The sequence below is a fragment of the Schistocerca nitens genome, chromosome 7 (genome assembly GCF_023898315.1).
Source record: "Schistocerca nitens isolate TAMUIC-IGC-003100 chromosome 7, iqSchNite1.1, whole genome shotgun sequence".
Lineage (NCBI taxonomy): Eukaryota > Metazoa > Arthropoda > Insecta > Orthoptera > Acrididae > Schistocerca > Schistocerca nitens.
In genome coordinates this window covers 509,939,311-510,083,489 of record NC_064620.1, presented here as the reverse complement: position 1 = coordinate 510,083,489, position 144,179 = coordinate 509,939,311, and the positions used below count along the sequence as shown (strand labels likewise).

The window sequence follows — 144,179 nt, the reverse complement described above, 5'->3', positions numbered from 1 at the left end:
CGCAACGGTTCGTGTTGACACGTCTTGGCTCACAACCCCTCTTTTTTGTGCTCCAGTGGCTTTTACGAACTGTCATTGTTGCCCTCACAATACTACGATCCCGGCTGGCTGTGATGTGTGGGCATCCAGAATGTTCATGTGAGCACTGGTACCAGCATCGTACCACAAGCGACGCAGCACGTCCAGCAAGTGTGGCAATTCCCCGAAAGGATCATCCCGCAACTCGGAAGACCAGAATTTGACCTCTTTCAGACTCGCCAATTTTCCTGTAGGAAGCACGAGTGCATCTCCGTGGCGTTGTTTCTAGCTCACACGTTTGCACAACACTCACCATTCTCGCTGTGAGCATTCCCTGTTAAATGGTGGACACAGAAGGCGCTCTAGTACCTATACAACTACGCTATCAGTTTGCGGACTATGTTGAAACTTAAAATAATTGAAAAGCCACGGTCGCTTCAAAATCGTTTACTAGATGACCGGTTTTAGCACCCTGAAGGTGCCATCATCGGATCTGTGAAGGTATAAATATTCCTGACGTCCTTATATGAATAAAGGTAAATTATAATTGTAGTTTTGTAAGGCGCTAATGCAAAATGTCTGCGCCTCAGATGCTTTTACTTTGTAATTGACGTACTTTATAGTGATTATAGTATGTACAGGAAATGTATTCGCAAATGTGGGCTTTGCATGGGTATGTGACAAGCGGTTATAGTAAAGTTGTGTTTTAGTAGTAATGAGTGGCTATACCGTGGGACTGAGTGTGCGCTGCTGGACAGTGCTATCTGGTGGCCTGTTGTGAACCGATAGAATAACAGTGGGTAAGCCTGCGCGGAGTAGGGCAGTGATGATGCTGACCGGTGTTAGGTGAGCAGTGGTAGTTTCATCTGGTGACTTCAGTTTTATATTTTATGGAAAGAACGACCATGAGAGCAGTTTGTATATTATTTTTTATTGGTTGTGGCAATGATTTTTATCAGATGGTCTGCCTCATGTGCCATGATGTCCATGGTTTTATAAATGTTAATCCACGTTTCAGGTATGTGGTTCTGTAATGATTGTAATTTATATAATTAACTCATGTAAGTCCTCCCTCAAACCTGTTATGTTATACCTTCGCAGATCCGATGATGGCACCTTCAGAGTGTTGAAACCGGTCATCTTGTAAACGATATTAAAGCGATCGTGGCTTTTCACTGCAAAAAGATGTTGAAACTACTGACAAACGTCGCGGATGAACGCGCCGTTTTTTTATACTTTTACTCGTTTAAAATTACTTTTTTGAGTGCCTTACAGAGCATTAAACCGAGAGGCTATGCAAATTATTTGCATGAGTAGTCAGTGAGTGTGCACACATTTTTTTCCTTCTTACTCTCTTTACCTTTTAATTGAATAACCTTTTTTCAACTTCTTATGATAACTGTACTTACTTGCAGTGAGTCGGCTCGTAGCAGAGCAGACTATGTCAGGGCCGAACGAGGAGGAGATTTCACACAGGGCGCCCACCAGCGGCAAGCCGTCGGCTTCCAGACGTATGTCTTCAACGCCAGAGAAGGCAGAGGCGTCACTAGGGCGGCATCACCCACTGTGAGGAACACTATGTTTACGCGAGTGGCCACAGCCCATGGGCGGTCGCGTGCAGTAGGCAATTTATGCCCCTGAAGTGTACAACAGGTTTCAGGTTCGACAAAAACTGTGAGCAAGCGTTCTCTTCGGCGTTTCACTGCACTGCGGAGGGAAAGAGTTTCGAGACCCACGCCCGGGCGGTGGCTCTCATGAAGTAAAAATCTTAAACATTTTGGCAGAGAGAGGATGAAATTCCTCTCGTTACCACTGTGGATTAGTTTCGCTCTTTTTTAGAGAAATTCCGAATCATGCCTGAGAATTCTGTGACTTTAATAACTTGTAGAAAGAGAAATGCTCATTACCTTATATGCCATGACGTCAGATAAACGGTAGGAGACGCTTCCCTGGCAAGCATGGAATGCAATAACAGGCAGTACTTGACATTTTTTCGTTTTTTAATACAGACCCTTTGCACTGCGCTCTGGGTAGAGGTATGCTAGAAATTATAGAGAGTGAGAGAATGCGGGGCTTCATAATTTCCAACACAAGAGTCTGGCGTCATTGCTTCCTTACTTCACTCTTCAGAATTCTTCTGTTATCTTCTGAATCAGGCGGACTCCTTTACGAGATCACAGGCATCTCTATGTCCAGTTGACGTGGCAACGGACGGGGGGTACTTATGCTTGGTAATAAGCAAGTGCAGACTGGTCATCTGCCTTAGCTCACAGCCAGGGAGAGACATTTTTCTGTTTAACCTTCGGTTGTGGCAGGTTAAAGTCTGTTCATAACTGCAAAATTGGGCAGTCTGGTGGTTATGATCACGGAAAGTGGAAAAGATTTTTTCGTTTGCTGATCCATGTTAACGGAGCTTTGGCTCTAAGTGTTTATTCAGGAGCTTCACTAAAGATCACATGTTTTACTCTCCCGTTAGCAGTTTTTCTTCGCTTTGTGTTGAAATTTGCACAAGTTTAAAGACAGGTTTTGCTTTTACTCTGGATGCATACTGTCGTCCTCTTTAACTTAAACCCAGATAGGATTTTTTCGGGAAATTATTTCAGTGTAGGGCAGGTGTATTCGTGATTCAGCCGCCGCCAGATGAGTCTGCAAGTACAGACCAGATACGCAGAACGCACGCCGACCAGCGCCAGTCGACGTGGCCACGAAACTGCTGTATAATCCGGCGTGGAATGGAAGTCAGAAGGCGCAAGACTGAGCCCAATTTCTTTTGGTTTAATGGTTTTTCTTTTCTCTTCAATGCATGCTCTGTATCGTTAACATCTGTAATACACATTCATTGTTGTTCAGGAAGGACAACTTGTCTCGTGAACGAGATCTGTTGGCTTCTATTTTCTCCTTTTCCGTACCAAAAGACATGTCAACTAATTCAATTAAACTTATTCTTGTTTTCCTAATGGAGCTTATGGTTCATGTTTAATGTGATCAGTAGTTGTTGAACTGAAACTTCCTGGCAGATTAAAACTGTGTGCCGGTCCGAGACTCGAACTCGGGACCTTTGTCTTTCGTAGGCAAGTGCTGCTAGAGCACTTGCCCGTGAAAGGCAAAGGTCCCGACTTCGAGTCTCGGTCCGGCACACAGTTTTAATCTGCCAGGAAGTTTCATATCAGCGCACACTCCGCTGCAGAGTGAAAATCTCATTCTGGAAACATCCCCCGGGCTGTGACAAAGCCATGTCTCCACAGTATCCATTCTTTCAGGAGTGCTATTTCTGCAAGGTTCGCAGGAGAGCTTCTGTAAAGTTTGGAAGGTAAGAGACGAGATGCTGGCAGAAGTGAAGCTGTGAGGACGGGGCATGAGTCGTGCTCGCTTGCTCAGAATGTAGAGCACTTGCCCGCGAAAGGCAAAGGTTCCGAGTTCGAGCCTCGGTCTGGCACACAGTTTTAATCTGTCAGGAAGTTTCATATCAGCGCACACTCCACTGCAGAGTGAAAATCTGATTATGGAGTTGTTGAACTTATGTTCAATGTCCATTCTTATGGGGTGAGGTTAAATGGTATTCATTGAACGTAACATCTTGCTTCAAATAGTAGCACCTTTCGTCCCTAAAATTTGTATATTATGAATACAGTTTGAAGGAAGTACCAATTCCAAGTCACGTCAGTCGGATGCGTTATGAAGAAGCACTAAATTTTAATTCATGCAGGTCAGATGCATTGTAATAAGTATCGAATTGAATTCATTTAACTCAGAAGCGTTATTACAAATAGTTAGGGGCAGGAGTAATGTCTGCAAAATGTAGGGCCTTAAGATGATTGTCATAAGGTCATATTCGTTCCTGAAGATGCGGTTTTCAGATCCTTGTGCAGATTTATCACACAATCAACTTAAAAGGAATAGTGTATCTTTTTACATACTCACATACGAGTCAGAAGACAGTTAACAAAATAATCACTCCAACCACTATTTCGCACCATTATCGAACATCTACTATCTCGCAAGTGGCACATGCCGTCATCCTATCAAAATGGACGTCATTTTTCGAGGTGTACTGATTCTTTTCAGTTAGTTTACTTCAGGATAAGTGTCATAAACACTGAGATACATGAAAGACTGCCTGGCGTTTAAATTTATTATTTCTTTGCTACTAGCTCTATTCGCAACACATTTCGCAGATACTATCCACATATGTCGCTGAATCTAATAACAGAATTATATCATTGTACGATACACAGTTCATGGGATAAGACATCGTAAACACTGAGATGCGTTGAAACACACTACGGAGCGAAATTCGCTAGATACACGGGTGAACTATCTCTATAAATGCGTATGTAATATTTGAAATATGTGTGAAATACACGCTGATCCATTGATAGCGACCGGGCCAAATATTTCACGAAATAAGCATCAAACGAAAAAACTACAAAGAACGAATCTCGTCTAGCTCGAAGTGGGAAACCAGATGGCGCTATGGTTGGCCAGCTAGATGGCTCTGCCATAGATCAAACGGATATCAACTGCGTTTTTTTAAAAAGGAGCCCCCATTTTTTATTACATATTCGTGTAGTACGTAAAGAAATATGAATGTTTTAGTTGGATCACTTTTTTCGCTTCGTGACAGATGGCGCAATAGTAGTCGCAAACGAATAAGTACGTAGTATCACGCAACATTCCGCCAGCGCGGACGGTATTTGCTTTGTGATACATTATCCGTATTAAAATGGACCGTTTACCAATTGCGGAAAAGGTCGATATCGTGTTGATGTATGGCTATTGTGATCAGAATGCCCAATGGGCGTGTGCTATGTGTGCTGCTCGGTATCCTGGACGACACCATCCAAGTGTCCGGACCGTTCGCCGGATAGTTACGTTATTTAAGGAAACAGAAAGTGTTCAGCCACATGTGAAACGCAACGACGACCTGCAACAAATGATGATCAAGTAGGTGTTTTAGCTGCTGTCGCTGCTAATCCGCACATCAGTAGCAGACAAATTCGCGAGAATCGGGAATCTCAAAAACGTCAGTATTGAGAATGCTACATCAACATCGATTGCACCCGTACCATATTTCTGTGCACCAGTTATTGCATGACTAGACCTCTGAACGTTTTGTACAGTTCTGCCACTTGGCACAACAGAAATTACGGGACGATGACAGATTTTTTGCACGCGTTCTATTTAGCGACGAAGCGTCATTCACCAACAGCGGTAACGTAAACCGGCATAATTGGCTATTGGGCAACGAAAAATCCACGATGGCTGCGACAAGTGGAACATCAGCGATCTTGGCGGGTTAATGTACGGTGCGGCTTTACGGGAGGAAGGATAATTGGCCCTTATGTTACCGATGGCAATCTAAATGGTTCAATGTATGCTGATTTCCTACGTAATGTTCTACCAATGTTACTACAAGATGTTCCACTGCATGACAGAATGACGATGTACTTCCAACATGATGGATGTCCGGCACATAGTTCGCGTGCGGTTGAAGCGGTATTGAATAGCATATTTCATGACAGGTGGGTTGGTCGTCGAAGCACCATACCATGGCCCGCACGTTCACCGGATCTGACGTCCCCGGATTTCTTTCTGTGGGGACAGTTGAAGGATATTTGCTATCGTGATCCACCGACAACGCCTGACGACATGCGTCAGCGCATTGTCAATGCATGTGCGAACATTACGGAAGGGGAACTACTGGCTGCCGAGAGGAATGTCGTTACACGTATTGCCAAGTGCATTGAGGTTGACGGACATCATTTTGAAGATTTATTGCATTAATGTGGTATTTACAGGTAATCACGCTGTAACAGCATGCGTTCTCAGAAATGATAAATTCACAAAGGTACATGTATCACATTGGAACAACCGTAATGAAATGTTCAAATGTACCTATGTTCTGTATTTTCATTTAAAAAAACCTACCTGTTACCAACTGTTCGTCTAAAATTGTGACACATATGTTTGTGACTATTACAGCGCCATCTATGACAAAGCGAAACAAGTGGTCCAACTAAAACATTCATATTTCTTTAAGTACTACAAGAATATGTAATAAAACATGGGTGTTCCTATTTTTAAAAAACGCAGCTGATATCCGTTTGACCTATGGCAGCGCCATCTATCTGGCGAACCATAGCGCCATCTGGTTTCCCCCTTCAAGGTAGACGAGTTTCGTTCTTTGTAGTTTTTTCGTTTGACGCTTATTTCGTGAGATATTTGGCCCGGTCACGATCAGTTGACCACCCTGTATATGCAGATGTGCGTGCGTGGGAAAGGCCATGGGTAAAAGCCTTCTCCTAAGTCCCTGGATAGATTTGAGCCAAGTTGGTGCACACACTACATACTGTCTGTAAAGGTGTACTGCGAGGATAAGAAATAGCGACCTCCTACAGGAGTAGGGGTGATAAAGTGAAGAGAGAAGAGTGCACGGGGAGATGGACAGAGCGGGAAGGAGAAGGTGTACAGAGTGAGCTGGAGGGGGAAATGGGCAGAAAGGGAAGAGATGGACAGAGAAACGAACGAAGAGGCGATGGACAGAGAAAGCAAAGAGGGTGAGATGGATAAAGAGGAGGAGGAAGAAGGGATGAGCGGGGGAGATGAGGGAAACTACGGTCACTTAAGGAGGAGTAAAAATGAGAATATCAAAAACTTGGGTGCTTATTTATTAAATCGCGTGAATATATTCACTGAAATATATAAATTCAGGAACAATGTCGTTTTGTAGTATTGTGTATCATCTGCCGTGTACAAAGCGAAGTGAAAATACTACTTTGACCGGCAGTACCGACAGATGCCGGTAACAACGGTCAGAGAAATCTTTGTGAAATTAATTTTAAGGAGTAAATGTTACATGATCATGAACATAAAAAACACAAACATTATAATGAAGGAAACTAACTCTCAAATCAAGAAGAATGAATGCAGAATCAATCATACTAAAACTCCAGATATAGGATGTAAGGAATATGAAATTCACAAAATTAATACCTTGGAGATATTTCAGTAAGTGAGTGTTTCCTACTTAGATTCAAGTAGTGTTTACACAAAAGTCAGACTTCTAGAAGTGGCTCGTCCTACCCTGACCACACAGATTGTACATCAGTACCACATTTCGCCATCCGTATGCACAAACTAGATACTGTTCCCTGTCAATCTGAACGTCGTTGTCCGAGTTATCATGGCACTGGTTATCAATATCAATCTAAGATATAGTGCCATCAAATGCAACAGCTAGATTCCTCCTGCGACCCACAGTTTTCTTCTAAATGATTGGTTTCCTCTTCTGCAAACCCTTCGATGTTTCTTTGTTTAGCTTTCCCACCTTCTTTGCCCTTTTTTCTTCAAGAACTTTGTTCATGTGCGACTTATGAGTGGTGTGTGCTGCCCTTTCTCCCCTTATATATTCTTCAGGGCGTTGGTAGGTCTTGAAATTAGAGATATTTTTGCGGATTACTTTCTCTTGCTGAGAGATATTGCATCCTGAATGTCATTTGAGTTACTGAATCTTTCAGCCTGAGGACCATACAATGTGGACACTTCTTCCTTACTGGAGCCTTGAATCCAGCTCACACTAGCTGATTCTGGCATTCTTACAGAAATAGTGGAGTTCCTCTTCAGAAAACTCTCTAACCAACCTCTACCAACCATACGAGCAACGGAGTTGAAATTTTTAACTGCTTTGATTGTGAAGCTCCCGGCAGATTAAAACTGTGTGCCGGACCGAGACTCGAACACGGGACCTTAGCCGCTCGTGAGCCAGTGCTCTACCATCTGAGCTACCCAAGCACGACTCACACCCCGTCCTCACAGCTTTACTTCTACCAGTACCTCGTCTCCTACCTTCCAAACTTCACAGAAGATCACCTGCAAACCTTGCAGAAGTAGCACTCCTGGAAGAAAGAATATTGTGGAGATAGCCTAGGGGATGTTTCCAGAATGACCACTTACCTGCGAAAAGCCCAGGTCCCGAGTTCGAGTCTCGGTCGGGCACACAGTTTGAATCTGCCAGGAAGTTTCATATCAGCGCACACTCCGCTGCAGAGTGAAAATCTCATTCTGGAAACATCCCAAAGGCTGTGGCAGGGCCATGCCTCCGCAATATCCTTTCTTTCAGGAGTGCTAGTTCTGCAAGGTTCGCAGGAGAGCTTCTGTGAAGTTTGGAAGATACGAGACGAGGTACTGGCAGAAGTAAAGCCGTGAGGACAGGGCGTGAGTCGTGCTTGGGTAGCTCAGATCGTAGAGCACTTGCCCGCAATAGGCAAAGGTCCCTAGTTCGAGTTGCGGTCTTCCACACACTTTTAATCTGCCAGGAAGTTTCATATCAGTGCAAACTCTGCTGTAGATTGAAAACCTCATTCTGGATGTTTTGTTCGTTTCTGAAGCTCTATTAAGAACTAGAGGACTGATGACATAAAACATGTTGACTAACTTCTTGGCAAGTTCTGCAATATCTTTCTCCAGCTGAACAGTGAATGTAATTCCTTTTTCTTTTGCCACTGATATTATAGACTTCCGGTCTTTGCAAGGTTTAATAGCATGTTGAAAATGCTCTTGTGTCCATATATTTACTCGAAATTCCTCTACCTTTTCTCGCCATCTAAATCGTGAAATCGAATCCATTATTACGTGGGGTATTACCGGTTGTGGAGGCAGTGCCTGTGTTGTTGACCACCATAACCCCCATTTACAAGTCTTTACATATCTTGAAAATTAGTTGAAACATTGATGCTCAAATTACACACTAAACTGTTGCATTTATTTCCTATGTGTAACCAAGTTATAAATCACAAATATTCTACAAAACTAATAATAATAATAATAATCATGATTACCATGGTTAAATTTCACAGGTGGGTTACAAGAATATTGATGATGTGTGTAAGGATTGTCCCTCTTCTAAGCGGTACCAGCAGACAATCGCTGACATAGTTCTGTTAGTTTCTAGTCATGTCTCGCAGATGGCAGCACCAACCAAGCACTGCAGAGCGGAGTTTTATAACGATACCAAGTGGCTGTCATTGTGTGCATGACTGGGGATCCCCACCATCTCTCTCACAGCGTGACAAACAGTAACCTGAAGCACTGCATATGTAGACATTGTTTAAAGACTATGGAGGTGGATCAAGGAAGAAGGAGAGCCCAGTAGAAGAAAGAAGAAGTACCTGAATTAATTTTATGTAGAAGATTTCAAGAGAGCAGAGAAGAACAGAACAGATGAAGAATTGTTTAATAGCATACATAACTACGTATAGTAGAAGAAAATGATTAGCTGTTTAGATTATTATGGAATAAGTGTGGGTACAAGGTTTGACATAATGGTATAGCAGTGGGGGCAGTTACAAGTAAAATTCTAATTTTCAGAGAAGTCGAACGTGTATGTGAGCTCTATCAGGCAGATGGATTGTTGTAAATGAACGAACTGTGTTCACAAATAAATGATTGTTGCGTTGACTTTCGCATGCAGTTCACAAATTAGAACCGCTTAATTATTTGTGTTGCCATAGTACGTGTTTTGTGGGAAAGTGAAGTTGTGAGTAAATGTTCACCCCATCAATCAAATACACTTAACAGCGTGGGTATTGCCACCCGCATGTGTGATTTTTACCAAGAAACCTCATCTAAGCTCTATGCTGAAGTTTTCACTGACTTATTAGAGACGTTTAATGTTCAAACAGTAGTTTCGACCAGAAACTTCGTAGCACTAATTTTCAGAGGATTTAGAAAATTTGAATTGGAGACGCCGCAGTTTAACAGCCCAGTCACCTCAGCAACGGCAGAGCAGTCCAGCCGTATATTCCAACAACCAGCTGCCTGTGTCCAGGTATAGGACTTCTCAGAGAACAACAACAAGAACTTCTTTACCACTCCGAACGCTATGATCATCACTAAATTACTTTTGACAGCTCAGTTATTAAAATATTAAAAGTTTCATATGTAACAGGAAATGAATTAACAGAAATTAAACTTTCAGAAGGATCTTTGAAAATGTACTCAATGGTAACCAGCCCACGTGTAGCAGTATACACAGACACTGTTATTTCTCTTGCAACCATATATAAAAAAAAAATCCGTATATGTAAATCCAGTCAAATGCTTGTTAATTGGGAGAAATTTTTAAGATAGTATTGATATTTCGATTATGGATTTATGTCAGATGACAAGTCGAAATACTGATATTCATTATTTAACTTTGGCATCACATTAAATTAAACTGGCTAAAGAGTATGAGAAATCGTAACAAAATCTACACCTAATAGCAATTGTTATAAATCATTACTGCATTAAATTCAGATACAGATTATCAGACAATGGATTCACACATAAACTGCATATGACAGCGTATTATTATTATTATTGATATTATTACACACGTTACAGGCCTTTATCAGACCATGCGAAGCATTTATGACTACTTGTTCTTCCTGTTCTTCCAGTACTCTTTCATTCGTTCGCAAAAGATTTCGGTCCACTTTGGTCTCTGGGTTTTAGGTGCTGTCTTCTCTTATGTTACTTTCCACTTGTGTAATTTGTGTCTATAGACGCTTTTGTCCGTGATGTCTGCCGAATCTACCTGTGCTTTTTCCAGATCAGTTTTGGCTTGTGCCATCTAAGTGGTTTTGAGCCTCTGTATATATCTCAGTGTTCTGTTGTTGAGTCTCGTCTGTGGGAGTCTGCTGATATGGCCGTAAAATTTTAATCGCCTTTTTCTGTTGTCCGCTGGCGAGGTTCGACAACTTCTCTGTAGTGTCTCTTGAGTGAAGCCTGTATCCTTAGTCTGTGAGTTTTGGCCCAATAATTTTCCTTATCATTTTTCTTTCCTCTGTGAGGAAATTATTGTTATTATTATTATTTGTAGTAGTAGTAGTAGTAGTGGTGGTGGTAGCGGCAGTAGTATTTCTCTGTATAAATGAGTTGGCTTCTGGTTTGACCGTATGAATGTGTGTTATTTCCTGTTTCGTCTATATCTATATACACTCCTGGAAATGGAAAAAAGAACACATTGACACCGGTGTGTCAGACCCACCATACTTGCTCCGGACACTGCGAGAGGGTTGTACAAGCAATGATCACACGCACGGCACAGCGGACACACCAGGACCCGCGGTGTTGGCCGTCGAATGGCGCTAGCTGCGCAGCATTTGTGCACCGCCGCCGTCAGTGTCAGCCAGTTTGCCGTGGCATACGGAGCTCCATCGCAGTCTTTAACACTGGTAGCATGCCGCGACAGCGTGGACGTGAACCGTATGTGCAGTTGACGGACTTTGAGCGAGGGCGTATAGTGGGCATGCGGGAGGCCGGGTGGACGTACCGCCGAATTGCTCAACACGTGGGGCGTGAGGTCTCCACAGTACATCGATGTTGTCGCCAGTGGTCGGCGGAAGGTGCACGTGCCCGTCGACCTGGGACCGGACCGCAGCGACGCACGGATGCACACCAAGACCGTAGGATCCTACGCAGTGCCGTAGGGGACCGCACCGCCACTTCCCAGCAAATTAGGGACACTGTTGCTCCTGGGGTATCGGCGAGGACCATTCGCAACCGTCTCCATGAAGCTGGGCTACGGTCCCGCACACCGTTAGGCCGTCTTCCGCTCACGCCCCAACATCGTGCAGCCCGCCTCCAGTGGTGTCGCGACAGGCGTGAATGGAGGGACGAATGGAGACGTGTCGTCTTCAGCGATGAGAGTCGCTTCTGCCTTGGTGCCAATGATGGTCGTATGCGTGTTTGGCGCCGTGCAGGTGAGCGCCACAATCATGACTGCATACGACCGAGGCACACAGGGCCAACACCCGGCATCTAGGTGTGGGGAGCGATCTCCTACACTGGCCGTACACCACTGGTGATCGTCGAGGGGACACTGAATAGTGCACGGTACATCCAAACCGTCATCGAACCCATCGTTCTACCATTCCTAGACCGGCAAGGGAACTTGCTGTTCCAACAGGACAATGCACGTCCGCATGTATCCCGTGCCACCCAACGTGCTCTAGAAGGTGTAAGTCAACTACCCTGGCCAGCAAGATCTCCGGATCTGTCCCCCATTGAGCATGTTTGGGACTGGATGAAGCGTCGTCTCACGCGGTCTGCACGTCCAGCACGAACGCTGGTCCAACTGAGGCGCCAGGTGGAAATGGCATGGCAAGCCGTTCCACAGGACTACATCCAGCATCTCTACGATCGTCTCCATGGGAGAATAGCAGCCTGCATTGCTGCGAAAGGTGGATATACACTGTACTAGTGCCGACATTGTGCATGCTCTGTTGCCTGTGTCTATGTGCCTGTGGTTCTGTCAGTGTGATCATGTGATGTATCTGACCCCAGGAATGTGTCAATAAAGTTTCCCCTTCCTGGGACAATGAATTCACGGTGTTCTTATTTCAATTTCCAGGAGTGTATAAAAACAAGTTGTTGATTGATGTATATGGTGGTCGATTTGTTTGATGGGAGTAATGTAGTGGACTCTGTTGGATGACAACAATTTCACTGAACATAATGGTAGTGGGGAACTGACAATACAGTGGCTCTTACCATGTGTATTTGCGGGTGACTGTTAGTGCACTTTGGCCTGACCGTGAGTCACAAGCACTTGATAGTCACGCACACCTCTGTTACTCTTTTTAATTCTTTCTGCTTTGGTCAAAATGAATATAATTACGTTTTTTCGGTGAAATCTAGATTCAGGCTATGTCAAACATATCGTTATAGAACGATGAATGTGTACAGTATTTTGATTTAAAATCATTTTGAAAGACTTACCATTTAATTTATTTGCAGTCCGGAGTGTGTAAAATTATTATAGACAACATAAGGTATTGTAAGTTTATCTGCATTATAAATATGCGTAAAACACTGACAAAAACACTTACAACTACTGGGATTTCAAGCAAGTTACAAGTTAGAGGGCTAACGAAGACATATAACTGCTCAAACGTAGCTGTGTTCCTTTCCAAATAGTAATCTTGTGATTTGTTTGTTTTGCTGCACCTGTAAATTCATTCATTTTCTTTCTTCAAGAAAAACAGTCTTCACTGACCCCAAATGCACAGCCCTCTGTCTGACCGCTTTCCCAACACGTAGCCTAAGATTCCCACTTTGGCTCCAGTTCTTCCATATGTTCTGTAGTGAATAGTTTTGAGTATTCCAAGTTTCATCCAAATGGAATATAGGTCGCATATTTCCTGAAGTACGTAGCAAATTCGTCGTCTTCAAAAGTTTAATTCTGGTTGCCAATATGCCATTGCGTTAAAGTAAAGATTGTCTACCATCATTCTGACGCTTGTATTTAAATCCTATGTCGTTGAATATGCGTTGCACAGTCCTAGCAGAGCCAGTAAAATTTATTTTTCCAGTTAACTTTTTCTCAGTTTTTCTGATGTCAGGTACTCTCCACTGTCGTAAAATTCATAGACTGTCCACTTTAGATAAGTCGTTTAGTTTGGTTAAAGAGCTGTGTAGTTTAATATTTTTCCTTGAAGAATAAAACTTCGGGAATTGTCCCTCACTACACACATGCTGGATAGTTCTTAAACCAACGCCACAAGCTGGTGCGCAAATATTGTGTATAGCAGCAAGGTTTTTCCTTACAGTTATTGCTTTTTCCGATACAAATCTGCAGTTCTAGATATCATCGCTATTGATTCTGTCTGCCTTCTGCAAATCTTTACTAACTGGCGCACAAGTAGGTGCAAATAATTAATCTCATTGTCTAACACATATTATAAATATATAGACACTGTGAATTAAGGATTTTCTTTGCCGCCGGAACTCAGTTGCCTTTTTCAGTCGCGTTCTTCCTGCCGTCGAAGTGCATCTTCTTGGGGTTGTTTGTAAACCCTGTCGACATAGGACTAGGGAAATCTCCCTTTCTTCCTAGTTTTCCTTTTTACAACTTACACAAACACTTCCACTCAGTACGTAAATTGCACAAATAGCATCACAGGACACACTTTTTTACTTCGAGTGAAACTTCTGAAACTAATAATGGAAATGGAAAACATGAATTGCGCGATAATATACACTCCGTCTCGCTACTGAAGCTCTACTGGTGGTGGAAATGGGCAACTTTGAACGCTCAGCGTTTCGATTTCTCAATGTCAAAGAGAGACACTACGTGAGTCTAATCCCAAGTGTGGCATCAGCGCACTTGCTGGCGCCCGCCAGAATGCCTGGCCAGAGCTATAATGTAGTCTACATTGCTGCCATATTTCCTGACCCACGCACTGTTTCTATAAGAAATTAATAATGTGATATAATCTCTTTCCGTGTTGCTAAGCAATCACTTTCTTCGTATCCTGCCAGGGGGATGTGCACTCTGTCGTTTTGACTAAACAGTGACCCAGATGAGTTGGCTCTCATTCTTTGATCACCAGTAACTGGCCATCCAGTGACAGTTGCCAGAAATAAATATCAGTTTGAGCGAGAATGTTTGTTCATAGTGTGTCAGTTTACTTGCCTGAGAAATACATGACTCGGGTTTGGTCACAGAAGTTCTGGGCAAAGTGGAATCTTTGAGCGGCATGGACTTGTTTGCTGAATACCTTAATGTGCAGACTGTACGATCTGCTATTCACAGCAATCCACTGTGCTGTAGGGTTCTTTATATTATGTGTTTTAGGCCTGAGTTAACCCTCGTATTATCTGAAAGAGGTTAGGCGTCAGCACTAACTTACATTCACAAGTTTGGTATGTGACTATCATCTCTCTCCATTGCGTTTGAACCTTGATGTTAATTTACAAATCTATTTGAGTTGCTTCCGCAGGATATTGTGTCGTCAGCATAAACACAAGTTCAGTTTTCATGTCACAGTTGAAGCCATGTGGGTGTTCTCTTTCAGATTTTATTGATGGAATAATCTCAATAATCTCAGTTTAAAATAAAGCTATGTACATTGCCGAATGTTCCTATTGTCCATGTTGCAATTCTTCCTGTCTATTGGGTTTGTGCCTAGCTTGTAATTTCACAGTTACTTATGCGGCCTTTGTTACTCAGGGCTCATTTTATTACCTTTTGTTGAAGCCTATAGTGCTCCTCCCTCAACATATGTTTATAAATATTTTATTGTTGCCCATTTCTTTCACCGTGCTTTTATAGTAGCTGATTGCCTGTTCTCATCTGAAAACCGTTTATTCATATTGTGTTTACCATTATGGAACACTTATTCTCTTTGTTGTAGTTCATACTATGCCTTATTCGATTTGTGTTGAAACAGCAGTCCAATGAGGATGAAACTCAGTGAAATCTCAAGTAAAATTATTCGGTTTCCAACTCTATAACTGTATGGTTCATTTTCTTGCATTAATATGTGTTTCTCAGGCCTTACATGTAAATAAATGCACAATAACTATCTAGAGAACCCTTTAAAATACAGAATTGTCTCTTCTGGTTCAATTATTTTTATTATTATTATTATTTTTTTTTTACCTGCCGCCTTACCCTTCTCACCTCCTCACTTGATTATCTATTTAATTTCTGATGACCTACTTTCCCAAATGACACCATACAGCATTGCCAGACTTCCCACCTCTTGCCCTTAACCCTCTGACATGACAGTCAAAGATGGCTTAACTAGGCCAGTTGTTCTGAATTTAAAATGGTGTGAAATTAAAAAAATCCAAGATAGCAGCACTAAGTCACTTTAAAATTCGCAAATTTTCCCCCATTCATCTAATTTCAAGCTGCAATAACTAGGCCAGTTGTGTTAAGCTTAAAATTCAAGATGGTAGAAATTCAAGAAAACTTGATTAAAATAGTGAGATAGTGAGATTTAGGCCACTAGTCTTCAGTCTAAAACTTTGACTTCTGGTTGATGAACAATAACTGTTGCAACCATGTGTGTGCATCTACAGTAACACAGGAACGGTTTCAGTTTCTTGTTTAAGCAATCGCATGCCACATGCACTGCACCATGCTGGGGCAGGCTCTTTGCAGACTAAAAGCAACAGCAAGGTCTCCAGATGCCATGTGGCTGTTAATCCACTCGACTGATCCATCAGTGGAAAAACAACTCATGATGGAGAGAGGTGCATGACTGCCCCCCCCCCCCCCACACCTTGTCAGGAATGAGGGGTATTTCCTGCGTGAACCTAACAGTAGGTCACAGATATGGTACATAATGTGACGAACAACAACATGATATTTGTTAATCCTAGTGTCTCACGATAAGTATCAAACGAATGGATAGAAGAATGTATACATAGTACTGACACAATTTCTATACGTTTGGCGCAGGCTCAAAATTGCTACAGCCAGTAAGCTGAAAGATTCACACAAAATCATATAGGTTGGGCAAAGTAAAAAGTGATATGAGTAATACTTCTCCTCAGGAGAGTAATTTCTGATTACCTGTTAGGCACAAACTTGGTCCAACGGCTATCAGTGCATTTGCTACCTTTATGATTGTGTTAATAAGGCATAATAAAGGGCAAATACGAGATAGTCATCACAAATCCCCTAGAGCCACATAGAGATACTAGACCTAATATTTTGACAACATCCATGGTTCATGAGTTAACTATATAAGTTAAATGTAACATAGAAAGAATAACTGAATTTAGTTAGAGTCATAGGCTGACATTAAAAAAACTGTGACTGGTCTTCGCCATGATGGTGACAGCAAGACTTAATATACATCCAGAGAATGGTGTCAAATAAAACAGAGGGGGAAGAACTGAAGAAAGCATACAATCATAGTACTACTGCTGTTGTCAAATCTCTTATAAAATAAGTGAATACCAAAATAATGCTTCATCAGCACTAGAAGAGCGAATCTTAGTGTAACAAGCAATTAAAATATGTAATGTTGACAAAATTTAATGTTGACTAGCAACTGTTCCCAAGCAAACGACCGATTTACATGTCATTATGGACAACAGCTCTCTCAGTACCACTACATTTATTCCTAGAATGGGATTAAATACTTCATATTTCAGCCCACACGATTGAAAAGGTCTGAGGTTGATTTGACAATTCTGAGGTCGAAACAGTCTATCTTCCTGGCCTTGATGAATCATCATATTTGAATTTTAAGACCATGTTACTTGCATGATTTAAATACATGCATTGTGCAGGATCTCATGTTATTAACTTCAGCATAGCACCCACATACACATTGACAGTGGATGTACTGTTGCTGGAGACATCAGTGTTTGAAGGTAATGGATCACAGTCTCTCATCATCCAATCACTGACGTATTTCAGCTTTCTGCACAGTTGACCCCAGTCCACCTCAGTGAACGAGCTAGCTAGGCAAACTGTTGAGTTTTATATACAGGAAACACCTCCTTTTGGAGTTTGGAGTGGTGGTGGAGACATTAAAATTCACCCCCCCCCACCCACCCACCCACCCACACACACACACACACACACAGAGAGAGAGAGAGAGAGAGAGAGAGAGAGGGCTGGGATGTCAGAGGAATTGGGGGCAAATGCAATGACATGGAGATTGGAAGTGCACAATTGGACTGGCAATGCGGCAGGTGGGAGGAGGTCACTGCAGCAGTGCAGACTGCATCAGTGTCCGTTAATGTTAGAGAGAATCTAGGGTCTTCCACCACTTTTATCCCCTTAATGCCAAGTGCTGCGAATTCGTATCATATCAGTGCTGTGCTGATAACTGAAATGTTAACTCTTTTCGAATGCCAGTACCCATAGATGCTGATTCTTCAAGAAGAAACCAGTGCTTCTGAGAAGTACTGTATTCTCCTGAAATGTTTCGTGTGCCTCTAAAGCACCACAATTTTTGATCTTTATCTTTCATCTAGAAATTTAGTCAGGCATTAACGGGTTAACTTAGTAGAAGTGGGCTAGTTCTGCTATTTTAAACTGTGACATTAAAAGAGATTGGAGGGGTAGTGTCTTTGATTAGTAATCAAAACGGTCTCAGTCCTGGGTTCTAGTCCCGCCACCGCTTAAAGTTTGATTAATAATCAGCACTGGCGTCCGAAGACTTCCGGCATAAAAAGTCAACCTCATTCTGCCAACGCCCTTGTCGAACAGGGCAGAGGAGTAGACTTAGGTTGAGGTCACTCTCTTTCCTTGGTGTAAGGAATTTCCCCTAAAGGCAGAATAATCAGCAATGACCAATGGCATGAGGATGCAGAAGGCAGTGCAAACCACTGCGTTACAGACACATAAAGTTTATCCCCAGGACATGACATTGAAAAAATATCATGATGATCTCTCCATTGGCAAAAGATTCCGGAATAGTCACCCATTCGGATTTTCCGAGAGGGGACTGTCAAGGGGGAGGTGACCATGAGAAAAAGGCTGAATAACCAACGGAAGGATAACGTTCGAAGAGTCGGGGCATGGAATGTCAGGAGCTTGAATGTGTTAGGGAAGGTAAAAAAATCTGAAAAGGGAAACACAAAAAATGTTCAAATGTGTGTGAATTCCTAAGGGACCAAACTGTTGAGGTCATCGGTCCCTAGACGTACACAATCCGTGACATGGCGCCTCTAACCGCGCGGCCACTCCTCGCGGCTAGGGAAATACAAAAGTTCAATCTGGATACAGTAGGGGTAAGTCATTGAAGAGAAACGGAAAGAAGACAATGACTTCTGGTCAGATGAGTATAGTGTAATATCAACAGCAACAGAAAATGATGAAACGGGAGTAGGATTCGTTACGAATAGAAAGGTAGGGCAAAGAGTGTGTTACAGTGAACATTTCAGTGATTATTATTAGAATCGACAGCAAAACCAACACCGTCAACGATAGTTCAGGTATACATGCCGACGTCGCAAGCTGAAGAGGTGGAGAAAGCATATGAGGATACTGAAAGGGTAATACAGTACATAAAGCGAGGATCTAATGGTCATGGGCGACTGGAATGCAGTTATAGGGGAAGGAATAGAAGAAAAGTTACAGGAGAATTTGGGCTTCGCACAGGGAATGGCAGAGGGGAAAGACTAATTGAGTTCTGGAACAAACTTCAGTTAGTAAAAGCGAATACTCTCTTCAAGAATCACAAGGGGGAAGGTATACTTGGAAAAGGCCAGCCGATACGGGTAGATTTCAGTTAGATTACATCATGGTCAGATAGAGATTCCGAAATCAGATAGTGGATTGTAAGTCATGCCCTGGAGCAGGTATAGACTCAGATCACAATGTAGTGATGAAGAGTAGGATGAAGTTTAAGAGTTTAGTTAGGATGAATCAATAAGCAAAGAAGTGGAATATGGAAGTACTAAGGGATGACAAGACACACTTGAAGTTCTCAAAGGCTATAGATACAGCAATAACGGATAGCGCAGTAGGCAGTACAGTTGGAGAGGAATGAACATCTCTAAAAAGGGCAATCACGGAAGCTGGAAAGAAAGCCATAGGTACAAAGAAGGTAAAAGACCACGGGTAACAGAAGAAATACTTTAGTTGATTGATGAAAGAAGAAAGTATAAAAATGTTCAGGGAAATACAAGAATACAGAAATACAAGTAGTTAAGGAATGAGATACCTGTAACTTGGAAGTGCAGGGAAGCTAAGATGAAATGGCTGCTGGAAAAATGTGAAGAAATCGAAAAAAATGATCGTCGGAAGGACTGACTCGGCGTACAGGAAAGTCAAAAGAGTCTTCGGTGACATTAAAAGCAAGGTGGTAGCATTAACAGTGCAATGGGAATTCTACTGTTAAATGCAGAGGAGTGAGCGGGTAGGTGGAAAGAGTAGACTGAAGGCCTCTGTGAGGGGGAAGATTTGCCTGATGCGATAGAAGTAGAAACAGCAGTCGATTTAGGAGAGATAGGGGATCCAGTATTAGAATCACAATTTAGGAGGGGTTTGGAGGACTTAAGATCAAATAAGACACAAGGAATAGGTAACATTCCATCAGAATTTCTAAAATCATTAGGGGAAGCAGCAACATAACGACTATTCACGTTTGTGTGTAGAATGTATGAGTCTGGTGACATACCATCTGACTTTCAGAAAAATATCCTTCACACAATTCCAAAGACTGCAAGAGCCGACACGTGAGAGAATTATCGCACAATCAGCTTAACAGCTCTTGCACCCAAGTTGCTGACAAGAATTATATACAGAATAATGGAAAAGGAAATTGAGGATGTACTATACGACGATCAGTTTGGCTTTAGAAAAGATGAAAGCACGAGAGAGGCAATTCTGACGTAGTGGCCGATAATGGAAGCAAGACTAAACAAAAATGAAGACGCGTTCATATAATTTGTCGACCTGAAAAAAAGCATTCAACAGTGTAAAATGGTGCAAGATGTTCGAAATTCTTAAAAAAATAGGAGTAAGGTTTAGGAAGAGATGGATAATATACAATGTGTACAAGAGCCAAGAAGGAATAGTAAGAGTGGACGACCAAGAACGAAGTGCTCGGATTAAAAACGTTGTAAGAAAGGGATGTAGACTTTCTTCTCTACTGTTCAGTCTGTACATCGAATAAGAAATGATGGAAGTAACAGAAATGTTCAGCAGTGGAATTAAAATTCAATGTGAAAAGATATCAGTGATACGATTTGCTGATGACATTGCTAACCTGAGTGAAAGCGAAGAAGCATTACATGATGTGCTAAATGGAATGAACTCTCTAATGAGTACAGAATATGGATTAGAAGTAAATCGGAAAAAGATGAAAATAATGAGAAGCAGCAGAAATGAGAACAGCAAGAAACTCAACATCAGGATTGATGGTCACAAAGTAGATGAAGTTAAGGAATTCTGCTACCAAATAAGCAAAATAACGAATGACTGGCAGAGTAAGGAGGTCATCAAAAGCAGACTAGCACTGGCAGAAAGGGCATTCCTGGCCAAGAGATGTCTACTAGTCTCAGACATAGACCTTATTTGAGGAAGAAATTTCTGAGAATGTATTTCTGGAGCACAGCATTGTATGGAAGTGAAACATGGCTGTGGGAAAACCAGAACAGAAGAGAATCGAAGCATTTGAGATGTGGTGCTACAGGCGGATGTTAACATTTAGGTGGACTGGTAAGGTAAGGTATGAGGGGGTTCTGTGCAGAATTGGAGAGGAAATGAATATGCGGAAAACAGTGACAAGAAGATTGGACAGGATGATACGACATCTGTTAAGACATCAGGGAATGAGTTCCATATTACTAGAGGGAGGTACAGAGGGCAAAAACTGTAGAGGAAGACAGAAATTGGCAAACATCCAGCAAGTAATAGAGGTTGGCACGGGAGACGAATTCGTGGTGGGCCACATCAAACCACTCAGAAGACTGATTACTGCACCCCCGCCCCCCCCCCCCCCCCCCAAAAAAAAAAGAAAGATGGTTGATGAGTGCGGCGGTTAAAGGCGCTGCAGTCTGGAACCGCAAGACCGCTACGGTCGCAGGTTCGAATCCTGCCTCGGGCATGGATGTTTGTGATGTCCTTAGGTTAGGTAGGTTTAACTAGTTCTAAGTTCTAGGGGACTCATGACCTCAGCAGTTGAGTCCATAGTGCTCAGAGCCATTTATTTTATGAGTGCGGCATAACCTGGCAACATCGCAAAATGTTGCTAGGGAAATCAGGTCATCAGGAATCTGACAACAATGCAGTATATGCCAGTATTGTCGTTTCCCAACCACTCATAATAATCATTAACGTATGAACTAAGTTCGTGTACTGAGATCGTAGACCATTTAGACTGACAATAAAGATCTGTATCGCAGAAGAATAGGTGAAAAGCTAGTAAACTGTACCACCTTTTAGGTTGTACCGCCGACGTATCTAGCAAACAACGTGTGTGGTGATGCTGCAGTGTTGGGCATGATATGTATTAGGTTGTATCCAGTTGTTGCATGACAAGTTCTGCAGCCCATTGATAGTATTGGCCTGGAGTGGTTCCAGTTTATTTTCCGGTTTCACGCAGTAAATGTTACTTTGTGAAGGTAAGCGTCTTATTCGTATAGATTTGTAAATTCTCCTATATTTTATGTAGCATATATTTATACTTCTTCAGTGGTGATGTGTGGAACTATTTAAAATCACCCGACCGTGTATGCAGAAAAAATTAGTTTAAAAAGTTATAGTGTGATCTTATAAGTTACGCCATCACTTTTCTTCTATATTGTACTGGTACACATCTTTGAAAAATTAATTTCGTCTATTCAGTTTACTGCTACGTCTGTTGTAGCTATACCTTTAGCTAGAGATAATGGTGCTTTGCATCAAACACAACTCATAGTTTACAGTTCCATCTTTAAGCCACTTTCAGCTTTTTCCAGCCAAGCAGCTGACAGATGGTAAAACCTGACAATATTATGCTGCGTTCATCATAAGAATAAACCTGATGTGAACATACACTATGTATTCTCCCATGTAAGCTGGAATCTCTGGAGTACAGCGAAGTACAAGAATAAGAACATGTTTCATGCTGTGCGTTACGTATGCATCGACGTGATATGGAACAACAGCTTTACTGGTGCATTAAACTAGGGCAGTACAGACCAGTCAACTGGTTCAACTAATCTGCAGTGACGCGAATAGATGCAGTTGAGACCTAAAAAGAGACAGCAGAGAAGCACTATAGTGACAAATGTCATTTAATTTTTAAGTAGAATGAAGTAATATATTGCAAAACTCCCACAGTCTTCTTAGAAGACTAGACGGAAAACATTACATGCTTACGTTCTTACCTATCATACCGTTGTAATTAAAAGCAAAAGTAATGAAAATTCCTAACTTGAGCGCAGGTTAATTTTTCTGCGTAAACTATGTTAACGTAAGAGGGAACTGCTGGGATTTCACCGTATAGTTAAATACTGAAGCCACTGCGGGTATTGCTTGCAGTCAGACGCCTGGTAGTCTCCGAACTCCTTCCATATCCGAATCCGAAGAATACATCTCGTCACCTGAACTGTCATCTGATACGTTTATAACGAGGCGATCACCAGCAAAATCCACGAAACCATGCGAGTGCCACATTTTCTCCTCTTCTTTTATGACGTGCTGTTCTGCATCCCGGCAACATTCGGCAGTGACGTGCGACAAACTTCGTGCATTCGTTGCAGTACGTATAGCAGCTTGAATGTCTTGTTATTTCTCGCGACAAATCCCATGACCTGGCTCCAAATCAGTTCTATTGGATTCTGCAGGCAGTGGCATGGTGGTAACCTAACAAAAATGTGACTTGCAGAAGCCGGCCGCTGTGACCGAGCGGTTGTACGCCGGCACAGTAGCTCAGCGTGTTCGGCCAGAGGGTTAGCTGCCCTCTGTAATAAAAAACAACTGAGTTAATGGATCAACGACGAACTGAAAAGGGTGTCTTGCGACATCCGCCCCGCGCATATGCAACGAACGAAAACGAACAAAATGAGATTTCCATAAAAAAAAGGCGCTTCAGTCTGGAACCGCGCTGCTGCTACGGTCGCAGGTTCGAATCCTGCCTCGGGCATAGTTGTGTGTGATGTCCTTAGGTTAGTTAAGTTACTTAAGTTTAAGTAGTTCCAAGTCTAGGGGACTGATAACCTCAAATGTTAACTTTCATAGAGCCATATTAATAAAATGTAGCCAGTACGCTCAGACACATATTCCGAAATCTTCAAAAATAAATTTTATTCCGTTTAAAAAATATAGCACAATAGATGGATATCTGCAAAGTGGTACAATTTACAATTACGTCTTCTAAATTGCACCACTGTTGTTGTAAACTGAATCAATAAAAAATATCATCTACAGCAATAAGTGCAGAAGTTTAGTGAGTATGGTCAAGATTACTATCTACATCTACATCTATACTCCGCGAGCCACCTTACGGTGTGTGGCGGAGGGTACTTATTGTACCACTATCTGATCCCCCCTTCCCTGTTCCATTCACGAATTGTGCGTGGGAAGAACGACTGCTTGTAAGTCTCCGTATTTGCTCTAATTTCTCGGATCTTTTCGTTGTGATCATTACGCGAGATATATGTGGGCGGTAGTAATATGTTGCCCATCTCTTCCCGGAATGTGCTCTCTCGTAATTTCGATAATAAACCTCTCCGTATTGCGTAACGCCTTTCTTGAAGTGTCCGCCACTGGAGCTTGTTCAGCATCTCCGTAACGCTCTCGCGCTGACTAAATGTCCCCATGACGAATCGCGCTGCTTTTCGCTGGATCATGTCTATCTCTTCTATTAATCCAACCTGGTAAGGGTCCCATACTGATGAGCAATACTCAAGAATCGGACGAACAAGCGTTTTGTAAGCTACTTCTTTCGTCGATGAGTCACATTTTCTTAGAATTCTTCCTATGAATCTCAACCTGGCGCCTGCTTTTCCCACTATTTGTTTTATGTGATCATTCCACTTCAGATCGCTCCGGATAGTAACTCCTAAGTATTTTACGGTCGTTACCGCTTTCAATGATTTACCACCTATGGCATAATCGTACTGGAATGGATTTCTGCCCCTATGTATGCGCATTATATTACATTTATCTACGTTTAGGGAAAGCTGCCAGCTGTCGCACCATTCATTAATCCTCTGCAGGTCTTCCTGGAGTACGTACGAGTCTTCTGATGTTGCTACTTTCTTGTAGACAACCGTGTCATCTGCAAATAGCCTCACGGAGCTACCGATGTTGTCAACTAAGTCATTTATGTATATTGTAAACAATAAAGGTCCTATCACGCTTCCTTGCGGTACTCCCGAAATTACCTCTACATCTGCAGATTTTGAACCGTTAAGAATGACATGTTGTGTTCTTTCTTCTAGGAAATCCTGAATCCAATCACAAACCTGGTCCGATATTCCGTAAGCTCGTATTTTTTTCACTAAACGTAAGTGCTGGCTGGCTCTGAGCACTATGGGACTCAACTGCTGAGGTCATTAGTCCCCTAGAACTTAGAACTAGTTAAACCTAACTAACCTAAGGACATCACAAACATCCATGCCCGAGGCAGGATTCGAACCTGCGACCGTAGCGGTCTTGCGGTTCCAGACTGCAGCGCCTTTAACCGCACGGCCACTTCGGCCGGCAAACGTAAGTGCGGAACCGTATCAAATGCCTTCCTGAAGTCCAGGAATACGGCATCAATCTGCTCGCCAGTGTCTACGGCACTGTGAATTTCTTGGACAAATAGGGCGAGCTGAGTTTCACATGATCTCTGTTTGCGGAATCCATGTTGGTTATGATGAAGGAGATTTGTATTATCTAAGAACGTCATAATACGAGAACATAAAACATGTTCCATTATTCTACAACAGATTGACGTAAGCGAAATAGGCCTATAATTATTCGCATCTGATTTATGACCCTTCTTGAAAATGGGAACGACCTGCGCTTTCTTCCAGTCGCTAGGTACTTTACGTTCTTCCAGAGATCTACGATAAATTGCTGATAGAAAGGGGGCAAGTTCTTTAGCATAATCACTGTAGAATCTTACGGGTATCTCGTCTGGTCCGGATGCTTTTCCGCTACTAAGTGATAGCAGTTGTTTTTCAATTCCGATATCGTTTATTTCAATATTTTCCATTTTGGCGTCCATGCGACGGCTGAAGTCAGGGACCGTGTTACGATTTTCCGCAGTGAAACAGTTTCGGAACACTGAATTCAGTATTTCTGCCTTTCTTCGGTCGTCCTCTGTTTCGGTGCCATCGTGGTCAACGAGTGACTGAATAGGGGATTTAGATCCGCTTACCGATTTTACATATGACCAAAACTTTTTAGGGTTCTTGTTTAGATTGTTTGCCAATGTTTTATGTTCGAATTCGTTGAATGCTTCTCTCATTGCTCTCTTTACGCTCTTTTTCGCTTCGTTCAGCTTTTCCTTATCAGCTATGATTCGACTACTCTTAAACCTATGATGAAGCTTTCTTTGTTTCCGTAGTACCTTTCGTACATGATTGTTATACCACGGTGGATCTTTCCCCTCGCTTTGGACCTTAGTCGGTACGAACTTATCTAAGGCGTACTGGACGATGTTTCTGAATTTTTTCCATTTTTGTTCCACATCCTCTTCCTCAGAAATGAACGTTTGATGGTGGTCACTCAGATATTCTGCGATTTGTGCCCTATCACTCTTGTTAAGCAAATATATTTTCCTTCCTTTCTTGGCATTTCTTATTACACTTGTAGTCATTGATGCAACCACTGACTTATGATCACTGATACCCTCTTCTACATTCACGGAGTCGAAAAGTTCCGGTCTATTTGTTGCTATGAGGTCTAAAACGTTAGCTTCACGAGTTGGTTCTCTAACTATCTGCTCGAAGTAATTCTCGGACAAGGCAGTCAGGATAATGTCACAAGAGTCTCTGTCCCTGGCTCCAGTTATGATTGTGTGACTATCCCATTCTATACCTGGTAGATTGAAGTCTCCCCCTATTACAATAGTATGATCACGAAACTTCTTCACGACGTTCTGCAGGTTCTCTCTGAGGCGCTCAACTACTACGGTTGCTGATGCAGATGGTCTATAGAAGCATCCGACTATCATATCTGACCCACCTTTGATACTTAACTTAACCCAGATTATTTCACATTCGCATTCGCTAATAACTTCACTGGATATTATTGAATTCTTTACTGCTATAAATACTCCTCCACCATTGGCGTTTATCCTATCCTTGCGGTATATATTCCATTCTGTGTCTAGGATTTCGTTACTGTTCACTTCCGGTTTTAACCAACTTTCCGTTCCTAATACTATATGCGCACTATTTCCTTCAATAAGCGATACTAATTCAGGAACCTTGCCCTGGATACTCCTGCAGTTTACCAATATTACGTTAACTTTTCCTGTTTTTGGTCTCTGAGGACGGACGTTCTTTATCAACGATGCTGATGTTCTCTCTGGTAAGCCGTCAGGTATTTTATCGTTTCGCCCAAGGGGGGGGGGGGGGGGGTCCCTCTAACCTAAAAAACCCCCGTGTGCACGCCACACGTACTCTGCTACCCTAGTAGCTGCTTCCGGTGTGTAGTGCACGCCTGACCTGTCTAGGGGGGCCCTACAGTTCTCCACCCAATAACGGAGGTCGATGAATTTGCAACCATTATAGTCGCAGAGTCGTCTGAGCCTCTGGTTTAGACCCTCCACACGGCTCCAAACCAGAGGACCGCGATCGACTCTGGGCACTATGCTGCAGATATTAAGCTCAGCTTGCACTCCGCGTGCGATGCTGGTTGTCTTCACCAAATCAGCCAGCCGCCGGAAGGAACCAAGGATGGCCTCAGAACCCAAGCGGCAGGCGTCATTCGTTCCGACATGTGCTACTATCTGCAGCCGGTCACACCCAGTGCGTTCAATAGCTGCCGGAAGGGCCTCCTCCACATTACGGACGAGACCCCCCGGCAAGCACACCGAGTGCACACTGGCATTCTTCCCCGACCTACCCGCTATTTTCCTGAGGGGCTCCATAACCCGCCTAACGTTGGAGCTCCCTATAACTAATAGGCCCGCCCTCTGTGACTGTCGGGACCTTGCCGGAGAATCGGCCACTGGCCCAACAGGCGAGGCATCCTGTGGTGGCTCGGAAACGATGTCATCACCACTAGGAAGCACCCCGTACCTGTTGGAAAGGGGTAAGGCAGCTGCCACGCGGCCAGATCCCACCTTCGCCTTTCGGCCAGGCACACGCGAGCCCACCACTGTCCGCCATTCACCCTGGAGTGATGGCTGACCGGTAAGATGCTCACTGCCGGAAGACGCAGCGACATCAGGGGTTCCATGTGATTCCAAGGCCACCGAAGTAGGCATAGGTCTCACCACAGTTGCCCCAACGCCACTACGAGCCGACGCCTGCGCCTCGAGCTCGATGAGCCTAACAGACAAAGCCTCCACCTGCCCCCGAAGAGTGGCCAATTCTCCTTGCGTCCGCTCACAACAACCACAGTCCCTACACATGACTATGTTTACCCTACTCTATACGGTGACAAATTCCCAAGATAATCTTCTGATGAGCTACTCTGATAATCAAGAAACACTCACTGAAATACGAGACGCGAAAACTACGCTAGGTTTTCCCAGAAAAACTATTTAAAAGCTAAGCGCAGCAAATAAGTACAAAATAAATTTCTCTCCTAACGATCAAGAACTGTTAGTTTCTATGCAGAGCAGATAAACACAAATAGAATCCCTTCCTTAGTGGAAGGTCGTAAACAAAATGCAAAATAAACGCTTTATACAAACAGTACTCGCTGCTGCTGGTGCTCTCGCTCTGGCTGTCACAAGACAACTATTAATTTTTATTTCATTGTCTTAAATACTACACTACTTTAGGATTTATACTGAACAGTATCAACATTAGTTACTCATTTGGGTTTGCAGCTGTTACAATGAAATACGTTTTTCTTCGCACGTACTTCTGCACACTGGGTACAAAAACACACACAGCTATTGAGAAAGTTAATAATTTCTACCTCCTGATCAAGCTCGGAAGTTCTTGTACGACCAGGTTGAAGATTTATTACCACTTTTTGTTTTGCCAGTGTTATTTCGGTTAGCACTTCTTTTGTTTTGCCAGATTATGTGTCAAGAAGGAGCCTCTTGTAAGGACTACCGATGGTCACAATGGCATATGATATTGCTCTGCTACTTATTGTATTTTGTGCAACTGGGATAGGTGAGATATCTTATGAGTGTACTGACATTCTCCTACGAACGGTTTGTTTTGTGAGAGGTGAAGAATTCAGGAGTGCATAGCTTCCATTAGCTTCTCTTGATTTTCCTGGGAGTTATTGACAAGTCTGTTCACTCATTTCTTCGTCCCCATTTCTAGCTTCCTGGAGAAGCAACTGGTAGCATTTTGTACGACTGCAGGCTTGCCATATGACTCTTCTAACAGCTGAGCAGTCCTTGTTTATACTTCGTTAATCACAAGAATAAACCTGATGTAAACAAACACAAGGGCGATGAGTGGTCAGCAGCCATACACTGGTGTTGTCACGCTCTTGGAAGTAGGACCTCTTTATGTACAAGACATCTTATTACTACGTTACTGTAAATGATGATTTAAGATTTTCTAATGTATTAACAGCCATCGACGCTTTTCTGAGGCATTCGTTAGCTATGTAGTTCTTACATAAAAAATCGCGTCCGGTCATACTCTCCGTTCTGCTGTCCATCGATCGTCGCGCTGTTAATACTTAGTCTAAATATTGCTGGGCGTTTTTAACAAGTTTACAGAAAAATACCCGTCGCTAGCGATACGACAGATTGCGGAAATAACATCTAAATTTACTGGTGTTTCTGTGTCAAGCGTACTGAGTTCGTGGAAAGGAAAACAGAATACTGGCAAATTTTCCACTCCAGAGAAGAGGAGGAAATGTCAGTCGTATTGAAAGATTACCGTCAAACCTCCTTGCCTAGGGACGCCAGATGAAAGTTGATGTCGTCAGGCCCTGAATGAAAATTGCGCAACGGATAACTGGGGAGAGGAGCTTGAGAGCGCTACCTAGAGAGCGTGCCCTTTCTGTACGGTACTAGGCAAGGGGCTGGAGGGCTCACACGCTGATGTGTGGGTCTCTGCATTCTATAGCTTTTATTTTAAATGAATTCATTTACCTTGACTTCTTTGTGATTTTTAAGGTATGTTAAAGGTTGATAGCAATTGATTACCTGTTTATTTTAAACATCATCACTCGATTTTACAACGATTACATCAATTGTTCCAGTTTACAGATATTACAATTTTACAACTTATAGCTCGGGTATATTATATACTAATCTGCACGCACATTTCTACGGGCAAGACGGAATTGCGTTGGCCAAATGTTTACCACCAAAGTGTCCCAACATTTTACATAGGACATCCACTACGTGAGGAGGGTAACGCGCAAACTGGGGACCAGATACGTTAACAGAAGGGGTCAAATTTCCGAAATTCAACGAGAACATTCATTCCCTTACACAATCCGAAGCTGGAAATAAAAGAATTAGTACAAATATTCAAATACCTCTCTTCCATGCTTGAACACTGAGACAGGCGCACTGAGGGCACGTCTGCTCGCTAACCCGTCTTCTGTAACACTCCCAGAATATGGCGGGCACCCTGAGGTCTTCCTGGGCCCCGGTGGAGGGGATGGTCGAACCACTTGGCCGTGACCAACCTCTCCACCCCTAATCTTGTGGCACTGGAAAGTCTTTGACTTTTACCTGCCTGTGCTGTCTCTCTGATCCCCTACGCAGGAGTAAGGTTGGCACCACTCTACTACAGAACTACTTCCCAACTAAGATCTGGCCACGCTTTACGGAAAGGTGTGAGGAGGATTAGAAATGTTCATGTGTAGATTCACATTCACGTACAAGAAATGCATAATACACGACAAATATAAATATATGTTATCAAGCCTGACACATTTCTTTCCACCCGTTCACATGGGTTCTGTAGCACCCGCGGCCGGCCGCGTCGTGCAATAACATTGGCGGTGGAGCCGCCTCTGTTTGTATTTCCCGGTGCGAGCGAACAGCGAAACCTGCTGCTTATGGAGCGGAAACTACTGTACCGTTTCAGTATGTCTTACGAAAGAGTGAAGATTTTGTGAAAAGTGGAATGCGGTCGAAGATGCACGCCTTTCTCTTCAGAAACGTGGCACTCACAATAGATAAGGCACTTAAAGGTGGTTGATGACTTGTCCACTTTTAAAAGGACAAAATTATGCAAACTAATGAGCAGCATCGGCTTCCAGTTTGAAAAAAGGAAAAGGAAATTACAGAGATGATATTCCTTTGTGCAGGAGGCGTTATCTTCGTCAGATTCGCAAATTTAGAAGTGAGAAACGTAATATTTATAACTCTGATGAGACGTTGGTCAATACGGGACATGTCACACAAAACGTATGGACTGACACAACAGTTACTGATGAGAGGCAAGCTTTCGTTGCAGCTCTATCACGAGGGATAAAATACCCGAAGGGAAAAGGAAATAGGTTAATTGTTGTGAATATAGGTAGTAGCAACTGTTGCTATATGGGATATGGTGCTTTACTTTTTGACGCTAAGAAAACAGGAGATTATCACGAGGAAGTGAATTCTGAAATGTTTTGTAAGTTGTTTAGAAATATTCTGACCAAAATGGAGTCCTTCAGCGTTATTGTATTTGACAGTGTGTCTTATCGCAGCGTGGAAGTTGAGCATAGGTTGCAAAAACTTTGCAAAAAGCAAGACCTTGTAAGCTGCCTTATATAAAAGGGAGCCAGCGTCGATCCTACCGCAATTAAGGTTGCATTGCTGCATTCATTTAGAAATATTCAGGGAGTTTCTTTCATTCCTCATAACACGATTAACAGCACTAAAGTCAGATTACACTTCTTTCTTCTAATAACCAAAATATCCATGCTACTGAGCTACCATTGATGGTGCTCCATCAGTAGCGCATGCAACAACATTATTCAAAGGAATATTACTCCTTGTAAAGTATGTTTTACAGTATTAAATATAGATAATTCTGTTATATCTGTAACAAGATTTAATACAACTAGCATTTCTTATCGTACTCTATTGTTTTCATCAAAATAACATACATATACTATGTGATCAAAAGCATCCGGACACCAGGCTGAAAATGGCTTACAAGTTCGTGGTGCCCTCCATCGGTAATGCTGGAATTCAATATGTTGTTGGCCTACCCTTAGTCTTGATGACAGCTTCCACTTTCGCAGGCATACGTTCAATCAGGTGCTGGAAGGTTTCTTGGGGAATGGCAGCCCATTCTTCACGGCGTGATGGACTGAGGAGAAGTATCGATTTCGGTCGCTGAGGCCTGGCACGAAGTCGGCGTTCCAAAACATCCCAAAGGTTGTCTATAGGATACTAGGATACAGCTCAGGACTCTGTGCAGGCCAATCCATTACAGGAATGTTACTGTCGTATAACAACTCCGCCAATGGCCGTGCATTATGAACAGGTGCTCGATCGTGTTGAAAGATGCAATCGCCAACGCCGAATTTCTCTTCAACAGCGGGAAGCAAGAAGGTGCTTAAAACATCAATGTAGGCCTGCTCTGTGATATTGCCACGCAAAACAACAATGGGTGTAAGCCCCGCTATGAAAAACACGACCACACCATGACAGTGCCGCCTCAGAATTTTACTGTTGGCACTATACACGTTGGCAGATTTTCACGGAGCATACCCACACCCTGCCATCGGATCGACACTCCACACAACGTTTTTCCACTGTTCAATCGTCCAATGATTACGCCCCTTACACCAAGTGAAGCGTTGTTTGGCATTTCAGGCGTGATGTGTGGCTTATGAGCAGCCACTCGACCATGAAATCCAAGTTTTCTCACCTCCCACCTAACTGTGATAGTACTTGTAGCGGGCTCTGATGCAGTTTTGAATTCCTGTGTGATGGTCTGGATAGATTTCTGCCTATTACACATTACGACCGTCTTCATCTGTCGGCGGTCTCTGTCAGTCAACAGACGAGGTCGGCATGTACGCTTTTGTGCTGTACGTGTTCCTTCACGTTTCTACTTCACTATCACATCCGAAACAGTGTACTTAGGAATGTTTAGGAGTGTGGAAATCTCGCGTAAAGACGTATGACACAAGTGATACCCAATTACCTGACCAAGTTCGAGGTCCGTGAGTTCCGCGGAGCGCCCCATTCTGCTCTCTCACGATGTCTGGTGACTACTGAGGTCGCTGATGTGGAGTACCTGGCAGTAGGTGGCAGCACGGTGCACCTAATATGGAAACGTATGTTTAAGAGGGTGTCCGGATACTTTTAATCACATAGTGTATGTTATAAATAAAGCATCGTTATCAGCAATGGAAGACTCGTTCAATTGCATGGGAAATTAAGAGTTTCGAAGAACACTTACGTTTCTTTCAACATTAACGGTCATTTCTCCTACTCGCCGTTTTACTGTGCTATCGCTTAGCGGCGACGTTTCTATAATTTCAGGTATACCGTGATGCATGACTCTTGAAATAAATTGTTTTATAGAGACATTTATCGTAGTTCCTCCAATATTAAATCTCTTGTCACTTTTCGCAATTATTAACTGTTGTAACAATTAATCCACCTACGTTCGCTGCATGTTGTTTCTTAAATGAAGCAACGATTGGTGATTGGTTTTGAAACATTTAAAAAATTTCCTGAAAATATTCAGTGGGGTTGCCCTTCATGTGGATATTTTGTAGACAGATGTCTCCCAATCTACTTGGCTTCATTGCGTCATTGGATAATGTTTGATCAATTAATAAACACACTGGATGTTGTTTATTTCAACAGATTTTATGAAATCCACCTTCAGATACTCTGGCAAATAGTTACGTACGTACTTCTCTTTTTGAGACATGGGTTCGCAGTATAGCACAATACTTTGTTTGACGGTCACTCCCACAAATGTAACTGCGTACTGACCACACGATCTGCAAATTGGATTGGGATGGGGGCGTCACCGAACACCGCTCTGCTTTTCTGATCCAGTTGGGAGGTGTGGGTGGACATGCGCGAGGTATTTGGGACGAAGCTCTATTGTTTGCGGCCGCTCTATAGCGCCATTTGGTTTGACTTATGTAACATGAACTAACTATTTGCATGGGCAATACCAATAGTGTATGTTCTGAAATTCAAATTGTCGCTGGGAACTTTATGAAAGCCTAATGAAAATCTTTTTAAAACCACTATCGCCTAGCTCCCACCGAAAACATTGGAACGCCCTCAAGTGGGCGGTTAGGGGCCCAACTGACCACCAGTGGTATAACTTTTCTGGAAGAATTGTTGCCACATTGTTGTACTAAGTTCAGTTCGTCAGCACCGTTTTTGTAGTAACTGCACTGCAGCCTACTGTGTGCGAGATCTTTCGATGCGATGTCCTAGTGTCCTTTATGCTAATTATTCGACCTTTCTCGAATTCGAACAACTGCGAGAAGTTGCAAGTGCACACTGTCTGGTCGTGTTGCTTTATGGTCTCCATGTTAAGTAAAAGTATCTTTTCAAACACACACACACACTCATACACAGTACCTATCAGGTTCTCACATCTTTATCTACGAGTATAACGATAGCGTTTAAGTACAGGTGAGTCAGTTTGGTGACCTTCGGTCAAGGTATTCCTGGTGCAGCTCTTTCCATTTCCGTCAGTGTTACAATGACTTTTCCACAGTTCTGCGTAAATCATCGGCCAAAGGGCCTTTGGTGGGAGGCCCTACAATCTGCCCTAAACCCACTGAAGTCGACCGGCAGTGGACAGGCATTAACAAACTGTCAGCTGTACCGATAGCCTCAAACGCATGCTAACACGAATCATTCTTGCCCAAAGCGGGGTACAATTGCAGATGACGCAGTGCTACTTTGCGAGTCAGACAAGATCAGCATCCTAGCAGACACGCTATTACGTATATAGGTTCTTTTTCTGCAAACTAACAAAATCTCATTTGCAATTGGCGAGCCTGTAGCCTGCAGAAAGAGTGGCTACAGTTTGAACGGACGAGCGCAGTCTGTAGTGTGATGGTTCAAGCATGAATTTAAAGGCTCATGCAGTTGAAACACAGACAGTTATTCAAAAATTACAATTTTAACGCAAGTGTGAAACCATTAAGGAATGTTTAAGAATAGGAAAGATTCTTGAATAACGTTAAAAGTGTTGTAAATATTGGCAACTAATTAATAAAACAAATAAACTGCAGATAAATAGACGGAAGGACCAATACGGACCGTCAAGTTCCTAGAATTTTGTTCTTTTGGGGGCAAACAGCTTCAGTATGTTTTAAGAAAGTAAACATGGTACAAAGGCTGTAATATATTTATTGTTCGTGCTGAAAAAAGTCTACCAGATCTATTATTTACGCTGTGTTATAAGTGTCTGTTTCTACTCTGTTATTAAAAATAAAATGTATAAAGTCCAAGCTGTCTGTGGTGCAATTAGCAGAAAACTGGACAGTAAAATACAAAAAAAGATCATCATGAAATTGTATAAAGTGATGGCAGTTCCCGTATTATTCTACGGAAGCGAAAGCTGGATTACCACAAAGAAAACAAGAAAATAAAATTCATGCAGTGGAGATAAGCAGTTTCAATTCGCGCCAAAGTCATATCCCCCCCCCCCCACCCTTTCTGTTCCACTCGCGTATCGCGCGACGGAAAAACGACTGTCTGAACGCCTCAGTACGAGCGCTTATTTCCCTTATCTTTGCATGGTGATCATTGCACGATTTGAAAGTTGGTGGTAATAATATATGCTCTACATCCTCGACGAAGAACGGATTCTGGAATTTAGTGAGCAGCCCCTTCCGTTTAGCGCGTCGTCTATCTGCAAGTGTGTCCCACTTCAAACTTTCTGTGGTGTCACCGCCAGACACCACACTTGCTAGGTGGTAGCCTTTAAATCGGCCGCGGTCCGTTAGTATACGTCGGACCCGCGTGTCGCCACTGTCAGTGATTGCAGACCGAGCGCCGCCACACGGCAGGTCTAGAGAGACTTCCTAGCACTCGCCCCAGTTGTACAGCAGACTTTGCTAGCGATGATATACTGACAAATACGCTCTCATTTGCCGAGACGATAGTTAGCATAGCCTTCAGCTACGTCATTTGCTATGACCTAGCAAGGCGCCATTACCAGTTTATATTGAGATTGTAATTATGTATCATCAAGAGCGATGTTCTCCAATTATGGATTAAAGTTAAGTATTCCAAAAGCTATGTACTATTTTTGGCTACTATAATTACGTTACCTTGTTCCACACCTCACGCCAGTCTGCGTGAGCTTAAACGCGTGCATTTTGGCCTCCTCTAGGAACACGGTGTTGGTTCTTCTGCCAACACATCATATGGCGCCGAGGATTCTGCGTTCCTAACTATATTACCGTAATTTACTTGCGTCATGGCTTCGCCACAATCTCCAGATGTACTGTCCGAATTTTATCGCTTGCAGAATCAGCAGACGCAGGCCTTGCTGGATGCCCTTGGACAGCTCGTCCAGGGTCAACGTGCAATGCAAAACGATGCGGCAGCCGCCGCTCCACCGCTACCGCAGCCACAACACGCAGTTGCACCACCTTTTCGTCCTTTTGATGCTGCACTGGAAAGCTGGACGGAGTGGTCACGCCAATTTGGATTCCATCTCGCTGCCTACAGAATTCAAGGTATTGAGCGGCAGCCTTTTTTACTTTCTTGTGTAGGTGTGTCCACCTACCATGTGATAGTGAAATTGTTTCCCCGACGCGACGTAGCAACTCTGTCCTACGACGAAATTTTGTCGGCATTAGATGCATATTTCAAAGAATCAGTCAATGTAGTTGCAAAAAGGTATACCTTCTTTCGTACAAAACGTATGGCCGGTCAGACTAATAGGGAGTGGGTTGCAACTTTGCAAGACCTTACTAGGGATTGTGCGTTTGAATGTGAATGTGGACTCCCTTATTCAGATACTATGGTACGTGATGCAATTGCAGAGAACGTTTCTGATGTTCGTATAAGGGAACAGATTTTGAAACTAGTCAATCTCTCCATTCACCAAGTGCTGGACATATTGGATAGGCAAGACACACTTGACTTTGCTCAGGAATCATTTGAAACTTCGCCAGCCATGTGTCACATTAACCGGCACGCCGGGCGCGCTGCACGGAACAGTAAACAGACCTCGCGCCCGTCCACGCAGCTGCCGCCAAGCTCTCCGCTACGTGTGCCGCGCAAACAAGCAAATGCAGTGCTAAAATCATGTCCGCAGTGTGCAACTAGACATTCGCGTGAGAATTGCCTGTCACGCCAAGCTATTTGCTTTTTCTGTAATAAAAAAGGCCATGTTCAAAGTGTTTGCCAGGAAAAGCTCAGATCGGACACTCACAACGATTCTAGGCCCTTTGCTTTGCGCCGGAATCGGAATCGAACCAAGGATACTCAGGCTCGTGAACCTTCGCCCATGAAAATTCATGCAGTTCATTCCACTCCACCCAGTGCCACTCTCTCTAACAGTGACTGTGTTCGTCCCACAAATAGTGTGCGTCGACATCGCTGGAAATCGCGTCAAGTCGCAAGTGCTTCTGTACCAGTGTCTGTTCACGTTGCACGAGACAGTCGCTCTTGTCGTCAGCAGGACAATAAACTTTTTGTAGATTTGGTCATTAATGGCAATGTGATCCCATTCCAGCTCGATACCGGAGCTGCAGTTTCACTGATCAATAAAGACACGTACAAAAAACTGGGCACACCTCCGTTGTGTGCCGCATATGTTAAGCTCAGTAGTTATTCAGGACAAGCTATCCCTGTGTTAGGACAGTTCAGCCTTCTTGCAACATACAAGGGACAAACAAAACTTTTCATTTTACGTACTTCGTTCTCCTTCTGCAGTGAACTTGTTTGGTTTAGATTTATTTAAGTTGTTTAACTTGTCTATAGTAAATCAGGTCTTATCAGTGAATCAGACTGTGCCTTCAGACAGTGTTTCTCGTCTATGTGAAGAATTTGCAGACATTTTTGCACCGGGCCTTGGTTGCGCTAGGAACTATGAAGCACATTTGGAACTGAAAGTAAACGCGCAACCGAAATTTTTCAGAGTGCGCAATGTTCCCCACGCATTGCGTGATGAGGTCGCAAGAACATTACGCGATTTGGAATCACAAGGTGTAATTGAACGTGTGCAGGCTTCTCTCTGGGTATCACCCTTAGTAATTTTGCCAAAACCTTCTGGTAAATTGAGACTTTGTGTGGACTTCAAGGCAACAGTGAATCCACAACTAGTGATTGCAACTTTTCCTTTACCCCGCCCGGAAGATCTTTTTGACAAACTGTGCCCGGGTAAATATTTTTCGAAGTTGGACCTCGCAGATGCGTACTTGCAAATACCGGTGGACGAAGAATCCCAGCGCGTTTTGGTGGTTAACACGCATCTTGGTTTGTACCGATTCAAAAGACTGTCATTCGGGTGTGCATCCGCCCCTGCATTGTTTCAGCAATATCTGCAAACTGTTTGTGCCTCGGTCCCTACTGCAGCAAACTATCTGGACAATATTGTGATCTCCGGAAAGACAGAAGAAGAACATTTAGCCAATCTCAGAACATTATTTCAGGTCTTGCGACAAAATGGCCTTCGCTTGCGGAAGGACAAATGTGTGTTTTTTGCTCGTGACTTACCCTATCTGGGACAAGTAATCAATGCCCAAGGCATACATCCCCGTCCAGAGCACCTACGTGCCATACGGGACTTGCCTTCGCCGCAGAATTTGAAGCAGCTACAGAGTGTGCGGGGAAAAATCAATTACTATAACAGATATGTGCGCCACGCCTCTTCCATTTCAGCTCCGCTTCATCGCTTACGCCGTAAAGGTGTTCCGTTCGTCTGGACGACGGAATGCGAACGCGCCTTTCGCCAGTTGAAATCGGCGTTGCTTTCCACTACTTGCCTTACGCCATTCGATCCCCAGAAACCCCTTTTGTTGATGGTAGATGCATCGGATTTCGGGATCGGTGCTGTGCTTGCGCACAAAGATGGTTCGCACGATCGCCCTATTGCCTTTGCGTCCAAATTGCTCTCGTCTGCGCAACGAAATTATTCACAGATCTAGAAAGAAGCTTTGGCTCTCGTATTTGGTGTTACTAAGTTTCATGATTTCTTGTATGGTCGTCACTTTACCATCATCACCGACCACAAACCCTTGACGTCGCTTTTTCATCGGAACAAGCCTGTACCTCCGCGTACAGCGCAGAAATTCATTCGCTGGTCAATTTCCTCTCGCAGTACCGCTACGATATCTTGTATCGGTCCACTGCTAAGCACGGAAACGCCGCTGCGTTGTCCCTTTTGCCTGTTGCTGAGGATAGAGGATTCGATTCTTCCGAACTTGCTTGCATGTTCATTGATGCGGAAACCGATGACGTGGTCGAATCGTTTCCGATCGATTTTCGTCGTGTGGCTACAGCCACATTGCTGACCCTGTCCTTGCTCCCGTTTTGGGTTTTGTTGCTACGCAATGGCCCTTGTCAAAGTCACGGATCGAGGATCCGTTGGTTCGCCGACTTTTTGCTCACAAGGAGAGACTTTTTGTTCGACGTGGTGTTTTGCTGTTGCGTTCTGATAATGATCAGTCCCGGGTCGTGGTCCCACGTTCGTTACACTCCTCTGTCTTACGGCTTCTCCACCAAGGACATTGGGGTATAGTGCGAACGAAACAACTTGCTCGTCAGCACTGTACTTGGTTCGGAATCGATGCTGCGATTACGAATATGTGCTCTTCTTGCATGGCGTGTGCCGAAAAACAATCCGCACCACCGCGGAAATTCTTTGCATGGCCGAAAGCCACTTCCCCTTGGCAACGCTTACACATCGATTTTGCTGGTCCATTCTGGAATGCTCGATGGTTGGTTGTGGTCGATTCTTTCAGTAATTTTCCTTTTGTTGTCCGGATGTCTTCCACGACGTCATCTGCCACCATCCAAGCGTTATCTGCTATCTTTTGCTTTGAAGGTCTTCCACGGACTATTGTTTCCGACAATGGCCCACAATTCATGTCCGCAGAATTTCAGTCATTCTGCAAGGCCAATGGTATTCAACATCTGACATCCGCGCCGTTTTCGCCTCAGTCAAACGGTGCCGCTGAACGATTGGTCCGGACTTTCAAGTCACAGATGTTGAAGTTCAACGAGTCGCATTCTCGGGAGGACGCGTTATTGCTCTTTTTGTCCACGTATCGCTCTCAGCCCCGAGATGGTCGCTCGCCGGCTGAGTTGCTCCATGGTCGTCCTCATCGAACATTGATGTCTTTGCTGCATCCGCCGCATCAGGTTCTTGTGCAGCGGCAGAAGCCTGCTTTTGCTCCAGGCGACGTTGTATACTATCGCAACTATCGAGGTTCACGGCGTTGGCTCGCAGGGCGCATTCTTCGCTGCCTCGGCCGCGCTTGTATTTGGTTTTGGGGGCCTCTGGTGAGGTGCGTCGGCATCTCAATCAGCTGCGCCTCTGTCGTCGCACGGGATTTGCCGCTCCCCGTCTGCTTTCAGCGACGGTGCCGTCCGGCCAGCACCCTGGGGACCCATCTACTGGCTCGCCTCAGCCCCAGGTGTTACCGACGCTGCCTTCCATTTTGCCCCATGGCGACGCGCCGCCGCCGTCGCCTGTTCTCCCGCCGGCGACGCCAGAAGTGGACACGTCGCTGCAACCGCCGGGTGCCTCCCTGGGTCACGCGCTGCCGATCGCTTCCTGTGACCAGCTGTCCTCCGATATGGAACTCTTGCTCACTCCGGACCAGGTGTCGTCTTCGCCCGTCGGCTACCCCGCCCCGATGGAGGTCGAATCTTCGGCCCCTCCTGTCTCTCTACGGGCGCATACACCGCATGTTGGCGTGCACCCTAGACTAGGTTTTCAGGCGTTTCCTAGCTCCCCTCGGACCGAATGGCAGGGTGCGTGTGGCACTGCCTCGCCTGTTGTTAGGCTCCCCACCTCGTCGCATACGTCAACATGGGGTCCTCCGCACGGCGGGCGGAAGCCTTATAAAACAACCGTACGCCGATTTGCGGGGGAGGAATGTGGTGTCACCGCCAGACACCACACTTGCTAGGTGGTAGCCTTTAAATCGGCCGCGGTCCTTTAGTATACGTCGGACCCGCGTGTCGCCACTGTCAGTGATTGCAGACCGAGCGCCGCCACACGGCAGGTCTAGAGAGACTTCCTAGCACTCGCCCCAGTTGTACAGCAGACTTTGCTAGCGATGATATACTGACAAATACGCTCTCATTTACCGAGACGATAGTTAGCATAGCCTTCAGCTACGTCATTTGCTACGACCTAGCAAGGCGCCATTACCAGTTTATATTGAGATTGTAATTATGTATCATCAAGAGCGATGTTCTCCAATTATGGATTAAAGTTAAGCATTCCAAAAGCTATGTTCTATTTTTGGCTACTATAATTACGTTACCTTGTTCCACACCTCACGCCAGTCTGCGTGAGCTTAAACGCGTGCATTTCGGCCTCCTCTAGCAACACGGTGTTGGCTCTTCTGCCGACACATCACTTTCTATGAGATTTGTAACGCTCTCACGATGACTAAATGTACCAGTCACGAATCTTGCTGCTCTTCTTCGGACCTTCTCAATCTCTTGAATCAGACCGAACTGGTAAGGGCCCCATATAGACGAACAATACTCTAAGACTGGACGAACTAATGTATTGTAAGCAATTTCCTTTGTTGAAGGACTGTACCGCTTCGGGATTATACTAATATACTGCAATCCAGAGTTCGCCTTAGCCGTTACTTCTGTAATCTGATCGCTCCATTTGAGATCATTTCGAATAGTCACACCCAGATACTTGGCAGATGTTACCGCTTCCAAAGATTGGGCATTTATTTTGCACTCGTACATTAATGGGGATTTTCGCCTTGTTATACTGAGTAGGTTGCACTTACTAATATTGAGAGATAACTGCCAGTCATTACACCAGGCATTTATTTTCTGCAAAGCCTCATAGATTTGTTCGCAACTTTCGTGTGATACTACTTCATTGTAGACTACAGCATCATCGGCAAACAGTCTAATGCCGCTGTCAGTACCATCCCCATTGAGGATGACATACTGCTCTCTGCCTGTTAGAAAACTTTCTATCCAAGGGCATATGTTCTTCTCACTAGCATCAAGCTTAATATCACAATGTATGACTAAATGATGTAACCTACTGCACTATTGGATTGTATCTGAGCTACACACCCCTGTAAAAGCGACGTGTGCCTTTACATATGTGCCGGCTATTTACTGAAATTGTAAACTGGAGCTTGAGGCTAGCGACAAGTACTTGAAAATGAGTAACTTAAAAATAAGTGACAGTTTAAATTAGCTAATGGAATGGACAGTAATTATTTTACAGCTTGTTTGGACAACGTTTTCTTCCTTCAATTGTCAAATACCAAGCGGTACCTGATCCGGAACGATTTAACGTTGAACGACGACTGTGTGGGATACTTATCAAGTGTGGTTAATGGAAGAAGAAAAGATTAAAAGAAGAACGTTACCCTTCGTCACGGGTTGGTTTAATCAGAGTGAGAGCTCTCAAGAGTTGGAGACCTTACGAGAACGATTTCATGCCTTATAAAGAGCCTTACTGACAAAATTTAGAGTAATCCACCTTCATAGAAAAGTCAAGAAACATATAATTTCTACAGCATTAACTTCAAACAATGTTAGAGGAGCTTAAAATGAAGAAACTGGGGTTTATAAATGTCGTTTCCGTAAGAGCGTGGAAAAATTTAACAGGACATAGAGGATGCTCCATGAGGTAGGGAACCTGGGGTTGTATAAGCCAGCTTAAGCGGAAATAAAATCACAGTAATATGTACTTTTTTATTTAAATTAGTTATAAATAAAATCACAGCACTATGTACTTTTTTATTTACATCAGTTACTGTTACCTAAGAATACCATCACTGACACGATGAACGTACCGCTTGTGCGTATCACACAAAATGTGCTGAAAATGACAGCCGTCAACCTCAATGCAAGCATGACATCGGCGAACAAGATTCTGGCGCACCCTGATAAATATCCTGGTGTGTTTGGAATCACATCACAGGCAGCTACAATTCTGGTTGCTAATTTCATCTCCGTATCCACTGGGGTCTCTTACATAAGTGGCTTTAGATATCCCCAAACGAAATAATCAAGGGGATTCGGGTCAGGTGACCTCGCAGGCCATTGAGTAGGACCTCGCCTTGGAATCCAGCGACCAGGAAATACTTCCTACTAATCAGTATCGTTCTCCTCGTTTCATTGCCGGGAATATAGAAATAAAATGTAAATAAACGGCACAGTACGCGCAAGCTTCTACGCATGTTATTTGATGATTTCTTCTCGAGTTATCAGCAGAGTGGTGACGTCGTCTTGTCGCAACGTTTCAGTGAGTTTCGTACCCATCATCTTCTTCGCCAGAAGATGATGGATACGAAACTCATTGAAACGTTGCCACAAGACGACGCCACCAGTCGGCTGATAACCCGAGAAGAATTCATCAGTGTAATACGCCGAGAAAGACTGAAATCACATGTTAGTTGTAAATAAGGTGGGAAACAGTAACGTTCGACAAATCGGTAGACAAGTTTACTTCCGTATTTCCTTGAGCTGACTTCTCCGACCCCAGATTCCCAATCTGAGATTGTTCAGTGGAGCATTCTCTATGTCCTGTTACATTTTTGCACGCTCTTACGGAAACACCATGTATAGTTGGCGGTCGAGAATATACCTTCTGGCATACCACCCACAAATGGAATCGGTGGAAGTGATTTGTGTACAACATTTACCCTCCACCGCACGTCGCACATTGGCTTGCGGAACACAAAAATGGTTCAAATGGCTCTGAGCACTATGGGAGTTAACATCTGAGGTCATGAGTCCCCTAGAACTTAGAACGGCTTAAACACAACTAACCTAAGGACATCACACACATCCATGCCCGAGGCAGGATTCGAACCTGCGACCGTAGCAGTCCCGTGGTTCCAGACTGTAGCGCCTAGAACCGCTCGGCATCGACGGCCGCCGTGGAACACAACGAGTCCAGAACTGCATCGACAAATGCATGGAAATGTAGACTAAAGTAGTCTGAACAAGCTTCGAAAATTTGTCGGTGGAGGTTTTGTTCACCTTGTGTGCAGCGAAGGCAGTAGACGTCCTTTTACAGCCAGTTCGCATATTTCTTCTTCAATTTACTCGAAGCATTTCTCAGAATTACGTTTTGCTTAGAGATTTTGTTGTTGTTGTTGTTGTTGTTGTGGTCTTCAGTCCTGAGACTGATTTGATGCAGCTCTCCATGCTACTCTATCCTGTGCAAGCTTCTTCATCTGCCAGTACCTACTTCAGCCTACATCCTTCAGAATCTGCTTAGTGTATTCATCTCTTGGTCTCCCTCTACGATTTTTACCCTCCACGCTGCCCTCCAGTACTAATTTAGTCATCCTTTGATGCCTCAGAACATGTCCTACCAAACGATCCCTTCTTCCAGTCAAGTTGTGCCACAAACTCCTCTCCAATTCTATTCAATACCTCCTCATTAGTTATGTGATCTACCCATCCGATCTTCAGCATTCTTCTGCAGCACCACATTTCGAAAGCTTCTATTCTCTTCTTGTCCAAACTATTTATCGTCCATGTTTCACATCCATACATGGCTACACTCCATACAAATACTTTCAGAAACGACTTTCTGACACTTAAATCTATAGTACATGTTAAAAAATTTCTCTTCATCAGAAACGCTTTCCTTGCCATTGCCAGTCTACATTTTATATCCTCTCTACTTCGACCATCATCAGTTATTTTGCTCCCCAAATAGCAAAACTCCTTTACTACTTTAAGTGTCTCATTTCCTAATCTAATTCCCTCAGTATCACCCCACTTGCTTAGAGTATCAGTTCGACAAGGTAGGACTTTTCCTGTAAATGATTCTTATGTGAAACCTGTTACTTTAGGAAGTTTAACTCAAGGTTTATGCAGCAGGAGCATTACTCCCCTCATCAATTTCAGCTAAATATAATTCATTAAAGGCTGCCACATCCTGCAGAAATGCAGATTCAGAGGAGGAACGAAGCTAAAATGGAACCGCGCGTCTGGGTGACATAAAGCGCGCCGCCACACAGCGTATATGCTGGGTTGACTGATGCCGCCGGCAGTAACGGTGCTGTGCTGGTAGCGGGGCGTGCTGTCGACATTAGCTGCCGCGTATGTGTCCGTGTGTGCGTGTGTCCAGCCTCCCTGCAGTAGCGGCCGTACTCGACACAGTCTCACAGGAGCGACGGACAGCGCCGCAGTCCGCGGTAAGTACACACACCAGTTACAGCGACGAGCCGCTGACAAAGGCTTTTCTGCAGCCAGCGCTACTAGAGTGGACGACGTAGGACCACACGACAAAATTCAGCCGCAAGATATCAACACATGACATCCAAGTCTGCGAAGAAAGTTGTTTCATGCACTAGCATCGAGTATACCTAATGAAGCATCTAACATATTATCACGTAGAGGAAGGTGTAGGCAGATGAATGACGAACACTAACTTAACTTAAGGAAGGTTTATTCAGCGCTTGCACATACAAGGGCGCGGAGCGAACTGCCTCCGGCCAGAACACATACGGTATATACAGGGTGGTCCATTGGTCGTGACCGGGCAAATATCTCGCGAAATAAGAGTCAAACGAAAAAACTACAAAGAACGAAACTCGTCTAGCTTGAAGGGGGCAACCATATGGCGCTATGGTTAGCCCGCTAGATGGCGCTGCCATACGTCAAACGGATATCAACTGCGATTTTTTAAAAAGGAAATCCCATTGTTTATTACATATTCGTGTGATACGTGAACAAATATTAATGTTTTAGTTGGACGACTTTTTTCGCTTTGTGATAGACGGCGCTGTCATAGTCAGAAACGTATAAGTGCGTGATATCACATAACATTCCGCCAGTGCGCCGGCCGCGGTGGTCTAGCGGTTCAGGCGCTCAGTCCGGAACCGCGCGACTGCTACGGTCGCAGGTTCGAATCCTGCCTCGGGCATGGATGTGTGTGATGTCCTTAGGTTCGTTAGGTTTAAGTAGTTCTAAGTTCTGGGGGACTGATGACCACAGATGTTAAGTCCCATAGTGCTCAGAGCCATTCATTCCGCCAGTGCGGACGGTATTTCCTTCGTGAGAGATTAGCCGTGTTTAAATGGAACGTTTACAAATTGCGGAAAAGGTCGATATCGTGTTGATGTATGGCTATTCTGATCAGAATGCCCAACGGGCGTGTGCTATGTGTGCTGCTCGGTATCCTGGACGACACCATCCCAGTGTCCGGACCGTTCGCCGGATAGTTACGTTATTTAAGGAAACAGGAAGTGTTCAGGCATATGTGAAACGTCAACCACGACCTGCAACAAATGATGATGCTCAAGTAGGTGTTTTACCTGCTGTCGCGGCTAATCCGCACATCACTAGCAGACAAATTGCGCAAGAATCGGGAATCTCAAAAACGTCGGTGTTGAGAGGAATGTCGTTAGACGTATTTCAAAATGTATTGAGGCTGACGGACATCATTTTGAGCATTTCTTGCATTAATGTGGTATTTACAGGTAATCACGCGGTAACAGCATGCGTTCTCAGAAATGATACGTTCACAAAGGTACATGTATCACATTGTAACAACCGAAATAAAATGTTCAAACGTACCTACGTTCTGTATTTTAATTTAAAAAACCTACCTGTTACCAAGTGTTCGTCTAAAATTGGGAGCCATATGCTTGTGATTATTACAGCGCCATATATCACAAAGCGAAAAAAGTGGTCCAACTAAAACATTCATATTTATTTACGTACTTCACGAATATGTAATAAAAATGGGGGTTCCTATTTCAAAAAACGCAGTTTATATGCGTTTGACCTATGGCAGCGCCATCTAGCGGGCCAACCACACCTTCATCTGGTTTCCCCCTTCAAGCTAGACAAGTTTCGTTCTTTGTGGTTTTTTCGTTTGACGCTTATTTCGTGAGACATTTGGCCCGGTCACTATCAATGGACCACCCTGTATACAGCTACAGAACATTCACGTACAATGATTCTTTCCATTTGGGGATGCTTCTAGAATGTACTCGAACCGAAAATATAAATTAAAATTTTTCACTTGAGGTGAGGTTCGAACTCACGCCCTGAATGCACCAATCTTGTTTCATAACCACTACTCTTTTTTTTTTTTTAATATTCTCATTTTGTTCACTTTTGTTCGTTGCATCTGCTCGGGGCGGACATCATAAGACATCCGTTTAAGTTCGTTGTTGATCGATTAGGTCAGTTTTTTTATTACAGAGGGCTGCTAACCCTCTGACCGAACACGCTGAGCTACCGTGCCGGCTATTTTTTTCAAAACGGTTCAAATGGCTCTGAGCACTATGGGACTTAACACCTAAGGTCATCAGTCCCCTATAACTTAGAACTACTTAAACCTAACTAAGCTAAGAACATCACACACATCCATGCCCGAGGCAGGATTCGAACCTGCGACCGTAGTGGTCGCGCGGCTCCAGTCTGTAGCGCCTAGAACCGCTCGGCCACTCCGGTCGGCACTCTACGGCGACGGCGCTGCTCGGCGTCTTCTGCGACAGTATTTTAAAGTTTGAAAGCCGTGTGTTCCTTTGTTGATATGCGTCTTGGCAAGGAGGCGTTAAGTCGATGACCGTCGGATCCCCTTTTGCTCGCAGCACTGCAGCAACTGGACTTAGCATGGACTCCAACAAGTCGTTGGATGTCACCTGCGGAGATACTGAGCCACGCTTCCTCTGTAGCCGTCCATACCTGAGAAAATGTTGCCGGTGCAGGATTTTGTGCACGAGCTGACCTCTCGATTGTGTCCCATAATGTTCAATGGGATTCATGTCGGGCGACCTCAGCGGCCGGATCATTCTTTGGAACTGTCCAGAATGTTCTTCAAACCAAGCGCGAACAACTGTGGGCCGATGAGATGGTGCATTGTCGTCCACAAATATGATTATTCTTTGGGAACATGAAGTCAATGAATGGCCGCAAATGGTCTTCAGGTAGCCGAACATAGCCATTTATAGTTAATGATCGGTTCAGCTGGACCAAAGGACGCAGTCCATTCCATGTAAACATAGCCCACACCATCAGATTGTACAGTGGCTCGTTGACAACTTGGCTCCATGGCTTCGTGGGGTCTGCACCAGACTCGAACCCTACCATCAGCTATTACCAACTGAAACCGGGACTCATCTGACCAGACCACGGATTTTTAGTCGTCTAGATCGCTACCGATGTGGTCACGAGCCCAGGAAAGGCCTTCCATGCGGCGTCGTGCTATTAGCAAAGGCACTCGCGTCGGTCGTCTGCTGCCACAGCCCATTAACGCCAAATTTCGCAGCACTGTCCTACACTTTCGTCATACGTCCCACAGTGACTTCTGCTGTTATTTGACGCAACGTTGCTTGTCTGCTAACACTGACAACTCCACACGCAAACGCTGTTGCTCTCGGTAGTTATATGACGGCCGTCGGTGAGAGGTTTTCTTAACTACCCCTGTCGCGTCCCCGAGCAGAGTGGGGAGCTTACCTCAGTCTTATCTGCTGCCTGAAGACCTCCAACATCGGCGACCTACTAAAGCTGCAATGTTTCAAAGATACAGGATTCGGTGAAGGAAATCAGATTCTATTCACGAGAATAGCGATCAAGTAAGAATAGGATCATTTCTCCGGCACTAACTAGCCTAGCCCCATATGACTGCTCTAGGTTCTATCTCCGTAGCTTGCTACTGCGGCTGTGAACTCATCCCAAGTTCGACGCTCGAGGCCTACATGCCGGCAGGCACTTCTTCAGAGAGGGCAGTGACACTGCTGATAACAGAGTAACGGAGTACTAACTGAGAGAGAGTGCTTTTGCGCCCTCCTATTTATATGACGCTTCCCCTGGGCTGTTGCCGCGGGACCTTCCTCGTGTTTGCTACTCGGCTCCGAGGAGTCGGCCCGAGATTTCTCTCATTTACACAGTGCGACTGCGTATCCGCGCTGGCTGCCGGTGCTCAATCGGGGCTTCAGAATACTTGTAACTAAGCAACTCGAGTGTTAGTTAAAATATCAATTAATCATATTTAGGTTTACGACGAGGTAATGCCTAAAATTTGGTTTTCCCGGCACACTGTTGACACTGTGGATCTCGGAATACTGAAATCGCTAGTGATATCCGGAACAGAAATCAAGTTCAAAGTCTGTTAGTTAGCCGTTTCGCATGAATCGCCTAAGTACAAATGAGAGCTCTGGCAATCCATCCTCTTCTTATGCGGTACTACCGCCACCTGCATATGTGATACCGCTATCCCACGCCTTTTTTCCACCTCAGAGTGCGTTTTTGAGAGAAATGATGTATATCCTGCCACGTACACGTTACGTGAAATGTACCTCACAGTGTGTCCCTTTTTTAAACTGATCTTTTCATTAAGTTTCTGCGCGGCCCCTCCCGCCGGAGGTTCGAGTCCTGCCCCGGGCATGGGTGTGTGTGTATGTTGTTCTTAGCATAGGTTAGTTTAAGTTGGTTTCTACATCTACATATATACTCTGCTAGCCACCAAGTGGTGTGTGGCGGAGGGCACAATTCGCGCCAAAGTTATATTTCCTCCCCTCTGTTCCACTCGCGGATCGCGCGAGGGAAAACGACTGTCTGAAAGCCTCAGTACGAGCTCTAATTTCCCTTATCTTTGAATGGTAATCATTGCGCGATTTGAAAGTTGGTGGTAAGTAATATGTGCTCTAAATCCTCGGCGAAGGTCGGATTTCGGAATTTAGTGAGCAGCCCCCTCCGTTTAGCGCGTCGTCTATCTGTAAGTGTGTCCCACGTCAAACTTTCAATGAGTTTAAGTACTGTGTAAGCCTAACGATCGATGAGCTATGCAGTTTGGTCCCTTAAGAACTCACACACATTTCTCTTTTTATTAAGTTTGAGGAAAGAAACAAATCATCGAAATTAATGAAAGTCTGGTTCACCGTCCACGTCTTATCTTCTGTGTCAGTTTCCTTGTCTGCCGCTTTAATAATCATGATGAACGATTATATCACTGCTCACACAGCAACAAACTAACTGCGCGCGACGGAAAACGACTTTTTCGCGAGCAGGTAGTTGGAGGAAGGTAAAGCAATCGTTATAGGTATGAAGGAAAAAATATTATTCTCTCCCGTTCATAGCAGGCGCACCTGAGAAACACTCTCCTCTGGTAATTTCCGTTCTCTATTGCGGCGCTGGTGACAGATTAACGGGAATAAGGGTGTGACAATGAACTGAATAGCTGAGTAGCAGCGCGGGATAGCCGCGCCGATTGAGGCGCCTTGCCACGGGTCACGCGGCTCCCCCCCCCCCCCCCCCGGCGGAGGTCCGAGTCCTCCCTCGGGCATGGGTGTGTGTGCGTAAGGACCGATGACCTCAGCAGTTGGGTCCCATAGCAACTTACCACAAATTTCCAAAAAATTGTACTGAATAACTGCGATACACTTCTCTAAACGCAAATCAATATGAGGCGTGAGAACGACGCCAACCACCTCTTCCATATGTCTGAAATAAACAAACGAAGCCGAACGCGGAAGAATCACAAACCTAATATGCTGTAACACCTTCCTACCAGCAACAACAGAAACGGCTTCGGCGGTCCCTGTACTCAACCAGAACTGTCAAGCACCTACCGACCACAGATACGAGAGAGCCGGCCGAAGTGGCCGTGCGGTTAAAGGCGCTGCAGTCTGGAACCGCAAGACCGCTACGGTCGCAGGTTCGAATCCTGCCTCGGGCATGGATGTTTGTGATGTCCTTAGGTTTAACTAGTTCTAAGTTCTAGGGGACTAATGACCTCAGAAGTTGAGTCCCATAGTGCTCAGAGCCATTTGAACCATTTTGAACAGATACGAGAACACTCCCGCAAGTGAATTTCTGGGGAGTGGCGTAAAGCAATATTAGTTCTACGTGGACTATTCGGAAAGTAAGGTCCGATACATCACGAAATGGAATCGACAGTGATAATCCGGTGAAGCTTTGCACAGACGTGTTGGGCAGTGTCTCTAGTATGCTTGTCGATCGCGTCACCTCGCTCTTTTTAGTTCTGAGCGCACAGTGACCAAGTAAAGATGCCTAGAACAACGATGTCTCCCGGCAAGTATGGGTGCCAGCTGCAAGGTTTCGCCTCATTTCATGTAACCCCGTATAAGGTATCTGTCACGCAGTTCCTTCTTCATGACACTTCTCTGCCACACATTGAAGAGGCAATGCGGACGCCCCTGCAGCGTTTTCGATTGGAAGTAGTTGATCACCCACCATACAGCGCGGACTTGTCTCCCTCTATCGTTCATCTCGGCTCACATGAATCGTTGGCTATGAAGACAACATTTCGGGACGACAACATTTCGGGACCGATAGGGAACTGCAGACCAATGTAGAGAAGTGGAGAAAAGCACAGGCGGTTAGCTTCTATCACGAGAGTATTGGAAAGTTTGTACAACGCTATGGCAAATGTCGATGTCGGAGTGACGACTGTGTAGAAAAATAACTGGAAGGTGTAGTAAACTGTTGTAAATAAAATATATCGCGCCGATCGAACCTTACTTTCCGAATAGCCTTCGTATTTAAAACGACAAATCAACCTTCCATCCTTCAACTGTAACTTATTTACTCTTGTTTGAAACTGTCTCTTCACCTCCTTTCCCTACACCTGCCCTTCCACGAGCATAATTATTGTATTCAAAAAGGAGAGGAGAGAGACTCGTTAGATTTTAAAATATCGTCACCTTTTGGATTGGGACTTCGCGTTTCACAGACTCGGACAGCTCCTGGCCCCTCTGTTGCCTCCAAAACGGAACTCCATTTCAGGTAGTGGGCTTGAGGTCCATTAGAAATGGAAAACTCCATTGATGGTCAAAAAATGGTTCAAATGGCTCTAAGCACTATGGGACTTAACATCTAAGGTCATCAGTCCCCTAGACTTAGAACTACTTAAACCTAACTAATCTAAGGACAGCACACACATCCATGCCCAAGGCAGGATTCGAACCTGTAACCGTAGAGGCAGCGCGGTTCCAGACTAAAGCGCCTAGAACCGCTCGGCCACAACGGCCTGCCCAATTATAGTCCTCTTTTGAAGCTTCGTATTTTGCTATCTGAGTCACAATGCGTGTCTCTCTGACGAGTCCAGACCGACGCTACGTTTCGAACGGTAGAGGAAGGTTTTCATTAAATTTGAAATCCAAATTAACGTTCTCGCCCCTTTTGATCTCTTTCTTTCACTCTGCCAACATAGCAAGTTAATTCTCAATTACTCATACAATCACTCAAGACAATCACGTATGGATACTCCAAATGGCTCCCACGGTACTTAATGAAATAGAACCAACTAACTTGTCCCGTCTAGCTTGAGGAGATTTCAGTGTAATCTTTACAATATATGACTTTAGCATTCCAGAAACGATACGGCGCAACAGACACGACTCACTAGTGACACATTTAATCAATTCATATGAAACGCACCGAAGGACACGTGTGAACCTGAGCCTTTTCCTTAATCTTATCGGCCGTTTCGTCCAGCTCTTACAAGGAAAGTATACCGAATTATTCAGTTACTACAAAACCAAATGTCAGCTTCATATAGGACGGGAAATTAGATGACCGCCATCACGGGTCGACTTCGTGCATATTTAAAACACGCAAATTCCCTCTATAAAATCAATTTAGCTCCATGTTCAAGATCCGCCGACGTGCTGTTGAAGTACAGGATCATCGGATCGTAAGATCAAGAAAATTTTCATACCCACCAAGGATGTCGTTTAAAAAAAGCCAAAGTAAGGCGAGGATTTTTCAAGGAAGAGAGTCACTTAGTTCAGATTGGCTTCGTGGCATGGCTGTCCCGGAGGCAGGCCTGCTTTTCGCGGCGTGTCGGAGTGGAGTCATTTCAGAATGGCCGCTCTGAGAGCCGTGGAGTCACATTCGTCCCTCCCATCACCTGAAAAGCAACCGAAGAGATCAGTGGATCGGTTGAACTCTGATAATCCGATATCACTGATATCTGTGAATGCTACTTTTCGGTAACAGGGATTTTTAGATGCAATTTGTCAGTTTGAAATTGCTGTTAATCAGTTCACAAACTGCATTCCTCCCCAACTTTAAAAATGCAGATTTTGCGATTTGTCACTGTAGATGTTACACTGCGATTAGTTGCATGTTGCAACTGCGTGATAAATCGCAGAAATCGCATTTTGACGTTGCGGAGGGATACAAGTTTATCTGCTAATTGGCATTTCTGCCCAGGCGAACTGTCTCAGTGCAACGGAAGTGTGAAAATTGGATATTTCTATAGTATGCCACTGATGTCATTAAGCTCTCTGAAAAGGGTAATAAATGAATATGAATTGCGCTGTATGTGAAAAATGAAAATTCCGTTCTCCCTTTTTTAAAGCTACCTAAATTTTCTGCCATGTGATTATTAATAAATGCTTGGTTAGGCCCATGACTTATAAGACTGATAATAATGCAAGTGAAAAGAATGGCAAGTACGGAACCTCCAGTTAAAACGTGACATTGGGATTAGCTTAAATGAAACATTTGAAGATACATGCCCAAGTTGAACTGTGTATAGTAGTGTTGAAAGAAACGTCCATCTTGTGAACACACTACCAGTACTGTTAAATGTACAGTTTAAGTTAAGTAGTGAACACTCGTCCCCAATCAACTTGTATTTTTCGTAATTTATGTGCGATGTAACTGTGTAAAACGCATCAAAATACTCCTCATAGCCTTGTCCCTTATCTAATGCACGTTTTCTGAATTTATTTTGCAGCTTCAGCTACATAATGGACCCCAATTGCCTTTTCCGTAGTTTATGTACAGTGTCTGCACATCACTGCTGCTGCCAGGTGAAACACCTTTTTTTCCTCTGAGAAAATTCGCATCTTGCTGTATAGATAGATAGCTAGGCAAGTATGTAGGTAGGCGGGTACGTAGGTACGTTACTCATCCACAGCTTAGTCACAAGGTTCTTAGAACGAAGTACGCACTAGTCCCGGATCTACGGACAAAACTTGGCAGTGGCGCCCCCTCCTCCCTCCCCCTCGAGCGTTTGCAGTAGGGCTTCAAAAATTTAAAAAAGAAAATCTATTTTTCAAAAATATGTTCATTTTGTAGCGCACATCTTCCTAAAGAGTTTTATGTATAAAACATGTTCGAAGAAATGTAAGGCATGTTATTTTGTCTTATGTGTGCCAAAGTGCAGTGCCACGCCTCTTCACACAACATTCTTCTACCGCACGTTGCTGTATTTCTCTCTGTGTATTTCAAATGTGTATATTTTGCAATGGAAGCCATCAAACCTATATTGGGGACAGTGGAAATCAAATTGTCCTGTGATGCCTCTCCTGCTCCCTGTCGGCCGGTTTGACATCCTATCCCCTTAAAAAACTGACAATTAATACTGGTTGGGATTACTTCTGAGCGAGAGAATAAGAATTCTTCAGAAAATATTCACTCTTAATTTCCTATTACCTAATAAATTTCTCGTTTGTGTGACGTTAAATTAACTATAGGAAACATAAAAGCAGTACAGACAAGAGACAAGCAAGACACTACACATTTCTTCAATCCTTAAGTCCCAGCATTTTTTTTTGTCTCTAATCTTGCTCTACACAGCGTGCTTCCCTTTCTGCAAAAGAATCTATTACCTCATCAAAGTTCGTCAAACGTTTTACTACATGAAAAATCAAAATGTCGTTGTCTAATACTGTAAAAGCTGTTAATAAGAATTGTATCCAAGACTGGTGTGGTTTCTCGATTTGAATACGTCTATTTTGTCACTGTCTACTAAATAAAACGAAGTAGGTCTTTCTAATATTGCAGCAATTGTAACGCACACCAAATAAGCTAGACTGTTTTTGCACAAATGGTCATTTTTTCTACCTCATTTCCACCAATAAAACGACAGAATATTGTTCGCGAGGTACCTATATCAAATGCCCAGAAGGCCTACTACGAGCAGAAAGTTTTATGTTAAGAAATAGTGTCATTTCATTTAATGCTCCACATAGTTTGTGTCATGCCTCCGTTTCTTGTTCTTCTTCCTCGTTCTAACAAACAATTTTGTCATCACAAATTCTGTAACTATTACTCCCATTGTCAAAACTTATTCTCCGGTCATCTTCACGAAACCTGCCAGAATCATCGGTTCAGTTCTCCCGCGTTTGTTCTCGGGTCAGGCGTTATTATGTGTGTGTACAACACGTTTTCCGCGCTGTTCTGAGAAAATGAACTTAAGCGACTAACCGGTGACTGTACAACTGGCCCTTAGTAGTATAGCGTCCTGAGAAAAATTTACTATCAAAATTCCATTTTCTTGGTTATAGCGAGAAGATAACAAGTAATCTTTCTTACCTGCTATTTCTGTTAGTCGGTTATATCCACTCTGGTAAGATGAATCTACAGATTTTCTTCATAATCATAACGCTTATCATTGGCATATCCAGTCAACCACATAAACAAACAGCGATCGGCATTTACCCTTTCGGATTTATGTGGGTCAACTCTTATAGCCCCGTCGCCTTCTGTCTGGGAGAAAGCTTTTTATTTCTAGGTGCGCCGGGATTTTCTTGGCTCAGACGTCACGTACACTATGCACGCATTCAAAAATCTGGTTATGATTCGTTCAGGAATCAACTCTGAATGTGTTCAAAAATATTACAAAACCAGTAGGAATGCGTTTCCAAATCATATGAACAATTGATAAACCAACGTGCGCTGGGTGCTAGGCGCGTTGTGAAACAAAGTGAATATGAATTTGGCCCCCGGCGCCCGAGGGAGATACCCCGGCATTATGGCATAAGCCGCCTTTATGGATTGGTGGTGCTCCATTCTGCATATACTACCTTGAATTTTATTGTGTATAATGATTCTTTTCGCATGTCTGTTACTTATTTGAAGCCTTCTCCGTGTCCCTTATTCAACAAGACTTTCAGACTGAAACACCCACCGTTGGTTCAAACTATGCTGACGTCACATTCAAAGAGAATGCAGGACCTTCTGGCAAGCTATCATTCATCTGTAGATAGGAGCAGAAGTTGCATTTAGGGCAGCAAGTCCAATAGTCACCATAAATAGCATTCCGCAGCTTAATCTGGTCACCTTTCATGGCGTCTTCCTATTGAGTCTGACATCCCTACCCCACCCTTGTCACAGTTGGGCTGCCACAAGGGACAGTTCTCACTCCTACACTGTATGCTGTGAACACCAAAGATCTGGGAACAGCTCTTCGCACATCGGCTAAAATACTTTAGTACACAGACGGTGTTTGTACTCTCACTCCGCTTCTTTTGCTGATTGTGAAGTCGCGTTTTCCTCTGCTATGCCCTGTCTGAAAACCTGGCTCCGAGAACACAAATGGAAGCTTCGTCTGGTAAGTCACACCTCGTTGTATTTTCTACGCGTTCCCGACAGAACGATCCTAGATCCTAAGCGCTACCCAGTGCGGTAGCAGGCTCGGTTCTTGGGCGTCGTATCTGATTCTCTTTCGTCATGCTACAGTGACAACGTAATAAGTGTGGTGTATTTGGAATACTTCAGCACTTTAAGCCTTTAACAGCAGAAGAGATCTTGAAGAAAGCACCAATTATTATCAGTGCTTAGCAAGACTATTTGGAAGAAAGCCTAGGTGACGAACTGGTGCAGTTTGCTGAGCTGCTCAAAACAGATGTTAGCAAAAAAGCACGAGCCCCTAGAACTGCAGTTTGACAAATTTTTAATGGAGGACTTATTAGAAACGTGTTTCCCAAATGTAGAAATAGTCTTACTCATTTACTTGTCTTCGATTATCATCAACTGCAGTGTACAACGTTCTTTTCCAGCAGTAAAGAGCATTAAAACTGTTATGGAACACCATGGGACAAAAGTGCGTAAACGACCTCAAAGAAGGTAGAATGTGATTTGCTTAGAAACATTGAGTAGCGTAATCTCTAAATATGCTCAAATAAAATGAGAAAAGCTTTCTTTTTTTATTTCATATCCTATGTCTTGGGGCCCAAAGCAAACCGAGGTTCTCGACTTAGCATTTGCTACAGTCCCTGCGCTGGCTGAAGCCGGCACTAGCGCCACTACTTTTTTTTGCAAATGTACCGTCATCTTTGCAGTTTTGCAGACATCGTCCCTGAAGGAGAACACAAGAAAACCGCCCAACTCCTGAAACGAGGCAAAGACAGTTGTCAGTCAGTTTAGTACCGACTCACTGAACTTTCCTCTTGTATTGAGAAAACACTGGAATGATAACTTAAACAAGTACTGGAGTGAGGACTGGAATCATGCTATCTCTTGGCTTCTTCCCAACCCGCGTTTAGAAAGGGAAACTGCACAGTTTCTAACATCCCGCTTTTGTCGACTGATATCTTACAGCCTTTTCGAAGAACAATATGACCACAATTGTGTTTCTGGATATCAGAGAGGCCTATGACAATGTAAACATAGATATTTTGCTCCACAAACTGAGAGTTCTCGGTGTCCCAACAAAAATAGTTTGTTGACCAGGACGCATGACTGCGGTAAGAAAGGTTAGGGTAGAAAGACCGGACCCCGCATTGTCTCCCACGAAAGGTATTTATCAGTCCTCTACTGTGTGCTGTGTACACTACGGATCTGGGGACAGCTCTTCCCATAAGGAGTAAAATACTTTGCACTCAGAGGATGTTGTTTGTATACTCACTCCAATTCTTTTTCTGAATGTGAAGCAGCACTTGCCTCTGCCATATCGTGTGAGATCCGAGCACACGGCATGGAAGCTTCGACTACTAAGTCACACCTTGTTGTATTTTCTACACGTTCCAGTCCACGGTTTCCTGCCAGAATGCTCCTAGATCTTAAATAGAACCCATTGTCATTGCAAGCTCGATTCTTGGACGTCTTACTTGAGTGGCCGTGACCAAGTGTTAAACATTATCTGAGCAGTCTCCCGAGTTTGGTAGGGCTCTGACCCCACCCACTTACTGACGTCCTGCGAAGTCTTAATTAGGTCAAGACTTGACTATGCTAGTATGGCGTTCCGTATTGTACGAAAGAAAACTAGACAAATTACAGTTTAGAATTATTCGACAATGTTTAGGCGCTATGAGCTCTACCCCTACTACGAACGCCCTCTTAATTGAAGTCCATGAAATGCCCTTAGATATCAGAAGGCAGCTGTTGGTGGACAAATTTCTACTTAATACGATGTTTCTTTTTTTTTTCAAATCGTCCTTGCATTGCAGTCTGGAGGCCCTTAACTTATTTTACCGAAATTCTCCTCTTAACGGCTACTCCCCTTGCCCAGGTGATTAGCCTGGAACATGGGGTCACCTGTCAACAAAAGTTCTCAGTACAAGTTCGGTCACTATCTATACGCACAGTTACTCAGTTCTCTCCCACGTAGTGCATATACATACAGGCGCCACATCACTAACGAAAAATTCATGCATCTATCGCACTGTAATGTGCCAAGCACACCAGAAATGTTCGGACTCTTGCACAGATATACTGGTGGTTCCAAATTTATAGCCGGCCGTGGTGACCGAGCGGCTCTAGGCGCTTCAGTCGGGAACCGCGCTGCTGCTACTGTCGCAGGTTCGAATCCTGCCTCGGGCATGGATGTGTGTGATGTCCTTAGGTTAGTTAGGTTTACTTAGTTCTATGTCTAGGGGACTGATGACCTCAGATGTTAAGTTCAAATGGCTCTGAGCACTATGGGACTTAACATCTTAGGTCATCAGTCCCCTAGAACTTAGAACTACTTAAACCTAACTAACCTAAGGACATCACACACATCCATGCCCGAGGCAGGATTCGAACCTGCGACCGTAGCAGTCCCGCGGTTCCGGACTGCAGCGCCTAGAACCGCACGGCCACCGCGGCCGGCTCAGATGTTAAGTCCCATAGTACTTAGAGCCATTTGAATCATTTGAACCAAATTTATAAAAGGGAGAAAATGTGGGATATGCTTTCCACTGTCCACAAATACAAATCTCAAAAATGCTTCTGTTCTGGCGTAACCACAAGCGCCGGAAGGAAGAGGAAGAACGCAAGACCAGAGAAGGCGGTGAGTCGACGTCGGCCAATAGCCCGCTGACAAGGAGCGCGCCACGATAGGAGCGGCAAGTAGCCGAAGTGGATATAAGCGACGCTACTGCCAGCCTCTCACGGACATTAGCGGACAGTATTGCCAGAGTATTAGCGAGGCCTAGCGGAGAGTGCTACGGCAACAGTTAGTAGTGTTCCGTATCAATTGCTTACTTGGACACTGTCTATAGCGACGAACATTAACGTTGGCATGTCGCCTATTGCTTCCGACACTTGACGTAAATACAAGTTAAGTATTGTCAATCTTCTTAGTTGAAATAAAGAACTGTTAATGTTATTAGCTTGAATTGTTGTATAGCATTCCGAGAACGCAGCATCTTTAGGCACCCTATACGAGACGAGTGGGCAAGACCCCACAGCTGAAAGAAACATCTGTGTTTTCTGAAAAAGCTGTAGCTGTACCATAAGCCTCAAAACATGTCAGCTCCCTTCGGATTTCCAAGGTCCTCATTTTATCTGATTCTACGTCGGTTTTAAAATCTCTAAATCACTAGAAGTCGACTTCAAAACTAGCATCATGACCTTGGCAATCATTTGACAGTGCATCCAGTGTGAAATTTAAAAACGATAGAATTACATTGTTTTACGTCTCACTACTGCTTCATTCATAATGATGAGAGCAATATGTTGCTAAAGAAGCTCCAGAATTCGGAACTTCTGTCAAACTCAAACCATCGCCTCTTGAACGGCATCGTCTGGCTACAAAAATGCCTTTCAACAATGGTAAGATTTCTGGAACATGTCTCAGTATTTCAAGGCAAGCACGTTATTCCTCATAGACCCTGGTTTCACGATGTTCGTCTATCCTGAGGGCTGATATTCACTATTTGACGTGTGAAGTTCAACAACGTCAGTTTTCCTACGCCCTCTCACTGCACTGGAATCATTACAACTCCGTTCTGTGACTGCACTAACACTACAGAAGGTGGTATTAATCGCATCCTCTTTGCATGTACAAAACGTGAGAGGCACAGACTATCGTTTTTGCAACAATTACGTCGCCTAAACGTAGCGGTTCGTACGAGTGCTGCTATTGAGCGCTCATTGAGTACTCCCACATGTACAAAATACCTTTTTAAATTTTTACGAGCTGCCAAGATATCTCTGTAGTAATTATCCTTTATTGGAAACTATGTTAACCATCGTTTCGTGTTAACACGTGTCATATATGCAGTTATTTTAATTAAGGCGTGAAACATTTGTATTTCTATTTTTCCTATTCTTTTCATTTCTTAAATTTGTGGTGCCAGAACAATAAACTTTGTTAAACCACAGTGAAAATTTTTACTCGGTGTGTTAAAAGTGTACTTGTATCTTTATTTACGAGGGGCGTTCAATAATTAATGCAACACACTTTATTTCTGAAAGCATTTTGGCTTTATTCAGGATTTCAATACACTATACTATTTCCCACTCTTTTGGCTAAAAACCGTATTTTTCAACTTAATCCCCGTTCAAAGCGACGGCTTGTGTGCCCACATGGTACCAGTAAAAGTACTTTTCGACGTCAGAGCCAACGCCTTGCCACATCAGTAACCTCCTCATCGTCCACGTACTGCTTCCCACGCAGTGCATCCTTCATTGAGCCAAATACGAGGGCCGTTCAGAAAGTAACCTCCGGTTGATTTAAAAAAATACACCAAGTTAAATAAAAATATTTTAATATATACATCTTACAACTACATCTTTGCACTATTTTTCTACATAGTCTCCATAGCGATTGAGGCACTTATCGTATCTCTTCACAAGCTTTGAAATTCCTTCTGCATAAAAATCACCCGCTTGTGCCTGGAGCCAATCTTGCTGTCACTATCTCGTACAAGAGAGTCTTAGAAATCTGTGGAAAACCAGTAGACAACTCCGACATTGAGAAACGTCGATTTTCACGAACTTTTGCATCAACTGTCTGAACGAGTTCGTCAGTCACCAATGATGGTCTACCACTCCTCTCTTCATCATGAACGTTTTCTCGTCCACTTTTAAATAAACGTACCCATTCACGGACAACTCCTTCACTCATAACTCTTGGTCCGTACACGGCACAAAGCTCACAATGAATAGCTGCTGCAGAATATCCTTTGGCTGTAAAAAACCTTATGACAGCACGCACTTCACATTTGGCGGGGTTTTCTATTGCAGCACACATTTCAAACTGCCACAAAAACTAAACTAGCGCAGGTACGACGTTCACTCGACCACGGCTTGATGCCGACTGACCTGTTGAGTGCGTGAACGCACAGATGGCGTCGCTACTCCCCCCACAACCCGCACTGTGACCAATCGGAGGTTACTTTCTGAACCGCCCTCGTAGATGGAAGTCGGCAGGTGGGAGATCAGGGCTGTATGGTGGCTGACGACGAACACTCCAAGAAAGTTTTCTGAGTTCCTCTCGGGTGCCCAGACTTATGTGAGGCCTTCCTTTATCAAGGAGAAGGAAAAGTTCGTTTGCATTTTTGTGACGATGAAAACTGAAACCAACAACTGTATTGTAATTCAAACGTCGTTTATTCAGAACATGCATTAACGACGTTTGAACTACGGTACAGATGTTGGTTTCAATTTTCATTATTCACATACTTCAGGAAAATGCTGAAGTCGTTTCTTCAATTTCCTGGCCGGCCGTTGTGGCCGAGCGGATCTAGGCGCTTCAGTCTGGAACCACGCGACCGCTACGGTCGCAGGTTCGAATCTTGCCTCGGGCATGGATGTGTGTGATGTCGTTAGGTTAGTTAGGTTTGTAAGTAGGCTGTTTTTGGTTTCTTATTGGTAACGCCACGTAGCGCTCTGTATGAAAATCACTGGCTGTGCTTTGTACAGTCTGTGGCTAGTTTGCATTGTTGTCTGCCATTGTAGTGTTGGGCAGCTGGATGTGAATAGCGCGTAGCGTTGCGCATTTGGAGGTGAGCCGCCAGCAGTGGTAGATGTGGGGAGAGAGATGGCGGAGTTTTGAAATTTGTAAGACTGGATGTCAATTATGACTATTAAGGTAAATACATCGTTTGTTCTCTATCAAAATCTTTCATTTGCTAACTATGCCTATCAGTAGTTAGTGCCTTCAGTAGTTTGAATCTTTTATTTAGCTGGCAGTAGTGGCGCTCGCTGTATTGCAGTAGTTCGAGTAACGAAGATTTTTGGTGAGGTAAGTGATTTGTGAAAGGTATAGGTTAATGTTAGTCAGGGCCATTCTTTTGTAGAGATTTTTGAAAGTCATATTGCGTTGCGCTAAAAAAAAAAATATTGTGTGTCAGTTTAAGCACAGTCTTGTATAATTTTTCATAACGGGACGTTTCATATGTCGACTCTTAGCCGAGGATACCTCACTGGAATATTCTGATTTTTCTTGTAGTTTGTGTAATTAGTGTAGCTTTTGTTTATTGCTAGCGCGTATAATTATAGAGAGAATTTCCTTTGTAGTTGTAGTTTTTCGTTGTTGTACACAGTTGTGGCATGCATGTAGAGTTGCCCCAAGTATTTCGCAGCTGCGCTTGCAATTAACTAGATATTATTTTCAATGCTATGTTAATGTGTTTTGTTATTTTGCTCTTCAAACTGTGCTTTTCTGTGTTGTCGTGTGAAATATTGCGACAATAATGGCGTGTGAAAAACGTAATACTAGGCTTCAAAGTAAACTGAGAAATGACAGTGAAGACGAAAGCAGTGTGTTAGCGCCGCAGAGTAATGAATTAACTAATGTTCAAAGTAGTAACTTGGTAATTGTGCATGGGGAAATGGAGCGGGCTGCAAGTAATGGTGTAGGCAGTGAAACAATTAGTGAACAGGGAAGCATTATCGATCGATCGGTCGGCAACAGCTCGCCTCAGGAATCCGAAATGACAGAAGACAATATTGCAAATACTGTAGACTCAGGTTTTTGGTCCTTACCGTTTTCTCAAATGAGTCAAGACACATTTTCTGCTTGTCAAAACGTGAATGTTGCCGGTGAAAATGCACTGCCAAAAAGCATAGAGAAACACATTCCAGACACTAATACATTATTATTGCAATTAATGCAGCAAATGAAACAAAATCAGAGACAAACACAGCAACAGTTAGACACAATGGAACAAAATCTTCAAAAGTTAGACACAATGGAACAACACCAGAGACAAACACAGCAACAGCTTCAAAAGTTAGACTCATTGGAACAAACTCTTGAACAAACACGTGAAGATTTAACTACTGAGTTACATAAAATCGAATCGAAATGTCAAAAAGTCTGTAACGACGTAAAAGCACAATTTTGTGAGCATTTCCAACCTATTTTTTCGCGTCATGAAAATGCATTACAGAATCACGAAGCAGCCATAAAAGAACTGCAAACTATTGTTCATGAAAATCACGACACCTTGCAAGCTAAAATTGACTCAGTTGCATCTACCGATTCGGTTATGCAACTTGCAAAAACTCAGGAAAACTTAAAAGACACAGTAGATACGATTTCAACACAAATGGACACTCTGAAACTTGGTTCAGAAAAACACACAGAGGAAATAATTTCACAATCGGGTAAAGTAGCTGAACTTTCAGATCAGTTCACTAACTTATCTACAAAGGTAGATGATGATCTGAATGACACAAGACCTGTAGCCTTCACTGACACTGAAGAGTACGAACAAATCAGAAAATTCAAACAAAATCAAAATCAAATCAATACACAGTACAAAAGAGAAATCCAGGAAGTACAAGATCAGCTGACACAGGTAATACAAGAATTACGTATTCCAGAGGACACTCGCGCTCCAGTACGGGAAGATGGACATAGAAATACGGAACAACCACAAAATAATAACACAGGACACTTCGGAAATTATGAAAGAAATTGGCAAGGCGCATTGGATTTTGAGATGGAACCGCCGAAACGAAGTAACAATGAGCGATGTGCGACTCACCGACACGATGATTTTGACTATAAGCTGTTCATTACTACACGTAAATTCAAAACGTTTAAGAATTCTGACAACGACATTCATCCACAAGCATGGCTTCATCAATTCTCTCATTGTTTTCCTCCCAACTGGTCATTGGAGCAAGATTAGAATTTATGTGTGGCTACTTGGAGAATGAACCAGCTGTAAGAATGCGATCGGTCATTCACGATTGTCACAGTGAAGGAGAATTTTATCATGCCTTCCTCTCAGCATATTGGTCTCAAGCTACACAAGACCGAGTAAAACATAGCATCATAATGATGAAACATTTCGAACAATCTGAATTCTCCAATCTTGTGAAATATTTTGAAGACATGTTGCACAAGAATCAGTACCTGTCAAACCCATACAGCCCCTCAGAACTCATCCGGATTTGCTTAATCAAATTACCTGAACATTTACGACATATTATTTTGGCAGGACGTTGCAAAGATAACATTGAAGCTTTGCAGGGACTGTTACAAGAATTGGAAATTGACACTGACAATCGCGGAACGCGAAAACAGGAACACAACAATTACAGGTCACATCCGTCACAATTCCGCGATGAAAGAAATAATAACTGGACATGACAAGGCTATTCTCACAACACAAATCGTGACCAAAAGAGACACCACCCGTATGACAACCGTTGGCAGAGTAGTAATAATTACAGGGAAAGATCAACTCTCCACGGTAATGACTGTCACAGAGACAATCAGAGAAACAGACAATATGGGGACCAAAATAAATATTATCAAGGGAGACAGAATAACTTTAGACGCAACGGACCAGCGCACAGTTACGATTCAGGGAGAAGTTCTCCACCACGTGACCGACAAGAAAGTAACTATGGAATCTACCGACATGACGACAGACGATATGATCGTAACGACAGAGCTGAATTGCATCAGAACTGGCGGGATTCAAACAGAGCAGGGCCCTATCGACAAGGTGAATTTGTAGAAGTTAGGTCTCCAAACCCCAATAACGGCGCGCGCCAACAAAGAGACAATAGGCAATGACTCATACCGGTGGCAGCCACAAAACGTACGTATGAAACTGACGACGCAGCTGCCGTAGCTAGTAATTACGTAAAAATGGAAGACATTAGGGACATCTTACTCGAGGAACACGACGTAAAACATAACAACATTGCATATCCTGTGATTCACATTACAGTAAATGACGTAAAATTTACGGCAGTACTTGACTCTGGAAGTCCCATTTCAGTAATTAGTGAAACAGCCTTTAGCAAATGCAACCAATCGAACGATTGTCCCACACTTCCGTTATGTAAGATTAAATTACAATGTGCAATCTTTGGAAAAAGTGTAGATGTACGCCAACAAACCAACTTAGAATTCTTTTGTCAAAGCCACAGCTTCTCTATGAGCTTTCTTATTGTTCCATTATTGTCGACGGAAATTATATTGGGAGTAGACTTTTTGAATGAATACAAAGCAATCTTAAACTTTCACGATGCTGAAATAAGTTTAGAGAAAGAAGGTAAGTCAATAGCTTTGAAATTTGAAGATTGGCTCTCAAACCTTGACGAGGAAATTAATCGGCTTTACCTTCTGTTAGACAACAGTTCGGAATTTTCTACGGAACTAGACACTAACAATCACTCTGCAAGTACTGACAGGGATGATTTAGACGGCATATTTGATACTAATGAGTTAATTCAGAATAAAATTCAAACAATTGAGAATTGTAATGACACTGATAGGCAGGACCTTTTTGAGATTTTACAAGCACATTTCTCAGTTTTTACTCACAAAACAGGAACAATCAAGGGATTTCAATACCAATTTCGTGTTCGTGAGCATACTAAATTTTGTGTTAGACCATACGTAATTCCGGCACATTATAGGGACCGTGTTAGAACAGAAATACAATCTATGCTAGACAAGGGCATTATTGAGCCTGCAGTAAGCTCATACAACAATCCATTACATGTTGTTGAGAAGAAAAATGGATCGATCAGGCTTGTCTTAGATTCGAGACAAATCAATACTATCATTATTGCTGAAACAGACAGGCCGCAAACATTGGAAGAACTTCTTCAAAATTTTAATGGTGTGAAAGTGTTGTCTTCTATTGATCTCAGATCCAGCTTTTATCAGATCGAACTTCATCCAGAATGTAGAAAACACACAGCTTTTCTTTGTTTCGGCGTTTGTTATCAATTTCGGAAACTTCCTTTTGGTTTGAACATTTCTTCGGCAGTGTTCATTCGCGTGCTAAATTCCATATTACCTGAGTTCTTAAAACGTCACATTACCTTATATGTGGATGATATTCTAATAGCAGAAGCTTCATGGGAACAAAATAATCGCATCCTCAACAGTTTGTTACGTATTTTTGCAGAATTTGGAATTACAGTTAACTTGGAAAAGTCTGAATTCGGTAGGTCAAAGGTGAGGTTTTTGGGACATATTATTTCTTCTGAAGGCATTCAGCCGGATCCTGAAAAGTTAGAAGCAATCAGAGCCATTCCAGTTCCATCTACAAAAAGACAAGTCCGCAGTTTTCTAGGTCTCGTAAATTTTTACCATCGTTTTCTGAATATGCAAATTCTAGTTACACCAAAACTTTGTTCTCTCACTGGAAAATATACTATTTGGAACTGGGACGAACAAGCACAGTTGGAATTCAATTCTTTGAAAGAATCGTACTTTAAGAGTTATGAAATGTGTGTAAATGCGCGAATGTATCACAATGCCGACGAAAACTTTTTGAACACTGTTATATTCATAGGATTTTGTTTCTACACATTTGTAACGCAAATTCTCAGCCTGTGAACTTTTTATATATGAGACTGCCACTGTAGCGGAAACTGCTGTCGTAAATATTTCGGTAAGAAAGTTAAGTGACTACCTGCACGTAATGCGCCATGGGCACCCAACTGCGCGACAGTCACCTGGAAAAAAGCCATTAATGTGTGCCTTTCAGAGGCACAGGTGGAGAAAAAAAAAGGAGGTCATTATCCTCGCTGTTGACATTTCTTTGTCGACAGCATCGCAAATACGACACGCTCAAACTTGAAAACATATGATAATACTGTGGCGCTCTTAATTTATGATATTTACTAAAATGCCTAATGAAATGATGAGCTACATTTTACATCTATTGTCTTTCTAGTTGAGAGATTGCTCATTTTGTTTAATATCTGGTCTCCAGCCGTGTTGCAGCATTGGTTTTATAAAATAAACTTAAATGCATCTGCTAATGTGAACACTTTCTGTCAATAGATCTATTAAATAATTATTTTCTGATCCACATTCTTCGAAAAAGGAGCTCTTGGAATGGAAAGAACAATAAGAAGGGACTAATAACAGTAACTGCATTTATAATTTTCTTATCAAGTACTTGGTAATTTTTTGTAGAATTAGTTTTTGTGGTGCACCACTTTAATTATATAGACATTAAGATGTGAATATACATTTCCCTTATCTGCATTGTTGTCTTTAGTGTACTTTTTTTTTTGCTTGAGCTATGTCATGTTTAGATATAAGTTATTGCATTTGCTGCTGCTGTTGGCCAGGCATAGTGCTACTAATTTTCACTTTTCATTCTCTGTTAAGCCAGTTTTACTACTGATTTATTTTTCTTGTTGCTGCACATTGGCTCATATTAGTTGTAATTTTGCATTTTATCTGTTAATTTAGATTTACTGCTGCTTGCTTTGCACTCTGCATTTTTTTGTCATTGCTATTTGTGTTAATTGTTTTGTGCTGCTACATTGCCTCGTCCCTTAGTTTAGCATCTGAGCTCAGTAGATTTAAGTTAGCTTAAGATGGGGTAGGGTATATGTGAGAACGAGTTGTGATGAATTGGAATAAATGCATTGAGAAGCTATAAGAAAATGGTTTGGCCAAAAAAGAATTTTAAAAGAGGATGTGAACAGAATATAGAAAGCATGCTTGGATAGGATTTTTTTGATGGAAACAAATGTTGCAATAAGACGACAGATCTATGGAATGAAGTTTCAGGTTGGACTGCAGTACCAAATGTTACACTGAAAACAAACCCTGCCCTTTCCTCTTGTGTTATTCTGCTATGTGTTTGTGTACTCTTGTATATTTGTGTTTTTCCTGTCTTTATGTGTTTAGCTGATATGAGTTATGTTGTGGAATTTTTCTAATAATATGTTATTTTCCTTGAAAAGATGTTTAGACATTATTTATTCTGTTTTGTTTTAATGCTCATGTGTGAAGTTGATATTTCAAAAGTTATTCGGATCTTTTATGTATGTACTTATGTCATATTTCCTGTAACACTGATATATATGTTATTTCGATTATTTTGTAAAGCCTGTATTACTACAAATGTTATCTGTATTGTTATGTTCTTTAATGATGTATTTTGTACCTTTGTAATTGTATTCTTATGTTATAAAATTGTAACTGACACCAGTTCATCAAATAACTTGTAAGTTCCATTTCACTGCACACGTTTCTGTTGATCATAGTATATGGACAATATGTGAGAAGTAGGGACTGTTAGTGTTTGCACGTGTGTTAATAATTCAGCAAGGGACTGGATAACAGCATTGCTGGTTCTGAGGACAATTCCAAAAACTTTGTGAGTGCACAAGTGGTGGTTGATGGACTTGCTATATTCTCCGCAAGACTCTTCGATGGTGATTGTGCACCTGCACAGTCGCAACAGATGGCTGCTGGCCGTCTCTAGAAGGACTGCAGTAGGTCTGCACCTTTGATGACCAACCAATACCATTATTTCTACAAGGACCCCAGTGGGTCTGCAGTTCTGGTGGCCCACCAATACCGTAATCTCTACCAGGACTACAGTGAGTCTGCTCTGTGATGACCTACCTACCAATAGTCTTCAAAACTTCGAATGACTCTGTTGTGGGTTTGCTCTGTTGTGGCCCATTACCTGTCTGCATGTGAAGAGTCACCACTGTCATTTCGTTGGAAGGACAACACTACTTCTTCAAGACTGAATGGAAATCCACTACTTCCATGTGCATTCTCTTCTACTGCTCAGACTTTGAGAAAAACACTGCTATTTTACCGTGATGAATGATCAGGACTGTCTTTATGGACTGTGAGAAAATTTTAGCTTTTGACTAACATTGTATCAATAAGTGTGTGCATTTGATAGCTTTGTTATTGTAATTATGAAAAATTTTATCAAATCGTTACTGGCCACTGCCCAAAACAATTTGTAAATTTTTTTGTGGGGAGCATGGGGGCTATGTAAGTAGGCGGTTTATGGTTTCTTATTGGTAACGCCACGTAGCGCTCTGTATGAAAATCACTGGCTGTGCTTTGTGCAGTCTGTGGCAAGTTTGCATTGTTGTCTGCCATTGTAGTGTTGGGCAGCTGGATGTGAATAGCGCATAGCGTTGTGCATTTGGAGGTGAGCCGCCAGCAGTGGTAGATGTGGGGAGAGAGATGGCGGAGTTTTGAAATGTGTAAGACTGGATGTCAATTATGACTATTAAGGTAAATACATCGTTTGTTCTCTATCAAAATCTTTCATTTGCTAACTATGCCTTTCAGTAGTTAGTGCCTTCAGTAGTTTGAATCTTTTATTTAGCTGGCAGTAGTGGCGCTCGCTGTATTGCAGTAGTTCGAGTAACGAAGATTTTTGGTGAGGTAAGTGATTTGTGAAAGGTATAGGTTAATGTTAGCCAGGACCATTCTTTTGTACAGATTTTTGAAAGTCAGATTGCGTTGCGCTAAAAAAAAAAATATTGTGTTTCAGTTTAAGCACAGTCTTGTATAATTTTTCATAAGGGGACGTTTCAGGTTTAAGTAGTTCTAAGTTCTTGGGGACTGATGATCTCAGATGTTAAGTCCCATAGTGCCCAGAGCCATTTGAACAATTTTTTCAATTTCCTGAGGGTAGCACAATACACTTCCGAGTTGATGGTTGCGTCATAAGGGGGGACATTAAACAGAACAACTCCTTCAGAATCCGAGAAAAGACCGTCGCCATGACTTTGCCTGCTTTGAGTGCTGCTTGGAACTTTTTCTTCAGAAGAGAGCTGGTATGGCGCCACTCCATGGATTGCCTTTTTGTTTTGGGTTAGAAGTGATCAACGCATGTTTCTTCCCCTGTGACAATGTTCGACGGAAAATTTTCAGTCTTTTTATGTCCAGTTTTGTGGTTACGCTCTGCAGGACTTCGGCCGTTCACTTGCGTAATAAAATAAAACACAGTCGTCGTTTTAATGTTATGGTAATACACTGCAACCAGTTTCGGTGACTGAATACACAATCTTCAGGCCTTAACTTGCTGAGGGGTGAACATCAATAGCATACACGATCCCATCAGTGGCTGCTGTAGAATACTGTAAAATCGATGTTGTGATTGCAGCCATCAACAACGGACGTGCAGCTGCAGGTACAACATTGCTTTTACAGTATTCTGGGAAGCCAGTTCATTGATATGCGCCACTGATCGGATCGCGCCGCGCGGGATTAGCCGAGCGGTCTAGGGCGCTGCAGTTATGGACTGTGCCGCTGGTCCCGGCGGAGGTTCTAGTCCTCCCTCGGGCATGGGTGTGTGTGTTTGTCCTTAGGACAGTTTCGGTTAAGTAGTGTGTAAGCTTAGGGAGTGATGACCTTAGCAGTTAAGTCCCATAAGATTTCACACACATTGGAACATTTGATCGGATCGGGTATACGATTCGAGTTCACTTCCTCAGCATCAGTTGTGGCCTGAAACGATGTACTGAGTTGCCAAAACTGGTTGCAGGACAACAAAATAATATCAAGACGACGGCTGTAGGTGTTTCATTTTATTACGAAAATTGTCAGTCTGGAACCGCAGGACCTCTACGGTCGCAGGTTCGAATCTTCCTTCGGGCATGGATGTGTGTGATGTCCTTAGGTTAGTTAGCTTTAAGTAGTTCTTTGTTCCAGGGGACTGATGACTTCAGAAGTTCAGTCCCATAGTGCTCGGAGCCATTTTGAAAATTGTCAGAAACAGCCTTGCAACCCGCAAGCAATTCCGCACAGGTGGTCTTTCGTTGCTCTTCATGGTTTTCTGTTCGGTGGTGAGGAGCCCACCGGGCACACACCTTTAAGCATACCAACTGGCGGACGAGTATGTCAGCACTACCAACAGAGACGTCCAATGCAGGAGCGGAGTGGTTCATTATGGTACGTCGATCACCGCGAATGAGAGGGTCCGCACGTTCTTATATCGCACAAGTTACGTATGGCCGGCCGGCATGACAGACGCCTGGCCCAATGACTCACCCTACCAGGTCCCCGTCGACATTCTGCAAGCACCTATGAATATTTGGAATGCTCTGGTTCCCCGCCAAAGAAACTCAATAACAGCTGTCTGCCTGGAACGCATCTCCGTTACAGACACCATTTTGAAGGCTACGTATGCTGCCGCCACATACGGGAACTTCATGGAACTACAGAGGCTGAAGCGGGAGTATTCCACTATGTCCCACGACAAATTCCACATTTTTCAACCGAAATTGACCAAGAAGTAAAATGTGTTGCATTACTTATTGAAGGACGCTAGTATATTTGCGCCACGACACCATTCTTAATCGTAGATGTTGTAATAATTTTCTTCCAGCTTTTCTTTTAAATTAGCAAAATCCATTGTAAGATACCTTCACATGGACAGCAGGCTTCTAAAGCCCTTTTTTAAGTGTTTTGGTTTCACCTGCGTTGTTTATTTCTAAAATGCCGCAGGAACAGCGTCGTCCAGATCTCGTCTGCGTAGGCAACCCGCGTGGCAGAATGCCGTGGCTGCTGAGTTCGGCGGCAGCCGCCGTGGCGTGCGCGGCGCTGCCTGCAGTCTTCGCGTGGGGTGACAGCGCGACTCCACTACCGGTCCGCGAAGGCGGCTACCGACCACTGTCCAGGCAGCGCCGCGAGCTGCGCTTCCCAGAGGGCGCCACCTTCTCGGTGAGTTGTAAGAAGCCATCTCAGGAAGTTGCCTCATTTACATCGCGAGACAGCAACCAATCTATTATCGGCCACATGCAAGGTGTTTAAAAGAAACTGTCACACATTTCTACAGAAGGTTGTACTGGTCGAAACTAGAAACCATTACCCAGAGATATATGGGGCAGTTCACTTGTGACGAGTAATACGTAGTATTCGGCTTCACGAGAGACAGCGTAGTGAATTACCACAACAAGCATTTGTGGGCAAATGCAAATTCTCGAGCAGTCATGGAGGTGGGGCATCAGTATCGCTGCAGTATCACTGTATGGGCGGGAATTGTCGTTCACAGATCCACAAGGCGATTCACTTTACGAAACAGATTAACAGGTGCTGTGCTTTATCAGCGCTATTGGAGAATGTTACCCTTGGAGGAAGACAACGACTCTAGTTTACTTATAACGGGGCACCACCCCATTTTCTACATTTTCTACGCATCGTGCTGTTGTACATTACCGCAGCATCCATGGGCGATGTATTAGCGGTAGCATGAGCTCCACGTTCACCTCGCCTGAATCCGTAGAATTTCTTGGACGAGGTTAGGGTCACATATCTTGCAACCGAGCGACAACAGGTTTCCTATTATGTACAGCATGACAGTTAGTGAACTCTATGAACACACTTTATTCAACGTATAAAAGTCACTACAGATATTACGATTTAGGTTATTACATGTTCCATATGCCTACCATCATTGGCGGTGATGTGGCGCAGACCAATAGCGAAATTCTGCATATGACCCGCTGAAGTGTCGGAACATCGTTGCTGTCGATGACCTCCTGAATGGCCGTTTTCAGCTCAGCATTGGTTTTGGGAGTTATTGTTGCACACCTTGTCTTCATTATAACCCCACAAAAAGGGGTCGCATATGTTCAGATCCAGAGAATACGGCCCATGGCAGTGGCCCCAGGGTACCCCAGAGCCAGAATGCGATTCCGGCAGTGCTCCTCCAGGACATCATGGGGTCGAGCTCCGTCTTGCATGAACCACATCTTGTCGAAATCAGAGTCACTTTGGATAATGGAGATGAAATCTTCCAAAACCTTCACGTACCGCTTGGTAGTCACCGTGCCATAAAGGAATATCGCACCGTTTATTCCGTGACTGGACATTGTACACCACACAGTCACCCGTTGAGGGTGAAGAGACTTCTCGATCACGAACTGCAGATTCTGAGTCCCTCAAATGCACCAGTTTTGCTTATTGACGAACCCATCCAAATGAAAGTGGGCTTCGTCGCTAAACCAAACCATTCTGCGCATACTAATTCCCATCACGCCCTGCAGCCAACCGTACAGTTTGAAAGTTCCAACGCAAACCTTCAGAAATTAAGACGATTTTATTTCATATCGTTCAATAATTTTCACCCCGTATATAATGACTGTATGTCGTTGCCGCGTAGTATTTGTTTTCCGTATGACAGCATCATACTAGTGTAGGGGCTCGCGCGTGGTTATTACGAATTAACTTTGTGTAAAGCCACAAACTGGTGTAGCGTAGAAACGAGTTTACTTAGGACATTCATTCGGGTGTCATTCTGAAGAGCCTGAGCAGTGCTGATAGAACCCAAACTGGGACAATAATAATATCCGACGGAATCGATACTAACTCGTAAACGTGTTCGAATGACAGAAGACTCAAATCATTGGAAGGCTTGCATCGAAAGGAATGTAAAATGCCTACAAAGTCCACTGGCAAATGAATGCGAGAGCCACGACAGCGTCGAAAAGAAAGTAAAAAAGAAGGAACAGGGTTATTAAGTAGCTGGCCCATCAAGCACACAGCGACAAGTGACAACCCACACATGTGGCTTATCTATTCTGTAACCATTATACTACGCTGTGTGATGATTGTATTAAAGAGACAGATAATACCTTATATATTAATTATTTTGTGCATTCACTCACGAACAACACTGGACAGAAAGGGGTACCACTGATCATGAATCCAAAAGTTACACTTATGAACAAAAAGGAAGTAATTAACGGTCGCCAGCCCACTAGGGCAATTTGCATCCAAAATCCTGTACAAGTTGATGAGAAAGAAAAACATGTATTATTAAACACTGACGTGGCAACTAAAGGTTTCCACTTCTTTTTTTCTTCTTACACTAATTTTAAATGATTGTGTAATGATAAAGAAAACTGAGAAGTCACTCTTACGGTATGTTCGGCATTAAATTTTGAAAAAGGCATTCGAGTAATGATTTGAAAATATGCAATTAAACTGTATGTTTGTACTGAACTTCGTTACGTAAACAATGACTCTCAGTGACCTCAGGATAACGTCATGAAAGAAATAAAAAAAAAGCACTTTTTACTTTGCGGTTACTAATTTTGCAAATTGGATTTCATATTATTGTCTGAACAAATGAGCCTTTTTTACTGACTTGAACAGAATTAAATACTAGAATACCCTAAAAACCAAACAGCTATGTAGTCCAAGCTATATCTAAAATAAATAAACTTCCACACTCTTATTGCGCATTTCCTTAGATTTGGATTTTTTCCAGTGATTGATTCTCAAACTTGAAAAATTAAATTGATTTACTTTAGTCATATACTGAAGCCTCTGTTGTACAACAGTTAATTGAAAGTAAACTGAGGCTAAAATTCTTAAAAGATAATTTATTCATTAATAAACTCGCTGTAACTATTCAGTTTGTTTCTTATGACACTCAGTTAGCATATAAGAAAAGAAGAGGAACAAGGACCCTGCTTGGTAACAATGTCTGGGGCATTGAGGACACAATCACCCTGAGTTTAACTGATTATTATTTAAAAAAATCTTATCAATCAAATCACATTCAGTTGTGCTGCGGGGTTAGTCGTTAATACTTTCTACCAATGAACAGTCTTACTTCATTGCTGTGCATACGACGAAACTCGGAGCCGACGCCGGCCGGAGTGGCCGAGCTGTTCTAGGCGCTACAGTCTGGAACCGCACGACCTCTACGGTCGCAGGTTCGAATCCTGCCTCGGGCATGGATGTGTGTGATATCCGTAGGTTAGTTAGGTTTAAGTAGTTCTAAGTTCTAGGGGACTGATGACCTCAGAAGTTAAGTCCCATAGTGCTCAGAGCCATTTCGGAGCCGACGACAAAACTGTGTTGTTGGAACAGCTGCTGTTACTGAAGACGGTAGCATATTGTGGAGCCACGGCTAATTAAAGGAATGGGCAATCGTAATTAATACAGCCTCTTCCACCCGTCCACCGTCCTTCCTCCTGCTACTAGTCATCTGGCCGGCACGCGTACATGATGCCGCCGAAATGGTACTCTCTACTGCGAGAGCAAAAACACCACACTTCCGCACACTACAAGCGCTAGAACGTATCTCTCCCTCTCTCCGCGGGCTCCGCGCAACAACCCCTATCCAAAGATTTTACAACGCACAAGCACTGCTATTATCGTTGCTAATCGATGCAAATAACAATTCCTTTTGCTTTTTCCCAGAGCCTATAAGTTTCACAGTAAAACACAGATAAATACAATGAAACGTCAACAGACTTCTACCTAAATGTACACATACAGTGAAGCAATGTCCTTACTTGTTAAAAGAAAGCATTTAAATTACAAATATTTACATACAATTAAAAAATTTATATATCGGTAGCAGGTGCCATGCATCCTGCATTTTCGGTGTTAAAGCCCTTGTACTCAAAGAAAAGAGTGATCTACATCTACATCTACTACATCTACATTTATACTCAGCAAGCCACCCAACGGTGTATGGCGGAGGGCACTTTACGTGCCACTGTCATTACCTCCCTTTCCTGTTCCAGTCGCGTATGGTTCGCGGGAAGAACGACTGTCTGAAAGCCTCCGTGCGCGCTCTAATCCCTCTAATTTTACATTCGTGATCTCCTCGGGAGGTATAAGTAGGATGAAGCAATATATTCGATACCTCATCCAGAAACGCACCCTCTCGAAACCTGGCAAGCAAGCTACATCGCGATGCAGAGCGCCTCTCTTGCAGAGTCTGCCACTTGAGTTTGCTAAACATTTCCGTAACGCTATCACGGTTACCAAATAACCCTGTGACGAAACGCGCCGCTCTTCTTTGGATCTTCTCTATGTTGTGGCTTGGCAAGACAGCCAAGCCACTAGGAGGAAGCCGAAAGGCACGCGTTTAAGCTCACGCAGGCTGGCGTGAGGTCTGGAACAGTTAAAGGAGTTGAGTCTAGTAAAAAAAGTACGGAGCTTCTGGAATACTTAACTTTAATCCATAATTGGTAAACATCGCTCGTGACGGTAAATGTTTTACAGCATCAAAAGTGACTGGTAATGGCGCCTTGCTAGGTCGTAGCAAATGACGTAGCTGAAGGCTATGCTAACTATCGTCTCGGCAAATGAGAGCGTAATTTGTCAGTGAACCATCGCTAGCAAAGTCGGCTGTATGGCTGGGGCGAGTGCTAGGAAGTCTGTCTAGACCTGCCGTGTGGCGGCGCTCGGTATGCAATCACTGACAGTGGCGACACGCGGGTCCGACGTATACTACCGGACCGCGGCCGATTTAAAGGCTACCACCTAGCAAGTGTGGTGTCTGGCGGAGACACAACACTCTATCTCCTCCGTCAACCCCATCTGGTACAGATCCCACACTCATTTATATTTAATATATAAATTAAAAATTTTTTTTTAAAAATTTGTTTATGTATTATTTTGGTTATTTGTAATTAATTTATCTCGATTTGGATAATTTGAATTTATATATATAATAAATAATTTATATTAATATATTACATTTAATTAAATTTAAATACCTATAATGTTATTTTATTATTATTAAATGACATTAATTTTATTTAATCAAATAAACTTTTTTTCATTCAAACAAAATCTTATTAAAAGAGCAGAAAAAAGGACGATTGATATAAAGAACTTGAATTGAAAATGATAACAAACTTATTTTCAACAATAAACGAGTGTTTTGTAAGCCACCTCCTTTGTTGATGGACTACATTTTCTAAGGACTCTCCCAATGAATCTCAACCTGGTACCCGCCTTACCAACAATTAATTTTTTATGATCATTCCACTTCAAATCGTTCCGCACGCATACTCCCAGATATTTTACAGAAGTAACTGCTACCAGTCTTTGTTCCGCTATCATATAATCATACAATAAAGGATCCTTCTTTCTATGTATTCGCAATACATTACATTTGTCTATGTTAAGGGTCAGTTGCCACTCCCTGCACCAAGTGCCCATCCGCTGCAGATCTTTCTGCATTTCGCTACAATTTTCTAATGCTGCAGCTTCTCTGTATATTACAGCATCATCCGCGAAAAGCCGCATGGACCTTCCGACACTATCTACTAGGTCATTTATATATATTGTGAAATGCAATGGTGCGCTGCAGTCATGGATTGTGCGGCTGGTCCCGGCGAAGGTTCGAGTCCTCCCGCGGGCATGGGTGTGTGTGTTTGTCCTTAGGATAATTTAGGCTATGTAGTGTGTAAGCTTAGGGACTGATGACCTTAGCAGTTAAGTCCCAAAAGATTTCACACACACACAAAAGCAATGGTCCCATAACACTCCCCTGTGGCACGCCAGAAGTTACTTTAACGTCTGTAGACGTCTCTCCATTGATAACAACATGCTGTGTTCTGTCTGCTAAAATCTCTTCAATCCAGCCACACAGCTGGTCTGATATTCCGTAGGCTCTTACTTTGTTTATCAGGCGACGGTGCGGAACTGTATCGAACGCCGTCCGGAAGTCAAGGAAAATAGCATCAACCTGGGGGCCTGTATCTAATATTTTCTGGGTCTAATGAACAAATAAAGCGAGTTGGGTCTCACACGATCGCTGTTTCCGGAACCCATGTTCATTCCTACATAGTAGATTCTGGGTTTCCAAAAACGACATGATACTCGAGCAAAAAACATGTTCTAAAATTCTACAACAGATCAACGTCAGAGATATAGGTCTATAGTTTTGCGCATCTGCTCGACGACCCTTCTTGAAGACTGGGACTACCTGTGCTCTTTTCCAATCATTTGGAACCTTCCGTTCCTCTAGAGACTTGCGGTACACAGCTGTTGGAAGAGGGGCAAGTTCTTTCGCGTACTCTGTGTAGAATCGAATTGGTATCCCGTCAGGTCCAGTAGACTTTCCTCTGTTGAGTGATTACAGTTGCTTTTCTATTCCTTGGACACTTATTTCGATGTCAGCCATTATTTCGTTTGTGCGAGGATTTAGAGAAGGAAATGCAGTACGGTCTTCCTCTGTGAAACAGCTTTGGAAAAAGGTGTTTAGTATTTCAGCTTTACGCGTGTCATCCTCTGTTTCAATCCCATCATCATCCCGGAGTGTCTAGATATGCTGTTTCGAGCCACTTACTGATTTAACGTAAGACCACAACTTCCTAGGATTTTCTGTCAAGTCGGTAGATAGAATTTTACTTTCGAATTCACTGAACGCTTCACGCATAGCCCTCCTTACGCTAACTTTGACATCGATTAGCTTCTGTTTGTCTGAGAGGTTTTGGTTGCGTTTAAACTTGGAGTGAAGCTGTCTTTGCTTTCGCAGATGTTTCCTAACTTTGTTGTTGTACCACGGTGGGTTTTTCCCGCCCCTCACAGTTTTACTCGGCACGTACCTGTCTAAAACGCATTTTACGATTGCCTTGAACTTTTTCCATAAACGCTCAACATTGTCAGTGTCGGAATAGAAATTTTCGTTTTGATCTGTTAGGTAGTCTGAAATCTGCCTTCTATTACTCTTGCTAAACAGATAAACCTTCCTCCCTTTTTTTATATTCCTATTAACCTCCATATTCAGGGGTGCTGCAACGGCCTTATGATCACTGATTCCCTGTTCTGCACATACAGAGTCGAAAAGTTCGGGTCTGTTTGTTATCAGTAGGTCCAAGATGTTATCTCCACGAGTCGGTTCTCTGTGTAATTGCTCGAGGTAATTTTCGGATAGTGCACTCAGTATGTCAATCGATGCTCTGTCCCTACCACCCGTCCTAAACATCTGCGTGTCCCAGTCTGTATCTGGTAAATTGAAATCTCCACCTAAGACTATAACATGCTGAGAAAATTTATGTGAAATGTATTCCAAATTTTCTCTCAGTTGTTCTGCCACTAATGCTGCTGAATCGAGAGGTCGGTGAAAGGAGCCAATTATTAACCTAGCTCGGTTGTTGGGTGTGACCTCCACCCATAATAATTCACAGGAACTATGGACTTCTACTTCACTACAGGATGAACTACTACTAACAGCGACGAACACGCCACCACCGGTTGCATGTAACCTATCCTTTCTAAACACCGTCTGTGCCTTTGTAAAACTTTCGGCAGAATTTATCTCTGGCTTAAGCCAGCTCTCTGTACCTATAACGATTTCAGCTTCGGTGCTTTTTTACCAGCGCTTGAGGTTCCGGTACTTTACCAATGCAGCTTCGACAGTTTACAATTACGATACCGATTGCTGCTTGGTCCCCGCATGTCCTGACTTTGCCCCGCACCCTTTGAGGCTGTTGCCCTTTCTGTACTTGCCCGAGGCCATCTGACCTAAAAAACTGCCCAGTCCACGTCACACAGCCCCTGCTACCCGTGTAGCCGCTTGCTGCGTGTAGTGGACTCCTGACCTATCCAGCGGAACCCGAAACCCCACCACCCTATGGTGCAAGTCGAGGAATCTGCAGCCCACACGGTCGCACAACCGTCTCAGCCTCTGATTCAGACATTCCACTCGGCTCTGTACCAAAGGTCCGCAGTCAGTCCTGTCGACGATGCTGCAGATGGTGAGCTCTGCTTTCATCCCGCTAGCGAAACTGGCAGTCTTCACCAAATCAGATAGCCGCCGGAAGCCAGAGAGGATTTCCTCCGATCCATAGCGACACACATCATTGGTGCCGACATGAGCGACCACCTGCAGATGGGTGCACTCTGTACCCTTCGTGGTATGCGGAAGGACCCTTTCCACATCTGGAATGACTCCCCCCGGTATGCACACGGAGTGCACATTGGTTTTCTTCCCCTCTCTTGCTGCCATATCCCAAAGGGCCCATTACGCGCCTGACGTTGGAGCTCCCAAATACCAGTAAGCCCACCCTCTGCGACCGCCCGGATCTTGCAGACTGAGGGGCAACCTCTGGAACAGGACAAGCAGCCATGTCAGGCCGAAGATCAGTATCATACTGAGACAGAGCCTGAAACCGGTTCGTCAGACAAACTAGAGAGACCTTCCGTTCAGCCCACCGGAATGTCTTTCGCCCCCTGCCACACCTTGAGACGACCTCCCACTCTACCACAGGTGAGGGGTCAGCCTCAATGTGGGCAGTATCCCGGGCAGCCACAGTCGTAGTCCGATCGGGGGATGCGTGGGACGAGCTGGCCGTCCCCGACAAACCCCCATCCGGACCCCCACAGTAATGCCCATTGGCAACAGCCTCAAGCTGTGTGGCCGAAGCCACCACTGCCTGAAGCTGGGAGCGAAGGGATGCCAACTCAGCCGGCATTCGAACACAGCAGTTGCAGTCCCTATCCATGCTAAAAACTGTTGTGCAAAGAACGTCTGAACTAATCTACAGAGAGCACAAACAAATCGACACAAAATTTAAACGGTTATTAAAATACAAGATTGCCTAGCAAATGCAGTAATGCTGCTAGTTGCGCACTGCTGACACACTGCTCGGCGGCGGAAGGAGACTACGCGATTTTACACTATTCAGGTACTAAAACGCGATGCTACAACTCTCAAATACTATAATACGCCCGAAATTAATGAATTAAACAATGCAAGTACCAAAAACACGCAAAGAAATTAAGAATTAAACTGTGTAACAAGTAAGTGAGCTAGTAGTATACGACTTTCTGCTGGCAGCTGCTTATCCAACGGCGGCAGGGAGCACACTATCCTGGAGCTGGCGTGCCTGTTGTTTCGTTTATGCTCCAGAAATTTCGCTGGGGAGCCCTTACACATCACCCGTACAGTCTCTATCTGTCCCCATGCGATTTCTACATTTTAGGGGCCACATAGAAAGATATTCGTGGCCATCGATTTGCTTTGGACGAAGAGGCTGAAGCCTGGGTAAAACCACGGTTTCGTAGCCCACCACAAACATCTTTTCACCAAAGGACTATCTGACTTGTCTCACTATGGGACAAATGTACTAGCAGTTATGGCGATTAATTCTGAAATAACAAACAATTTAACTACTTAACATAGCATCGTTCTTCTTAACAATACAGGCACTGAAATATCGTTTTTATCCGCCGATATCAAGCAACGGCTTTCCACTAAGATGTCCTCCCCTGTACGGAAATCACGTAATGTGTGTACGAGTACAGGTTGTTCAAAAATGGTTCAAATGGCTCTAAGCACTATGGGGCTTAACATCTGAAGTCATCAGTCCCCTAGACTTAGAACTACTTAAACCTAACTAACCTTAGGACATCACACATATCCATGCCCGAGGCAGGATTCTAACTTGTGACCGTAGCTGGTGCGCGATTCCTGACTGAAGCGCCTAGAACCACTCAGCCACAGAGGCCGGCTAGTACAGGCTGTGACGCAGAAAAGACGACATAGGAAAGTTTGGGTATGACCGCGGGTCTTACGCAGAGACACAAAGCTCGCGTTAAGCGGGAAATCCGGGTTTTAGTCCGGTTCCGGCACAACTTTCCACTGTCGTCATTCCCTTATACAGCTCGAGGTTGCTCGTAGTCGCAGTTGCAAATACTTTTCGTGTACACCCAATTGCACCCATCATCCGTACGAGGACCCCAGCGGTCCTTCTTTCATTTACTGACATATCCATGTAACGACATCACTTTCCTTGATCTTGATCCGCTCCTTTAATCCTCCACACATTCTTTCAAATCCGCGTTATAATTTCTCGTCATAGCATTACCTCTGGTACCAACAAATAATCTTACGACGTCCAGGCAATTCGCTGACTGCAACTCGATCTCAACGTACACACCTGTCCATGTTACCGGAACATAAACATATTTGGGACTAACTCTCGACTTCAAAAAAGATCTGGATACTATACTAACTAACAGCCACAAATAAAACCCTCAATAGACTACATCTTCTAAGAAGGCTTCACTTGAAGAGCCTCCCACCGTCATTGATGCCTAGAAAATTGTTACCCGACCGATCCTCGTCTTTCCTAATTTTGCTTGGATTTAAGCTGCTTTCACATTTATCACTTCGCATAAATTCTAGTCTGCTATTATCAAGTATAAACTTTAATAAAAGGAAAATATTTCTGAGCGCTTACATTTGGAACACTGACTTGTATGATAGTGAATCATGGACTGCAGGAAAGAAGGAACAGAGGTGAAACGAAGCTTTTGAGAAGTGGTGTTACCGAAGAATGTTGAAAATTGGGTGGACTGATAAGGTAAGCAATGGAGATGTCCTCCGCAGAATTGCCGAAAACAGGAATATACAAAAAAACTGTGACAAGAAGAAGGAACGGTGATAGAACATGGGTTAAGCTATCAGGGAATAACTTCCCTGGTTTCAAAGGGTGCTGTAAAGGATGAAAACTGTAGAGGAAGACAGGGACTGGATTATATACTACAAATAACTGAGAACATAGGCTGCAAGTGGTCTGATGAAGAGGTTAGCACAAAAGACAAATTCATCGTCAGGTGCTTAAAATCAGTCAGAAGACTCATGACAAAAAAAATCTAGAATATAATGATGTCCATTACGCGATTTATATCCTATCTTCTTATAGACGCGTCTTTTACCATCTCTTATAGTTCTAATCAGCACTTAAATTCTTAGAACTCCTCCGGATGTAGTAAACGTCCTCTACACTTGACTAGAACACCCTATCGTTTTCACCTTTACCACCCATCCCATACTAACACATATCTCATTTAGTTCACCTCCAAAAGCTTCACATCCAATCCGAAAGTGGTTTTAACCAGCTCCACATTATGATGGAGGATTCGGAGCAGAACAAATACATAGATCAAAAATGAAAACACTTTTGTAATGAAATTACCTTGTTAGCTTATTCTGCTGGTTATCAGTGTTTTGGTAACAAAGAATCTCGTATCACTCAATCTTTTTTTATAGTTAATATCGAAGATTTTAATAAAATGATTTTTTGCAGTTTTATTTATGTGCGTTTCTTACACTATTACAATTAATAAATTGAGGTGTGTGTGTTTGACAGTAGGGCAAAGGATCAACACTCTCCTGGAATAAATTCGTCTGCAACGAGGTGTTTGAAGCCTGGAGAAAGACCGTATCCGGAAAAAATCTATTACCACTCATACACATTATGTTGGGACTAATCAAACAGTTTGTGAAACCTTTACGCGAAGACAGAGAACGAATATAAATGCGAGAAGTTTCCTCATACATAAGAATCGAAACTGAAAGACTTCTTTGTTGCAGATGGAATTAGAAATTCACATTTAATTTCAACTTTGATCCAAAAATAAGTTTGAGTGTGAAGAAAGCTTGGATAGTATTTACATGCGTTAATACTGTTCTTAGACAACCAAAAGAAGCAATGCTATAGTTCTGCGAGAGCCAACATGTTAAAAAAGTTTAAGAAGTTAGGTTCTTTGATGAGGCTCAATATTCAGTTTCTCACCAGCTACCTTGATTTCACCCTTAATATTTGCGCGATGTCAGTGAGCAACAAGGTGAATGGTCTCATCAAAACATCAGAGTGGTGAAAAGACTGTGTCATGGGCGCTGCAGTACTAGTATGATTGGAGACCACTGCTGGTCACTTCACCAAGACATACAAACAGGATGAACATCGGAAAAAAACTGCGTTAGGTGTTTCAAGGAGGCTTTTTATTATTTATGCTTGAATAAAACCTCTGTTGATTTTTAAAAATCGCATTACTTTTCATTAGGTATCAGTGTATTATTAAGTTACTTTGTAACAAAACAGAATTTGATAGAAAAGAGAAACTGAGGTCAGATGTACACTCATTGATGAATAAGCCACGAGATTAATCTACCACGTAACAAGCATTCAAAAATATATTTTTTGTTGGCAGCTATTATACTTCCACAATAGTCACTTACATTACTACCTCTCATCCTTCCTCCTCAAATAATACAACTCCCATAATATCGACGCCCAATTTTGTTTGCTGCCTTCTCACGTTGCCAAATTACATATTTATTTCAGTACTCTGTTACATTGTCAGAGTAATTAAATCTTCGCACAGTGTGAAATGAAGAATCATTTTATCTATACACTCTGCCAGTTCTAGGGGAAGGTTTCTGTCGATAGGCCGGCTACTTCGATGGGCCGATTCCATTTATCTATGGATATTGACAATAGGAGCACACTAGCGGTCATTCGTTGTACCCCTGTGTTCCCAGAGATCCGCCATATTCTTAGTGAGCTGCTCCACGACAAAACAAAGCAACAATGAAAAGAGGTAGCATTTGCACCATTTTCTTGTAACTGACTGGTATTAATGATTGGAACGTCGCCCTGCTATGATTAAAGTTTAGCGGTCCTCATTGGAAAGTACAAGCCATTCACACCATTTTGTGTTCACAATATAAAGTTATATGCTGTGGACGGAGTCTAGGTGTTGTTAACCGATGCAAGCTGACTTGTTTTGAATGAGCCACCTCGAATTTTGTCTAAGCTTTGGCCTAAGTACGCCTCTATGAAGAAAATGTAAGTAATAGTTTTTGTTATATGTCTTCGAATGGTTTGTAATTGTTTTGGTAATCTGTCAAATGTGATTTTTAACCTTCGAAGCCAACATTTCTACTTTAATCTCCTGTGCTTCGAATGCGTGTTATTCGGTTTCAGTATCCAGAAAAAAAATTAATGAAATAAAAAATGTGAACTATAGTGATACTTATTGCCGGCCGGAGTGGCCTTGCGGTTCTAGGTGCTACAGTCTGGAGCCGAGCGACCGCTACGGTAGCAGGTACGATTCCTGCCTCGGGAATGGATGTGTGTGACGTCCTTAGGTTAGTTAGGTTTAATTTGTTCTACGTTCTAGGCGACTGATGACCTCAGAAGTTAAGTCCCATAGTGCTCAGAGCCATTTGAACCACTTGACACTTATTTACGCGTGTGTAGTATTTAACAGTTATTGCACTACAGCCCATTCACGGTAACTGCCTGGCCCAAGGAATAAAACTGGCCGCCTTGATTGGGCCTATGACATGTGAAGGTCTTATTTCAATAGTGGTACAAGTCCGTTTTTGTTCATTCTGAGATACAGAGTCCTGAAGTTAAATGAGCGCTGAAAAATCTGCAGTTGAGATACCAGAAACACTCAACCATATGGCTTCTTGCTAGAGATGAATCTTTCTTTCTGTTTGTTTGGATTATTAATTTCAGAAGCATTACAGACAGAAAAGTGGAGATAATGGACTTGTACCACTATTGAAATAAGCCCTTCACATATGTTCATTTTTCAAACATGTCAGTAACATTGAATATTTATTTCTTCTGTGTATACTGTAGTGAAATACAAAAGAAAGCGTCAAGTTACAGTGAAAGTAAAATATTTATTACAACATCCGAGAATTTTATTACACATTTTGTTTACGTAGCCCACTGACAGCAACCTTCCTCTAAACTAAAATCTCTTACAAAGTTGCTAGGGTGTTTAACACAACACTACTGAGGCTGTTACCCTTACTAGGACGGATAGTGGATGCCGAAAGAGAACGACAAGATCCAGATAAAAGGTACACACTTGGTTACAGACCTGAACTTTACAGCATTACAAACAATTGATGTCAAAGCTAGCGGTGTCCACAGCGCTAACCGAACATCACTGAGGGAGTAGCTAAATGTCTCAGCCTTTACATAACTTATCTGATACCATAGATACCATTTACTCCCTCATGAATTACTGTATGCCTTCTTTGATCTATGCGTCAGTCTTTGATAACTCTCCATATAGCACGTCACAAAGTGTCACGTTAAACATTTACTGTCAAACTTATTCGTTAGTTGTACTAACAATTAAGTAGCATTAATTTACTGTATGTAATTACGTACGGCTACAACAAAATGAGTACTACTCGCGACAGTTGCTTCATATGTGTAGAACACAGAATGTTAATCACTTCATAAAAATTACCGCTAACTAGTATATACGGGTTGTTTGCGGTAAAAGTGCAAATATTTCTATTGATGGCTGAGGAGAGTGTACTGAACAAAATTACATCGGTATTTACTTCAGTTGCAGACTAATGATCATAGCCATTACGAGTAGTAAGTTTTTAGGTTGTTACTATCTCCAAGAACGGGTGGCACAAGAAACCCATTAATGTGTATTTTCCTTTGGGCAACAGATCAGGAATTCAGGTGTGGATATGTGGACGCAGTACTGACAGGAGTAGTTACGGTAGTGCAGATGACATCAGGTAGTAAATTATGTGATGTGTTTGTGGAAAGCCTGTTAGAGGCAGCCTAAAAACAACTAACACACTGAACTGGGTACATGCACTACTGGCCATTAAAATTGCTACGCAGAGAAGAAATGCAGATGATAAACGGGTATTCATTGGACAAATATATTATGCTAGAACTGACATGTGATTACATTTTTACCCAATTTGGGTGCATAGATCCTGAGAAATCAGTACCCAGGCCAAACACCTCTGGCCGTAATAACGGCCTTGATTCGTCTGGTCATTGAGTCAAACAGAGCTTGGATGGCGTGTACAGGTACAGCTGCCCATGCAGCTTCAACACGATACCACAGTTCATCAAGAGTAGTGACTGACGTATTGTAACGAGCCAGTTGCTCGGTCACCATTAACCAGACGTTTTCAGTTGGTGAGAGATCTGTAGAAAGTGCTGGCCAGGGCAGCAGTCGAACATTTTCTGTATTCAGAAAGGCGCGTACAGGACATGCAACATGCGGTCGTGCATTATCCTGCTGAAATGTAGCGTTTCGCAGGGATCGAATGAAGAGTAGAGGAACGGATTGTAACACATCTGAAATGTAACGTCCACTGTTCAAAGTGCCGTCATTGCGAAGAAGAGGTGTCCGAGACATGTAACCAATGACACCCCATATCATCACCCCGGGTGATGCGCCAGTACGTCGATGACTAATACACGCTTCCATTATGCATTCACCGCTATGTCGCCAAACACGGATGCGACCATCGTGATGCTGTAAACAGAACCTGGATTCATCCGAAAAAAATGACGTTTTGCCATTCGTGCACCCCTCCTGAACCCACCGATTCCATATTCTGCTGACACTCATTGGATCTCGACCAACGCGAGCAGCAATGTCGCGATACGATAAACCGCAATCGCGATAGGCTACAATCCGACCTTTATCAAAGTCGGAAACGTGATGGTACGCATTCCTCCTCCTTACACGAGGCATCACAACAACGTTACACCAGGCAACGCCGGTCAGCTGCTGTTTGTGTATGAGAAATCGGTTGGAAAATTTCCTCATGTCAGCACGTTGTAGGTGTCGCCACCGGCTCCAACCTTGTGTGAATGCTCTGAAAAGCTAATCATTTGCATATCACAGCATCTTCTTCCTGCCGGTTAAATTTCGCGTCTGTAGCACGTCATCTTCGTGGTGTAGCAATTTTAATATCCAGTAGTGTATTTAAGCACCAACGATGACAATATCTGTACCTATACCCCTAACTCTCTGTATATATATAAAAGTATTACTTATTACTTAAACAAAGACACGGAGTACAGAGAACATCATTAAATAACCAGTAAGAAATGTACTGATATGAGATTGAGCATTGAAAGGTGAAATTTCACTTTTGTCGCTGTGACATGGATTGCAACTCCCACTAACAAGTCACATTTCGTTTTTAACTTTCGCTTGTTAATTATCACCTTTACCTTCCTACAGATGGCTCTGTGTCTTTCATGGGCAGTTGTACCAAGTGTTAGCATATGGACGGAAACGATAGCTGTCGAACTAGACTATGACCTGCAAAAGGGAAATGACACAGAAGATTCGATGGATGATATGAAAGACGATAAAGACGACGATAAAAAAGAGGACAAAGATGAGAAAGATGAGAAGACTGCAGCAGCAAGTCGTTGGAGGTCACGCCGAGACGTCTTCCAGGACATCGAAGACGCCATTCACATGTAAGTGACACTAACGCTTTTACAAACAGTCAGCAGGGGACAGACCAGTAACCACATTAACCCAAGCTAATACTGTATGTCGTTGTATGTTGACACGCAAAATTTTATTTAGTGCACTGCTCCCGGCTTGAAGATTTGTAGTTTACATTCCAGTATCCATGTTTCTAAGGATTTCCCACTGATCTTGATGTGAAAGGAGCTGTCTTAGTGCTGTCAGAAGCGTAATTATTACGGAATTTGTATTAAAACTTTTGCCTCTGTCACTATTAGCGTCGACTTGTACGGCAGCATCACAATCATCTTCCTTTCGATGCCAAAGATTAGCAACCATTCCATATTCTACCTTGTTGCAGTGTCTTTTCCTGTTAGCTTGCAGTACCTTAGCTTTCGTTCGATTTTTTTCCTTTTACTTTTATTTCCATCTTCTTTCTGGGCTGTCAGCGGTAAGAGTTATACCTGTGCTTGAGCCATTAAGGTTTTAAAAATGTATAAAAATAATTCATAAGCCTTAAAATGTTATTACCTTTGACACCTTTTCAAGTTAAAATATCAATGGCTGTCTTTGGGCATTTCTTTAAGCATAAAATCCGATTCTTTTGCTGATTTCACAAATAAAACTGATGTCTTTGACTATTGTTTCGCGTTGTTGATGACAATAGGGGTGGACGAGTCTGGGACAGTCAGGCAGCAGGAATGAATGACAAGTGGGATTTGTTGATTTTGAGAAACAAGTGGACGGCAGAAGATGGGTGCTTCTGAAAGACAGTGGGATGATACCGTTGGGCAAATGCAACCCGAGCTAAGCTACTGCGAAGGAAGAATAAAAGTCGAGAAGCCCTGACCTAGAGAGCGGGCATTGAGTTAAATACCTACGTTTACACCTCTAGGCCGATGTCGTGGTCAAGTAAAAGGACGCAGTTAAAGTTTCGTTGGGATAATATGTGATCAGTGGTTACGTATAAAACTGGAGATAGGGGGGAAGGTTTGATGTGCTTGTATAAGCACGACGCAGAATTAGGTTTGGTGGTCGTAGATGAAGTTGTTGGTTAGTTGATGTTAAGCTTTCGTGAGCTGCATTAAGTCCGAAACTGGCAGTGAGGGACTTTGATACCAGGTCCCATTGGGGATGACGAACGGATACGGAAAGCGAGTGACAGTATAAGGCGTTCGGGAAAATAGACAAAGTTAACGTAAGAAAGCATATATCATATTACGGCTTCATGGTTGTGGACGATGATGGAGGAATTCAATTAAGTTAGTATATTTAGTCCTGAGTGGAGTTTTTGCTATACAGTGTGTCCCATTTATGTTGACCACTCTAAATACATGTGTCCAGATGCAAATTACAAAATATTTCAAGGAAATGTTCTTTAGCCGTCAGGGGGACATCAATCAGCATGATTGCCTTTGTTGTAGCTTCGTTTTTTACAAAGATATGAACAGCGGTATGACTTTTTTAAATGGTGCCCTGTATTTTTTATTCAGCAATTCATTTTCTCTCCTAAAGACCTATTCAAAAATGTATCACAGTGTACCATTCACTGAAACACAACGCTATTAATTACATAACACAACATGCTCCCAGCGCTTAGTGCAGGTACTCGCGGTAATGGAACACACCCACGTGATGACGTTGGCAGGGGACAAATGTAAACATAAGTAGAATGCACATCCGTCATTCCGTCAACCATCGTCAGTTGAAGAGTTTAGAATGTACACCACCGAAGAGAAGGTAGAAATACTACTCATCTATGGGGAATTTAAGTAAGCACCAAAGTATCTGCAATAGTGTTTTCTTATGTACAGGTACATTTAGTAAAGTGGTTTAGTCCTTTTAAATACTGTTGTGTAGAGTAGGCATACAGTAAAGGCTGTCCTTCCTACAAAATGCATCGACATAACGTTTCTTTTCTTGTTGTTGTTGAAGGTAGGAGAATAGCTACGCAGGCAGCGGAACTGTACAGAGAGCGATATCCTGACAGGAATCCACCATCCCGACGGATGTTTTCTTGTCTTGCTGCGTCGCTTCAGGAAACGGGAAGTTTCAACCCAGGACAACGCAATCGTCGTAGCACTCGCACAGACGAAACTGCTAAAGTTACTGTTTTCGCTTCCGTTGCTATGAATCCACGTGTGAGCACACGACAGCTTGAACACGAGATTGGCGTCTCTAAAACCAGTGTACATCGTATTCTTAAACGTCACCGGTTCCATGCTTACTATGTACACCTACAGAAAGAGTATTATTGCATGGGAATGATTTCCAGAATCGTGTACAGTTCTGTCAGTGAGCACAGCAGCAAATCCTCGCCAACCCGAACTTCTTCTCCAATGTTCTATTTACCGATGAATTTTCCTTCTCAAACAAAGGACAGATAAATACAAGGAACATGCATTATTGGTCCAGCGACAACCAACGATGGCTTAGATAGGTGGAACATCATAGTCAATGGAGAGTTAACGTCTGGTGTGGGATGCTTGGTACTACAATTATTGGCACTTATTTCATCAATGGTAGTCTAAACGGCACAGTGTATGCCAACTTCCTCAGACGAATTCTTCCTCCTCTCCTGGATGAAGTGACGCTAAGAACCAGAATGCTTATGTGGTACCAACACGATGGATGTCCAGCACATAATGCCTTGCGTCTCGTCGTGTTCTGAACCGAAAGTATCGTCCCAGATGGATTGGTCAAGGAGGAAGAGTTACTTGGCCTGCTAGGCCTCCTGATTCAAATCCTCTGGAGTTTCTTCCTTGGGGGTGCGTTTAATACGTTGTCTATCGCGGTATTCCAACAACTCAAGAGGACATGCAGGAATGTATCGTGCTTACTTATAATTCTCTTCAGCAGGCAACACTGGAAGTATTAAATAGTTCTTTCATTCAACGAGTGTACCAGTGTATCGGTCGGTTTCCAGGGTCACCACTTTGAGCACCATTGAATGTTCTACTCCTGGGCAATGGTACAGGAGAGTCAAAGTCAATCTTGTGCTATGTTTTTACTTGGTTTTCATTTGTTTTCTGACATCCTCAGCAAGTGGACGAGTTTGTGATCTCGGGCTCAAAGTCAGTGTTGTCTCATGTTATTAATAACGTCGTGTTCCAGTGAATGGTACACTGTGATACATTTTTGAGTAGGTCTTTAGGAGAGGAAATGAATTACCGAAAAAATACAGGGTGCCATTTGAAAAAGTCATACCGCTGTTCATATCAGTGTAAAAAACAAAAGCTACAAAGAAGGCAATCATGCTGACTGATGTGCCCCCAGACGGCTAAAGAAAATTTGTAATTTGCATCTGGACAAACAGTTATTTAGGGTGGTCCAGACCTGTATATGTAATAGGTAGGTTTGCATGTTTACGGTCGAGGGTTTGTCCGAGGTATTTTAGTGTATTAGGTGACTGATTAGGTAAATTGTAAGTGGGTAGGCAAAAATCACAGTGTCTGCTTCCACAGCAGCTCGTACTCGTACTTGACAGGTGAGCAATAATGTTTGGTTACTACATTACATACACTGTAAGACAAAAAAAAAGACGCACGACGAAAAAATTAGACGTATGGGACGGAAATCTGTAAATATAATTTAAGTGTACAAACAAACAAATGATTATAGCCACGCGAGATAGCTGTGCGGTCTAGGGGACCTTGCCTCGGTTCGAGCGCCTGCCTCCCCCCCTCCCCCCGGGGGAGGTTCGAGTCCTCCCTCGAGCAAGGGCGTGTGGCGTGTGGCGTGTGGCGTGTGGCGTATGTGTTGTCCTTCTCGTAAGTTAGTCTCAGTTAGATTAAGTAGTGTGTAAGCCTAGGGATCGATGACCTCAGGAGTTTGGTCCCATAGGAACTTACCTCAAATTTCCCAGTTCTTCCAAATGATTATAATTTCATAAATGTTGGATAATTTATTCAAGAGAAAGAACTTCACAAACAGAGCAAGTCCATAACGCGTTGGCGTGCCTCTGGTCCTCATGCAAGTAGTTATTTGGCTTGTCTCTAGACATGTCTCTGGCCTCGCATCTCCGCTAACTGGAGTATGATTGTCTTCAGTAATGAGTTCCGCTTCGAACTGAGCCACGACAAGTGTAGACGTCTGCTATAAGGTCCGACATCCAGGAGATGGTCTGGCGCGCCACTTCCTTTCGTGGTAGGACCCCTTTGGTTGTCATCCGCGGCACCCTTACAGTACAACAGTACGTCGACGATATTTTAAGCCCCGTTTTGTTGCCCTTCGTGGGCTTACATTTGTTACATGGGCTTACATTTGAGCAAAATAATGCCCGCCTGCTCACGATGAGAGTTCTACTGACTTTCTTCTTGCATGCCAAACCCTGCCTTGGTTAGCAAAGTCGCCCTATTTCTCCCCAACTGAGAAAGTTTAGAGTGTGATGGGCATGACTCCCCAACTAGCTCTGGATTTTGACAATCTAACGCACCAGTTGGACAGAATTTGGCACGATATATCTCAGGAGGAAAACCAGCAACTCTTTCAATCAATGCCAAGCCGAATAACTAATGGCATAAGTTTTTTTGGATTTGAGATCCGCCAGTTACGCAAAACACTGTTTTTCTCAGTACCCAAACATGTTTCTGACCACTGTGCCATCATCAATGGGTTTTCGTTTTTATTTATTCTTTACATTTGGTGACCATGAATTTTCTGGACCACTTTTGTGTTAATTATTACAGGTAGCTTGTCATGTTTTTGTGTGGCAAGCACTTCCATTCTCCGCATCACGCTGAGATGTCGTGATGCATACGTAGCTATAACAAGTATTTTCCACAAATAACGTAGTAAAACGCTTTTCACTAGACCACGCCACAATCACACACTGTTCTGGTTTTACTACGTTATTTGTGGAAAATACTTGTTATAGCTACGTATGCATCACATCATCTCAACATGATGCGGAGTATGGAAGTGCTTGCCACCCAAAAACATGACAAGCTACCTGTAATAATTAACACAAAAGTGGTCCAGAAAATTCATGGTCCCCAAATGTAAAGAATAAATAAAAACGAAAACCCACTGATGATGGGACAATGGTGCCGAAACATGTTTGGGTACTGAGAAAAACGGTGTTTTGCATAACTGGCGGATGTCAAATCCAAAAAATTTTAACTGCAAACACGGCCAATACAAGGAGCTGCAAATCAAAAAGATGGATAATTGCATGAGGGCTCAATTTGTGAATCTCTTTCTCCAATTTTTGTGATATTGTAATCATTCGTTTGTATGTATGTTGGGTATATCACGTTATTTAATTGAAATTGAACGGATGCTGGATATACACACTAACACAAAAAAAGAAAGAAAACTGAAACGCCACAAGGGTTATTCCTTGTGGCGTTTCAGTTTTCTTTCTTTTTTTGTGTTAGTGTGTATATCCAGCATCCGTTCAATTTCAATTAAATAACATGATATACCCAACATAATAGATTACGTAGTGTAATTGTCAGTAAATCTTTTCAAAATTTTTAAATTATCGTAACCACTCAACACAAGTTGGTAAGATACCATAAGATTTCCAAGCGTCAAGTGACAGTTGTTCCACATTCATGACTTTCTTCTCATATTCTCAGGCAGATGACATATATGTCCATTAGGGTTCCTCTTATCATTCACAGTTTAACTTTTTTTCTTTGTACAGACCTGTAGTATGAAACAATGACTTGTGTATAACTAAAGGTCTATAGAGAAGTAGTCCCACGTCCCTACATTTGAAAAAAAAAAACGAAGACGAAAAAGCACACAAAAATCTCATTTACTTTTTATGCTGAAGAAGCTGATACTTCAACTATGTCGTCTTGAGTATTAAATGTGTTGGACTGACTTTCATAATTATGTATATACTACAAATATGTACATTGCTTGTGAGGTAAATATGACCGGAAAATAAATTTTCTTTTATAAATTCTTTTTCTTTGATAAAGACTCTTTTTATGCTCTGGGAAGTTACAACGGTACCCGCATACATGCTGATGCAAATGCTGGTTCTGCTTCTCATTTTCTGTAAATAATACAATTGGTGATTTTTGAGATTTGCTCGATTTCTAGTTCGATGTTTTTAATATTTTTGTCTGTTAGTTCCACATCGGGATGTAGTGCATCAATCATTTTCGTTTTTGAATCAAAGGACAAATTAGGATCACAGAGTGCAAAGGATACAGATTCAGGAGACGGCATCAGAAATGATTTTTTAGTTTGTATAAAGCCACGAGAGGGACATCACAATCGAAAACTTGATATTTTTAAAGACTGCTTAAATCCATATATGTTGCTTTGGATACAAAAGGAGCAGAGAATCGCGCATTCGTATACACGCTGACAACGAATTCACAAGTACCACAGACCGCATTCCTTTCTTATAGTGATGATTAAATTCATCACGAAACATAAATATTTTCACGCAATAAATAACTATCGTCGCTCACCTTTGCTGTGGGTAGCGCCTGGACATCGGAAAGATTTTCCACAAAAATTCGCAATAAATTCTAAAAACGAGGTTGCTGTTCTCTAGGAGAATCTCGAACTAAATCGAGTATCTAAGACACATGAGCTTGATTCAGGTGATCCTTGGTGTTCCCAATCGTAATTCCAGAATTGAATTTATTAACATCGATTCCAGACCAAGCGTTCTGAAATCTTTAAAGGATTGTTATAATAGGACCTGTGTTTTCACAGCCCATATTTTCGTCAAAAATATTTATATGAATGGTTCAAATGGCTCTGAACACTAAGGGACTTAACATCTGAGGTCATCAGTCCCCTAGAATTTAGAACTAACCTAAAGACATCACACACATCCATGCCCGAGGCAGGATTCGAACCTACCACCGTAGCAGCAGCGCGGTTCCGGACTGAAGAGCCTAGAAGCGCCGGCTTATGTGAGTGATTTCGTGTATGTTGTGCCTGGAAGGCAAATACAACAGATCTCTTTTAAAAAAGTTCTCCTTCCAGACACAGGCACCTGTAAAATTTCCTATATTTCACGCTGTGGTGTCAAAAACTAATGCTTGAAACAGGGCTGAAGGCCCCATTCAATGAGAGTTTCATACACAGTTGCAATCTGCTGTGTCCCAGTCGTGCAGTACACATTCTGAAAGACTCACAGTAAGTCTTTCTGCTGATTCGTTACGTGTAAACACTGGCAACAGGTTACCATCGCAATAGACGGTAGCATCCTGTGATTTCTTATCTTCAAATTGCTTCTTGATTACAACAGCCTTTTCCCCCTGAGTTTCTCTCGGAAGTTGTGAACAGAAATTCTGTTCACTGCAAAATTTTCTATAACTTGACATACCGTTTCAAATGCAGTTATCAAGATGTGAACCGCTCCCCTGTCACTGACCCTACGTTTATCAATGGCAGCTGCAACTCTGTTAGTTTTACTTTTCTTTTTATTTATGTCGGTGGAATTTTTTTGAGTGTTATCTGGTAATTCTCCTAGAACATCGTCGAAATCAAGTACACTACTGGAACTCGACGTCACCAATACAGTGAGTCGACCTGAGAAAAAAAATGAAGAGAAAGATGCGAGTGATAAAAGTTATGAGGGGCGTTCAGTAAGGAATTTGAAACTTTTTTCTCTGCAATTTCGGTTGAAAAAGTGCGGAATATATTGTGGAGTATCGTGGAATGTTAGCGCTTGAGCCCCTGTAATTTCGTGAAGTTCCGGTACGTGGCGGCTCTATACGTAGCCCTCAAAATGACGTCTGTAACAGAGGTGAGTTCCAAGCAAAGACCTTTTACTGAATTCCAGAGCATCGCAGATATTCGTAGTCTGCTGCAGAATGTCTATGGAAACCAGGCACTGAACAAAAGCACGGTGAGTCGTTGGGCGAGGCATCTGTCATCATCGCAACAATGTCGCGCAAACCTGTCCGATTCCTCGCGTGCCTGTCGGCCGCACACAGCTGTTACTCCTGCAGTGATGGAACGTGCGAACACTCTCATTAGAGGCGATCAATGGATCACAATCAAACACCTCGCTGCAAAAGTGGGCGTTCTGTTGATGGTCGGAACCCACTCGTCCACCAGTTGGGCTACTCAGAGGTGTGTGCCCTAGAGCCCGGATCTCGTACTTTCCAAATTCCATGTGTTTGGCACAATGAATGCACTCCACGGGTATCAATACTTGGATGATGGGAAAGTTACTGATGCAAAGACGTTGGTTCCGACGTCAAGCACTAGAGTGGTCCCATACGGGCACAGACGCCCTCCCTGTAATATGGTGTAAAACTGTCGCACTGACCGGAGATTACGTTGAAAAATAGGGTTTGGTAGCCGAAAGAGTGGGGAATATTATGGTATACTTAAGTACTGAATAAAACCAAGCTGCTTTCAGAACAAAAAGTGTAGCATTACTTATTGAACGCTCTCCATAAATGACCGTTTATCAGGTCTGGATCAATGGTGGATTTTCCTTTTCTTTTATTTTCAGATGTATAAGTTATTAATTCATAAATAAATTACGTACCAGATTGTTGTGTTTCACAATCGTTTCTCTCCCCTCTCCTCCCAGCTGCTTCCTCTTGGTCAGATGCTCTTCTCTCTCTCTCTCTCTCTCTTTCTCTCTCCCTCTCTCTCTTCTCTCTCTCTCTCTCTCTCTCCCCCCTGTCTCTCTCGCTCTCTTTCTCCCTCTCACAGGTAGCTGACAATTAATTCCACGCATCGACCCTGGCCGTACTTTCAGTTGTTGGTTACTGAAAAGTTGTTTGTCTTCTTCAACAGCAATGATATTTAAAGCATTTGCATGTTCCATGTCGAAAATATAGTGAAGTTTTAGAACAAAATCTATTTATTTTTTTCTTGTTAACGTTCGCCAACAGCCAGCATCTTTTTGTAGTGGCTTCCATTGTCGATACTAAGCATCTAGTTTAGGTACGGTTCGTAGTTTCACAGCTCCTGTGCCTTTTCTCAATAAATCGTCACTTCCCGCACAGCTAGCTAGACATTTCGAACGCACAATTAATGTAAAAGAATACGTTTAACGTATTCAGTTCGTTTACAGAAGGAAATTTATTTACAATGGTGGTTTGTTTCCAATTAATTCATGGGAGTAATATCAGAGTGAGTATATTTTCTTCCGCAAACAAACTGAAGATGATGACATTGTCCTTGACACGACTGCTGTTTCCCTCGAAAGTGAAAGACTAGTGGAGTGGTCGAAGCTAGGTTGTAAAAAAAATGAACGCTTCATCTGAATCTGCTATCTCTCTGCCCGTTTTGGGGTCACTGTACTGTCACGTCACTCAATCAGTATGATCTCTGACATGGGAGCGCATCCAAACAACAAGGCTGAGGTAAACTAACTACAAACATTGGGTAAAGAATGAATTTGTCATCCACTGATAACTTTTCACGAAGCTGATGGTTATATTTCTTTGCATTTGTGATTTTTAAGGTCACAGGGGCACCCTTCCCTGTCCTCCTTCTGAGCCCAAATTTCACACTGTTCATTTTTACATAAAATGGAGAGTAGTCCAACAGAAATTATGGAGAATTTAAAAGAATCAGAAATAACTGTTAGCCTGGTGTACATATTCGGGAACAAACAGGTACGCATGTCTTGTTTCAGAAGCACCCAAATTTGAAAAAATTCAGTAATGTGTATGTACAGTATGTTTCAAAAATACTTTTACGAACAAAACAAGAAAGAAATGAAAATAAACATAGGCTCTGTAATACATACCTTAAGAGCTATGAGTACTTGTCTATCATCACTACTGCGAAACCAGTCTCTTGCACTGAAACAGTGGCCATAGCTCTTACGTTATGCATTTTAGATCACGTGTTTACTGGACAGTTTTCCTTGTTTTGATCCATACCATACGGAAAGTAAACAGCTTGCTTTAGCAGAGATATGTTTCACAGTATCGAAGATGAACAGGTGCTCATAGCTCTTAAGGTATGCATTTTATAGCCCACGTTTACTGGATTTTTTTTCTTCTTTTGGTGTAACGATCCTGTCCCCGAAGTTTGTAAAAGTATTTCTGAAACATCCTGTATGAGCTGAAGCGGGCAGCATGAATTCCCACATACAGTGAATGATTTGAAGAATGTGGTAAACAGAATAGAAATAAATACAAACAGAATTTTTCGCTTAAATTGGTTGGTACTGTAAACAAATAACACATTCTTTCGTTCATCAGTAGCTGCCAAATAATACAATTTTCCTGGTGAATTACAACTTTTTACTACGTTTACGACACTTATCACAAATTCATAAGCAAACAACAACCTTTACATCTCCGTCTGTTTCTTTGTCTCATCTTTCACCTCCGATCCTATGCCGACAAACAATCGTTGACAACAAGGTGCCAACTGGATGTCGTTCTTTATCAATAAGATTTAGAATTTTTAAACAAACACGACAACGGTCATTACTGCATTGAAATGTCTGTCTGTGGCGGTGCCTTACGTTTTACACCACCACTGCTATAACGATTAACATTTGTTTGCTAAACAATTATTTTATTTCATCAAACCTAGGTTTATTTTCACCAGGTGACAAGTCTACATACTTTCGAAAAGCAGTCTCTCAACTCATTTGGATTCATGGATAGGCCGGCCGCGGTGACCGAGCGGTTCTAGGCGCTTCAGTCCGGAACCGCGCCGCTGCTACGGTCGCAGGGTCGAATCCAGCCTCGGGCCTGGATGTGTGTGATGTCCTTAGGTTAGTTAGGTTTGAGTAGTTCTAAATTCTAGGGGACTGATGGTCTCAGATGTTAAGTCGCACAGTGCTCAGAGACATTTGAGCCATTTGATTCATGGATATACACGTATATTCTTGTTATGGTCGAAACTTGCCTAATAAAATCACGAAAAGTTTGTATCTAGTTGGAAAAGGAGAGGTCCTAACCGAACAAATGCTAGTTTTAGACTGAATAGTGTGTTACTCTAGTGAAAAAAACTGCAGTTGGAACTTTTCTTGGCCTTGCTAAAGTATTCTGTTGTGTCCTCGTTGCCACTGTAGAGTCTTGTACCATGGAAAGCAAGGGAGAGGATGTTGTTTGGCGGCCGATATCCTCATTCTACAACACACTGCACACACATATTAACAGGGTCCTTTATTTACAGGAACAGGAAGCCAATTAACTTTAAGAGTTTTCACGTCTTCTCTCTTAAAAAAAACTACTATATCTGTTGTTGACTTTTCGTTAATTGTGGCTTATTTAATTATTTTTAATTATTATTGGCGTAACAACGCATATATGGAAAGAGTGACGTGAAATTCTTTTAACAATGCTGTGCTTTTAATTGCTTTATCATCGTTACCTTTTTTAGCAAAATAAAATGATGGAAGTATTATTGTTCTGAATCTGACCTACAATTTAAAGAACGATTTTTTAGTAACTGCAACTCATGCTAAGTATCAATATATCTTTCCTATTTCGTAATTATTCAAAGTTGAAATTAATGTCCTATGATCTCTGATGTTACAGTTCGTACGATCGTTCTCAAATACAAGTTTGCAGTGGATTTTATTTCTTACTAAAATGCTATTTCATACCACGGCTAGCCCAAGAACATGAGACTCTCATTAAAGAAAATTACGTATTCACTATAAAATTTAGCCAGATCAGAACGGAGCACAGCAAGTTTCCTATCAGATTCTTTAGGTACATAAAATTATTTGCACTGAAAATTATATCCTATCAGCAGCCCGCGTCAACCTGCAACACATCATAAAATCTGCTGATCTTCACTGCCAGCCTGGGAGCTAAAAGAAATAATATTATTTTTTACTATTATTTTACCGCTTCCTTGCGGTATACTCGACTATATTGTAAGTCGTTTAAATACGCCGCGGCAGCGGCTCTTCTTTCTCCACACAGCTCAGCTCCACAGATAATATTTTTATATGGCTGAAAAATATCTTAACAGGATGGGATAATAGGCAGGCACACTTTAACATTTAAGTAATACAAGTTTTCATTTAAACAACTCTATTTAAACATTTAAATATCTTAATAATTACAGACCTGTGTACATTCACGCGCAATGGCGTCCAATTCACAATCTCGACAAAAGAATGCTACCTCCGCGCTCTCTACGACAATAACAGGAGATCTTTCTCTCACAGCTTTCAGATTAAGAAGAACAGAGACATTGCTTTACATCATGCCTTATATACAAATTCATTTGGTGATCTTTGTACAACATTTATCTTCTGTGTCGGTCTTATTACTCGCCGACACAGACGTTCTCAAAAATAAAAAATAAAGAAAATAATACATAATTTTACATAATGACACAATATGACACATCTAATATTTTAATTATTACATAATATATTGTCTTTGTTTATTACAAGACGTTACACTGCCCCCTGGCAGCATTTGACTAACGATGAAAATGTTCGGCAATATGCTGCCACTAACGTCTGTCTTGTTTATGGTTTATTACTTTGGTTGGAACATTCACTTTACACTACTCAGTTCTTTTACACTGTAGGTTTAATTACACTTCGTATACTGTTCTTACACTTTGCGAGGTGACCGTCAACCTAGTCCCAGGGTCATTACATTTATTTGGCTCCCCCATTCGGGCTACGTGCGATCAGAAAACCTGGGAAAACTGCGCCGGAGCCATGGTCATCTCACGAAAAGTTTAGACTCTATTCAATGTCCGCATATAACAAAGGCTATTTGTGATAGCATGCTACACTTTTAGTCTCTTTGTTATCAATATACTACTTGTATTTTGGATTGTTATGAAAGTCACTTATTACGCATTTTTACAATAGTATAATGAACCGTCTTTGCACTTACTCGCGACAGTTGGTTTAAAATGTCTAGCATTCGTGCGAGTACCTTTCATTAACATGACGCAAACATATTAGATCGATACATCACTAAATCCATGAATATTTTGAGTTTGTGTTGGATAACAACAAAAAAAATGTTTATCACGTCATTGCGTGTCCATTAAACACCATTCATGTTAGCACATTATACATATAGTTAATAGTTCATTTGAATGACAACAATGTGGTATGGAGCTGGCGGCGTGAAGCAATTGTTGAGTAGCGTCGTCTGGAACACCGCGTACCGACGGCCGCTGGGTTCGACGACCGGCTCTCAATAACAGTGAGGTCGTGCTAGCGTGGCGCCCAAGCAGTCGCGAACCGCGCTGAACCATTCGCTGTTGTCGGCGAGTGGCAGTGGTTTACCGCAACCGGCTGGATGGCGGCACGGCACTCGTCTCTGCTTCTCCGCATGGCTCCCCGTCGTGGCGCATGAAACAAACATTCCACAACGGTGTACTGTCTTTAAGGACACAGATTACTAGCTGTGGAAGAAGAGGCAATTTGTTAAAAGCGTTTATTGTTCAGTAAGCCGTCGCTTCACTGGTATGCACAGGATGTTTTGGCGTGATAACAGGTTTTTTGTGGCATCGTGACACTGGTATTCAGAGTTCGTCACACGCACATTGTACTACACGTTTTCACTCACTTCCACGGTTGATGCACTGCCAGAGCGTCTTTCAACACGCGAAAATGGTTCGTTACACTCATACTACATGTCTCCGTTGAGCGATGTTTGTGTAAATCGTCTCCGAACGGATCAATAACTACTGTTTTTATACACTGCCTATTGTTCGTTGAGCGCTGCACTAGGACAGTCTATCACTCAACACTAGATTTCTCGACGTATATATTGGTGCAGATACAACAGTCATTTTCTGTCCCTACTACACACAATATTCCGTCCTGTCCTTAAGTGTTTATGCACACAGTTTATTTTTTAACACCTTTTAACTGTTCTTTGCATAGTCACTCTGATTTACATAGCATTTATTTGTTTTCACTTTATCACAACATACTCTTCATATTGTTGCTAGGCGTATTTGGCCCTTTGTAATTTTTTTTTTTTTTTTTTTTTTTTTAACGGTGTGTGAATTTTTTTTTTTTTTTTTTTATACATATTTTTTTTTTTTCTTAGTGTAGCTTGCCTGATTATCACCCATCTATCAAACAGATTTTACCATGTGCATGACAGCTTGACTCGGGCATATTGTTCAATAAATACTTCGTTCAGCAATAACATTTTTTTTAATGATTTTTCCTATATGACTACAGTGTAGGTTCTGCATTGTCTGACTTAACTCGCGTATCGCGTAATGAATATTCAAGGTCGTGTACCAAGTACACAGGCTTCAATTGAAGCATTGCTACATACAGAACGGAGTTTCCACGGAACGGGCTCGTTTTTAATTAGGTTCTGCTCCAGTGTCGTTCTCAAATCACTACTGGCAGCCAACATCACATTACATCATTGTTGCATATTGCAAAGTCAATGTCTGGCTAGTAAAGACTCTCTCTCTCAGGGTTTCTTATCCTAATACAATTACAGCAATTCCCTTACTCTATAAGATTGCATCATTAATTGCACTTACACACTACACATAGAAAATGGTTCAAGAAATTAATCCTTTATACAACAAGAAAATTGTTCATTTTTTAATAAGCACATAATATCTTAATGACTAATTGTCTGTAAACAAAATCTGTCCTGTGTAAGCTATTGCTCACTTTCTGATTCCACTTCCTCCCAACTTCATTACACACAAATTTCTTTCTAAATACTAACACACTTATATTCTAAAACACAATTAAAATCTTTTTACACCTATTACTCTTTATATATTATGTGTCACTGAATAAATAACTTCACGTCTTCTGAATCTCTTTAGCTACGAATTCCCTCCTCGACCAAGGGATGGAGTAGGTTGCACGACAGTATGTATTATGGGGTATCACCTCTATGTGATAGTGGTACCCTTTGACTATTCCTGGACGGTCGGTAAATACCATGGTATATTCCGATAGCAGCTGCGTCAACTGTTGCTTTTGCGTATCATTTAAACCTTCCGATTCGTGCACTTTAGTCTGAAATGCCTCAACATTTGTTTCGAAATTTTGATCCTCTAAATTCGGGTAATAGAGGTCTGTTGCATGTGAAAAATCATCGATGTGTAGTACCCAAGGGTTCCTACCTTTGATATCGATTCGATTACAGCACGGCACAAGTACCTCCTTCGATTTCATCATAGATAATTCAATCCTTCTACCCCTATTAATTATGCTTAGTTTCCCCACGGAGAGGTCGATCAATGCGTCCCTCTCACGGAGAAAATCTACTCCCAGAATGCAGGCCACCTTCAATCCTTTAACCACGAGGAACGAGCTCACTATGGCTTCGCCCTCCTTATAAATCTCCACCTGCACCTGGTACTTAACTGATTGGCTCTGTGCACTAATGGCTCCAGACACCTTACAATTATTAACCGGGAAGGTCGGAATACTATGTCCCTTTCCCAGTGCTTTAAATAGCTCCATACTCATCACACTTACTGAGGCACCTGTGTCGATAATTATGTTTACTGCAACATCATTGATTCTAGCTTCAATAATAGCTTGCACATTTTCGTTATTATCCTTCTTACATTCGTGCGGTTCGTTCAGCAGATCTTTATCCATACTGACACCTTCGTTGTATCGCAGCATGCGTATCCCAGGTCTATTACTGTTATTACTCGAGTTGCTCTCACTCCATCCCTCGGCCGTCGATGGAGAGCATATCGAGGCCGATTCTAGTTTGTTGGATTAGTTACTTGGGAGGTACTTGGACGGCTATTGTCCGCGACCTCCACTATATGTACGTTCTGATTTGTAGGCCGCCACGGCTGCGCAATAGGCGCGTTTTGCGGTGGTGGTCTATTGTTGTCATACCGGTCACTAGCCTGTCGCTCTGGGCTTCTACACTGATTCTGTTGCCAATTTCGATTACTATCATTATAATTACTCTGCCACTGACCTCGCGCATTTTTCCAGCGGTTGGTCCCTGACATTCCGGATTCGTATCTGTCGTCAAATCGACGCTTTTTGTTATAATTTGGTTGTCCATACCCGTTTTGGCCTCTACCGTTACTACCATTTTGCGATTGTTCTTGTCGCTTGCTACCACCCCCACCATTTCTATGGTTGTGGTTCTGTACACTACTGTTTCTGTCGTGATTACATCCTGACCCATTATTCCGCAAATGGTCGCACGCCGATTTTACATCTTCCTGTATCAAATCTATGGAATCTAGGACCGACAGGAAGTTTTCCATGTCGCTTTCTGGTACATGTATTAACTTCTCCTTGATCTGAATTGGTAAATGGGATTTGAGTAGTCTTATTATGTCTCTCGGTGATATAGGCTCGTCCCAGTAGCGTGTTTTGTTTATATATTTTTCAAAGTACCGCCTCAAATTCCCAAGACGGGGTGAGTACGGTTCGGGATTATATACCTCTTTTCTTAGTCGCTCTTGTATACAAGGCGACCAATATTTCGATAAAAATGCCCTTTCAAACTGTTCGTATGTCTTGCAGCTGTCTGCTACTTCTGTAGCCCACAGTGCTGCGTCACCTTGAATGTACGACATTACGTATTGTATTTTCTGTGTTTCGTTCCATACACTGGGTAAGATATTTTTAAAACTTTTTATAAATACCACTGGGTGTACTGATTTCCTTTCAGTAGTAAATGTTTGAAATTGTCTATTTTTAATTAAACTTTCTTCCACTAATATTTTTGAACTACATGGGTTTGCTGCTGGGACATATGCTGTGTGCTCCGAACCGGAGCTACAGCTCTTCGCATTATCGACTACAGATTCCCCATTGTTGTATCGCCTATAAGTTTGTGCGTTGCCAAAACCATGGGCTGTTGGCGACAGAGGTTCCTGTTCCACATGTTTCCTGCTTTGTGCTAAACCCTTCTCCAGATCGGATATCCGTTTGTTAACATTCACTTGCCACTGCGGAATATCCTCACTGAGTATTTGTTTAATGGTTTGCACATCGTTCTGTACCTGACTATTTACGGCGGTACTGAACGATTCTGAATCTCTATTTGCTATTGCTGCTTCTACTTTAGAATTAATATTCATGTCAATCTCAGTCTCCTTCACTTCTATCCATGATTTAAATTCTGTTTCAATTTTATTTGCCTGTTCATTCCACTTCTGCTCTACAAGCTGTGTGGAATCTATTTCTAGCTTTTCTACTCTGTTGGCTAAGACACCTATTTCATCTACCATGTTAGTGTTTGCGACTTGCAGGTGGGTGACCTGTTCAGTCAGCTCCTGCACGGCCTTAGGTATTGACTCATAATTCTTTTTCATATCTGCTATCTCTTTTTTCATACTTTCTATCGATTGCACAAGTTGCTGGTCTCGCTCAGCTAGCTGTTCAAGTAAATTTTCTCTTAATTGTCGATCTCGCTCAGCTTGCTGGCGATCTCGTTCAGCTTGCTGGGCAAGTAAATTTTCTTCTAGCCTGCGATCTCGCTCGGCTTGCTGTTGCGCAAATTTTGCCTGGTAATTTAGCACACGCTCTAATATAGCCTGAATTGAATACCCACCAGGCAGATTACCACTCTCTGGTTCCTGCTTTTCTGGTGGTGGTACAATTTCTTTATCTACATCGACTTGATGACTAGCGGGCGGTGGCACTACTTCCTGTGGCCCTGCCCCCACATTTTCGCCTGTTATATCTTCAAAGAGCGTACTAGTACTACTTGAGGCACCCGGTTCCACATTTCCTTCACTAGCTAATTGTTGTTCTTCAGTATCCATATTGCTTGGACGTTGGCTACGCAACTTAACCATATTCCTAAATTGCTTACTAAAACACAAAATCTAACAGTTTTTCCCCTTGCACACAAAATACATCACTTTATATACACTACACTGCACACTAAAAATTACTATCTACATCAACTTTGTCCTGTCACAAATACTAACATCAAACTACGTACAATATGCACACCACTAGCGATATGAGATTACTTCACTGGAGCTCAACTTCTACAAACAGGACAACTACACTGTAGTCTTACCTTTAGTTTCTATTATCTCGGGGTTCGGCTGCCCCCGGATTACGTAGTCGTTAGAGCTTCTCAGTACAATCAGGATCGTCTTCTCAAACTCGCTTGCAGTAGTACGTTTTGTCATGAAAGAGTGTTTGAACATTCATTAATACATAGCATAGATCATGATATACATACATTTAACACTAAATACATATACATATACACCTACATAACAATAGACACTGAAAGAAAATACATAAAATTTTATAATTGTGGCCACTGCAAATTCGGGCCCCGCGTTTTTGGGCGACAGTTTCACGTCGTCTCTCTTAAAAAAACTACTATATCTGTTGTTGACTTTTCGTTAATTGTGGCTTATTTAATTATTTTTAATTATTATTGGCGTAACAACGCATATATGGAAAGAGTGACGTGAAATTCTTTTAACAATGCTGTGCTTTTAATTGCTTTATCATCGTTACCTTTTTTAGCAAAATAAAATGATGGAAGTATTATTGTTCTGAATCTGACCTACAATTTAAAGAACGATTTTTTAGTAACTGCAACTCATGCTAAGTATCAATATATCTTTCCTATTTCGTAATTATTCAAAGTTGAAATTAATGTCCTATGATCTCTGATGTTACAGTTCGTACGATCGTTCTCAAATACAAGTTTGCAGTGGATTTTATTTCTTACTAAAATGCTATTTCATACCACGGCTAGCCCAAGAACATGAGACTCTCATTAAAGAAAATTACGTATTCACTATAAAATTTAGCCAGATCAGAACGGAGCACAGCAAGTTTCCTATCAGATTCTTTAGGTACATAAAATTATTTGCACTGAAAATTATATCCTATCAGCAGCCCGCGTCAACCTGCAACACATCATAAAATCTGCTGATCTTCACTGCCAGCCTGGGAGCTAAAAGAAATAATATTATTTTTTACTATTATTTTACCGCTTCCTTGCGGTATACTCGACTATATTGTAAGTCGTTTAAATACGCCGCGGCAGCGGCTCTTCTTTCTCCACACAGCTCAGCTCCACAGATAATATTTTTATATGGCTGAAAAATATCTTAACAGGATGGGATAATAGGCAGGCACACTTTAACATTTAAGTAATACAAGTTTTCATTTAAACAACTCTATTTAAACATTTAAATATCTTAATAATTACAGACCTGTGTACATTCACGCGCAATGGCGTCCAATTCACAATCTCGACAAAAGAATGCTACCTCCGCGCTCTCTACGACAATAACAGGAGATCTTTCTCTCACAGCTTTCAGATTAAGAAGAACAGAGACATTGCTTTACATCATGCCTTATATACAAATTCATTTGGTGATCTTTGTACAACATTTATCTTCTGTGTCGGTCTTATTACTCGCCGACACAGACGTTCTCAAAAATAAAAAATAAAGAAAATAATACATAATTTTACATAATGACACAATATGACACATCTAATATTTTAATTATTACATAATATATTGTCTTTGTTTATTACAAGACGTTACAGAGTCCATGAGTTGTCGTACAAGCTCTTCACTAATAGTCCACGTTACCCTCACTGCTGGTAAAGTACAAGTCCCACTATGCGATGAATGACCGAGGCCAAACTGAAGAGCGAGTTGGTGCGTCAGTGACTGAGCTAGTGACTGAGCGACTGCGCTAGTGCCTGAGGCCGAGACTATGGCTGCGACTGAGATAGACTGACTGAATGACTGAGACTGAGCCCTCCGGTCAGAGGCGGCGGTCTAAATACTTGCGTTCCAGAGGGCGTTGGCGGCGTGTTGCTTGCGAGTCTGTCTTTGACCTCTCTCCTGGTAGGCCCGCTTGATCCAGCGCCTACTATCGATCTTCTTGGTACATCTTTACCGACCGGTGTGCTGGCGACAGCTTACACCAGCACACATTCAATAACATATGACATTTCTCATAAATTCGCTGCAGAACCACTTCCATTCTGATCACTCGCTGCCGTTTTCCTCTTTCTTATCTTGTCATAATACAGTAGAGACTCGATTATCCGATCTTTGGTTATCCGACTTTCTGTGTTATGCGACCCTTTCACCGCGCCGGCCGTGCGCCAGCCGACGACAGGTGAGTGACAGACGTGTTGTTTGCTGATACTCAGTTCATTGTCGCCGTCTGCTACTCCTCACTCCTCAGTGCTAACTTAGATCTGTAGTGGAGTGAACGTGTTGCACTTTGTTTATTGCAAAAATTTGTCTTGATGGCTTCAAAACGGAAAAAGATGGTCGTTTCAATGGAAGACAAACTTTAAGCTTTAAAGAGAATAGAAAATGGTGAAACTTTATTAAAAGTCGCGCAAGATTATAACGTCGGAAAAAACAGTTGGAGACTGGAAAAGAAACCACAATGAAATTGAGAAGTGGTTTTCTTAGCGAGCAATCTCAGCTTTTTTGGAAGACCGGAAAACCATGAATAAAATGTGATTATGAAGAAGTAAGTGAAGCGTTGCTCCTATGGTTTACTAAACATAGAGATAAAGGTGTACCCACGTCGGGACCTATTTTGCAGGAAAAAGCCTTAAAGTTTCGTAACGAACTAAACGAAGGTGAACCTGATTTCACAGCTAGTGTAGGCTGGCTCGATAGATGGAAGAAAAGATACGGAATTCGGCCACTTAATGTCTGTGGTGAAAAGCCTCCAGCAAATTTTGAAGCAGTTAAATTGTTTAGGAATAAACTACACATGGTATTGGACAAGGGAAACTTAACAGGCGATCAAATTGTTAACTGCGACGAGACTGGTCTCAATTACAAAATGTTACCGGAAAAACATTAGCGTCAAAGGCCGAAAACGCACCGCCAGGCTACAAACGTAGCAAAGAAAGAGTGACAATTCTTTCATGCAGTAACGCCACAGCAAAATGAAAAGGAAACTGTCTATGATAGGTAAGCTAAAGAAACCGAGAGCATTTAAAAATGTTTCTAAAAAGGCTTTACTGGTGAAATATTACAACCAAAAAAATGCTTGGATGAGCTCAGACATTTTTAAAGAATGGTTTTTTAACGAGTTCGTTGCACAAACTGAAAAGTTTTTGAAAACCAACAACTTGCCCCGCAAAGCACTGTTGCTTCTAGACAATGCCACTTGTCATCCTAATGAAGATGCACTTCAAGATCAAGATATAAAGGCCATGTTTTTGCCTCAAAATGTCACATCCTTATGTCAGCCTATGGACCAAGGGACCTTAGAGACACTGAAGAGAAACTACCGCAGAAACTTGCTTTCCTCTTTAATTAATGCTATGGACAAGGGAGAAGACATGCTAGAACAGTTGTGCCGTATTAATTCGAAAGACGTAGCTTATGACGTGGCCAAATCTTGGCAGAGTGTTGGAGCAAATACAATTGCAAAATCCTGGAAAATTTTGCTACAGGAAAATCAAGAAAATTCTCCAGATGATTAGAATCTACAGCAGCAGACCGAACCAGAAAATAATACCCTGCTTTCATTATTACGAAACGATCCGGGATGTGCTGACGCCACAGAAGATGACATAAATGAATGGATTGTCCAAGATGAAGAAGTTGAAGTGACAGATGAAGAAACAGTCAACATGGTAAACGAAAAAGAAGAACACGAAGAAGCGGATGTAGTGGAAGAAAGTGCGCCCAAGATTTCTCACAACGAAGGACACAAGGCCTTAGAAACTGCATTAAAATATGTAGAGCAACTGGAGGAAGCATCGTCTACCGAGGTTTTACTTCTTAAGAGACTACGTGATTTAGCGGCAAAAAACAGCAAACTGCAGGCATACAAAAGACAATTACTAACATCTTCACACAGTAAATATTTATTCAGTCTAATTTGATTAGTATTGTATTAGATGTTTAACTCATTTGGCCTACATTAGTTAAATTTTTGTGTTTTTTTGTATTATTTTCCGTGTTACCCGACCTTCCCGCTTATCCGACCTTGCCATGGCCGGTTTAGGTCGGATAATCGAGACCCTAATGTACGTAAATTTTTCATACTCATATTGGTTTCAGTTTCGGCGAACTCAGTCTGTTGCTATCTCGCTGTCAGGGATCTGCAAAACCCCAAATGGGCACTAATGAAACATATATTATGTGCCACGGTATCACGAGGCAATACAACAGGTAGGCTGCAGTTGGAACAAAAACAGAAAAACAGGTACAATAGCCCTCGGCTGTGCTAGTGAATCGTGTGCCCAGTAGCTGTCAGCAATAATTTCACCGCCCGGCTGTACTAAAACTGATAACTGATGTGTGAACTAACATCCTGCTACAAATGACGTATGTCCAGTTAATCTCATTGTCACAGTTTTGACGAGTAGCGTGAAATAATAATTGTCAGATTTTCCGCCTGGTTTCAATATTCATGCAGTGCTAGTCTGGGGTGCCGCGATTCTTCTCCGTAATAACTGCAAAGCGTGTAACGCCAATGACAGGCTGTACGACGAGAGAGTATTCCAAGCCAGTGGCTTCCGCTAAAATCTGTAACCACACTGTGATAATACACAACTGTATTCTGTTTATCGATCAATTTCAAAACACTGACTACCATTTTCCACTAACTTCATACTTATACTAGCATTCCCACTTCGTGAGGAAAGAATTAAAATAGAGTTCTAAAGAAAAAAGCATCTCTTGCTATCACGATTTTTAGGGTATCATTTTAGCTTGTAGGCATTAATTTGGAATTCCTTACTTTGATGCTTTTACTAAAATATTTGCGCTTCCTACGATACTTTAATTTACTTAAGAAAAAAGTGGTTCAAATGGCTCTACGCACTAAGGGACTTAACATCTGAGATCATCAGTCCCCTAGACGTGGAACTACTTAATCCTAACCTAAGGACATCACACACATCCGTGCCCGAGGCAGGATTCGATCCTGCGACCGTAGCAGCAGTGCGGTTCCGGACTGAAGCGCCTAGAACCGCACGGTCACAGCGCCTGGCTTTAATTAGGAAATTAGCTATTACATTATTTGAGAAAACAGCTCTAAACGTTACCTTTTTAATATCTCTACTCCTCGTCAAAATATTTTCGCCCTTTGCAATCCATCAAATCACTTACGACATCAGGCCGGCCGCGGTGGTCTCGCGGTTCTAGGCGCGCGGTCCGGAACCGTGCGACTGCTACGGTCGCAGGTTCGAATCCTGCCTCGGGCATGGCTGTGTGTGATGTCCTTAGGTTAGTTAGTTCTAAGTTCTAGGGGACTGATGACCACAGCAGTTAAGTCCCATAGTGCTCAGAGCTTTTTGAACCATTTTTGAACTTACGACGTCATGCAGTGCCTAGTACGAATTTGTTGGTCAACAGACGAAGTATTGTCTGTTCTACTTGTCAATCTTTTAATTTGATTCATTTCGCAACAAGTGTAATACACTTTGGTTGTGATGTCCACTCTTCCTTCAGGTGCTGGCTGTTACTTTCTGTTACTGTTCTGAAACTGTCTTCAAGATTGTTCTGGTTGATATTTTTTCAGTCTTCACCGAAAAGGATGGGACGTTTAGATAAGAGGAAATCTTATATAAATGTTTACTTGTTGAGTACATATGTTTGAAAGGTTTTTGTTGCTGGTGTAGCTTTTCTGTTTTATGCTGATGGTGGGCTGCGACTATCTTGAGCTTATAGTTAAGGGACAGAGATGATGAATGCCATAGGTACTTTTTTTAAAGTAGGGCTGTAGGGATCACTGAGAGAGTTGGGGGTGGGGGGGTGGGAGTGAGCTACTGCATGTCAGGCGTCTGCTTTAAATTCTGGGTGGTTGAAGGATGAATTAAGATCCCTGTTGTGGCACTCTGAGGTACTTACAAAATCTTGATTGGAGAAAGAACTGTGCGACGTTAACATATCTCAAGAGGAGGCGGATGATGATCTGTAGTGGGAAGATGAGAGTCTTGGTATCGTCCAAGATTTTATGCGGTTTTAAAGACAGGAATGATTTATTATATCTGGAGAGATGGAGATCAAGGCCGTAGTTTCACCGATTCATGTGGCCGAAGATGGCTCCATCTGTTGTAAAACTCACAATGGATGATGCTGAAGAGAGGTATGCTAAATGCAAGTGTGATAAGTGGTGGTGTGAAAACGTCCGAAGCTTCTACCGGATTTTATTTCTAAATACGTTAGTGTTCCATAAATTAATATAATCTACTAATTCTTTCGTGTTACAGTTATTGCTCCCCCTCTGGATCCACAAAGGCTAATAAACTAAAGGCAAATGTCGTTAAAAGCATTTGAATCATTTTGTTCACGAAACAATTAACTCAGAAATAAACTTCCCGTAGGACTGGACACGACGGCCGTGCCTGCATGCACAGAGCCATCTGTGAGGCAGCAGAGATGCGGAGAGGCTGGCTAACAGAGGGCAGCAGCAGCGAAGACACCTATAGGCCTGGGATTGTGATGCATATTCTGGACCTCATCTTTCGGTAGGTACAACATGGCTTGCTGTTTGCTAATTCTAGAGAAGCAATTTTATCTTTGGTATACTTAGGGCCACATTATGGTGTTATATGTACAACTAGTTATTAACGTGACATCCTGTTGCGACCAGGAAAACAGCTGTGACGTGTAGTAACCTATTGTTTTTGCGGTTTAGCGCCTCAATCGCTTAATGCAGAGTCTAATTGAAGGTGCTCAGCTCCTGTTTCAGGCCGGGTCGGGGATTTCCTCCGCTCAGGGGCTGGGTGTTTTGCTGTACTTGCGGTCGTATCGTCATAATAAACATTCAGCTCTTGAGATTGCTTACAAAATACACACGTCGGAGCACTTTCAAGATCACTTTGTTGTCAGTCTGTCTGTCTCTAGAAAATCCTTATTTCCCCAGGAGTAGTCGTATCAAATTAAAATTTGTATCAATAACGTTTGCAGTCCTTTGGCGGCGTAAAACGCCTGAAGCTTCTACATTAAGTCACTACAGTCAAAACATAGACTATTTAAGTGACGTATTTTAATACTCGCGATCTCACTCATTAGAACTTATATACTCCATTCACCGAAACAAGAGACGTACTGTAAACACGGCAAGGCGCGTGGCCACAGGGCTGCCGTCGAGGGGTGTACAACGCAGGGGCGTCAGAAATTAAAAAATGAAAGTCATGTTTTTTATAATTTGGCACCAGAAAATGATAAAGTGATCCGAGAACTACCTTCCGGCACCCTTTTTTTTACATTATATTAAAATTTATTGTCACTGAAAAGGGGAAATATTTAAGCTTTCAGAAAAAGTTGTTTTTTCGCGTTACTCTATATTTCTCACGCCATATCTCATAAACTGTGTGTCACACAGCAAAATAATTTTATAATTGCCTTCAGTACTATATGTTGATGACCTCTGCAAATTTTCTGCCCAATAGAGTCAGTAATAGTGAAGTCATAAATTAAAATCTCACGTCTGATGCAGAACTTTTATCAAATCTTCATCCGAAATATAGTAAGCAACAAACGTTTCCCCTTTAAATCTTTTTGTGGGGGTGTAAGCGAGAAAAGTTTCAGAAAGGTTTGACTTTAATGTTGTAGTTTGTTCGAATGCGATGGGAGCAACCGTTTGTCCTTTATGAGCGATGCATTGTGCGGTTCGCAGGCGCGGCGCTCAGTCAGTGTGGCCGCCTCAGTTGCAGGTGTGAGCTCGTTAGTGGGTGTTGTACAGCGGGGATTTCAGGACATCTTAAGTTCATCTGTAAAGATCCTTGAAAGACTAGTTGTTGATTATTAGAGTAAGTATATGTGTTTGTAGTCACGCTGACCATCACTGTTTATGTATGCATCCAATAGCATCGCATGGTTTCTTATTTTATATACTCACTTATTTCATTAACATCACATACGGCTGTCCTCATTATCTCATCCACGGATTCAGCGAGCGAGGTCGACGTGTCAGTTCTGAGTCCACCAAAGAAGCGAGCAAAGAAGAAATCATTAAGTTCTTCTGAGAAGCACATGGTGCTTAATGTGTATAAAACGGAACTGTTACATCCAGAGCAGTCGATGAGTGACATTGTTTCGAAAACAGCTACAGCGACAGGTGTTGGACGTTCTTCAGTGAATCGTGTGATAAGTGAGTACAAGGCCACACACTCTTTGAAGTCTCCCAAGAAAGGAAAATTACGATATAAACTTTCTGAAAGTGTTGATGACTTCGATAGAAATGCGATACGAAGGAAAGTAGACTTTTTTTTTTCGTAACGAATTTCCAACAATTGACAAAGTGCTTACAGTCGTGAACGAAGATGCAGATCTGGGCAATTTTCGGAGAACTACATTTTATAAGTTATTGAGAGAAATGAATTTCAAATATGTCCGGCGTGGGCGCGATACCATGCTAATAGACAGGGATGACATTTTATGGAGACGGCGTTATGTTCGACACATTAAACGGTTGAGAGATGAAGGCAGATCCATTTACTATTTGGGCGACACGTGGGTGAACGCAGGACATACCCGAAGTTGCGTCTGGGTAGATGACACTATAAATTCCTCAAAACCGGCGTTTCTGTCCGGATTATCCACCGGAAGCAAGGGCCCATCAGGTAAAGGGAAACGTCTGATTATCGCACACATTGGCAGCAAAGCAGGGTTCGTTCAAGGATGTTTGTGGACTTTCGAATCCAAGAAAAGTGGGGATTATCATGAGGAGATGTGCGCCGAAACCTTCGAGAAGTGGTTTCAAGATGTTCTTCCTCGGCTTCAGGAAAATGCAATTATTGTTCTTGATAACGCGCCGTACCATTCTCGGAGAAAAGAAAAAGTTCTCAATCCAAATTCCAATAAGCATGAAATATCAGAGTGGCTAAAATCTAAAAACATCGATTTCGAAGACGGTATGTTGAAGAAAGAACTTTTAGATATAGTTCAAAATTAGAGAACAGCGCACAACGAATACGCAATAGATGAAATGGCGAAGAATGCAGGGAAAACTGTTCTCAGAATTCCTCCGTAGCACTGTGAACTACACTCCATCGAGTTAGTGTGGGCCAGAATCAAAGGCTATGTTTCAGCGAAAACAAAACATACAAAATGCTGGAAGTTGAAGTACTGCTAGAAGAAGCAGTAAGAATAGTGACTGCAGAGGATTGGAACAAGTGCGTCCTCCATGTCGTAGAAAAAGTGGAAAGTCTGGGAATTTCCAGGATCGATATCTTGTCAGTATCGATATCGCCAACAGGCAAAAATCGCCGAAATTCTCGATTCCCGGGAAGGATGAACTGTCTACACACAACATTAATGATGATGATGTTCGGTTTGTGGCGCGTTCAACTGCGCGGTCCTCAACGCCCGTACAAAGTCACAGTTGTTTCACAGTCCAATTTTTATATACAGACCAGTCTACCCACTGCCACGAATGATGATAATGATAATGGTGGAATGATGAGGACAACATAATCACCCAGTCCCCAGGAAGAGAAAATATCCAACCCAGCGGAGAATCGAGCCCGGGACCCCGTGATCTAGAGACAGCAACGCTAGCCACTTTTTGGGGGGGGGGGGGGGCGCTCTCATTTTGTTCTATAATTTTCGTTGGATTTGTTCGGGGCGGATGTCCGATGACACCCTTTTAGGTTCTTCGTGGACCTAATCACTCAGCTTTTGTTACAGAGGGTAGCTAATCCTCTGACCGAACACTCTGAGCTACCGTGCCGGCTCAGAGTGCAGTGGATTATTTCTGACAAATGTATATTTTGAAGGGTCAATTACAATATTTTTGGAGAGGTGCTTGCAGTGTGACTGGGTGAATATTATACACTCTCTGTTTTCGTTCAATAAAAACTTTCTTTGTAAGTCATAAGTTGTTGTTGTTGTTGTTGTGGTCTTCAGTCCTGAGACTGGTTTGATGCAGCTCTCCATGCTACTCTATCCTGTGCAAGCTTTTTCATCTCCCAGTACCTACTGCAACCTACATCCTTCTGAATCTGCTTAGCGTATTCATGTCTTGGTCTCCCTCTACGATTTTTACCCTCCACGCTGCCCTCCAATACTAAATTGGTGATCCCTTGATGTCTCAGAACATGTCCTACCAACCGATCCCTTCTTCTGGTCAAGTTGTGCCACAAACTTATCTTCTCCCCAATCCTATTCAATACTTCCTCACTAGTTATGTGATCTACCCATCTAATCTTCAGCATTCTTCTGTAGCACCACATTTCAAAAGCTTCTATTCTCTTCTTGTCCAAACTGTTTATCGTCCATGTTTCACTTCCATACATGGCTACACTCCATACAAATACTTTCAGAAATTACTTCCTGACACTTAAATCAATACTGGATGTTAACAAATTTCTCTTCTTCAGAAACGCTTTCCTTGCCATTGCCAGTCTACATTTTATATCCTCTCTACTTCGAACATCATCAATTATTTTACTCCCCAAATAGCAAAACTCCTTTACCACTTTAAGTGCCTCATTTCCTAATCTAATTCCCTCAATAGCATCACCCGACTTAATTCGACTACATTCTATTATCCTTGTTTTGCTTTTGTTGATGTTCATCTTATATCCTCCTTTCAAGACACTGTCCATTCCATTCAACTGCTCTTCCAAGTCCTTTGCTGTCTCTGACAGAATTACAATGTCATCGGCTAACCTCAAATTTTTTATTTCTTCTCCATGAATTTTAATACCTACTCCGGATTTTTCTTTTGTTTCCTTTACTGCTTGCTCAATATACAGATTGAACAACATCGGGGAGAGGCTACAACCCTGTCTTACTCCCTTCCCAACCACTGCTTCCCTCTCATGTCCCTCGACTCTTATAACTGCCATCTGGTTTCTGTACAAATTGTAAATAGCCTTTCGCTCCCTGTATTTTACCCCTGCCACCTTTAGAATTTGAAAGAGAGTATTCCAGTCAACATTGTCAAAAGCTTTCTCTAAGTCTACAAATGCTAGAAACGTAGGTTTGCCTTTCCTTAATCTTTCTTCTAAGATAAGTCGTAAGGTCAGTATTGCCTCACGTGTTCCAACATTTCTATGGAATCCAAACTGATCTTCCCCGAGGTTAGGTTCTACTAGTTTTTCCATTCGTCTGTAAAGAATTCGTGTCAGTATTTTGCAGCTGTGACTTATTAAACTGATAGTTCGGTAATTTTCACATCTGTCAACACCTGCTTTCTTTGGGATTGGAATTATTATATTCTTCTTGAAGTCTGAGGGTATTTCGCCTGTTTCATACATCTTGCTCACCAGATGGTAGAGTTTTGTCAGGACTGGCCCTCCCAAGGCCGTCAGTAGTTCCAATGGAATGTTGTCTACTCCGGGGGCCTTGTTTCGACTCAGGTCTTTCAGTGCTCTGTCAAACTCTTCACGCAGTATCATATCTCCCATTTCATCTTCATCTACATCCTCTTCCATTTCCATAATATTGTCCTCAAGTACATCGCCCTTGTATAGACCCTCTATATACTCCTTCCACCTTTCTGCTTTCCCTTCTTTGATTAGAACTGGGTTTCCATCTGAGCTCTTGATATTCATACAAGTCGTTCTCTTATCTCCAAAGGTCTCTTTAATTTTCCTGTAGGCAGTATCTATCTTACCCCTAGTGAGATAGGCCTCTACATCCTTACATTTGTCCTCTAGCCATCCCTGCTTAGCCATTTTGCACTTCCTGTCGATCTCATTTTTGAGACGTTTGTATTCCTTTTTACCTGCTTCATTTACTGCATTTTTATATTTTCTCCTTTCATCAATTAAATTCAATATTTCTTCTGTTACCCAAGGATTTCTACTAGCCCTCGTCTTTTTACCTACTTGATCCTCTGCTGCCTTCGCTACTTCATCCCTCAAAGCTACCCATTCTTCTTCTACTGTATTTCTTCCCCCCCCCCCCCCCCCCTCCCTGCCAATTGTTCCCTTATGCTCTCCCTGAAACTCTGTACAACCTCTGGTTCTTTCAGTTTATCCAGGTCCCATCTCCTTAAATTCCCACCTTTTTGCAGTTTCTTCAGTTTTAATCTACAGGTCATAACCAATAGATTGTGGTCGGAGTCCACATCTGCCCCTGGAAATGTCTTACAATTTAAAACCTGGTTCCTAAATCTCTGTCTTACCATTATATGTATAATCTATCTGATACCTTTTAGTAGCCGGCCGAAGTGGCCGTGCGGTTAAAGGCGCTGCAGTCTGGAACCGCAAGGCCGCTACGGTCGCAGGTTCGAATCCTGCCTCGGGCATGGGTGTTTGTGATGTCTTTAGGTTAGTTAGGTTTAACTAGTTCTAAGTTCTAGGGGACTAATGACCTCAGCAGTTGAGTCCCATAGTGCTCAGAGCCATTTTGAACCTTTTAGTAACTCCAGGGTTCTTCCATGTATACAACCTTCTTTCATGATTCTTAAACCAAGTGTTATTTATGATTATGTTGTGCTCTGTGCAAAATTCTACCAGGCGGCTTCCTCTTTCATTTATTAGCCCCAATCCATATTCACCTACTATGCTTCCTTCTCTCCCTTTTCCTACACTCGAATTCCAGTCACCCATGACTATTAAATTTTCGTCTCCCTTCACAATCTGAATAATTTCTTTTATTTCATCATACATTTCTTCAATTTCTTCGTCATCTGCAGAGCCAGTTGGCATATAAACTTGTACTACTGTAGTAGGTGTGGGCTTCGTATCTATCTTGGCCACAATAATGCGTTCACTATGCTGTTTGTAGTACCTTACCCGCATTCCTATTTTCCTATTCATTATTAAACCTACTCCTGCATTACCCCTATTTGATTTTGTGTTTATAACCCTGTAGTCACCTGACCAGAAGTCTTGTTCCTCCTGCCACCGAACTTCACTAATTCCCACTATATCTAACTTCAACCTATCCATTTCCCTTTTTAAATTTTCTAACCTACCTGCCCGATTAAGAGATCTGACATTCCACGCTCCGATCCGTAGAACGCCAATTTTCCTTCTCCTGATAACGACATCCTCTTGAGTAGTCCCCGCCCGGTGATCCGAATGGGGGACTATTTTACCTCCGGAATATTTTACCCAAGAGGACGCCATCATCATTTAATCATACAGTAAAGCTGCATGCCCTCGGGAAAAATTACGGCTGTAGTTTCCCCTTGCTTTCAGCCGTTCGCAGTACCAGCACAGCAAGGCCGTTTTGGTTATTGTTACAAGGCCAGATCAGTCAATCATCCAGACTGTTGCCCTTGCAACTACTGAAAAGGCTGCTGCCCCTCTTCAGGAACCACACGTTTGTCTGGCCTCTCAACAGATACCCCTCCATTGTGGTTGCACCTACGGTACGGCTATCTGTATCGCTGAGGCACGCAAGCCTCCCCACCAACGGCAAGGTCCATGGTTCATGGGGGGGGGGGGAGTCATAAGTTATCTAACAAAATTTTATATATATATATATATATATATATATATATATATATATATATATATATATATTTTTTTTTTTTTTTTTTTTTCAGTGTATGAAATATGGAAACTACGTTGATATGTTGATTTTTCTTCTGAGACTAGCAATTACGCTAACAGTAAACTTTTATGAGCTCTGTTGTTTCGAAGTAACATGTTTACCCACTTCTAATTTTCATTAATTTGTACACTCAAAAATTCAGAGCAATCCATCCTAGTCTTGTTCGTCCAGTGCATTATTACTGGTGATTGTCTGTTGTACAGAAATTTAGACACTGTGGTTTTACTAAATTAAGAGAATCGATTTGCAGATAAGCACATTTTAATTCTTTGAAAAAGATTAATAACAGTTTGCTCTGTTGCTTTATCGCTTACTGGATTTAAAGTTGCATCGAAAGACCTCCACATCATGTGATGACATGACCTCTACACAGGGTAAAACTGAACTGCACCGAAAACATTTCTGAGGTTATTCCGGGATATGCCCCGAGTATTTTAGCATAAGGGGCCGTTACAGACTAATTATGTTATTATGATTTATTCAATTTGTTACCCCAATTGCCAGCTCAGAACAGCCTTTCCATTGTGTTCAGTTACTTACTTCTTACTTTTATGTGTATGGATGAGTTTTTAGCCAAGTTATCCGACCCTTGTTATGCCTTCTAAAAATGACATTCAAGTATTGAGCGACATCAGTAAATGCGTTTTTTTTCAGCCATAGATTTTAGAGATTGCACTTATAAGCCCTAGGGAGAACGATATAACGTGTGTGACATATCCTGTAACTCACCATAATCACAGAAAATATCCCTTTCACCTTGTAGCCTCCACAATGACACGTTTGTCTTGACTGGTGAAACACCTATCCTCCACATTTCACGCTCCAGTTGGGTACCTGTTGACTCAATTTCTTATAAGGATAATCATTCAGGAGGTTCTTTGTCGATGTTGTTCATGGTCCTTGTTCTGGACATTAAAATGACTCGAAACTCGTTTCTACATTACATGTTTTCATCGAGGGTCTGTTTGAACTTTTCCATGTATTTTATTGCTGCTCTGTACAGCTGCACTACGCAGTTCATTTGGGTATGTAGACTTCGTATACCCGGTAGTTAAACAGAATGTTTCATTCGGGATGACACGTTTTACCGTATTGGAAGACCCATAACAGTTTTGACAGGTGTTCTCAGAAGAGGAAACTAGCAGTCCCGTACCAGTTATTGTGAAAGAATTTGCTCCCCACTATTGAAACTGTTTCTTCAAAACGTTGTTCCTCGTTACTTTTCTTAGCGGTTTGAATGCGGTGATTTTTAAGTGTCAGAGACCTGCCAAGGAATAATACTAGTTGTTTGGGAGTATCTGTGTGTTCCTGCTGCTGGCCATCTCATATATTTCGAGTTTTTGCCGTGCATATTTAGTTCTTAAGTGAAAAGGACATAGTTGTGTTTTGCTAGGCTTTGGTCTCAACGCATTTTGTCTGTAATTTGTTGACGTGCTAAACAAGGCTTCAGGCTTCAAGAAGGTAAAAATTTTTACTCTTTTCACCAAGAGCAAGATCATCTGCATGAAGGCAAAACCTCGCATGGACTGACTGAGTAACTGAAATCAAACGGAAATCTCCCGAATAGCAGTACAGCTTGTTCAGTACGATTCTGTGATTTATTTTATCGTAATCAGTTCTAGTTGAGGTATAAGTTTTGTTTCTGTGCGTGGTTGCAGTCTTTCTAGTATTCGTCTGTCACATGATTTGAATAAGTGACATAACAGATTTATTGGCCTGTAGCATAATTGCATCATGATCTTTCTCCGGTTTTAAGAGTTCAACGGCTTTAGGTTTCCCTACACATTGTTAGGCTAACGCAGTCAGTGAAATCATGGACAGGGTCCATATTGACCGACTCTTCATTAGTAGCCGGTCGGTGTCGACGAGCGGTTCTAGGCGTTTCAGTCTGGAACCGCACGACCGCTATGGTCGCAGGTTCGAATCCTGCCTCGGGCGTGGATGTGTGTGATGTCCTTAGGTTAGTTAGGTTTAAGTAGTTCTAGGGGACTCACGACCTCAGATGTTAAGTCCCATAGTGCTCAGAGCCATTTGAACCATTTGAACAGTTAGTAAATGTATCCACACTTTTGCCTACCACTATTAAAGTGCAGTTATACTGCTGGTAAAACAAACTCGAAGCAGATCCGAGTATTAATGAAAACAAGCTTGCGAGGAAAGAGCAAAGTGCGCATTACTGGTGTCAGTGGCAAATACTGTCTGGGAACGGAATAGTTTTGCTTCCAAACAAGACACACCGCGCATGTCATCCACAACTTCACGGTTGTGCAGATACACTACTTGATCGAAAGAATCTGTATACCCCTATGCAACGCGGCACTGACCATAAGATGTCACGAGAGGCAAATCCGCTGTATAAAAGGTGTGGAGTACATTGTCGCCAGTAGTGATGCAGTAACAGTAGAATGGGTTGGCCAGAAGAGCTCAGTGAGTTCAAACGTGCAATAGTCATCGGATGTCACCTTAGTAACAAATCCATCAGAGATTTTTCATCCCTTCTAACATTTCAACACTTCTAATAAAGCAGCACAGGTCGACTGTTGGTGATGTGATTGAGAAGTGGAAACGCGAAGGAACAACCACACCTAAACTGAGACCAGGAAGAGCTCATGCGCTGGTGGACAGGGGCCGTCGACCATACGACAGTAATTATAAAAGCTCAAGTGAAATCAGTGGGAAGAATCTCTCGTGAGTTCCGAAGTAGTACCGGCAGTTCCACTAGCACCGTGTTCTCAACCTTTCTCAGACTATTACCACTGAATGCAATCAGACAATAGCAAATATCCCCGCTCTCCCCCCCCCCCTCCCACCACCCTTTATCGTCAGTTGCCCCCCTCTCCCACATTTTCACGTACTTTAGCACCTAACTAAACAGTAGAATGAAAGACTTCTTGGAACACTTTTATTGCCCCGCGGGATTAGCCGAGCAGTCTTAGGCGCTGCAGTCATGGACGCACCGGTTCGAGTCCTCCGTCGGGCTTGGGTGTGTGGTTGTCCTTAGGATGATTTAGGTTAAGTAGTGTGTAAGCTTAGTGACTTGTGAGCTTAGCAGTTAACGGGGGTAGGACGTCAAACGGGCCGACTTGGAGCAGGAGAGGCACCACAGGACATTTTATTTTCTACTGTCTAAATTTTTACAAATAAATTCATAAAACTTTGTCAGCATGACCAGGAAGGTTTCAGAATTCACACTCATAGCAGTGGAAGTGCAAAAACATAGCAAAATAAATTGTTTTTAGATATGAAATTTCATCATTTTTTCACTTACTGTTGGCTGCATTTGTTGCTATAGGTACATTTTTCTTCACAAGTAAGAGAGATTCTTTGATGAATGTTTCACAGCATGCAAACCATACTTACAGGTGTATGAAACTCTAGAATTTCCCAAATCTATTAAAAACTGTGGTAAAAATTGAGATAATTAACTAAAAAATTTGATTTTTTTCTAAACATAAAGTTTAAAACGTAACAGCTCATTCATTTTTTCATAAATTAAATAGAATCTAGAGTTTCAGACACCTGTAAGCATGGTTTGTATGCTGTGCAAAATTCATCGAACAGTCTCTCTTACTTATGAAGAAAAGTATACCTATAGCAACAAATGCAGCCAATAGTAAGTGAAAAAATGATGAAATTTCACATGTAAAAAAATTATTTTGTTATGTTTTTGAACGTCCCCTGTTACGAGTGTGAATGCTGAATCCTTCCTGGTCATGCTGACAAAGTTTTATGAATTTACTTGTAAAAGTATAGACAGTGCAAATTAAAATGTCATGTGGTGCCTCTCCTGCTTCAAGTCGGCCCGTTTCACGTCCTACCCCCCCCCCCCCACCCCACCCCCCCTTGTCCCATAAGATTTCACACACATTTGAACATTTGAACACTTTTATTTTTAAAATGATGAAAGATGAATAATATTTATTTTGAGTTTGTGTATGTGGGTGTATGTGTCGGTGTGCGTGTATATGTGATACAATGAATGATGAAGGAATCCGTGGTGCATCGCAAGTGCAACTCACAATTCCTTCTCAGATAAGAAAGGTAACTATCCACAGCGGGTGTAGACACTTGTTACAAAACATACTTCCCCTGCATGACTCCTCTCCATTGCGGCACTTGCTTCACCTGCACACTGCAACCCCATTTAAAATCAACCAAGTTAAAATGTGTACACTGTACTTACTGTTTGTAAAACATTTGATTGCTGTACTCCTTACTTCTGAACTGGCAGAAATTGAAGACTTCACACTGTTAATGCTTTATGTTGACCACAGCGACTAATAGTAATAGTAATAATATTAATAATAATAATACTGTGTACAGCCTGTAGTTGCCCTCGTGTAGTTACTGCTGTGCCATGCTATCAATTTATTTATTTATTTGTTTCGAAATAAGTAATGAAATACATTCTGGACTACTACAGGTACTATCTAGAACTTGGAGAATACTTTTTGGAGATGTTTACCATTTGTTATGTATATGTCTCATTTTTAACATCAGCGATGTACGGGAAGAAGCACAACATATGTGTATAGTCGGTGGGCTATGTGAGGAACCTGTACCCTACACCGCATTAATGCTAGCAATTGAGAAAAAGTAATTATTGATAACTCATGTAATTATTATTAGAGTCTTACAAAATTGTGATAGTAGTAATGATCTTTTGAAAGTAATTTTAATTTCGTGAGTGAAAGAGAGTCGGATCGTTTGGTTTTCACCCCTTAGAAAATTTCATTTAACCCCGCAGGGGGCAATCATCCCCAGGTTGGGAACCACTGAACCAGCTAAATCGCTGTGCATAGGGAATTACAATACAGTGGGGTATAATGGTCCAGCAGCTCCTGATAACCCATACATTTCTGGGACCCTTGAGGTGGTACAAAGAGCGACGCCCTTGACAGTGGATAGCTGGAAGCAAATGAGTTGGAGGTAGGGCTCAAGCAATACCCTGTGGCAGTCCGATGAAAGGGTGTGGGTTTGGCGAATATCTGGAGAATATTACCTGGAGCCACACATAGTGCCAATAGTGAAGTGGGTTACGGTATGGGTGTGTTGATCGAGGTTAGGGTGTCGTCCGCTTGTTCCTAAGAAAACGATAAATAGATACGAACACAAAGTTCAAATGGCTCTAAGCACTATGGAACGTGACATCTGAGGTCATCAGTCGCCTAGACATAGAACTACTTAAACCCAACTAACATAAGGACAGCACACACATCCATGCCCGAGGCAGGATTAGAACCTTCGACAGTAGCAGCAGCGCGGTTCCGGACTGAAACGCCTAGAACCGCTCGGCCACCATGGCCGGCTGATATGAACCCATTTTATAGCGCTGTGCACTGTGTAGAGTAGATGCACTGCCTGCATTAAGCTGTCATAGAACAGCATCTGTGAGGTGGTGGTTTGTGGAGAATAACATTCCTGAAATGAACTGTCCTACCACAAGTCGTAGCCTGACCCAACGGAGCACCTTTGTAATGAGAACTTTGACTTGGCTCTAGACCCGAGCACTCAACTTCCATACCTTCTCTTGGCGAATGGGCTGTCATTCCTTCACAGACATTCACACATTGAAAGTGTCCCCAGTAGAGTTAAGGCCTCATAGGGGTTAAGAGTGGACGTACTACATATTAATATCCACTAATAAGGGCGTGGTTAGTTTAGACGAGATGTTATGTTTTCATAGCGATACAGATAAGAAAGTAAATGAGATTAAGAAATCAAGCGAAGTGCAATTACTTTGCACCGAACCACTAGAGACAACTGATATCTGATACAAAAATTCTCAGAAAACATCTTTGAACAACTTCCGAAACTTTTCCGGTTGAGTTCAGCTTGACCCGTATATTGGCCACGTAGTTGGTATCTGCAGACGAGACGGAGTGACTACTATTGTGGAGCGTGGTTTCTGTTCCTGCTGCCAGATGGTGGGGGGGGGGGGGGTACTTTAAGTTTTTTAATGAGCCGCTGTTGACGACTTCCCCTGCAGGATTCCAGAGTTGAGTTCTGCCGCGGACGACCCCTCGGCCCGGAGTTACTGGTCGGCCAGCCGCCACGCGCTGACCAGCACCTCCTCCTGCGCGGTCGCCTTCGCCGGCTGCCCCTTCTCGCTGCTGGACATCGCCATCAGCGGCCGCTACCAGCAGGACTTCTGGGCGTGATCCCCGTGCAGCCAAAGTGGCGCCACGGCAGGTGGCATGACGGTTCAAACTGCAGTGGTGCCGTGAGCTGCCGTTTCCACACACCACAGCCAGATTTCACGGCTTTCAATGTGGCGTCATCAAAATAATATTCTTGTGAATGACTGTCACAGACGGTCGCAGCAACCTTACACCAGAACGAAATGTTGGTTCCCAAAAAGCAACAAACACACTAATAAACACGAAGATACATTGTACCAGATTATGAGGTATCATGGGTTATCCAAATGAATAAAAACTGAAACTCCTTCCTTCATTGTAGCATTTGGTCACACTAATAGATAACTTTTGCTTTAAGACTTCCATGTCACAGTAATAGGATCTTAAAACAAAATTATTGAGGCTGTAGCCTACAGAGCTCTTTTCTGATTCCACTTTTGAGACCTTTAAGTGCATTTATATGCGGATTTTTCTGTGGAAACTAGAATATGAAACAACTACCTGTAGTGAATAACGTTTACGTAAGCCGAAGATCTTTAATTTTGCAGACTTATTACAAACTGAAGTGAGCAGATGGGAAACTAAACCTTCATTAATGATTAATCAACTAGCAGAGAACCCTGGCATTTGCGGTGTATTTATTATAGCTGAGCGTCCGGTACACCACAGCATCCGGCTTCCCGCTTAATGTTTATGACGTCATATATCCTGAACTATGAGTCATACAATGATACAGTTTTGTAGATACACCCAGCGGCATATATGGATACGATCTGCAAAAGTTTTGCGAATGGATTTAGTAGAAATGAAGTAGTAAATTTAAACATCATACATGATACGATAGTTTTCTACACATCTCATTTTTTATGACGTCATATTTCCTGAACTGCGAGTCGCACAATGATACAATTTTGCAGTTGCATGCAGTGCTATATGTGCATATTGACTGCAAAATTTGGCGCAAATATAGTCAGTAGCAAAGAAATTGGCTTATAAATTTTAACATCATGCCTCATGCAGTACTTTTACTGCATAAACAGCGGAAAAGTAGTAACAGATAAACTTTTTTCTTATCATCATGTTGTGGGGGTTGTAAGCGAGAAGAAATTTCTTAAAGGTCTGAAATTACGTGTGAAGCTTGTTGCAAGTCGCTAAGTGATCTCTTTATCAAATTCTGGGTGAACAAAGTCTTGGAACTCACGGGTCGTGGGCTACGCTTCTTTTTCACCGTCCACCCCCACCCCTTTGATGCGTAAGTAGTTCTTACCTCCACGGCGATTGGTATCTGGTAGTAAGGTATGTGAGTTCCAATTTTCGTTGAAATCGGTCCAGTGGTTTAGAAGGAGATGTGGAACATACGTACACACACATACATACATCCAATTTTATAATATGTATAGATTGCATTTGGTTACCTACAAAGTAATTTATGTGCGATAAAGTCTTACACATGGATCAGGTGACATGAACCTCATACACATTCAGAGCATAATTTCTTTATTGTGTGTTCATAAGAGAAATTACAAACCTCGTAAAAGTCATCGAGTTTGTAAATAGAATTTAAATAGGGAGTATCAGGCTTTTGTTAACGTGCAATTTATTAGTTTTCCGTCGTGCTTGCTTGTATGTTACGTTAACCAATAATGTGCTCACATTGTTATTTAATGTTTGCAGTGTATATTCGCAAAACCGAGTGAGGTGGCGTTGCTCATTCGGGAGCACGACGATTCAAATCGTGTCTGGCCATCCAGACACTGTGATTGCCCTAAATGACTCCAAGCAAATACCGGAACTTTTCCTTTTAAACAACACGGCCTTTTTCCTTCCCCATTCTTGAAAAAATTCGAGCTTGCGCTCCGTCTTCAATGGCTTCAATGTAGACAAAATGTTAAACACTAATCTTCCTTCCTTCCTTAAATCCAACTAACATAATTTACTCCGCTTAAATTTTAACAACGTTCTACCACACACAGAAGGAAGTCAATAATAAAATCAACACTGATTTTATAACTCGTGTATAACTGCACATAACAGTTTCCTTCGGATTCAGTCTCATGCTGTTGTCAATAAATCATTCTCTGTCCGTTTTGCTGTGGCACCTGACAAAAACATGAACAGATCGATACTATCGTATATCGATACGCAGCTGTTTCATGCCAGTCGAAAGACGGTAATCGTTGGTTGTGAAAGGCTACACACGTCAGAGAGTTACAACTATTTAAACTTTTAGTGACATGGCAAAAAAGTGGCGACACTCGAGTGAAGAGACCTAACTTTGTTTCCGCATGCAACTTCGACGGTGCCACTCGAGTGGCGTAACTTTATTTGCATGTGGAAACCTGGCCGTAGGCTCCGGTTCTCGCTGGCGCAGAATGCGCTGCCAGTCCACAGACCTCTCCTCGCGTCAGAGAATCAGTGCACGCGGAATATCTCCACTCTGACGAGCCTTACACAAACAATTTGAGGATTTCTTGTAATTTACTTACGTTTCAACACTGGAGAATCCAGTGAAAATACAAATAACATCATAAATAATACAAATGAATGAATGATTAAAGTTAAAAAACTGTTTCCCAGATATTTAGACCCTCTGTCTGCATTCCGTGATTGCGGAATAGAAATAACTTGGATGGAAGTCCGTCTGCGTAACACACTATCGTTTCTACTTTTGTTTCCTACAGGAAAATAGTCTCGGCGCATTTACATCAGTATCAGTGAGTACTCAGTAGTCTTCACTTGGTAACTCGACGACTCGTTAAAATTTGGTCTAGCTTGTGAAGCTCTCTGTGTGACTGTAAACTGTTACTCAGAAGCCTCTATTGACCCCAGATGGGTATTCACGATATTTTTCCACCAAATGCACTCTGTGTGCTAGGGCCTTCTCCTCATGCTGCATGAAATTATCAGCCATTGCATCGACATAGGGAAACACCATGAATATGTCTGGCGGCAGTCTACTGTCCGAATTGAAAAACTATGGAGGCATCAAAAAGCTTCAAATGGCTCTTAGCACTATGCGACTTAACTTCTCAGGTCATCAGTCGCCTAGAACGTAGAACTAATTAAACCTAACTAACGTAAGGACATCCCGCACATCCATGCCCGAGGCAGGATGCGACTCTGCGACCGTAACAGTCGCTCGGCTCCAGACTGTAGCGCCTAGAACCGCGCGGGAATGGCCACTAAATTGGGGGTAAAGTTGGATTTTAGTTTCAAGAAGATTTTAGTTTTAAGATGATTTTTCGATTCAAGAAGATTCTTAACATCAAAAGGATTTTTAGTTTCAAATAGCTTTTATTTTTCAAAGTGGTGTTAAAGGGACATCTTAGTTTTTAAAGAGGAATTCAGTCTTCAATTTTTGTAAGAGGAATTTTCCTTGAACAAGTTTTCATTCTTCAACACTTTTTTTAAATTTTCAAGAGGACTTTTGCATTTTAAGAGGATTTCGGTTTTGACGACGAGCTCCTGCTTAGGTTTTATTCTCGTCCTTATACAGCTATTACTTTGGCTTGGTAATGTGACATACGAGGCCTGTTCAGAAAGTAAGCTCCGATTGATTGCCAAATTGAAACCACAGTGAACATCAGAAATGTTTTACTTGTAACAATTAGCTACATCTTTCAGCTACTTCTCTACGTAGTCGCCGTTCTGACTTAGACTTTTGTCATAGCGTTGTACCAACTTTTCAATAGCCTCATCATTGAAGGCAGCCGCCAGTGCTTTCCGCCAATTCTCCACGCTGGCCTACACCTCGTTGTCTGTGTCAAAATGTTGTCTTCAAAGACAGCGGTTCATGTGACCAGAGATGAAACTCAGGGGGAGACAATTGCGGACTGTATTGTGGGTAATCTCACATTTCCATTTGAAAACGATGCAGGAGCATCTTCATTGCCCCTGCAGAATGCGGCTGAGAATTGTCTTGAAGAAGAAACAGCACGACAGTTATGTAAAGTTAGCTGCATAGCTTCAGGCGAAATTTCTCACCAGGCTCTCGTACTTGGCGGCAGACACTATTTTCTAGACATCTTTACGCTCTCACTGCGAGCTCAGAAATGAGAAGAGCGACGTGATGCTAACTGGGGTTATACTCGAGACACTACCCAACACATCTGTGCAAAGCTTTATCGGATTTTCATAGTCGTTTCCATTTCGCGACCGATCGGAGCTTACTTTCTGAACGCCCCTCGTATTTCACATCATTACTTCAGCTACAGAAAGAAAGCGTCAGGACGTAACATTCGTTAACACTTGGGATATTTAAATAGCGGCCTATAATGCAGCAAGCACTACTCACGAAACTGTCTTTTCCTTCAAGTCGCAACAATTTTATTGCTATCGGACTTCGTTTTAGTTTCTGAATTTAGTCAGAATTAATATTCTAACATCTGCAGATTAAGAACAAAAGTTATCATCGTCATGTACATGAAGGGTCCTCCTGGTTCTTTCCTCCTCCTTCAAAGTTGTTCTTCCTAAAGACTTTTGTGTCTTGGTTTATACTGTTTTATTGTTTCAGTGATTCTTGAATCTGGCGTACGGTTTATGTGTTCTTTCCACCTTATCTGATATTGGTTTAATGTGTCACTTATATTTTATATATTCAGTTCGGTTCGAATGTGTTCATTTTATCTTTTTATCCATGAAAGAATATCTTTCCACGTATCTAGGTAAGTTCATTTGATGTGCTTCTACTCTCTTTTTATCTCTCTTCTAAACTATCCAGTTTTCGCATCCGTTGAGCACTGCAGGTCTTGCCATAACCTTATACAACTTAAGAAGAGTACCTCTGTCGACTTTGTTTCCCAACGTTCTGCGAGCATTTCCACAGAAATAGTTAAACAGATCTAACTTATTTTGTATTTCATTGTTTGACCTATATGTAATATTGCCCCCGAAATATTTCTCTGCTCTGCTTGTCAACTGCGATCGTAGCTTTTACAGGCTGGTGTATTAAAAATGCCGCTGATTTTGTCTTCGTAATGGAGACGTTCAGATTTTATTCTCTAGATATTTTGCGTAAATTAAAAACAGCTTGCTGTAGGTCATTTTCGTTCTGAGCAACAGGTACTTTGTCGTCAGCAAACAGCAGTGTGCTCGCACTGATGCTGTTAATTTTAAAATGTTGTATTGTCTGTATCCAATTTTGGCTACGTCTCATGCACATATACAAAAGGCGTGGTTTATTTCAGCCACATAGTGTCTACTGTTCGATGATTTTAAACTACTGGCCATTAAAATTGCTACACCAAGCAGAAATGCAGATGATAAACGGGTATTCATTGGACAAATATATTATACTAGAAATGACATGTGATTACATTTTCATGCAATTTGGGTGCATAGATCCTGAGAAATCAGTACCTAGAACAACCACCTCTGGCCATAATAACAGCCTTGATACGCCTGGACATTGAGTCAGAAAGAGGTTGGATGGCGTGTACAGGTACAGCTGCCCATGTAGCTTCAACACAGTTCATCAAGAGTAGTGACTGGCGTATTGTGACGAGCCGGTTGCTCGGCCACCATTGACCAGACGTTTTCAATTGCTGGAGAATGTGCTGGCCAGGGCAGCAGTTAAACATTGTCTGTATCCAGAGAGGCCCGTACAGGACCTGCAACATGCGGTCGTGCATTATCCTGCTGAAATGTAGGGTTTCGCAGGGATCGAATGAAGGGTAGACACGTGTCGTAACACATCTGAAATGTAACGCCCACTGTTCAAAGTGCCGTCAATGCGAACAGGAGGTGACCGAGACGTGTAACCAATGGCACCCCATACCATCACGCCGGGTGATACGCCAGTATGGCGATGACGAATACACGCTTCCAATGTGCGATTACCGCGATGTCGCCAAACACGCATGCGACCATCATGATGCTGTAAACAAAACCTGGATTCATCCGAAAAAATGACGCTTTGCCATTCGTGCACCCAGGTTGTCGTTGAGTATACCATCGCAGGCGCTCCTGTGTGTGATGCAGCGTCAAGCGCAGCCGCAGCCATGGTCTCCGAGCTGATAGTCCATGCTGCTGCAAACGTCGTCAACTGCTCGTGGAGATGGTTGTTGTCTTGCAAACGTCCCCATCTGTAGACTCAGGGATCGAGATATTGTTGCACGATCCGTTACAGCGATGTGGATAAGATGCCTGTCATCTCGACTGCTATTGTTACGAGGCCGTTGGGATCCAGCACGGCGTTCCGTGTTAACCTCCTGAACCCACCGATTCCATATTCTGCTAACAGTCATTGGATCTCGACCAATGCGAGCAGCAATGTGGCGATACGATAAACTCCAATCGCGATAGGCTAGAATCCGACCTTTATCAAAGTCGGAAACGTTATGGTACGCATTTCTCTTCCTTACACGAGGCATGACAACAACGTTTCACCAGGCAACGCTGGTCAGCTGCTGTTTGTGTATAAGAAATCGGTTGGAAACTTTCCTCATGTCAGCACGTTGTAGGTGTCGCCACCGGCGCCAACCTTGTGAGAATGCTCTGTAAAGCTAATCATTTGTATATCACAGCATCTTCTTCCTGTCGGTTAAATTTCGCGTCTGTAGCACGTCATCTTCGTGGTGTAGCAATTTTAATGGTCGGAGGAAGGCAACGGCAAACCACCTCCATTAGGACCTTGCCTAGTAAGGCGGTGCGGGTCTCCCGCAGCGTTCCCCTACGCTCTGTAAAGAAGCATGGGACTTCATTTCCATTTCCAGTGTATTTTATTCGTATATGAACCCTGTACAGATCTAATAAAATGAGGTGGGATCTGCTGTTTCTTAAAATTCCTCACAGTTTGATTCGATCTACTTTATCAAATGGCCCTTTCGTAATAAAAGAGAGCATTAAACTATGGTAAACTCAATACACTGTATTTTCCTGTTAGTTTTGTCATGGTGAAGATGCAGTCCTTTGCGAAAAACATGTTGCAAATCTAATAACACAGTTCCAGCGAATGACGACAGTCGTATTTTTAAAATTCTAGCGTACAATTTATAGCATGTATTTCAGAGGCTAATACCTTTGTACTTATGATGTTCATATCTATTTCTTTTCCTACAAATTGGCCGTATTCAGGTGTATATAACCATTTTTCCAGCACCTGTTTATAAAACCGGGTATTCTTACTTTTACGATATTTGGTTCGTATTTCATGAGTTCTATATTGATTAAATCACATCTTGATGTCTTTCTGTTGTTGCTAGACGTTATTGCATCCTATCGTTCTTTCAACGTTACTAACTATGCTTTCCAGTATGCTTCAACCACAACTGTCCGTGTATCTTGCCCGTCTGTCCAAAGCATTGTATGGTATTTTAAACAATTAGTTCCAAATACTGTACTTATTTCTAGATTGTCCTTACTATCTTTCTTTAAATATTTCATTATTTCGAATACTTTGTGTTACGTTCCTCTTACGTTAGCTTAAAAATCTCTAATATTTTTACCAGCTATGGTTCCTTAGTTACCTGATTTTCCCTTTCACTAGAGCTGAGTTTCCCTTACAGTCTAGTCATAGGTCTTGATTACCTGACGCATTTAACATTGTTAAGCAGGATTGTTCCTTATCTTCAATTAGTCTACGTATTTCATCATGACAGTATCATAGACACTTTTTTAAAAAAATGTTTTTTTTTTCCTGTGACAATTGCTCCTGTTACTGTTGTAATAGTGCTTTGTTTGTATTATTGTACGTGACCCTGCCTTTTCCCGCCGGGCTGAAGCTTGTAAACACCACAATAAAAAATCTCCGCCAATGGCAACAGGGCCAGGCTGCAACCTCCGCCATTTTAACACGTTGTAATTGGGCCACGTTCTTGTCTCTTTGTCGGCAGATATTGGAGCTGATTTCAATGCGATTTCCCGATAATCCAGAGACTAGAAATTTTAAGCATAGCTCAGAACTTGGTGACAATACAATGTTAAATAGCTTTCTTGTTGTTCTGTGCGGTACGGCTGGAGTGGGGACGAAAAAAAAAGGAAAAAAAAGGTTGGTAACGCCTGCTCCTGGTTGCCCTGCAGTGCGGGCATGTCTACATTACATCCATACTGCGCAAGTCTCCTTACAGCCTCCTATACCATGGTCACTTCCCACATTTCCTGTTCCAGTCGCGAATGGTTTGTGGGAAGAATGATTGCCGCTACGCCTCTGTATGGACTCGAATCTCTAATTTATCTTCACGGTCTTTTCGCGAGATACAATTAGGAGGAAGCAATATATTGGCTGACCCTGCTAGCAACGCACCCTCTTGGAACTTACTGTTAAATCACACTGTGATGCAGAACGCCCTTCATGCAGCGACTGCCACTGGAGTTCGATGAGCAAATCTGTGACGCTCTCGCGTTCACTAAATGTAACAGTAACCGAAAGCGTTGCTCTTCTTTGGATTTTCTCTGTTTCCTCTATCACGCCTTTCTGATAGGAATTCCAAACTGAGAGCAGGTTTCAAGTATTGGACGAAAAGGTTTTTGTAAGCTACCTGCATTGTTGATGGACTGCATTTCTTGACGATTTCTCCAATGAAAATTACCTGCAATCAGTTTCATGTAGTCGTTCCTGTTTAAATCCCTCAATATGCATACTCGTGGATATTTTACCGAAATAACTGCTTCCAGTTCTGCAGCCGGCTAATCCTGTAGTACGAGGTGCATTCAAGTTCTAAGACCTCCGATTTTTTTTCTAATTAACTACTCACCCGAAATCGATGAAACTGGCGTTACTTCTCGACCTAATCGCCCTGCAGACGTACACATTTTTCACAACGCTGACGCCATGATTCCATGGCAGCGGCGAAGGCTTCTTTAGGAGTCTGTTTTGACCACTGGAAAATCGTTGAGGCAATAGAAGCACGGCTGGTGAATGTGCGGCCACGGAGAGTGTCTTTCATTGTTGGAAAAAGCCAAAAGTCACTAGGAGCCAGGTCAGGTGAGTAGGGAGCATGAGGAATCACTTCAAAGTTGTTATCACGAAGAAACTGTTGCGTAACGTTAGCTCGATGTGCGGGTGTGTTGTCTTGGTGAAACAGCACATGCACAGCCCTTCCCGGACGTTTTTGTTGCAGTACGGGAAGGAATTTGTTCTTCAAAACATTTTCGTAGGATGCACCTGTCACCGTAGTGCCCTTTGGAACGCAATGGGTAAGGATTACGCCCTCGCTGTCCCAGAACATGGACACATCATTTTTTCAGCACTGGCGGTTACCCGAAATTTTTTTGGTGGCGGTGAATCTGTGTGCTTCCATTGAGCTGACTGGCGCTTTGTTTCTGGATTGAAAAATGGCATCCACGTCTCATCCATTGTCACAACCGACGAAAAGAAAGTCTCATTCATGCTGTCATTTCGAGTCAACATTGCTTGGCAACATGGCACACGAGCAGCCATGTGGCCATCCGTCAGCATTCGTGGCACCCACTTGGATGACACTTTTCGCATTTTCAGTTCGTCATGCAGGATTGTGTGCACAGAACCCACAGAAATGCCAACTCTGGAGGCGATCTGTTCAACAGTCATTCGGCGATCCCCTAAAACAATTCTCTCCACTTTCTCGATCACGTCGTCAGACCGGCTTGTGTGAGCCCGAGGTTGTTTCGGTTTGTTGTCAGACGATGTTCTGCCTTCATTAAACTGTCGCACCCACAAACGCACTTTCGACACATCCATAACTCCATCACCACATGTCTCCTTCAACTGTCGATGAATTTCAATTGGTTTCACACCACACAAATTCAGGAAACGAATGATTGCACGCTGTTCAAGTAAGGAAAACGTCGCCATTTTAAGTATTTAAAACAGTTCTCATTCTCGCCGCTGGCGGTAAAATTCCATCTGCCGTACGGTGCTGACATCTCTGAGACGTATTGACAACGAATGCGGCCTCATTTTAAAACACTGCGCATGTTTCTATCTCTTTCCAGTCCGGAGAAAAAAAAAAAATCGGAGGCCTTAGAACTTGAATGCACCTTGTACTGGATCTTTCTACGTATAAGTAAGACGTTACATTTGTTTATGTTGAGGGCCACTGTCTATCCCCTGCAGGTACTCCTGCGTTTGTTTAGTGTTGCGGCGTCTCTGTAAACAATAGAACTTCTAACGTTGTCAGCTAGGCCATTTATATGCAACGGATAATCAGAAAAAGTTTATGTTAGAAGGTCGTACAGGCCAGTATCGGTGTGCCTCATATGCAAAATCACCGTGGACATTGAGACAATCATCCCATCGACGCACCATGGAGACGATAACTAGTTGGTAAAACATAGTGCCCTACTGCGTGAAGAAGTCCATAACACCTCGCCCGACATGAATCCCCGACCCTTCAAGGCATTTTTAAAGGATCAAAGGCATGATAATCGCATGGGGTTAGATCATGACTATTGGACGGGTACTCACGGGTCTCCCACTTGAGTAGGCGTAACTTCTACGTTACGACATTTGCGATGTGGGGACGTGCGTTATCATGAAGCAGCAGCACCCCATGGCTCACCATGCAGCTCCTTCTACGTTCTTTATTCACCGACGGATGCATAACAGTGTTTGTCTTTCTGCAGCCAAGAAAAGTGTAAAGGCTCGATGGTCCTGTTTGGACACGTTTGGCAATAATGTCCCTATAGTCTACATTTTCGCGTTTACCGCACGCGCGTCGGGAAGGCACGAATGCACACTAATCTGTTGCCTCCATGTCCATGATTATAAACACACGTCGGAATCGCGCTGCGTTGCATACACGTTGTGGCAACACCCTCAAACGGAAACTTCTTATAGCACCTTATATATTACCCTAAAGTATTGATCCTGTAACACTCCCTAGCCGTACACCTGAAGTATCAGAATTCGTTACAAGCGGTATGCAAACGGACGGCCAGGGCTCAGCAGAGATAGGGGGAAGAGGGGATAAACAGAGTAAGGGGGAGGAGAAGATGTGCGCAATATGTTTCTTGCGTATGTAACGACGAAGCCGCCGGTAAAAATGTTCAAAACACACTGAGAAATTTCACATTGACAAGACTAAAAATAGAAAATAATTATTGGAATGAAAATAAATTTTTAACGTAACACTTTCCTAAATTGCCCTAAAAATTATAAAATCATTTCTCCTAGCCTCATATAGATTCCTAACCCAACAGAGACACTCCCGAAAATTTATGTGCGCATGAATTTTTAACAGCTGTGACAGTAATTGCAAGATTTATAACGAAAAACGTGGGACACATTGCATAGATAACAGTTAGGACGTGGACTACTCGTGCATCAGTTATTTTCTATTGCATGCGCCCTACGGTTTTCGTTACAAACCTTAGAAGTATTTCATAGCTATTAAATTTCAGGATTATCTGTATAGTCTTAGGAATCTGTATGGTACTAGGAGAGATTATTTTACACTTTTAGTCCGATCTGAAAACTTCTAATGTTAAAATTTATTTAAATAATTACCCATTCTCTGCAGCGTCCACCCTCCTCTCTCGTACTTTCGGTCACAATGGACTCACAGCCTAGTGAAAATTTCCGTTTTAATACCACTCCATGTCAGGGTGAGCCTTGGACCCAATGGACTAAACAAAATCCCTGGACAATGACTCTTGACTTCACGGAAAAAGCTGAGTCCATATATGCAAGAATGAAACGACAAATAAAAGTTGTTACTAATTTTGCTGTTGAAATACTACTCTAGAAACTAACATTTACAACAAACCACACAGCAACCTGACTTGAGGGAGACGAGGTCAAGGTGCTCCATGGCTGCTCTGATATTGTTCGTCATTAAAAATATTTTGGAAGAAAGTTTACAACATACAGAGTTAGTAGTTTACAAGGCCTTAAATAAAAAAATCACTGGTTATCTTTTGTGAGTGATATATGCCCAGTGTTAAAGCGACCTAATAAAATGCTCTTCAGCAAGTCTTTGAACTACAGCGGTCGTTTCACAAGATAACGGCAGTCCCTTCCCTTGTGGTGGTGCGCCGGCCGAAGTGGCCGTGCGGTTAAAGGCGCTGCAGTCTGGAACCGCAAGACCGCTACGGTCGCAGGTTCGAATCCTGCCTTGGGCATGGATGTTTGTGATGTCCTTAGGTTAGTTAGGTTTAACTAGTTCTAAGTTCTAGGGGACTAATGACCTCAGCAGTTGAGTCCCATAGTGCTCAGAGCCATTTGAACCATTTGAAACTTGTGGTGGTGCATCGAAATAGAGCCATTTTTACTTCTGAGGCTAGTACTCACGCACCCTAGATATTACGAGCTGATGTAGCTCGTAATTCCAGATGGACTCTGCAAAGCGACAGTGGAAACGTGACCTTCGTTGGCAGCATCAGTTGTAGTCAGGGTCGTCGTCCTCCGCCGAGCTGCGTCGTGGGACCCCTGCTGACTGCACTGTCCGACTAGTGACTCTAGCTTCAGCGTCTGTCAGACTTCCGCGAAACCAAGAAACGCTCCTGGTGATTGTCTTCCAACCTAGCTATTTACATTAATATTTTATATCCTTATATGGTTCATAATATTATAATAACTTAGTATTTACTTCCTTTGTTTACAATGAAATGTTACACACTTGCTTGCCAATAACTATAACTGTGTAAGAGTTTATGTACCAAAACATGTGGTGCGTGGTTGGAATGATCTCAGCGACAAATCTAAAGTGTACAGTGAGAACCATTACGTGTGCAACAACGAGGATGCAGTGTGAATGCATTTACATCGATTGGATGAACGTTATGGAAACAAACACTCGAAACCGACGTTTCACGACAATTAATCTATAAAAACACACCAAATGTAGAAAGAAAGCGCGTAATCCGTCTGATGATGAATCGCAACGATTCGAAACCGGTAACGGTTTCCTTTGAATAAAGGAACTCAAAGTAAATTTGTGGCTGGTTGCTGTCCTAACACCATCAACATTTGAATCTTCTTTCTTTGGTGTTGTCCTATCAACAGACGTTTGCTGTGAATGAACTCGTATTGGATGGTATTGTCAAAGATTTAGTAACAAGGCATTAGTCTCTTCCTGATAGGCTGAACGGAGTCGTGCACAAGAAGTTCATTCACAGTTCCTCCCACACTTCGTAGAATAGTGGTTCCCAACCAAGAGATGCTTATTAATTCAGGAGTTAGACATAAAGACTGTGTAAGATGCGAGGATACTGATAAAGAAGAAGGGGAAGAGGACTCTGAGGATGACGCTCGACTAGAGCGTAATTGTTACGAATTTTTGTAAAACGAAAAGGATTTTGATATAATCGAGGTGGATGTTGCGGATATTAAAGAAAGGAGGAAGGATTAAGAGATCAGAGGAGAAAACCATGTAATGGATCTTGTGGGTGTTACAGAAAGGAGGAAGGATTACGAGATCAGACGAGAAAACAATACCATGGAAAAGAGAGGAGGAGCTCTTGGAGTAGAAGGTGAAGAGGAAGCAATAGAGGAAATGGAATGAGTTGATGGAAAGGAGGAAGATGAAAGAGATGACAAGGAAGAGGTTCCAAATCGAAAAGGGAAGGAGGAAGAATAGAGAGGCACGGTGATTTAACAGGAGTAGAAGAGGAGGAGAATGAGCTTGCAGTAGAATTAATAGTGAACTACTGTACATTAATTGGAAGGAATGAGGGATCTTTAAGTTTGCACGAATCAAGCTGACAGGAAACGAAGACTTGACATTATTCACTCCATGGAGGAAATATAGAAAACAAACTCAGATGAAGACTAAGAAGAAACTCATTACAGATCTAGCTGCATAACAGAAAAATGGCCAATACATGTACCACAACCAGCTATCAAAAAACCACCATACAAACAGAAGAGCACCGGATGTACAGGAATTTCAATGATGTACTCGCATGAAGATGTGGAACAATGTTTACTAGAAGCTGAGGGGAATAACGGAGAAGATGAAGACACTTTACAGACCTAAGTAAAAAGGAGGATAGTAATATGTGGAGAGCAGCGATGGTTGAGAAAAGCAGTATGATCATGTCTATCTTTGACAGTCTTTTCCAACACTTTATAAGGAATTACCAGATCATAACAATGCCAGTGAGTAAGATTATAATCGAGAAGGCCAAAGGAACGCTAACCAGAACAGTTACCAAGTCGACAACTTTGACATGGACCAGGATTTTCCACCGGCGCCACAGATATTATCTTAACGGTGGACATGAAAGGTAAATACAAGGCTAAGAATGGAGATGCGTATAGTTAACAATGGATAATCTGACAGAAAGTATACCATTTCAAGGAACCATGTGAAGAAAGAAAGCTCCAGTGTCTCGGTTAAAACTTGAGGAATGTGAACAACTCGATTTAGAGGGACTGGAGACAATCAAACTACCTGTCCGGGGCCTGAAGAAATTTATCTATTATGTCTGGGGACATCGCACTATAGTAGTTAGGTCTACATTTCTACAACAGTTTGATTTAGAGATAAATTATGTCAAAGGGGAGCATAAAGTACTACCAGACGCTCTCTCCAGACCAATGTTAGTTGATGAACAAGAAGGTAACCAGGTAGAAGCACAATGAAAATTTAAAATCATGTATGTCAAAGGGACCCCACGAGAGCCAGTAATCAAGAGCAATTGTAAGAGATCACCCTGGCTACAAGAAGAAGACACTCATCTCCAGATGATTCACAGCCAAGATCATTGCGATGGCGCTAAACTGTCTAAGCATTAACTTACCTACGGCCAAGTTCCCAAGTTTTCACAGAGGAGAGGATTCAGATCGGAGAATCTGCTGGCCAGATAAATTGTTGGAAGACTTGCGGACTATGAACACCTCAGTCACATTCACTTTGGGACTCGAAAATGTGTTACATATTGCTACCACCCGACAGGTGTCGTAGCATTGGTAACGGAATTGCAAGTTTCTGTTCGATGCCGGGAGCGGTCGGGAACTACTACACTACTTACACCTTCGTTCACGCCTGTTCGTGGTGACATTGATCTTGAACGTTTTTCTTGTTGCATCATTCTTTGTAATCAGCGTTTGTACGTTTGGATGAATATAAATTAAGTAGCTCTCCCATTCATTGTGTTAACGTGTTCGCTAATTATTTCTGCTCCTATCTCCCTTTCCTACAACGACAGTTTCCGCACCACTCTGCAGCCCACCTCTTCTTACCATGGTGAACGACGTCGTACACAACAGAAAATGTCTGGAAAAGTAACAGAGACTGTTAGCTTCTAGGATGTGACAAGGAGTGCTAGTACAAGAATTAAAACGTGTGATTCCCCCCCCCCCTCAATGAACCATGGACCTTGCCGTTGGTGGGGAGGCTTGCGTGCCTCAGCGATACAGATAGCCGTACCGTAGGTGCAACCACAACGGAGGGGTATCTGTTGAGAGGCCAGACAAACGTGTGGTTTCTGAAGAGGGGCAGCAGCCTTTTCAGTAGTTGCAAGGGCAACAGTCTGGATGATTGACTGATGTGGCCTTGTAACAATAACCAAAACGGCCTTGCTGTGCTGGTACTGCGAACGGCTGAAAGCAAGGGGAAACTACAGCCGTAATTTTTCCCGAGGGCATGCAGCTTTACTGTATGATTAAATGATGATGGCGTCCTCTTGGGTAAAATATTCCGGAAGTAAAATAGTCCCCCATTCGGATCTCCGGGCGGGGACTACTCAAGAGGACGTCGTTATCAGGAGAAAGAAAACTGGCGTTCTACGGATCGGAGCGTGGAATGTCAGATCCCTTAATCGGGCAGATAGGTTAGAAAATTTAAAAAGGGAAATGGATAGGTTGAAGTTAGATATAGTGGGAATTAGTGAAGTTCGGTGGCAGGAGGAACAAGACTTGTGGTCAGGTGACTACAGGGTTATAAACACAAAATCAAATAGGGGTAATGCAGGAGGAGGTTTAATAATGAATAGGAAAATAGGAATGCGGGTAAGCGACTACAAACAGCATAGTGAACGCATTATTGTGGCCAAGATAGATACGAAGCCCTCACCTACTACAGTATTACAAATTTATATGCCAACTACCTCTGCAGATGATGAAGAAATTGAAGAAATGTATGATGAAATAAAAGAAATTATTCAGATTGTGAAGGGAGACGAAAATTTAATAGTCATGGGTGACTGGAATTCGAGAGTAGGAAAAGGGAGAGAAGGAAACATAGTAGGTGAATATGGATTGGGGCTAAGAAATGAAAGAGGAAGCCGCCTGGTAGAATTTTGCACAGAGCACAACATAATCATAGCTAACACTTGGTTTAAGAATCATGAACGAAGGTTGTATACATGGAAGAACCCTGGAGATACTAAAAGGTATCAGATAGATTATATAATGGTAAGACAGAGATTTAGGAACCAGGTTTTAAATTGTAAGACATTTCCAGGGGCAGATGTGGACTCTGACCACAATCTATTGGTTATGGCCTGTAGATTAAAACTGAAGAAACTGCAAAAAGGTGGGAATTTAAGGAGATGGGACCTGGATAAACTGAAAGAACCAGAGGTTGTACAGAGTTTCAGGGAGAGCATAAGGGAACAATTGACAGGAATGGGGGAAAGAACTACAGTAGAAGAAGAGTGGGTAGCTTTGAGGGATGAAGTAGCGAAGGCAGCAGAGGATCAAGTAGGTAAAAAGACGAGGGCTAGTAGAAATCCTTGGGTAACAGAAGAAATATTGAATTTAATTGATGAAAGGAGAAAATATAAAAATGCGGTAAATGAAGCAGGCAAAAAGGAATACAAACGTCTAAAAAATGAGATCGACAGGAAGTGCAAAATGGCTATGCAGGGATGGCTAGAGGGCAAATGTAAGGATGTAGAGGCCTATCTCACTAGGGGTAAGATAGATACTGCCTACGGGAAAATTAAAGAGACCTTTGGAGATAAGAGAATGACTTGTATGAATATCAAGAGCTCAGATGGAAACCCAGTTCTAAGCAAAGAAGGGAAAGCAGAAAGGTGGAAGGAGTATATAGAGGGTCTATACAAGGGCGATGTACTTGAGGACAATATTATGGAAATGGAAGAGGATGTAGATGAAGATGAAATGGGAGATATGATACTGCGTGAAGAGTTTGACAGAGCACTGAAAGACCTGAGTCGAAACAAGGCCCCCGGAGTAGACAACATTCCATTGGAACTACTGACTGCCTTGGGAGAGCCAGTCCTGACAAAACTCTACCATCTGGTGAGCAAGATGTATGAAACAGGCGAAATACCCTCAGACTTCAAGAAGAATATAATAATTCCAATCCCAAAGAAAGCAGGTGTTGACAGATGTGAAAATTACCGAACTATCAGTTTAATAAGTCACAGCTGCAAAATACTAACACGAATTCTATACAGACGAATGGAAAAACTAGTAGAAGCCAACCTTGGGGAAGATCAGTTTGGATTCCGTAGAAACACTGGAACACGTGAGGCAATACTGACCTTACGACTTATCTTAGAAGAAAGATTAAGGAAAGGCAAACCTACGTTTCTAGCATTTGTAGACTTAGAGAAAGCTTTTGACAATGTTGACTGGAATACTCTCTTTCAAATTCTGAAGGTGGCAGGGGTAAAATACAGGGAGCGAAAGGCTATTTATAATTTGTGCAGAGACCAGATGGCAGTTATAAGAGTCGAGGGACATGAAAGGGAAGCAGTGGTTGGGAATGGAGTAAGACAGGGTTGTAGCCTCTCCCCGATGTTATTCAATCTGTATATTGAGCAAGCAGTAAAGGAAACAAAAGAAAAATTCGGAGTAGATATTAAAATTCATGGAGAAGAAATAAAGACGTTGAGGTTCGCCGATGACATTGTAATTCTGTCAGAGACAGCAAAGGACTTGGAAGAGCAGTTGAATGGAATGGATAGTGTCTTGAAAGGAGGATATAAGATGAACATCAACAAAAGCAAAACAAGGATAATGGAATGTAGTCTAATGAAGTCGGGTGATGCTGAGGGAATTAGATTAGGAAATGAGACACTTAAAGTAGTAAAGGAGTTTTGCTATTTGGGGAGCAAAATAACTGATGATGGTCGAAGTAGAGAGGATATAAAATGTAGACTGGCAATGGCAAGGAAAGCGTTTCTGAAGAAGAGAAATTTGTTAACATCGAGTATAGATTTAAGTGTCAGGAAGTCATTTCTGAAAGTATTTGTATGGAGTGTAGCCATGTATGGAAGTGAAACATGGACGATAAATAGTTTGGACAAGAAGAGAATAGAAGCTTTCGAAATGTGGTGCTACAGAAGAATGCTGAAGATTAGATGGGTAGATCACATAACTAATGAGGAAGTATTGAATAGGATTGGGGAGAAGAGAAGTTTGTGGCACAACTTGACCAGAAGAAGGGATCGGTTGGTAGGACATGTTCTGAGGCATCAAAGGGATCACCAATTTAGTATTGGAGGGCAGCGTGGAGGGTAAAAATCGTAGAGGGAGACCAAGAGATGAATACACTAAGCAGATTCAGAAGGATGTAGGTTGCAGTAGGTACTGGGAGATGAAGAAGCTTGCACAGGATAGAGTAGCATGGAGAGCTGCATGAAACCAGTTTCAGGACTGAAGACCACAACAACAATGTCAGAAAATTAAAGCTCAGAATAAATTAGTTCAACATACCATGGAGAATATTCTAGCTCAGAATGTTCTAGAATTGGACTTAGACTAGAATTAGATTTATTATACCCTCTACTGAGAACTGTAGGAGGTGGTCGGTATATTTTGATAGTGAACGACAAATTTTCCACATTCGTATGACTGTACCGCCTTACCCGAGTCAACGGTAAGACAGCGGCAGCGAAAACTGACCGATACATAGAAGAGGTATCCACACCTAAAGCCATTTTAACCGACAATGGTCCGAAGAGTATATCAAGAGAATTGAGAAACAAGTTCGCATCACATAATATTAAGGTCTTACACATTACACCATACCGTCTAGCCAGTAACCCTGTGGAATTTTAATGGAGAACGATAGCACAGTTAGCCAGAAGGTACTGTTCTCAAAGACAAACCGCCTGGGGAAGGTATGTCAAACTGTTTGACAACATTATTAGCAGCACCACGCGTGAAAGGACCGATCAGACGCCATACATTGTGATGAAAGCAGAACAACCTGATGACTTGAACGGAAAAAAATAAATATGAACAAAGAAAGGTCAATATCGAAGAGCTAAAAATTACCATCATACGTAAATGCGAGAAGGAAGCGTTAAGGAGGAAAAGGCACCACGATGAAAATTTGAAGCCAGGCAGTGGAGTTTGTTTTGGTGCGTTGTCACGAGACCACAAATGAAGATGCTGGAGAGATAGAGAATTTATTTTATTTGTCCCAGGGGCCATTTGTGATCATGAGGAAACTAATGCCAAATGCATATGAACTGACAAAATGTAATTCA

At 42.5% G+C, this 144,179-nt stretch overlaps 1 protein-coding gene across 1 annotated transcript; it reads left to right on the top strand.

Annotated features, from left to right (window-relative positions):
• The first annotated feature begins 71,079 nt into the window (after positions 1-71,079).
• LOC126195712 (uncharacterized) lies at positions 71,080-125,085 on the top strand. Its single transcript, XM_049934341.1, has 4 exons — positions 71,080-71,304; positions 87,169-87,413; positions 111,576-111,719; positions 124,700-125,085. The coding sequence occupies exons 1-4, from the start codon at positions 71,080-71,082 to the stop codon at positions 124,869-124,871; spliced, it is 786 nt and encodes a 261-aa protein (XP_049790298.1). The 3' UTR covers positions 124,872-125,085.
• The last annotated feature ends 19,094 nt before the right edge of the window (positions 125,086-144,179 follow it).

Excerpts from the sequence above, each read along its gene's own strand:
- LOC126195712 (XM_049934341.1), top strand. The coding sequence starts at position 71,080 with ATGCCGCAGGAACAGCGTCGTCCAGATCTCGTCTGCGTAGGCAACCCG. Across the intron at positions 71,305-87,168 it reads CAGAGGGCGCCACCTTCTCG|ATGGCTCTGTGTCTTTCATG; the intron begins GTGAGTTGTAAG and ends ACCTTCCTACAG. Across the intron at positions 87,414-111,575 it reads ATCGAAGACGCCATTCACAT|GACTGGACACGACGGCCGTG; the intron begins GTAAGTGACACT and ends AACTTCCCGTAG.